At 37.4% G+C, this 144,179-nt stretch overlaps 1 pseudogene; it reads left to right on the top strand.

Moving 5' to 3' along the window:
* Window positions 1-32,330: 32,330 nt before the first annotated feature.
* LOC149235932 (cellulose synthase-like protein E6 pseudogene) lies at window positions 32,331-90,041 on the top strand (annotated as a pseudogene).
* Window positions 90,042-144,179: the final 54,138 nt, after the last annotated feature.

The following is a 144,179-nucleotide window of genomic DNA, read 5'->3' as shown; positions in this document are numbered from 1 at the left end:
AGTTGGAAATGCAAAGGATCGACAACCTAGAGGAAACACACAATGAATAGACTAATGGAAGCACACACCATCACAACACGCTGAATTCTTTCAATTTCCTCAACAACCACGTTACCAATGGCAACAATGATGGTGCCACGTTTCAAATCGACCAAATTTAATCATTAATGATGCTAAGGTGAGATGACATAATTAAATCCTTTCAATTTCTTCAACTGCCACTTAGCAACGACAAGAGTGATCGAGGCTCGATCCAATTTAAATTGAAAATAAGATGTAATGTTTTTCACTCCCACAAATTGCAGTTGTCATCGATCAGGTAATCAGATGAATAATATTCAGTGGAAATTCAATCCTGCTCATTGATTTAAAAAAAAAATGAAATTCTACAACCCCACATCCACGGTGAGTTGAAATAAGTACGCCTATCAGTGTGATTAAATTCAAAAATATATTTAGTAGATATAATATAAGTGTGTTATACAATCATTGTTTATAATAATTTATTATGTATTTATGGAGGTGGAGGGAGATATTATATATCTATGTATGAACTTTGAAGGGTAATGGAAAGCTACTTCACTTGGAGACTTAGGATTGCTTCCAACATTAAAGTTAAAGTGCTTGGATTGTGACAAAAGTTTAAAATTGTTAATGTTGTTGGTGTGCAATCTTTGATTATGACATGATGCTTTGAGACTATCATAAATCAATTGAGACTATCCTAAATGATTTGGTTTATAATTTAAAGTTGAGAGATAACTTAGCCTCAATATTTGAATGAGAAAAACAAGAAGGAAGCTCTTTTATCAATATCAAATATTATTATGCGTGACAAAAAAATAATAGCATAAGAATTATAGGAAATTGATGAGCTAATTTTGTATCAACTCTACAATAAGGGTTGCTTATGGTTAATGGTATACTTCATCAAAAACCACCCCCCTATTAATAATAAATACAAAAAAGTCATTTAAATCTATTAACATGTCATATGGCATGCAACCTTGGTCACTTACACCATCACATGGGTTGCAACTGAAGTCATTACACCGAGCATTTGAACAATAAAGAGAAGGGATGGGAGTTCCTCCTTCACATGTACTAGCTTTCAATTCAGAAGCCTATCTCTAGCGATTTCTTATTTCTTTGGTTTGTGGTGAGATAATGGCATTGTTGTTAGAGAGGGGTAGGGAGAATAACAATAGTTCTCACTGTGTAAATAACTTCATTTATTTTTAGTTAATGTTTGCATTTTTGCTGATTTCTTAAGTATTGGAAGTTTTTATGGGAACCTCCCTTCTAGTGGACCAGTGGTTTATTAAAATATCGGGAAACATGTGACTTTTGGATACCATCAGTTTTAGCTTTAGTTTGTAGAGTTTTCCTAATCCATGCCTCTTATAATTTCTTGAATTCTTCAACCTGAATATAAAGAAACATCCGCAATTCTTGAATCTAAGATAGAGAAATTTCCTTGGGACTCAAAAAAAAAATAATGTGAAAAAAATATTATAGACAATATAAAATAATTTATATTAACATAAATGATGGATCACAATTCACACTTATAAATCCACAAACCCTTCAAAAGTCACGAGGAACATGTTGATTGCAATAACTCTTCAATTCTCAATGTTCAAAAATTCATAAAATAAAATGCCAAACCACAACTTAAAGAGCACAGAGCAGAAATATAGAATCTTCCATAGAATTGAAGCACTAGCCAACATTTAAGAAAGTAGAATACATCTTCTTTAAAATTTGATACTTCATTTGAATAAAGTTGACTAGTCCATAACTTCAAATCAAAGACTTTGAAATACTCTGGAGGTAAGCTAAAAGAAAACGAAATAGTGTATTAGCTTAATAGAAATTGAAATAAAATCTTTAAACCAAAAAATATACATCTAAATAAGACATATATTCACTGTACTTTTTATTATTTTATATAACTTTCAAGATTATAACATTATTAAACATATATTTTATAATATATAATATTAAAAAATCCATCTCTATGTCAAAGTTGAATAATATAATGGTTATTTTAAACTTTTGTGGAACAATTTTGTAATGTAATTTTTATTATAACTAAAACATTTTTATTTCAATACAGTGTACTAACTTCTATTTAACAAGATATTTATTAATTTAAATACTTTCCTATTCTATATAAATATAAAACATTACCTATATTACACAACGTAAAATGTCATGCTTTTTGTAAGAGAAGTCACTTATGGTCATTCATGTGTAGTGATGAATATTTGTATGTATGAGAAAAGCTTAGGAATGAAACCGTCTAAAATATTAAGGAAAAATGTTTAATTAACATATCACTCTTAAATTAAATAAAGAATTAAAATGAGTTTTAGTTTTTATTTTTTCCCTTAAATTATTGTATATTTTAATAATATTTATTTAATTTACAATATCAATGTTTTGTTAAAATATATTAATTTGAAATTATACTTATTATTATTTTGTTTATATTTATTTTTTAATTAATATTTTATTTACTTTAATAAAAAAATTATTAAATTATTGAAATTTGCATTTTAAAAAATAAAAATACAAAATAATTAATTATATATTGTTTTTTTTCTTATTCAATTTGTATTATTTTATAGATAATTTCGTACTTTTCCATTTTAATTTCTAATGAATAGTAATTAATTTTTAATTGATTTACATTATTTGTGTTAGACATATATATACTATGGTTATTGTGATAATATGAATTGGATGCTTGGAACAACGAATATATAATTTAATTACTTGATTAAAGAATATGCTCACACAATTCACTAAGAACACATGAGCACTGATACGAGTTATGATAAAATGAGTGGGGAAAGGTAAGCATTAATGAGGGGGCTGTTAGATAATCACATTGAGTAAGCCTACTATATTTGTGAAGAGAAATTTGAATTTGAATAATTCTTTGCCTTTTTCCACTATTGAAAACTCACTGAATGGTGTCGCTGAGGAAGCTACCTTTTAAATTGATGGAAGTTGGGTGGTAGATGAAAAGTTTCTTTCAAAAATTAATGGAGGGATGGGTGAGAGCATTGAGTGGGAGAAAACTTTGAATGACCAATAACTGCCATGGGAAATGGGTGAATCACAAAGGTTTGAGCATGAGAAAATTTTGGAGTAGAGAGAGACCCATGAGGGAGAAGCACTCGGGAAAGACCAAGTTTGACAAAGACCTACTACTAGAAGAAATAACATAGGGTGCATGAGTGATTGAAGAAGTTAATTTGCAAGTAGAGTATTGTCATTCCCAAGTGGAATGATAGCTAGAATTTTCTTAATGATTATAACCTGATTTGATTGCTCAAATATCTCAATGGAAAGGCCATGCATGAATGGTTCATTGTCATAGTGTTTTTGGTGATTAGAGCATGATTTGGCCACCCAAATACAGTGAAAAATTCAAATTTTAAATCCTATTGCAATAGATGGAATTAATTTTTCTAATTGTTAATTAATTTAATCATTTATACGCTACGAAAAATATCAAATAATCACACTAGAACCTTCAGAAATAAAACTGCAGAAAATAATAGTGCTAGAAATTGAGAAATATTGTAGCACACACAAAAATTTGACACACTTATTTTTAGACAAAAGTCCCTGGAAAACCATGTTGAGTTGGGGTAGCATCGAATGTGCTCTAGCCATGAAAATTGGTGGAGAGGCTAAAGCAGATGAGATCTCCAAGACCCAGAAATGGTTTGGACAGATTGTACCCGGTTTGGGAGATATTAAAATAATTAATATTTTTAATGGAGTTCCTAAGTATAAACTTAGGGAAAATAAAATATTAATGGGTATTAATATAAAACTAGGTTAGAAGGTTCCAAAATTCATGGATCAAGCCAAATATAATCTAAGCCATTGATTAGATATTTAATATCGGTCGTTGAAGGACCAACGAGAAAAGTCTAAGAGGAGGCTTGAGGGTCAGTTGGAAGATACACTGAGGGAGACCAGTCAATTCGATTTCTAGAGTGAGGTTAGCTGAGAAATTTGAACTAGTGGTTTGGAGAATAGGAAGAGGTAGCGGGTACGGAACAGAGAGTGGGGAACAACACCAGAAGACCAGTGCAGAGGTTTAAGAGGTAGACGTAGAGCCTCTCAGGCAAACGTAGAGGCAACAGACTACGCAGGCACTGGAGGGCATGCGTGGGTGACGCAGAGAGGCCCAGTGCTGACGTAGAGAGGAAGGAGCTGACGCAGAGGGTCTGGGATCTATGTAGAGGCTAGCAAGCCTGACACTAAGACTAGGAGAAGTGTTGAATAATTTTTCTTTGTTGGATAAGCCAGTTTGGCATCTGGTTGTACTGAATAATTGCTGAATAATAAAATCCTCCTCTGTTGCATCGTTTTCCCACATTGGGTTTTCTGGGGATAATTGTCCAAAATATATGTGTTGATGTGTTGATTCTTGTGCATGTGTTTGTTTCTGTATTATGGTGTGATATCTGCAACAAAATTTATTTTAATGTTTACTAAAGGGTTTTTGTAAATAACTTATTGAGAAATAAGTAGGTAAAATAAATCAGTTGTTGCAGTGATAGAATTTTCACATGGTATCATAGAAATTAATCAAAGAGAGGAAAGGAAAATCAATCATGGGTTGAGACCATGATGCAAAGGCATCTATGTCAAGAGACTCGCATAGATTTTCATAGAATTGCACAAGAGACGGTAATTTCGATTTGTCTATGTTGGCTTCCATGCTGGAAGAAGAAGTGGCTCGTGTGACTAGCTATAAATCATCACAGGTATGGTATATAGACAATGGAGCCTCTTCGCATATGACGGGAATCCGGGAATGTTTCTCAGATTATCAAGAGGAGAGGATGAACTTTCAGATCACCATGGGGAACAAGGAAAAATGTACTCCAATAGGGAGGGGTACCATAGTTTTTCAAACAAAAACGGGAGAGCGGTTCCATGCTACCAATGTGCTGCATGTACCAGGTTTGGGGATGAACTTAATTTCCGTGTCAAGGTAAAGGCTATGATGTCTTCTCCATCAAGGAGAAAGTATACATCAAACACCCGAGATAGAAAATGAAGGTGCAGATCGGGATCAAAAGTAACAAGTTGTACAAACTATAAATAGAATCACCAATGGCACTAATAGGCAGTAATGAAGACAAGGATTTGAAAAAATTATGGCATAGAAGAATCGGACATTTGCACCATGGGGCTCTGCGAAATCTCAGGAACACTGTAACAGGAGTTTTGGATCTTAGTACAGAATGAGATGATGTATGCAGAGGATGTGCTATGGGAAAGTATGCTAAAGAAACATTTCCTAGAAGTAAAAATATGGCCAAGAGTGTACTAGGATTGATACACTCAGATATCTACAGACCTATGTCCACTAAAGCTCTTAGTGGTGCTGAGTACCTCCTCACCTTCATTGATGACCACTCAAGGAAAACTTGGATTTATTTTCTGAAAATCAAGAACGAGGTTTTCTGTCGATTCAAAGAGTTCAAGGTTCTGATAGAGAATCCGACTGGGAAGAAAATAAAAGTTTTGCACTCAAATAATGGTGGAGAGTATGTTGATAAGGACTTCATTTATTCTTGTGCTAAGGATGGCATCGGAAGAGAGTGAACAACTCCTTACTATCCAGAACAAAATGGAGTAGCAGAAAGAAAGAACAAGACTATCGTAGAAGCAGCTAGGGCCATGATGTATGATCAGGATATGCAAAACTCTTGTGGGCAGAAGCATGCAACACGACAGTCTATGTTCACAATAGAACTCCTCATCGGGTGTTGGGAAAGATTACTCTAGAGAAAGTCTTCATAGGGAAGACACCTGAAGTCAGTCATTTCAGGATATTTGGGAGCTTAGCATATTGCCACATACCCAAGGAAAAGAGGAAGAATCTAGATCAAACTGTAGAGAAAGGATATCTACTGGGATATAGTGAGAATGTTAAGGCATATAGAATCTATCTTCCAGGGAGTAGGAAGGTAGTAGTTCGATAAGATGTGAAGTTCATGGAGGACAAGGATTTCAAAAAATCTCGAGAAATGCCTTTAGAGGAGCAGTCAAAAGAGGAGTCATTGGTCAAACCTCTTCAACCAATGGAAGTAAAGAATTCTTCCTCGGATTAGGAAGAATCACAGGAGGAGGAGGAGCCAACAAAAGCACCTGCTTGCAGAGGAATAACGAATAGGAAACTTTGTCAGATTCTGCGAGATATAGAGGATTTCATCAGTGCACCAAAGAATAATAAGAGGGAGTGAAAACAGCTAGATAGATATCAGGCATTAGTAGCTCAGGATGGGGAGCCTACCAATTTTCAAGAGGATGCTCAACATCAGGTTTTGGTTGGATGCAATGGTAGAGGAGTACAACTCCATAGTGGTGAACGATGTTTGGGAGGTAGTGCCAAGGCCTTAAGACAGATCAGTGGTAGGTTTGAGATGGATCTACAAGATTAAATAAGTTGCAGATGGCAGTGAGGAAAAATGCAAAGCCAGGTTTGTGGCTAAGGGGTATTCTCAGAAGTAAGGAATTGACTACGAAGAGACCTTCACCCCAGTAGCCAGGTATACATCTATTAGAACCATGATATCTCTTGCAACACAGATGGGATGGGAGATTCATCAGATGGATGTCAAAATGGCATTTCTGAACGTGGTGATAGAAGAAGAGGTATACATTAAACAACCAGAAGGCTTTGAGATAGATGAGAAGAAGTCTCATGTATGTAGATTGAAGAAAGCATTGTATGAGCTGAAACAAGCACCTAGAGCATGGTATGGTCGAATTAATGGTTACTTGCAGAAGATTGGATTTGCCAAGAGTGACACAGATCCAAATATCTACTATCTGGTTGTAGAGAATGAGCCTCTAATCCTAGTATTATATGTGGATGATATCTTCCTGATAGGATCATCCAAGCTTATAGGGGACTATAAGAAGAATCTAGCCACATAATTTGGCATGAAGGATTTGGGACAGATGCATTATTTCCTGGGGTTGGAAGTTTGGCAGCAAAAGGGGGAGATCTTCCTTGGACAAGGGAGATATGCTATAGAAATTCTAAAGAGATTCAGGATGGAGGATTGTAGACCCATGCCTACTCCAATGATCACCAACTAGAATAAAAGTGATGCATCAGAAGACAAGGATGTTGATCCCACCTTATACAGGAAGCTCATAGGGTCCCTGATGTATCTGGTCAATACCAGGCCAGACATTTGTTACGTTGTCAACACCCTCAATCAATTCATGGTGGAGCTGAAGAGGGCGCACTGGGCAGCAGCCAAACATGTTCTCAGATATATACAGGGAACAATTGATTATGGACTCTTGTACACCAGGAGTAAGGATATCAGATTGAGTGGATTCACTGATGCAGATTGGGATGGAAGTTTAGTAGATCAGAAAAGTACCTTTGGGTACTATTTCAACATTGGATCAGGAATGACCTCCTAGTGCAATAGGAAACATAAGTCTGTAGCTCTGAGCTCAGCTAAGGTAGAATATATGGATGCAAGCATAGCTTCGTGTGAGGCCATATGGCTTAAAACTGCTTGTGAACCTATTCAGAAGAAAGATGGAGGCAACCGAGATCATGTGTGATAATCAGAGTTGCATCAAGCTCTTTGGGAATCCACTGTTTCACGATCGGTCGAAGCATATTGATATCCGATGTCACTTTGTCAGAGACTGTGTCCAACGAGGAGTTGTATAGTTGAGCTACACTCCTATAGGAGTACAGGTGGCAGACATCCTCACCAAGGCCCTTGGAAGAAAAAAGTTTGATTATTTCAGGGAAAATATGGGGATGATAAAGAATCCATTTCAGTAGAAAAAATGGGGGAGATGTTTCAGTGTAGTAGCAATTAGCAGTAGCACGATGCAGCACGATGAGAAGAGATTGCAGTGCAAATGCATTGTTGGGAAGAAGGACCAACAACAACATGGATGCAGAGGGAGTTGAAGTGGAGATGTAGTGTTGGGAGAAAGGACCAGCAGCAACACAGATGCAGAGGGAGTTGTCATATGAATGCAACATTGGCAGAGGCAGATCCATGGGCAGCAGTACAGGATGTAGCAGTGTAGAGGATATTGGGCGGGGAGGCCTAGCATCAGCATAGGTACCGGTGCCATATAATCAGAGTAATGCTCAGTGTGGAGTATTACTAAAGCACAGTCCTCACTAAGAGGGAGGGTTGATTTGGGGTAGCAACGGATGTGCTATACCCATGAAAATTGGTGGAGAGGCTAAAGCACATGATATTTCCAAGACCCAGAAATGGTTAAGATAGATTGTACCCGGTTTGGGAGATATTAAAATAGTTAATATTTTTAATGGAGTTCCTAAGTATAAACTTAGGAAAAATAAAATATTAATGGGTATTAATATAAAATCGGGTTAGAAGGTTCCAAAATTCATGGATCAAGCCAAATCTAATTGTATCCGTTGATTATATATTTAATCTCGGTTGTTGAAGGACCAACGAGAAAAGTATAAGAGGAGGTTTGAGGGTCAGTTGGAAGACACAATGAGGGAGACCAGTCAGTTCGATTTCTCGAGTGGGGTTAGCTAAGAAATTCGAACTAGTGGTTTGGAGATCAGGAAGAGGTAGCAGATATGGAACAGAGAGTGGGGAACAACACCAGAAGGCCAGTGCAAAGGTTCGAGAGGCAGACGCAGAGCCTCTCAGACAAACGCAGAGGCAGTAGACTGCACAGTCACTAGAGGGCATATGTGGGTGACGCAGAGAGGCCCAATGCTGACGCAGAGAGGCAGGAGCTGACACAGAGGGTCTGGGAGCTACACAGAGGCCAGCAAGCCTGACGCTGAGACTAGGAGAAGTGCTGGAGAATATTTCTCTGTTAGGTAAGCCAATTTGGCACTCAGTTGTATTGAAGAATTGCTTAATAATAGAATCCTCCTTTGTCGCACCGTTTTCCCACATTGGGTTTTTCCAGGGATAATTGTCCAAAATATATATGTTGATGTGTTGATTCTTGTGCATGTGTTTTTTTTCTGTATTATGGTGTGATATCTGCAACATAATTGATTTTAATGTTTACTGAAGGGTTTTCATAAATAACTTATTGAGAAAATGAGTAGGTAAAATAAATCAGTTGTTGCAGTGATATAATTTTCACAAACCCAACTTAGGAAAACCGGTGCAGCAATTGAGATATTTTATTATTATGTAGCAGTAAAATAATCTGAGTACAAATTGGATGTCGAATACTGGTTATCCTGTAGAGGAAATACTGGCAAAACTTGTCTAAAGGAAATTACCCTCTCTTCGAGCAATCCAGACACTTAACTGCCTCTAAAAAGCAAGTCTTCCACCTTTCCCTACTCAAATTCTGTGTCACCCCTACGCATTCTATGATCTGAAATCTTGGGAAAACTTGTTAATACTATGCAAGCTCCTTCATCAGTTAAAATTACGTTTAGGATCACCTCATTTACCTAGTTAAGAAAGAGGTTTATGTGTCAAGTTATATGTATTTTATGTGCCATATGTGAGAAAATTATGAGTTAATTAGCTAATTAAATAACATGGACAGTAAATTAAATGTAGAGAAATATACACAGCAAAATCATAAGACAAATCTGATCAAGGAGTTCACCCTCCAGAACTAGGCTACATCTCCTAGGACCTCCTTCAATGGCTAGGCCCTCTTGGAACTATTTGGTCAAATGTCTGATTACAAGATTCTTCTCAACTCCAATGGCTTTGAAAATTGTACAATTAGGTTCAGAGGACCCAAAAACCCCAAAATTGACTATTACATCTCTGAAAATTGACCCTAGCTGATCTGGGCATGACCTCCTTCCCTGGTGGCCCTAAGCTTCCCTAAACTTACCTGTGGAAAAATCACCTATATAAGTCTTCTATTGACTCTGAAACCTATTCCATTGTCTTCATAAGGTTGAAATCATCCAAAATTGACTATTAATTTTCTAAAATTGGTCGAAATCCCATCAAGTTATGGTCTTTTCAATTTTTCCCTGGGAATCTCCTCCAAATCCGGAAAACTTCAATTAATCCCACTAACTTTGGGGGCGGTTCCAGATTCGGCAGAATCTGTCAAAATATCCGCCAAGTTAACTGGTAGTTAGAGCTAACCATAACCCCATGGTTTAAGGAGGTGGTCACATGTGGCGGTTAAATTTGTTGTTACCTCTGAATCCTCCACCTTTAACTCTTTAAATATAATTTACACCCATACATTATTAAGAATTAATGTGGTGGTGTAGTGGTATGGTTGTTGGCTTATGGAGGGGAGGTTGTGGGTTTGACCCCGATCTCCACCAAAATCTTTTACCAAATGCATAAACCTTGTTCGGCCATTTGGGAGGTGCCACATGGCGGCCTCTCATTGGCCCATCCAAAACCAGCAGAATTATGCCACATCACCCAACTGGAAACCAACCCCAAGGTGACACTTGGCGATCCCTCATTGCGCATTGAACACCTTTGACTTGTTCAGTCACTTGCCACATCAAAAGTACAGACTGTTGACTAGACAGTCCCTGCAAATATTTTTTTTTGAAACGATCAGCGGGCTCTAACTTCCTCATATGAACTTCATTTTGAATGAAACGATTTGCATTGGGATCATGTCACCGAGACAGATTTGTTCATTTATGTTTTTCACGATTCCAAGCACTTTGATTTTTGAGCTAATTTTTGCCCCTAATCCAAATTCTGATCAGTCTGCTACACACTTAGCCTGAAACAACTACAAATCAAGCCATCATGCCTGCTACTAAATGTGAAATTGTCTCTCTGGTACTCTAGAACTGATTTCTGACCTCTGGAATTGATAACCAATTTCACCCCAACGAAATCGAACTACCCTCTAAAGCTTTTATGTTGCTTCTTCGAGAAATTCTGGCCTCCCTGCAATGTACTCGTCGGATCTGGAAAACCATTCCTTCGACTTCACTATCCTTGCCCCTCTTTCTCTCTACTTACCTTTTGAAGGTCAAACTCTTCTGGCAGCAACTACTCTGTAAAAAATCAAATTCTCCAAGGAAATCAATCTCTCTATGTGGGTTCTTCTTCTTATAATATTATGTTGGGACTCCAACGGCTAAGATTAAATCTTAATCGATCGCTATGATCATATCAGAGTCAATCTCTATGAATTTCTAGATTAATCACACCTTATCTCAATTAATTATGATTAGTTAACCCCTTTTCCTAAGTTTAGACTTAGGAAATATTTAAAAATAGACTAATTATCTAATTGACACACTTCTAAGTGGACTTTCCATAAACAATTTTTGGGTTATGGAGAGCTCCAATGTTATAGCCTCTCCACAAAGTTTCGAGAATAGAACACCTCCGATTCTACAAAAACTAACAAATAAATTGTAAAAAGTGCCATTCATGAATTGGGTAAGAGTTGTAGTATTCTAGGCTTTGTTGTAGAGGCTACAACTACCCTCCAAAATTTTGCCTCCGCTTCGTTTTGGAGACTACCAAACGACAAGCTGACTCCATGACTTGGTTGCAATTTGGTTCTTGCACTGCCTTGGAAATCTGCGCAGTCCAAGAGGGAAACTAGCCTTGCTCTTAGGAAATGCGCAGTTTAACCCAACATTGAGATTTGGCTCCAGAACTATGCAAACCCAGCTAGAAGCTTGTCTTCAGCTGGGAAACTGTGCAGAACATGAGAGGCAACCAGAGCCACTCAGCCTAGGAATTGCACAGAAGAATTCCCTCATCTAGTGCCCGATGAATGTGTCAACAAGTTGCCCAGTTCCCCCCAGAATTGTGTAATTTCTCCATGCATGCGTGGAAGCCCTTCCTAAAAAAGCGAAAAAGCATCCCTAAATAATAGGGATCTATTTTTTGTAGTGGGAGTTACAATTGAGTTATTTGTAGAAACTACTGCCACTTGTTTCTTTTTCCTAGATTTTTGGCTTTCACGCCATAAACCCTAAATTGACAAATATATTTAATGGATTCCACCATAGCTCATTTTCACACTTGATCTTGGAGCTTTGGAATTCCCAAGGAATCTAGGAACCTTCGATACAATCGACACAACTATTCTGTGTCTTGTTTTTCTTGTCTTTTGCTTCTTTTTCTGTCACTTTTATTTCCTTGGCTTGTGTGAGTGTTGTTTTGCATGTTTTATTGAATGAACACTGGCGTTTTGGTTTGTTTTAGCTTGTAGAAATGTTGTTTTAAGTTTTGCATTATGTTTCCTAATCGTTGCATGCATAACCTAGTTTTTGCACTAACGGTCACCGTTGCAGTGACTCTCCCTACAAGTTTCGTTGTTCTTCTATTTCACTGATTCCTACATTTTTTTATTACAAGCACCACTATTTACTCATATCTTCACCAGACTTCACTCACACATTCATATATGCTCATTTTCAAGTTTCCCTTGGGCAGATCTGGGCTGCCTTGGCCCTGATCTAGCTCTTCCCGACATGCACTATTCATTTTTGGATCTCAAGGCTATGCCTTGGCTCTAGGAATTGCATAGAGGTTGCTAGTGACTCGCTCCAACTACAAACTATGCAGTTCCAGGAGATAGTCCCAGAGTCTTGCCCATTGGGATTGCATAATGTGCAATCCCAGCCAGCATCAAAGCCAAAATGAACTTTGCATTGTGCAGTTCCAGTCATCAGCAATCCACACTAAACCACTCATTGTGCAGTTCCAGTCATCATCACCTCTCACTGGCAGTTGGGACTACGGAATGCGAAGATCCAGTTGACATTCCCTCACCTCTGAAAGTCAGAATTGTGCAATCTCACCGAGTAGTTTCCCAGTTTGTTGCATGATCGGTCCTTGAAGTGATTTTTTTATTTTAAGCTAACATTTGCATGCCATGAGTGTCCTCTCTTTCTCTAGGTACAACAGTTGTTGAGCAACTTCTCAGCAGTACAAGAAACATGGTTTCCAAGAAAGCTAGATCAAAGGATATTATAGAGAGAAACATTAGAGATGTAGTTGAACATGTGTCAATGAACTTGCCAATGTATGCAAACACATAATTGTTCATATAGAAGGACGTGAAGATAACATGGCAGGAAATTAAGGACATATTTTTCGGTAGTTTCAAGGAATATTTCAAAGATCGACAAGTCTATGTCAACATCCACAAGTTAGGCTTGTACATGGTTGCATGCAGGTACCCCATCTTCCCATGTGTGGACATCATTCACTAGATTGTCTCACATTATGATCTTGAGATGATGACGTTGATCAGTGCTAGTGGAACACAGCTTTCTACCTTCAGGACGTAAAACTATCATCAGATGTATCGCTTACCACATGCAATGAACCACATGGAAACACTCTTCTATACTCCCATTAGCAATGTGAACACTAGAGACATCATGAAGCATTGGGTATGTTATCACTGAAAAAAATTCAAAAAAAATTTGGACAACTGGTTTGGTTCCAAAGTTTTATGATTAGTCCTGGTCAGAGTCATTTTTATTGTTTTGTTTAAGGAGTCTAGAACATAGAGTGGAGTCATGTTCCCATTAGCAAATAAGGTCAACAATATTTTTTTACCTATCATTAATCCCATATTGATTCAAAGGTGTCATGTGTCAAGGTTGTTTCACAATTGACATGCGCTACGAAATCACTTAGGAGTTATCATAGTGCAAAACTCGGAAAATACATTGTGTGCACTATGAAATCAGGGATTCGTTGTTAGGAGATTTCATAGCACAAAACCCAGAATTTGCACTGGCTGCGCTATGAAATCGAGGATTCGTGCCATATCTTGTATATTTGTCTTTTCCATAAAAATCCATTAATAGTTCATCACCATGTGTCAGTCCTTGAACCATGCCTGTCACATGCAGCCATTCATTCTCATCATTAGATTCATTAGATGTCTTGTACGCACTCTTTCAAATTTCAAAAAAGTAAGGTGAGGTGAGTTAGTATTAGTTTTTATCATGTTCCTTTCATGCATAAGAAGACAATTGGCAAGCGTAAGGACAACACTCATCAGAACTTTTTGAAAGCTCAAGTGAGGCAGTGTTCAAACCAATACAGTGCAGGTTTATCTTCAAGTTTCCTTGCAGGGATTTCATAGACATGTCTGAAGAAAGGAAAAATCACAGATCAGGCCGGTGTCTTAGAGTTGAGTTTGAAGGTTTAGATGTGCTTATGAGAAGGAGAGAGGTTGAACATGCATTCAAACAGGTGGGTTGTTGGAGATTCTGCGAAAAACTTCAAGGTGGTCACGTTCAAGTAACCAAATATTTTTCTTTCAATTTCACTGGTTTGAATTCAAGAGTTGGAGTGCTAGAAATTCCAATTTCTCCTAAGGTCATATCTACAGTCACCGAGATACCAAGAGGCCAGGAAAGATGGTTCAAGAACTTTAAATTCGAAATGGCACCCTGCTAAGAATTTTTGAAGTAAGAATTCATAGGCTCGGACTTAACTAGATCAGTGCCCAGAAGCTATGTAAAGGATTCATATGCCAACTTGTTGACATGCATCCAAAGATATTTTACCTGTGAGGGAAGATATCATAAGGTGTACTCTTACCATTTTAAGCTCCTCTTACATTTCACTGGAAAAATATCTCTTGATTTACCTTTTTATCTGTTTCATAGCTTAGGAAAAATGTTTGATAAGGTTCAATTAAAGAAAGAATCTTGTGAAATCTCCTTATTCCATCATGGGTTGATCAAGTTGATTGTTTTACATGAGCTTCAGAAGATTGGAAGAGAATGGTCTACTTTCTTGTTTATGAAAAGCTTTAAAACAGAAACAGGACTTAGTCCTAATGCTAAGGAGATTTCTTCACCAGCAGTAAGTCATCAGGAGGAAACAAGATCAACTAGGTTTGTGAAATTGAAAGCTAGAAAGCAGGTGAAGGAGCCTATGACACCACTAGTAGTTCAAGACACCCCTCAACAGTCACAGAGGAAGAAGGTTCAGATCAATGAGGTGGTACAAGAGCTGTCTGTTGATAAAACGGTCCAAAGAAGAGTAATAAGAAGTCAATTAGCCAAGGAAATGGGGAAGAGTGTGATTGCTGATGAAAGCCCAGCTTCAAAGGGAAGTTTGAACGATCTCCTACAGGCTATCGATATAGAAGAGACTCGTCTGGTCCAAGTAGATTTACTTGAAGCAGGTAAGAACAAAACAAAAAGAGTTAAATCTTCTAAACAGCTTTAATTTGATGACCAGGTATCAGAGTTTGTGTTCAATCCAAGAAGACCTATGACTAGAAATTTAAGAAGCATACAAGAGGTAGAGAAAGAAGCAAGTGAGATAGGGGAGGTTGTAGAATTCTTTGAAGAACCAGTGGTTCCATCAGTACAATCATCACTAGCGCACAAAGATGAAAGAGGCAAGACAATTATCAGAAAGAAATTGGTGTCTGCCAATCTTGAGATTGCCCAACTCAAGGAAAGGGAAAGGAAACATGTAGTTGAAAAAGAAAAGTTCAAAAGAGTGATAGCCAGTTGGGAAGATGGAAAAGTTCCAAGATATGAAGCAGTGTGCAGTCATCACCAATATTTCACTTGGATCGTCCCTGCAATAAAAGCTGCAAGATATATTAGAAGGGTAAATGAAAAATTAAGAACTAAAATATAAATGATGAAAAGACAGATTGAATATTTGAAGATTCAACTGAATGAACCAGAAGAACAATCTCAGTATAAGTGAACCTGACAGTAAGTGAAGAAATTTTGACACAATTTTGATGCGAAACTTACGTTTTGAAGATTAAAGATTATTTTTGGATGGACAATGTCAGTCTTGTTTGGCCCATTTGCATATGGAGAAGCCATTAAAAATCGCAAGAATGACAAAAACTTTGTTTGTGACTCATACAACAATTTCATAGTGCGCTACGAAACTGCTAAAAATGACATATAATGCACAGCAGTTTTGTAGCACGCTACGAAACTGCTGAAGCTGCCAGTTTTGTTTTTTGAATCAATTTTGAAATGAAAAGGGGGAACCATTATGAAATAATGTTACTGTAGAAGATACAAAAGGGCCACCTCATAAATTTTGAAAACTACACAAAGGAAAATTCAAAGAATGAGAGACATTTAATAACTCCAAACTCTGCGCTACGAAAACAACAGTCATTTCGTAGCTCAAACAGTTGTCATGCTACAACCAGCATGTAAGGGGTTTTGTCTTAGCACGAGTATATGAGTAGGACATTTGGTCTAATTCAAGGCATCACATGTTATTAAAAGGGATAAAATGGTTAACAGAATTCGAGGAACCACTTTGGAGACCAAAGAAAAAAAACAGGGGCAATTTTCCTAGTATCTAGAGACAGTTGGACAAGCATTTAAAGGCCAGCATGAAGTTTAAAGTCATCACTCAAGCAAAAGATGAAGAGGGACAGATGTCAAAGAACGAGTTTTTTTTCATAGCTAAAGTTGTTTCCAGCATAGATAAGGAGTTACACTCCTAGTCAAATTAGGTCTCTAAGACTGTTAGTTTACATTCCGCTATAATTAATAGTTTGTTTAAAGTTCAATAGGTGTTAGGTCTAGAGAAATTTGAATTCCCCTCTTGCTAGAGGAAGGAATTCAAGCTTGTAAGGAAACTCTATATATGACAAGAGATGTAATGCACTAGGAGTTGGAAATTTTGTAAAAAAAAAACACTCATATTGTGTCATTGTAGAAGATTATGTTTTTATGAATACAGACTTTGGCTTTACTTCTCAGGATTCAGAAAGAGCACAATGGTGGCTTGTTTTATGTTTGTCCTCATTTCCTTATTTGTAGTAGTATGAATGTATGATACTTAGAACTCATTGGAAATTCTCTAACTTCCTTCATGCATTTGTAGACTGTGTTTCCTACATGTTTCTATGTTTTAACTGATATATTGAACTTTTGATGCCTTGATTTCCATGTTCAGCTAATATTGTTCTCATACTAAGAATTTTCTGACTCCATACGCCCAATGGATGTTTATTGAACTGTGTTTCAACCATTTACACTCCTTCATTTGTTTCATAGAGTTAGCCATCTAATCCATTATCAAAATCTTTAACCTAGTGAGAGAGCCTTCTCAAGTTGAGGAGGCTAAGCCTCAGCCAAAAGTTGGTTTGAAATAGTTACTCAAGGTATACTTGATTAGCGGCTTGTCAGGGTTAGGTTTTGTGATAAAATTTTGGTGCGTCTACTGAGAGTCTGAAGATTATTCATTCTCGAAATCAAGAAGTTGAACTTTTGAAGGTAGTAGGAGCTCAGAAAGTTTTCGAGGCTACATCTACCTTGGTGACTCCACACTTCGAATAACAAATTAGATGGTGACTCTACTGCTAGAAGATCAGTAGCTTGATGAAGTTTCAAGATGAGTTCCATTACAAGAATGAATACCAGGAATGCCCCTATAAATCGGTCTCATACCCATGGTTTTCCAAATCCTATGCCAAAGGTTGATTGGTTAGATGATCTTCCAATATTCAAAGATGAAAAGAAAGACAATGTTGCTCTTCATTTGGTTAGGTTCCATATGCATGTACGCAGTCTTAAGGTTCATTTCCCTGAATATTGTCTCATGAAGATGTTTATGACCACTTTAGAAGGAAAATCATGGTCCTGGTATAAAATTTTGGAAAATGGTTCAATATATTCGCTTACTAATTTTCATGATGAATTCTATGAGATGTATAAAGAATGTCATCCTTCCTTATTGCTGGTCAAAGATTGTTGTAAACGTTCTTTGAGTCTTATTTAGTATTTGGAGGATTGTTATGATGATGATAAATTTATGGATGAAGAAATTTTAGAGGCTCTTCATAACAATACATTTCAACAACTAGAAGAAAGGATAACATCCCATGACATGCAACATAGAAATTAGCAAGAGTATACCTATGAAAATCATATTACATCCTCTGAGATTGATGTAGAGATGCAACAGACTTGTCAGTCTTCGAATCATAATGAAGATGAAAATAATTGCAAACACCAAGAAGAAGTACTGGAAGATAGCTTTTATAACCCTCAGGCAGAGGAAAAGGTTTATTTTTTATGTCATACTTTGCAGCAGCTTACGTCAATGAATGATCTTAATAATGAGGAAAATTACATTGTTTGTGGGAATCATTCAAAAAAGCAGTTGGATAGCATATCAAAGAAATTGTGTGTGGATAAGAATCAATTGTCTGAAGATGTAGAATGTTATGATGATCATCAAAATAACCATGTCCTCTTTGACCCTATAAATGAATACATGGCAAATCTTTTCACACCAGTATTTCATTTTCATTTGCATTATGAAGATCAGGTACATTATAAGTTGATTTGGTCATTTCACTATCATGGTTATTTTAAGGTTGAATGCAATCAAGAGCCTCAAATATCATAAAAGACAATTGATTGGATTTATTGGAAATATCATGTTGCCTAACCTAAAGTGGAAATTGCAGCTGATAGGGTAGGTAGGAATGTGCAAATAAGCTCAGGGTAGGTTGACTGAGCATTTTTTTAGTACGTGCAGGTTGAGTCCCTCTTGCAGAAATCATTAAATCTTGGAAAGCAGATTGGGTAGCATTTCAAAATTCTATTTTAAAAGATGGATAGTAGCACTGGAACTGCAGGTTCTTAGTGTACCACAAGGGCACACTATCCCAAGTGGAGCTACTGTTACCACTGAAAATAAAAAAAAAATTGGACAACTGGTTTGGTTCCAAAATTTTATGATTAGTCCTGGTCAAAGTCAATTTTATTGTTTTGTTTAAGAAGTCTAGAACATAGAGTGGAGTCTTGTTCCCACTAGCAAATAAGGTCAACAATCTTGTTTTACTTATCATTAATCCCACATTGATTCAAAGGTGTCATGTGTCAAGGTTGTTTCAAAATCGACATGCGCTACAAAATCACTTAGGAGTTTTCGTAGCGCAAAACTTAGAAAATACATTGTGAGTACGAAATCAGGGATTCGTAGTTACGAGATTTCATAGTGCAAAACCCAGAATTTTCACTGGTTGTGCTACAAAATCGGGGATTCGTTCCAGATCTTGTCTAGCTATCTTTTCCATCAAAATCCTTTAATAGTTCATCACCATGTGTCAGTCCTTGAACCATGCCTATCACATGCAGCCATTCATTCTCATCATTAGATTCGTTAGATGTCTTGTATGCATTCTTTAAAATTTCAAAAAAGTAAGGTGAGGTGAGTTAGTCTTGGTTTTTCTCGTGTTCCTTTCATGCATAAGAAGACAATTGGAAAGCTTAAGGATGACACTCTCAGAAATTTTTGAAAGCTCAAGCGAGGCAGTGTTCAAACCAATACAGTGTAGGTTTACCTTCAAGTTTCCTTGCAGGTATTTCATAAACATGTCTGAAGAAAGGAAAAATCACAGATCAGGCCGGTGTTTTAGAGTTGAGCCTGAAGGTTTAGATGTGCTCATGAGAAGTAAAGAGGTTGAGCATGCATTCAAACAGGTGTGCTATTGGAGATTCTGCGAAAAATTTCAAGGTGGTCATGTTCAAGTAACCAAAGGTTTTTCTTTCAATTTCACTTGTTTGAATTCAAGAGTTGGAGTGCTAGAAATTCCAATTTCTCCTGAGGTCATATGTACAGTCACCGAGATACCAAGCGGTCAGGAAAGATGGTTCAAGAACTTTAAATTCGAAATGGCAACCTGCCAAGAATTTTTGAAGCCAAAATTCATAGGCTCGAACTTAACCAGATCAGTGCCCAGAAGCTATGTAAAGGATTCATATGCCAACTTGCTGACATGCATCCAAAGATACTTTACCTGTGAGGGAAGATATCATAAGGTGTACTCTTACCATTTTAAGCTCCTCTTACATTTCACTGGAAAAATATCTCTTGATTTACCCTTTTATCTGTTTCGTAGCTTAGGAAAAATGTCTGATAAGGTTCAATTGAAGAAAGAAGCTTGTGAAACCTCCTTATTCCATCATGGGTTGATCAAGTTGATTGTTTTACTTGAGCTTCAGAAGATTGGAAGAGAATGATCTACTTTCTTGTTTATGACACGCTTTAAAACAGAAACAGGACTTAGTCCTAATGCTAAGGAGATTTCTTCACGAGCAATAAGTCATCAGGAGGAAATAAGATCAACTAGGTTTGTGAAATTGAAAGCTAGAAAGCAGGTGAAGGAGCCTATGACACTACTAGTAATTCAAGACACCCCTCAACAGTCATAGAGGAAGAAGGTTCAGATCAATGAGGTGGTACAAGAGCAGTCTATTGATAAAACTGTCCAAAGAAGAGTAACAAGAAGTCAATTAGCTAAGGAAAAGGGGAAGACTGTGATTGCTGATGAAAGCCCAGCTTCAAAGGGAAGTTTGAATAATCTCTTCTAGGCTATTGATATAGAAGAGACTCCTCTGGTCCAAGTAGATTTACTTGAAGCGGGTAAGAACAAAACAATAAGAGTTAAATCTTCTAAAAAGCTTCAATTTGATGACTAGGTATCAGAGTTTGTGTTCAAGCCAAGAAGACCTATGACTAGACATTTAAGAAGAATACAAGAGGAAGAGCAAGAAGCAAGTGAGACAAGGGAGGTTGCAGAATTCTTTGAAGAGCTAGTGGTTCCATCAGTACAATCATCACTCGTGCACAAAGATGACATAGGCAAGATAGTTATCACTCATAAGGAAGATAGCTTTGAGGAGATAAAAAAGAAATTGGTGTCTGCCAATCTTGAGATTTCCCAACTCAAGGAAAGAGCAAGGAAACATATAGTTGAAAAAGCAAAGTTCAAAAGAGTGATAGCCAGTTGGGAAGATGGAAAAGTTCCAAGATATGAAGCAGTGTGTAGTCATCACCAATATTTCACTTGGACCAGCCCTGCAATAAAAGAGGAAAGATATATTAGAAGGGTAAATGAAATTTTAAGAACTAAAATCCGAATGATGAGAAGATAGATTGAAGATTTGAAGATTCAACTGAATGAACCAGAAGAACAGTGTCAGCATAAGTGAACTTGAAAATAAGTGAAAAAATTTTGACACAATTTTGATGCGAAACTTACTTTTTGAAGATTAAAGATTATTTTTGGATGAACAATGTCAATCTTGTTTTGCCCATTTGCATATGGAGAAGCCATTAAAAATCGCAAGAATGACAAAAACTATGTTTCTGACTCATACAGCAGTTTCGTAGCGCGCTACGAAAGTGCCAAAAATGACATATAATGCACAGCAGTTTTGTAGCGCGCTACGAAACTGCTGAAGTTGCCAGTTTTGTTTTTTGAATCAATTTTGAAATGAAAAGGGGGAACCATTATGAAAGAATTCTGCTGCAGAAGATACAAAAGGTCCACCTCATAAATTTTGAAGGCTATGCAAAGGAAAAATCAAAGAATGAGAGACATTTAATAACTCCAAACTTTGCGCTACGAAAACAACAGTCATTTCGTAGCTCAAACAGTTGTCATGCTACAACCAGCATCTAAGGGGCTGTGTCTTAGCACGAGTATATGAGCAGGAACTTTGGTCTAATTCAAGGCATCACGTGTTATTAAAAGGGATAAAATGGTTAGTAGAATTCGAGGAACCACTTTGGAGACCAAAGCAGAAAAAACAGGGGCAGTTTTCCTAATATCCAGGGACAGTTAAAGGACAAGCAATTAAAAGCCAGCATGAAGTAAAGTCATCACTCAAGCCAAAGATGAAGAGGGACGGATTTCAATGAACGAGTTTTTTTTCATAGCTAAAGTTGTTGTCAGCATAGATAAGGAGTTACACTCCTAGTCAAATTAGGTCTCTAAGACTATAAGTTTACAATCAGTTGTAATTAATAGTTTGTTTAAAGTTCAATAGGTGTCAAGTCTAGAGAAATTCGAATTCCCTTCTTGCTAAAGGAAGGAATTCAAGATTGTAAGGAAACTCTATATATGACAAGAGATGTAATTCGCCAGGGGTTGGAAATCTTGTAAAAAAAAACAATCATATTGTGTCATTGTAGAAGATTATGTTTTTATGAATACAGACTTTGGCTTTACTTCTCAGGATTCAGAAAGAGTTCAATGGTGGCTTGTTTTATGTTTGTCCTCATTTCCTTATTTGCAGTAGTATGAATGTATGATACTTAGAACTCATTGGCAATGCTCTAAATTCCTTCATGCATTTGTAGATTGTGTTTCCTACATGTTTCTATGTGTTAACTGATATATTGAACTTTTGATGCCCTGATTTCCATGTTCAGCTAATATTGTTGTCATACTAAGCATTTTCTGACTCCATAAGCCCAATGGATGTTTATTGACTATGTTTCAACCATTTACACTCCTTCATTTGTTTCATAGAGTTAGCCATCTAATCCATTATCAAAATCTTTAACCTAGTGAGAGAGCCCTCTCAGGTTGAGGAGGCTAAGCCTCAGCCAAAAGTTGGTTTGAAACAGTTACTCAAGGTCTACCTGATCAGCATCTTGTCAGGGTTAGGTTTTGTGATAATAAGGTAAAAGAGCCATCGAAGTTCAGGTTGACACCCAATTAGGTCTATAAGCCTAAGTCACTCAGGAAGTCCTACCAACTCTTGATCATCTTTGCACACCACTTGTATGGTCAAGAGAGTACAAACACCTTTCCACATAATTGGGTTTTTGTGTTGGATCAGTTGGAAAATGAACGAAGGCCATTCAACCGGTCAGACATGTTCACTCTTTAGTTGAAAGTGCATGTGACTAATGCCCAGAATCTGCCTAAGGATGAGCAAGCGAGATTCTATATGTCTGTGTACCTTCTTGATGCAATCTATGCCCAACAACAGTTTCCTAGCATGGGTTGGACATGGACACCATCATATGATGCTGTGAACATCTATTGTAATTTTCTTTCTAAGTATAGTTACTGAGAATTCATGGTGAGGCTATCAGACCACTTCATCACCCCAGTTTACAAGATGATCTTTGAACCAAATCCACCTTGCATGTCCCAAGAAGCGATGCAGACATTACTTAAAATTGAAAATTGGTATTCCTCACCCGGTGGAACCTTCATCGGGATTTTTTATGGAGAGAAACCTTCGAATGTGCTACCAATGTTTTCCACGGATAAGTTGGTCATGCAAGACGTTGCGTATTACATCTCCACAGGGTTATCAATAGGATTTTATAGGAGGAAGAAGGCACCATGGCTTGCTCTTCCTTTGTGGATTGGATTGTACGAGATATGGAGCTTGAAGGATGTGGATGTCGAGGTTGAGGACTTGAAGAAGTTTGATTTCAGCACCAAGAGTTTCAATATGTATGATCCCCACTGCATGTGCAAGAACCATTGTGTGAAGTTGTGTTATCCATGGATCCACGGAGCATGTCATTGGATAGAGGAATACCCTTGGAGGTATTGCTACAAATCCTCTAGGCTTAATGAACTGGTCAACATGGCTATAGAATGGAAAGAAACTCTCTAGGAACTAACACCAAAGGAAGTAGCAACAACAACAACAATGAGCAACAAATTAACATAGGACAAAGGCAAGAGGAAGCTTGCCAAGAACCCAAAGGTCGAGAAATGCTACAAGATCAGAGAAGATCCAATTGTTGAGAAAGTAGATTTGGAAATAGAGGCAAAGAGGTGACATCATGAAAGGAGAGTAGAACGAAGGAAGAGAGAGAAGAAAAGGTTAGAGGATGCAGAGAGAAATTTGCAGGAAACAATAAAGAAGTTGAAAGAAGAGCAGGAGATAAGGAGGAGAGAAAGGGAAGAGAAGCATAAATAGGAATAGGAGGAAAGGAAAGGTGCAATGACAAAGAAAACTACACCTATACAAGTTGAGGAGTTAGAGCAACCAATAGATGAAGAAGAGGGTGAGCAAGTGAAGGTTTGGGAACTTTCTTAGAAAATTGAGTAGATGGTTGAAGCAACAGATATGGAGTTGGAATAGGAACCATAAAACCAAGACACTAACCTCATGACGAGAGCATCTAAGGTCGCCCCACAGTATCTGCCACCTCCAAAATTAGAACCAGTCCCGAGCGAGCAAGGAGAGGTTGTTCTCCTTGATGATGATCCAGTGATGGATGTGTACAATTTGTCATTTGTTGAGTCGCAACAAAGGATTGTATAGGTGCTAAGAAAGTAGCTCCCTGATGATCACAAATCACCTACACACATAAAAGAAAGGGTGATTGTGTAAGATGTTAGAAGACCTCTAGCTACCATGGCCGATGCTTCTAAGGCTTATGCAGAAGCCATGATTTCAGCGAGAAAGTTATTGTTAGCAGAGAATGATCGTATGGAAAAGGACTTGTAGGAGGCTAGGCAGAGGAAAGAACAATCTACAGGATCCTCTATGGCATAGATGAGAAAACCGATACTTGTTGAAGTATCGACTCTTGATACCATCATGCAAAAATTGTATGGTAGATTTGTCACCGTGCACAAGGCAGTTGTCCATCTATATGTCTTTCATTAGTAGTGTGCAAAGATATCTCAAACTCTCAAAGACATCCACGCTGCTATTACACATGTACATGAATGGACAATGAGGTACAAGGGAGCCTCACTTTACTTACAGAAGATAATGAAGCCGCAGGCAGAGCTAGAAAAAGCACAGATTCAGATGTTGATCCAGAATTATGAGCAGCTCCCTCTGCTCATCACCAACATTGAGGCTTCCTATGCATGATTGTTCAAGAGTCTGGATGTCATAGTGAGGACACACATGATCCCTTCAATCAGAACCCTCACTCAAGCCATGAAGAAGAACCAAGTCCTGCTGGAGGTCGACAGGTACATAGAGCAGTTGATGTGAGAGGCCACCAGCGATGACTTGCAACTGATCGCAGAAAACATTTAGAGGTACATTGGTGGTCCAACCACACTCAGGAAAATGTTTTGCATGCTTCAAGATGAGTTGGATAGAGGTTCCATAACCATATACCCGGAAGCCATGGAGGCAAGAGTCTGTTTTGAGAAAGACATCACCAAACAATACGGGGACACAATAGTGTAGCATCAAGGTTGGTATCAGTTCTTCATCGAATACCATCAAGAGGATGTTGCCGAGTTGGTATTTTCCCAAGACCCTAAGTGATTATGTTTGTCTTTTTAGGCTGACTCAAGCCTGTTTTGTCCCACATGGGTATATGTGGAAATTGTATTATTATATGTAAATATATTGTAAGTGAAATTCCAAGTGTCATTAGTGGAATGTGAACAGTCACTATGTAATTTGAAGAGTCATGACGGTAGTCAAAGAGTCAAAGGGGAATTTCAAGGGTCACCCCACCCTTTGTTATATATAGAATATCATAACTCATAGTACATGCATTTGGGAGCCAAACTTTTGGCTAGGCATTGCTTAGAGAAGTCTTGGAGAGTATTGTGACGAGCCTTAGCTTCTCCACAGCGTAGAGAGTACATCTCTTTGCAGGCGCAGGTGGGGTTGACTGTAATGTTCCACTATTGGGGCTAGTGGCTATCAATGGTGTGTGTATGGATGGAAATTTCACTTAATAATGTAACTGAGCCAACACGTTTTCAAGCATATGTTGTTATTGTAGTTCAACTATTTTGGTTACTTTAGCAATGTATGTTATTTAACTTACGCATTTGTGTATGAATTATTTTTTATGCAATTGTATGAATCTTGTTGAAGTTGTGTTGTTGTATTAACTCGTCACTTTGGATTGTGGACTATTCCGCTTCGAACCTATGATGTCATTCCTCTCGTGTGTTCCTTTCAGACTGCATACTATTACATGCTTCTAAGGGACACACTTCCTTTTCCCTTTCATGTGTTATAACCCCATGCATCTCACTTAACTAGCTGCAAGGTCACACACTTGCTTCTGACAGAGTTATCATACTTACCTCTGCATGCTATCGCAGTTAAGGCACTACTTTACTACCCACTGCTTGGACTCCTTATCCAAATGGTTTGAGGTCTAGTTGGGACTTCTTACCGTGGAGATCCCTTGACATGTTGGCAGGTCTAGCACTGTCAAAATTTATGGCACTAGAAGGAGGGACAGATGACAAGTTGAGCCCTCAAAGTCTATTTTGAATCTTTGCACATCATTCATGACTTACATTGCAATCTCAACTTCGACGTGTTTTTCTCATGCACATGATTTCGAAGCACCAGAGGATGTCATCGATGACTTGTCACAAATCAAGTACAATGGTGAAGGAGGAGCAACCCTGTTGAGACACGGAGTTGCATTCTTAGGCTTCTATGAGAGGAATGAATTCCCCTCGGATGACGTTGACTGTTGGATGTTCGCTTACACATTCGAAGGGAATGTTGACCAATGGTGTCGCACATTTCCCGCAACCTCTATTCACTTGTTTGATCACATGATTAGAGAGTTATGTTGTGATCTCTATTGTTATGACCGTAAAAGAACCTGATGAATCTATTGCGTAATTTTGGGACTACTTTTGTAATCTCACTTTTCAAATCCCAGAAGATGAAATTGATTGGAAATTTCTCAAAGAAATATTTCAATATCTTCTTCACGTGTCTAAAAATCTACATGAGATAGAATCATTTGAACCCCTCCCAGCATACCTCGGTGTTTTTACTTCCAAATCTAAGACGAACAAGTTTGTTGTCACAAGTGACCCTTTATCCCCTTCTCGTCAACGAACTCTAGATCCATAGGACGAGGTTGGAGAAGTTGCGAACCCATATGTTGAACTGTCACATCCTCCCACCCTACCTGCTCTGAACATCTGTGCAGATTTGGACTACAACCCTGTTGGTTGTCATGAGACCTTGTCTTCTCAACCTCTATCCTCCGGCTCCTTTGATCCTACGGATTGCACTGTGTTGATCATTCACAAGACACATAGGATGTCAGTCCATCATTTGATTATAGAGAGGACCAATATTTCTTTTTGAATCCACCCAATTTGTCATCTTTTCTTTCTATAAATTCAGAGGGTGAAAATGTTTGTTTCTCATCAATCCCTCTGTATGATTCATCATATCATGAGGATGCCGATGTACATCTTGAATTTTTTGATCGTGGCTTTCGTGATCTCTTCACTCACTCATTCGATCATGATGTTGATTCAATTTTTGTTGATATTTCTAAGACATCAGTCTTTGATGAAACATAATTTGATGAAGTGGAAACCCCTCAAGCTATCGAGTCATTTCAGCCCGAGCTGATGGTTATGTTAGGTTCTTGCAGCCCTAAGGACAGTTCCACTTCTGATCATAAATCTATTGAAACAACCCAGGCTCCTCATCACTCTCTAGTTTGCATCAAAAATCAATTTGATCTACAAATTTCACATCCTCCTCTAGAATCTCACGATCCTATCGCTCATGCATTAGAGGAGTCATACATAGCAAGTCATGTTGTGAAACAATTTTTTTCTTCTTTATGCATGTTTTCTCATTTTTCAATATCGAAAGAGTGTACATGCTCCTTGTGTGCGCACAATGTGTTTCCACACCATGGTATGTCTACAAAGTGTCTATCATGTGTTTTTACTCTTTTCTTTTCTGTGGACACATTTAAACTTCGAGCGTGTTGGTTTTCATTGTTTTATCTTTCTTGCTTACTGGTTTGCCTGAATATGTATATTTTCAACCATGCCTTCACTTACATGGGCCAACCAATGCATTGGTGGCTACATTGGAAATATCACTTCACGTGAGTAGGCCCATGCACTGTTTAGCTTTGGAGTAGGAGTAGTGTTTTATTTCATGTTTGTGTTTGCTTTCATCTTTTTCTTTTGCTCACTGGTTTTGCTTTTGTTTTACTTCTGTCCTTTTCTTGTTTGTTTGTTCATGCACCCATAGGATTAGCTTCCCATGAAATTGTGTTGGCTTCTTGAGACAAGTATGGTGAAATACAAGAGGAATTGTACAACTATAAACATTTGGTTATCTATTATCTCCTCCCTTTATCAAGAGCTTGCATTTCTTCAATCGATGATACTCTAATGGAAAATACATTCCTTTCAGAGTGAGTCCTGGTGAAAACACAACGCTTGCACTTTTAACAAGTACCGCCTACTCTAATCAGTTTTCTATTTTTGGTTAACCCTTTTTAACTCAGTCAAGTAGAGTAAGGTGAGGGGGAAAACCTTAACAAGTATGTCAGAGGTATATATAACATCCTTCTCTAAAGGGATAACCTCTTCTACTATCAATAAGTCGGGATCCCTCTTCTGCCTCATGAAACAAATAAGTGCCTATGCACATTTATCTAAAAATGAAAATGAAAAATGAAAAAAATAAAATAAAGGTGAAAGAAGAGAAAGGCATCCTGCACAGAGAGGTGAAGCAAGTAACTCTGTCGGGGTACTTTCCAGGCTCATGATGCTTGTGAAACTAAAAATCTGACTCCGTCGGGGTACTATCCAAGCCTGCTGGCAAGAGAGCAACACCACAGATGAAACTAAAACTCTAAAATCTATATTACTTGTGCATCAATATACCCATCATCCCCAATCAAAACAACTCAGTTGACTTGGCTTGGTATGTGTGTTGACAAATCAAGAGAATGATAGGGACTATATCTTTAACTCAAGCTACTGAGGAAACCATGACGATCAAAGAATCGAACAATACTCCTTGAGGAGTTAGACTCGCTTTACATGAGGTAAGGCCCATACAGAGAGGTGGAGTTCTACCAGTGTGTCGCCAATGTTGTAGCAGCTACAACCACCCTCCAAAATTTTGCTTTCGCTTCGTTTGGAGCCTCCCTAGTAAAATATCAGTAGCTTATCTTACACTTCCCAGGTACTTGTGCTTTCATTTGAGTTTATCTTTTTCTTTACATCTTGTGTTGCTTACTTTCTTTATTGTTTAACCACAAGCTGACCCCATGACTTGGTTGCAATCAAGTTCTTTCACTGTCATGGAAATCTACGTAGTCCTAGAGGGAAACTAACCTTTCTCTTAGGAAATGCACAGTTCAACCCAATAGTGAACTTGGCCCTAGAACTGCGCAGACCCAGCTGGAAGCTTGTCTTCAGTCGAGAAACTATGTAGAACATGAGATGCAGCCAAAGCCACTCAACCTAGGAATTGCACAGAAGCATTCCCTCAGCTATTTCCCAATGCATGTGCCAACAAGTTGCTCAGTTACCCCCAGAACTGCGTAATTTCTTGATGTATGCATGGAATCTCTTCCTGAAAAAGTGAAAAAACATCCCTAAAAAATAGGGATCTATTTTTAGCAATGGGAGTTACACTTGAGTTAATTGTAGAAATTGTCGCCACTTGTTGCGCCTTCCTATATTTTTGGCCTTTGCATCATAAACCCTAAATCGATCAAATCTATTTAATGGACGTCACCAGAGTTCATTTTCACACTCGATCTTGGAGCTCTAGAATTCTCAAGGTGTCTAGAAACCTTCAGCACAGTTAGCACAACTTTTTCGGGTAAGTCTTTATTTTCTTGTCTTTTGCTACTTTTTCTATCGCTTTTGTTTCCTTGGCTTGTGTTAGTGTTGTTTTTCCTGTTTTATTGAACGATCACTAGCGTTTTGGTTTGTTTTAGCTTATAGAAGTGTTGTTTTAAGTTTTTTATTGCCTTCCTAAGCATTGCATGCATAACCCAGTGTTTTCACTAACGTTCACCGTTGTGGTGACTCTCCCCACAAGTTTTGTTGTTCTTATGTTTGACTTATTCCTGCATTTGTTTTGATTGGATGCATCACTATTCACTCATATCTGCACCATCATTAACTCACACATTCATATCTGCTAGTTTTCAAGTTGCCCTTGGGAAGATCTAGGCTGACTTGGCTCGTATCTAGCTCTTCCTGCATGCACTACGCATTTCTGGATCTCATGGCTCTGCCTTGGCTCTAAGAATTGCATAGAGTTTACTAGTGACTAGATCTAGCTATGCACTACGTAGTTCCAGGAGACAGTCCCAGAGTCTTTCCCATTGGGATTACGGAATGCGCAGTCCCAACCAGTAGCAAAGCTAGACTGAACTGCACATTGCGCAGTTCCAGTCATTAGCTAGCCACATTGGATTGTGCATTGCACAGTTCCATTCGTCATCACCTCTCACTGGCAGCTGGGACTACACAATGCGTAGATCCAGCTAACAATCCCTCACCTCTGAAAGTCAGAATTGTGCAATCTCACCCAAAAGTTGCCTAGCTTGTTGCATGAGCGGTCCTTGAAGTGCTTTTTGATTTCAAGCTAACATTTGCATGCCATGAGTGTCCTCTCTATCTCCAAGTACGACAATTGTTGAGAAAATTATCAACAGTACAGGCAACATGGTTTCCAAGAGAGCTAAATCAAAGGATACTATAGAGAGAAGCACTGGAGATGTAGTTGAACAAGTTTCAATGAACTTGTTAATCTATGTAGACACATAATTGTTCATAGAGAAGAACATGAAGATAACATGGCAGGAAATTAAGGACATATTTGCAGGCAGTTTCAAGGAATATTTGGAAGATTGACAGGTCTATGTCAACATCCACAAGTTAGGCTTGTACAGGGTTGCATGCAAGTACCCCACCTTCCCATGTGTGGACATCATTCACTGGATTGTCTCACATACCGATCCTGAGATGATGACATTGAGCAGTGCCAGTGGAACACAACTTGCTACCTTCAAGATGGAAAACTATCATTAGATGTATCACTTACCACAGCCGGTGAACTGCATGGATGCACTCTTCTATACTCCCAACAACAATGTGAACACTAGAGACATCATGAAGCGTTGGGTAAAAGAGCCATCGAAGTTTAGGTCGAAACCCAATCAGGTCTACAAGACTAAGTCACTCAGGAAGGCCTGCCAATTATTGATCATCTTTGCATGTTGCTTGTAAAATCAAGAGAGTACGAAGATCTTTCCACAAAATTGGGTGGTTGTGTTGGATCAGTTGGAAAATGAAGGAAGGCCATTCAACTGGTCGGACATGTTGGCTCTTCAGTTGAAAGTGCATGTGACTAATGCCTAGAATCTGCCTAATGATGAGGAAACTTGATTCTATATGTCCACATACCTGCTTGATGCAATTTGTGCCCAGTAGCAGATTTGTGGCATGGGTTGGACATGGACACCATAAGATGATGTTGTGAACATCTATTGTAAGTTTCTTTCTAAGTGCAGTTACCGAGGAGTCATGGCGAGGCTATCTGACCACTTCATCACCTCGGTTTACAAGATGATCTTTGAGTAGGATCCACTTTGCATGTCCCAAGAAGTGATGCAGGCATTACTTAACATTGCAGATTGTAATGCCTCACCCATTGGCACCTTCATTAGGATGATTGGTGGAGAGAAGCCTCTGCATGTGCTACCAAGGTTTGCCATGCATAAGTTGGTCATGCAAGAGGTTGTGTATCACATCTCCACATGGTTATCAACAGGACTGCACAGGAGGAAGAAGGAACCATGGCTTGCTCTTCCTTTACGGATTGGATTGTACGAGATCTAGAGCTTGAAGGATGTGGATGCCAAAGCCAACGACTTGAAGAAGTTTGAGTTCGGAACCAAGAGTTTCAATATGTATGATCCCGACTGCATATGAAAGAACCATTGTGCAAAGGTGTATTATCCATGGATCCATGGGGAAAGTCATCGGCCAGAGGAAGACCCTTGAAGGTATTTCTACAACTCCTCTAGGCTTAATGAACCGGTCAACATGGTTTTAGAATGGAAATCAGCTCTGTAGGCAGTAGCACCACGATAAGCAACAACAACAACAATAGTGAGCAGCACACTGGTGCAGGACAAAGGAAAGAGGAATATTTCCGAGAACCCAAAGGCCAAGAAAAGCTACTATTTCAGATAATATCCTCTTGTTGAGAAATTAACGTTGGAAATAAAGGCATAGAGGCGACAATGCGAAAGGAGTGTAGAATGAATGAAGAGAGAGAAGTAAAGCTTGGAGGATGTAGAGAGAAATTTGTAGGAGACAGAAAAGAAGTTGAAAGAAGAATAGGAGCTAAGGAGGACAGAAAGGGAAGAGAAGTAGAAAAAAGAACAAAAGGAAAGGCAAGGTGTAGTGACAGAACATGGTGTGCCTATACAGGTTGAGGAGTCAGAGAAGCCAGTAGATGAAGAAGAGGGTGAGCAGGTGCAGGTTTGGGAACTTTCTCAACACATTGAGCAGATGGTTGAAGAAATGGACATGGATTTGGAACAAGAGCCACTAGACCAAGACACCGACCTCATGCTAAGAACATCCAAGATCACCTCACAGTCTCCGCCACCTCTAGAATTAGAACCAGTTCTTGATGATGATCAGTGATGGATGTGTATAATCTGTCATTTGATGAGTCATAGAAAAGAATTGTACATGCATGAAGAAAGAAGCTCCGTGATGATTATGCATCACTTGCACACATAGAGGAAAGGGTGATTATGTCATATGTTAAAAGACATCAAGCTACCATGGCTGATGCTTCTAAGGCTTATGCAGAAGCCATGAGTTCAACTGTCAAGTTCTTATTAGCAGAGAATGATCAAATGGAAGAGGACTTGCAGGAGGTTAGGTAGAGGATATAACAATTCATAGGATCCACTATGGTAGAGATGAGAAAAGCGATACTTGCTGAAGTATTGACTCTTGACACCACCATGTGGAAATTGTATGGCAGATTTGTCACCATGCATAAGGTGGTTGTCCATCTATATGGTTTTCAGTAGTAGTGCGCGAAGATAGCCCAAAATCTCAAAGACATCCACGCTACTATTACGCATGTACAGGAATGGACAATGAGGTACAAGGGAACCCCACTTTACTTGTAGAAGATAATGAAGCCGTAGGCAGAGCTAGACAAAGCACATATTTAGATGTTGATCTAGAATTATGAGCAGCTCCCTCTGCTCATCACCATCATTGAGGCTTCCTATGAAAGTTTGTTCAAGAGTTTGGATTTCATAGTGAGGACACATAGGATCCCTTCAATCGTAACACTCACTCAAGCCATGAAGAAGAACCAACTCCCGTTGGAGGTCGACAGGTACATAGAGCAATTGATGCGAGAGGCCACCAACGATGACTTGTAGCTGAGCACAGAAAACATGCAAAATTACATTGGTGGTCCAGCCACACTCAGGACAATGCTGAACATGCTTCAAGATGATTTGGACAGAGGTTACAAAACCATATACCCAGAAGCCATGGAGGCAAGAGTTTGTTTTGAGAAAGACATCACCAAATAGTACAGTGAAACAATAGTGCAGTACCAAGCTTAGTATCAATTCTTCACCGAAGACCATCAAGAGGATGTTTCCAAGTTGGTCTTTCCCAAAGACCCCAAGTGATGATGTTTGTCTTGTTAGGTTGACTCAAGCCTATTTTGTCCCACATGGGTATATGTGGAAATTGTATTATTATTTGTAAATATATTATAAGTGAAATTCCAAGTGTCTTTAGTGGAATGTGAACAATCACTATGTAATGTGAAGAGTCATGAGGGTAGTCAAAGAGTCAGAGGGAAATGTCAAGGGTCACCCCACCCTTTGTTATATATAAAACCTCATATGATGCAGGAGTGTCTCATATTTAATTTTTATGTAATTATTTTATTAAAGAATCTAGGATTTTCTAGAATTAGTGAGTCATTATAGAATTAGTTAGGAGATAGGGAAGTTAGGATAGAATCCTAAAATTGAGAGGATAACTCTCAACTTCCTCCAAATATCTAGCAGGAAGTTTCTCTAGAAGAGATACGAGAGACTTCTCTCCTCTAAATAAATAGTCATGTAATTGTTTGTAATGCTCATGTTTTGAGTGTGATTTAATTTAATGAAGTTTATATTGTTTTAAGTTTTAGCATTGCACCATCATATCTCATAGTACAGGATTTTGGGAGCCAAGCTTTTGGCTAGACATTGCTTAGAGAAGGATTAGAGAGTATTGTGACGAGCCTTGGCTTCTCCGCAACGTAGAGTGAGTACATCTCTTTGGATGAGCAGGTGGTGTTGATTGTAATGTTCCACTATTGGGGCTAGTGGCTGTCAATGGTGTATGTATGGATGGAGCTTTCACTTAATAATATAACTGAGCCAACACGTTTTCATGCATATGTTGTTATTGTAGTTCAACTATTCGAGTTACTTTAGAAATATATGTTATTTAACTTACGCATTTGTGCATGGACTATTTTGCATGCAATTGTATGAATCTTGTTGAAAATGCGTTGTTGTATTAACCATCACTTTGGATTGTGGACTATTCCGCTTCGAACTTGTGATGTCATTCCGCTCGTGTGTTCCTTTCAGGCTGTGTACTATTACAAGATTCTAAGGGACACACTTATTTTTCCCTTCTATGTGTTAGAACCCCCATGCATCTCACTTGACTTGCTGCAAGGTCACACACTTACTTCCGATAGAGTTATCATACTTACCTTTGCGTGCTATCACGGTCAAGGAACTACTTTACTACCCACTGTTGGGACTCCTACTCCAAATGGTCTGAAGTCTCGTTGGGACTTCTTACCAAGGAGATTCCTTGACATGTTGGCGAGGCCAACACTATCAACAGGTGTTATGAAACCAGCTCACAAAAAGACAGAAAAGATAGATGAACGCCTTAGAAATAAGCCTCTTCGAGGGGGAAACCTCATTTACATTACACAAATGAACAATTATTGGATGATACAAATGAAAAGACCTCCTTTCTATATATAGGAGTCTAAGGGGTCATAATATGATCAGAGCCAACATAACAATAATAATGTAAGCGCACAATAATAACAATAGTGGGCTTTTATGGGGCACAATAATAACGATATGGGGACTACATGGGCACAACAATATAATAAGGGGGTTGTACTAATAACAATAAGGGGTTACACTAGTAGTATAGGGACATAACATGCCCCTCTCCTTCAAAATGTGTTGTCCTCAACACTTGAGTAGTTCTTCATGCTTTGGTATAAAATTCTTGTCCTCCCATGTGGAATCTTCAGTTGGTAAGTTATTCCACTTGATGAGATACTTTGAAATTGATCGATTCCGTAGTTGTCGGGTTCTTGTTTTTGTGACTGCTCTAGGTTCCAATATGATTTTTACTTCCTCTTCAAGTTTTGGCAATATTGTTTGAATTGGGATCTTCTGCAACTTTTGAATGAGTGGCCACACTTAGTCGTCCTTCTTCCATTCATCCCTTGCTTCATTTATCCAATATGGTTGGATAATAGAAATAACACAAAACAATGCTTCCACATCCTCATCCTTTCTTGAGAATGCATCTGCAACAAAATTTTGCTTCCCTTTTCTATAGATGATGTCAAAGTCATAACCCAACATATTTGTGACCCATTTTTTCAGTTCATCTAAAGATAATATTTGTTCTAAAAAGTATTGAAGACTATCATGATCCATTTTTACCTTGAAGTGTCTTCCCATTGGGTAAGGTCGCCACTTTTTAAGTGCATGTAGTATTGCTAACATTTCCTTCTCATAAATAGCTTGCTTGAGATGTAGCCATAAAAATATCCAATTACCTACATCAAATTTTTTTTCACTATGATGTTGATCTACCTGTTGTTTCATTCAATTCTACACCAAAGTGGTGTTATCCTTTAAAAGTTGGAGAACTTGTTGTTGATGCTCGATGTGATCTTTCATTGCTTGAACCTTTTTCTTCTTGATATGTCCTTCTATCTTTAAAGTTTGAGGAGTGGTAACTTCTTCCAATGCTTTACAAGATATGGTCAGATTCATTTCTTGATGCTCGATGTCATCTTGCACTTCTTGAACATTTTTCTTCTTGATATGTCCTTCTATCTTGATAGTTTGAGGAGTGGTAATTCCGGCCAATGCATTACCAGATATGGTCAGATTCATTTCTTCTTTATTTGGGTTTGGTTCCTGGTGCATATCCTCTTCTTTTGATGTTTCTTGATCCTTTTCTTCCTCCTCTTCATAATCTATGTAAAATAATTTCTTCTCAACACACTTATGACCTTTAATGCATTTTCTATCACAATTGTAACAAAGCCCTTTTTCTCGTTTTTCTTCCAATTGTTGTGGTGTCACCCTTGTAGGTTGTGGAAGGCTAGGAGAAAAAACACTTCCATAATTATAGTCATGAGTGGTGGGATTCCTTATTTCCATAATTTCACTTTCAATTTTTCTTGCCCAGCTGAATTCCTTCTCTAATGAATCAGGTTCCCAAAGACGAACCTCATGTTGAATGTTATCCATTAAAGTACCTATGAAGACATCAATCATTTTCTTCTTTGAAATATCATTTACCCTTATATTCAATCTTTTAAAGTCCTCAATGTGCTCTGCCATTGAACCCTTTTGTTTGAGATTTATCATTTGGCTAAAGAAGGTGTTTCTCTTTGTATCCTCATAATGTGCTATCATTTCCTCCATGACCACGTGACAAGTGGTTTACGAGAACAAAGCCCTTTATACCATAAAAATTGATTTAGTTATAAATAATTAGATGCAATACATACCTTTTGTAACAGTGGTACACCATGTAGATCAAAATATTTCTCCATCTATAATATCCACTTTACAGGATCCTTGCCATCAAACTTCTTCATCTCGCTTTTTCTTAATTTTAGGAGCTCGATCTTGAAATGACTATAACTTTGTACTTTCGGATCTTTAAGTTATGAAATTGCGACCTGCAGTATCCCTCTGTGTCCTCTTTCCAATGCCACCAATCTGATCGAATTTAGATTCTCCAAGAAAGAGTTATGCACAATCTCCCAAGATGACCTAATTATATACCTTTTCAGAAGAGCGAACTTTTATGAAGTTCCACGTGTCACTGTTTTGACCTTAGGATTTGAAAAATATAGACAAGAAACTACAGTCCGTCCTCTTTCTATAACTTCTTAAAAATTTCAATTTGATGCTCAGAACAAAAGTTATGACTATTTTCCCCAGGTCACCTATTTGGAATGTAATTCAGGAGTCTGCAAAAAGGCAAACTTCCTCAGATCATATCTCCGCAAATATAGTGCAAAAATATCTAAATTTTGGACCCGAGATTTAGAAAAATTTCAACCCAAATGGGTTTTTTTTGTAGCGTCTGAAACGTCGCAAAAATAAAAGTTATAGTGAAAATTCCACGATGACCTGTTTGGAGCAGCGAAACCCTAGAATCTACAGCTCTGATACCAAATGTTATGAAACCAGCTCACAAAAAGATAGAAAAGATAGAGGAACACCTTAGAAATAAGCCTCTTCGAGGGGGCAACCTCCTTTACATTACAAAAATGAAGAATTCTTGGATGATACAAATGAAAATACCTCCTTTCTATATATAGGAATATAAGGGGTCATAATATAATCAGAGTCAACATAACAATAATAATGTAAGGGCACAATAATAACAATAGTGGGCTTTTATGGGGCACAATAATAACAATATGGGGACTACATGAGCACAACAATATAAGAAGGGGGTTGTACTAATAATAATAAGGGGTTACACTAGTAGTATAGGGACCTAACAACAGGCTTATTGGGATTGATTTATACTTTCCAAGTACTTGTTGCATAAGAGCCTCAAAACCTAACTGAGATGAGGTATTTGTGATTTAATGTGTGATGGGAAACTGTGAGAAGTAAGAGGAAAGGAATTAGTTGAGGGGTTTTCAAGTAGTGAAAGGTTTCTCTCATTTGATTACAAGCTAGCTCAGATGTATTCAAAGATTGTAGAGACCTTAGACTAAATGGGGAAGAAGAGTTCCCAAACTATTTTACATTTGTGAAAGAGAGTCTCCTTCACTCAACCAAATCTTTGAGTGATGATCATTCCCCTTGTGGTATCATAGCCTAGATCAAGGGTGGCTAGTTGTAAAAATATGATGTGCAATTGAGCCTATGCTTGGGTGGAAAATGGCTCATTCACAGTCAATTTTCCATGCCAATTTGGAAACTCACAAATTCAGGTAAATGTTTCTTATCTCATTACATGTTATATATGTATGTATAAATGGTGTTTACAGTTCTTGTGTTTAAGGGAATGAAATGTCTCTACTATGACCAAATCTTTTGAATGAATAAACTCAAATGGAACTACTCTCTAATTAGATTTTTATGATATGTCTATGTTATGGTAGGTAGATTTTTATGACATATCTATGTTATGGTAGATATCATGGATGGAAATCTTTGGTTACAATTGTAAGATCTAGCATGATGTAACTCATGGATAGGAAATCCATTTAAATGCATTTGCATGATAATTCCTAAGTTTATGTATGAGGAATTGAAATGTTGGATGAATGATAATCTATGGATAATGAAGCCAACCTATATATATTATTTAAGTGGCCTCTCCACACAAGTGTTAATAGTTGCATGCTACGTACATGTTGAAATTTGGAGTACAAAAATAAGGTGTTTGTATGGTTATGAATCATGTGAATTTCTACATGCATAAATGATTTGGTAGATCCAATTTGCCTTTGTTGAACTATAATGGTTTGGAATGTGGTAATGTGCATAAATGAATGGTGGATGTCCTACTATTGGGATGAGATGTTTAGCAAAGATAGTGATGCCAGTTGTAATGGTTAATAAGCCTGGGCCAATTACCTTTTGATTGACTTGAGGTCATTGGTGTGTCTGCTTTAAGGAATTATGGGTAGCTTGGACTGGTTTCCTTAGTTCACTGGAGCGAACTCATGGAGATTTCATTTATGGAAAAAAATGCTACTCTTATTTCATCTATATATGAAAGAGAGATGAAATCGTTTTGTGCTATCATGCTTTGTAAAAGATTCATTTGTGCAATTGAAACTTGAGAATGTTTAATTCAACTATGAATGTGTAGAATGGTGGATGTTGGAACCACCATAGGACCACATGTGGGTTGATTATGTAGTTTTATCTCTCTTTGGAAAGCAAGAAAACTAAAGTCAAATCTTAATTTCAAAAAAATGACAAAGTGAGCTTAGTCATCACAGAACATTTGAACCAAACTTGCATGTACTAATCTATGAAATTGATGACACCTTTCAAATCTTGAGTTCAAAGGATAACCAAGGGCTAGTAGTCCATAAGTGGAACCAGGCTTCATTTTAATGTATAGCCATTATGGGCAGCTTGATTGGTTGAGACAGCCTACTAAATATAATGGGGTTGGAATTAATTCTTAGGCTACTCTATTTTTCTTACTTATATATGTTGTTGTGGAATCAATACTTTTGAGTTTGAAATTTTTCCTTACTCCCATATCAAGAAAGCCAACAAAATGTGTGTGTGTGTGCGTAGGTTTATAATATTTATATATAATTCGGAATATTCTTAGGCTTGAATAACCTTACTAATGTATGAGTGGAGGCAATGACCATAGGAGCCCTCCTTACCCATGGTCATTGCCCTTACAAGCACTTGTGCTTGCCAGGCTATTCATGATGGAATGCAATGATGGATGGTGGCATTGGTTTTGTCATTGCAGTGAGTTTTTGGATGTGGCGTTACACCACCTATAGTTTTGAATGAGCTCTACTGGGTGGCTAGATAGGACCATTCCTATGATTTTGAATGGGCTCTACTTGGTGGCTAGATAAGACCATTCCTATGATTTTGAATGGGCTCTACTTGGTAGCTAGAAGGGACCGAATGGGTTCTACTTGATAGGTAGATGGAACTATTCCTATTCTCTCAAATTAAAATTGAGCCTTTTACTATGCGTGACATTTAGTGCTTTTTTTTAAATAATAGTATTTAAACTCGTTCTTATTTAAATAACTAACTTTGGAATATTTTAAAACTCTAATAAAAATAAGAAAAATTAACTATTTAACTTCAAGTTTTCTACATAGATTCACAACAATGGAGTTATGCTCCCAATGCTTTCGAAAGGGAATTTAGAAGAATTATAATAATTACAACAGAATCCTTCAAGTACATGTTAGGAAACCCCAAGGAACATTGTTGAATACTCCTCTGTGGAAGAGCAATATAATATGGTTTAGTTTAAAGAGGTTTCAAATTTGTTGGGAAAATAATAGAATTTTTTATAAGATTTTCACAAAATTTTATAAAAATTTTGGGAAATTTAAGTTATAATTGTTAAATTTAAAGATTTTGGAATTTAAAAATTTTAGTTACTACAGAGATTTTTGTTGATATTGATAAATCTATTTCCACCATTAAAAACAAGATTCAAACACTCTATTAAATTTATTTGTGAATTCAATTGATAACGCAATTACATATATTGCTGCAAAAACCCTTAATAAAGGCTGAGGGATTACATAAGAATTCTGCTGCGTAATTAGAGTTGTTGATTGAGAATTAAACTATTACATGTAATCATAGAAAACTAAGAACAAAGGTCTATTACCATGGAAATCTATGACAGAAAATACAAAAGCCCTGATCAAAGATTCAAACCAGCAGAATAGCAGATACTAGATGATGAGGAGGCCAACGCAATTATTGTGGGTCTGAGGATCATTCCTCAGGGCTTAACTTCTCTTCTTCAATTGGGGTCCCCGACCCCATCATCACTGGATGAGGTTTCAGAATTTTCTGCTCGGTTTCTTTCAGCCTCCCCTGCGTCTCCTTAAGCGTGTAATCGACAAGGGCGATGTTCGCGGTCATACGATTGATGATATCTTCGATCTTTCTTTCGATTCGATGAAGCTGAGAGAGGGGATCAGATTCCGAACAAGAGTTTCTCGTGCTGCTACTTCTGTTCATGATTGAATGCTCCAGAATCACAGAATGGACAACGGGAGAGGTCTGGCAGTGGAAAAACAGACAATGAGGAATTTGGCTTCAGTTTCTCGCACTTTACTGTGACTAATCTAATTCTCAAAGGCCAGATTTAGAGCAGATGGAGTGTCGAGAGGAAATGCTTTCGTAGATTTCATGGGCGAATGGGATGAGTCTCAATTCGATGGAGTGATACAAACGGGATGGTGTGTGATGCTGAAATATTTGCTGTCAGAATCATGATGGCTCTCCGGAGAGTGGCCTTACGCAACATAGTCGTTATGATGCGTATGTGTGAACTGCTCGGAATTATGATATCCGGTGCCGTTGGTAGGAAAATTTTCTGTGGGTCAAAATAAATCTTTTTTGTAATTTGATAATAAAATTGTTTGAATATGTGGCACTCAAAATTTTGAAGCTGTAATTTCAATTTACAAAAAAATTCCTCAGGGTTTTATCAAAATTATTTAGCAATTTTTATATTTATCTAGTTTTTGATAAAAGTGACAATGTTGTATTAAAAGAAATAAAATTCACTGGTCAGCGCTATGAAAGAAAGTCTGAACCAGGGGAGTCTAGCTCTCCAGAATGCTTTACATTTTTCATGCACATTACACATTAAATATAAAACATGGTTTTAGGGAAATTAGAACAACATCCTAAGAAATAGAAACTAATTCCTATCCTGAGGTTCCCTGAACCAACTCAACCTATTCTAGGATATTTTCCATTATCTTCAATACTCCCCCTTAATGGAGAATGGGTTCACAAATACGCCTAACATCTCTCTAAACATTTGAAACTTAACTTTTCCAAAAGGCTTAGTGAAAATGTCTGCAACATTATCACATGTATTACAATATTCCAAATGGATTTCTTTGGATTGCACTTTCTCCCTGACAAAGTGGAATTGTGTATCAATATGTTTAGTGTTTTTGTGAAACACCGGATTATTGGCAAGTTTGATTGAACTCTGATTGTCGCATCTGATTGTTGTTGTGTCTATCTTTGCTTCCCCAATATCCTGGAGAAGTCTCCGCAACCAAACTGCCTCACAAGTTGTTGCACACATGGGTTGATACTCTACGTCCGCTGAGGACAAGGAGACTGTGTTCTACTTCTTGTTGCTCCACGTGATCACCTTGGATCCAATGATGAATCTATAACCTCTTATAGATCTGCGATCATCTACATTTCCAGCCCAATCTGAGTCTGCAAATCCTGCCAGTCTAACATCAGAAGAGTTAGTGTAAATAATACTGTAATCTACAGTACCTTGTAGATACCTCAAAACACTTTTCGTTGCATTCCAATGGCTTTCAAGTGGCTTAGACATAAATTGGCTTAGCACACTGATTGCATAATCCAAATCAGGTCTGGTGGTGGTTAAGTAGATTAGACTCTCAACCCGCTGTTTGTAAAGTGTTGCATCCGTCGCTTTTGAGCCATTCTCACACTGCAATTTGATGTTTGTTATCGGGAAATTCAGTGTCCACTTGAAGCTGCTAGTCCCACTAACACTGGTAGCTATCTTAGAAACAAACAAACTAAAACTACTTTCGTTTTCCTTTATGAAAAGTAGATAAGAGTAGAATGAAGGACACCAACCTCAGTCTTGTGCTTGGTTCCTTGCTCGATTCCTCTCCCTTCTAACAGATCCTTGCTGCTTCTCCTTCGTCTACCCAACGTTGAAGAGCACTTGTGAAATCAAAGTAGCATAATACTATCGAAGAACAGAGATCTACAATCATAAACAATATAGGACCAGATGTATATTGACCACACAAATGCATATATCATCAAATATACAAGAATGTGGAGGAAAACTTGAATAGCTTTATTAATATCAAGAATAGCAAAGAGGATTACAACTAATTGTTCTGACCTAGCGTCATCCTCCAACATGAAAGCCCTTCTTTCACCTCATGAAAAGCTTAGATCACCTAACACTATGATATTCCCACAAGAAACCAACAACACTTCCTTACAAGATACAAAATTCCAGCCTCTGGATCTCTGGGATGAGGGATCCATATATAGATGATTATAGGGGGGTGAGTCAGCTTCTGGGATTTTGATTAGTGTCTTCGCTCTGATAGTGATGATTGTCTGTGCAGCAACAATGTACATTTGATGTTTTTATTTTCCTGAATATATCGCAGCCTGGATGGATGAAACTAGATCTGGGGTCTTCAAACTCATTCAATCTTCACTCGGAGTACAAGTCGATCCATGTGAAAGATGTTCTGGAGTCGAACATGGAAAGACATCGCTTGATTACCAGCCAATGATGTAAGCTGTTAACAGGCGCGAGAGGAATCACCGATAATGATGATGACCCTCAAGGTACTACAGTACAATTCGCGTGGTGTGAATAAGAGACTTGGCGTCGAACACCGCGCAAAATCTTTCGGTCGAAGGCCATTGATGTAAACCTGTCACCGGAAGTGAGAAATTTTCCATTGAGACATGCAAGCTTCAAAGCACTGAAAGGGTTGTTCCTAAGTCGACTTCTTGGATAATGAGCTGATGTCGACAAGAAGCGACCCGCCGTAGGAGGGCCTTAATGAATCCCACATCTATGACACGGAACAGAGTAAATGATTTTGGAGGTGAAAACGATCTGATGATATAGGGTTCAGAGTGGGGGTCATGAAAGAATGGAACATGAATGTATTGCAGTGGATGAGACACAGGTGAATTCTCTGAGCGACTTCTCTTGAACATACCGGCACACTGACATGGATTGGTAGCGTTAACCCCAAATATGGATGGTGTGATGGACCAATGGTGATATGACCAGTGAACGGAACAACTCAACCTGACTCAGATGCGGAGTGAAAGTGTCATGTTCAAGAGAGACTTGCTACCAATAAAGTTTCTTCAAGTTTTCTTCCCAATTTTTCCCCAGTCATTGCTGACCAGTACCCCTTTATTTTTGTCAAGCTTGAGAAGGATAACATATGCTTGTTCTATAATTTTCCCTTCAGGCAAACCCGTCGCTATATTTTAACGAGCCTAGTGACAATGAAACTCGTTCTTGTCTGTATGGACAAGTTTGTCGCTATTCAGTTTTAACGAGTTTAACGACAAAGATAACTCAGTCCTTTTCAATTTTAGAGAGTCTGAAAGGGACGTAAAGGAAACTCCAATAATCCTTTTTCGTTATATAATCCCTTAAGTCCGAAAAAGTATAAAATAATACGAAAGGGATGAATTTTTGGTAATTTTAACGAGCCGAACAAGACAAGCGCTCGATCTTTTTGTATAATAATTCCTCATGTCCAAAAAAGATTAAAATCTAGAGGAGGGATAGCACTTCCGGTCGCTTTAACGAGCTGGAGAGGCCAATTGCTCGGCAATCTTTTCATATTTTACGAGTCAGATGAAAAGAGCTTAAAGGAGACTTGTTTTTCAAGGAACAAGTGATAATTTCAGGTAGCAGCTGATTCCAGGTAAGGTTTGGAATTTTCCAATCACGGCAGTGTCACAAGGATGGTTAACAGGATCACTCTTTGCAGCTGTTCCTCAAAAGGGGTAAACAATCAAATGGAGGTGAATGATCGGCTAAAACAGAGTGGAGGTGATGGTAAGAACACGACCGGGGCTCAAAAGCTGATGATAATGCATTCACAATGGTTATTTACCAGAAATTGGTTCATTTTTTAATGAACTTAAACTCTGGGGGAAACATTTTCTCATTGCTTATGTTTAATTTTTAACGAGCTTGAACTCCACATAAAAACTGCTTGTGCCAGTCGTATAATAAGGATGTCTCATCGATAGGTTCAATTTTTAGGGAGCTCGCACCATTCGAAACTATACTCCGACACCTCTCACATGCAAGCTAGGAATGACCAACTATGCCCCTCTACTTAACTACCAAGATCACTACCAAGGCTAGGTAGGAAACTTTTCCCTTTACTTTGCCAGTGCCATGGTGGCCCCTGCAAAGATGAATGGTTGATTTGACCACTCACCCGACCGAGGTAGTTGAAGTCAGCGGAATCATAGAGTTAACATTAGTTGGTCGTTTCTCGCTTGCTCACAAGAGGTTTGCATGCCCCCAGGTATCGTGAAGTAGAGTTTCTAGGTTACCCCTCAATTTGCAGACAAAACGTTTGTTCTGTCGGGAAAGGTCTATCTTTTAACGGAGGTATCTTATCCGGTCTAATCCCCTATTCCTATACGGACAGGGATCAGACTAGTCATATATCCTTCACGGAAACCTACCCTATACCCAGAGTTTCCCTGTCGAAGCAGACCAGGGTGCATGCCCCCTGGGTTTCAGTCATGTCCTCCCGAATCACTCGCGCTCTTCAGGTGGATGAACTGGAGACTGATGAGACATTCCTTGCATGAAAATACCATTTAGGGATGGCATTTGACTATTTTCTATGTGTGAGCCGGGGAATGAAAGCTGGTCTATGAGCTGGACCACTCTGCCTTCATGCGAAAAACACATTACTCGAAAGAGTGAGGAGACAATAGCTCCCATGCAATAAATATAGTTACGCTTAAGGAGTAGATTGTAATCTAAAGGCCCTTGGACTACCATTATGTTTAGATGAACGGTTTTCCTTCTCAATGTTATGGGCACATTGGGAAGGATCCCTAATGGTCGACTAGTTCCTTTGTCAAAGCCTGTCAGATTTCTCATCTCAGGCATAAGCGATGGCGAACCAAGCGCTTTCCAAGCAGTTGAGGAAAGGATACTCACAGAAGCCCCTTCATCAATGATGGTACCGACCATGACCATTTTATATACTTGTGCAATGATGCGGAATGGTATACTAGTCGGTAGACGAGGTTTGCCTAGTAGATTCCAATCGAAGGAAATCACCAGTTTGCTACGAGGTGGGACCGAATAGACGGCCGGATATGACTCTGACGAACTTCCTTCCTGCGGTAAAGGAACGGGTAGATTGCCCCCATGTTCATCGGAGTCTGTGTTTACGAAAAGAATTTGAACGGTGTCGTTCTCATTCTCTTCGGTGATTGTGTCATCTGAAGATAGACCTTCCGAAGACAAGACCGGGTCGACTGCCGCCTCAACCTTTTGACTTTCATCTGGTATGGATTCAGCGGGTTTATCTTCAATGACAGATGCTTAGACCGACCACAATGGCGTGTCGGTCGGCTTTTCAACCAGTGACGGACTCGGCAAGAGTTTCTTATATCGAGGAGGAAGCCGTAGCGGTGAAGCCGGACAGTCATCCAAAACTCTTTTAACTTCGTCTAGGAAGGGACAACAGTGGATGGCGTGATCACCTTCACAGAGTTTACAAGGAAATTTACATTTTTTTTTTTTCCAAATGCTTCACTTTCACTAGTTGATGGTGTACTTTCAACATGGTCTTCAGAGGTTGATGACACCGGGTTGTGCAAACGAGGAGACCAGTCCCTTAAGATCTGAGGGATGCAGGGACAATCTCGGTGGTAGTGGTCTCCTTTGCAAATGACACATGGAGATTTAGGTTTGGATGGTGCAGTGTGTGGATTTTCACTAGATGATACCTGGTTACCCCTTTTCGCCTTTGGCTCCTTCTTCTTCTTCTCTTTCTTCTCCTTCCCCTTATTTTCCTTCTTAGTTACTTGATTTTTGGCCTTACCAGCTTTATCAAGCGAAGAGGAAGGAGGAGAGGGAGAATCGGATGAAGTAGAAGGTTTGGGGGTAACTTTAGTATCATCCAGTTGCTGACTTGATTGTTCAGGAATCACAGTGTTCTGAGCAATGGAGGTCGAGAAGAGCCATATTGGCAAGCTAATCGTCAATCCTGGAAGTGACAATGTGGCCATATGAGGTGCACCAACATCTCCCCAAGAGGAGAAAGGACTAGGATTTCCCCTAAGGGGAAATCCTTGGTTGGTGGACTCCATTTTCCTCAACCTAAGACCAACGTGGGAATGGTGATATTATTCTGATTAAAATAAATTTTAGACGCTTTTACACAACTTGTTTTTTCAATTTTTAAGAGTCGAGAAAAAACAAAAGATGACTCTAGTCGCCTTCAATTTTTAATGAGCCTGACGTGACAAGTGCTCAAATGGACCTTTTCCTTTAAGGAGTCTGAAGAGGAACGAAAGAGACTACTCTAGAAATCTAGACAGAGGGATTACCAAACCAATCGCAAAACTGCAAAATACTTTTTACGGTACGACAGTCAATCTTCCTGAATGTTATGTTCAGTGCATTGCGATCGATAGGGCAGTAGACACGGATTCCTATGGATAAAGGATATAGCCTATTGTGGTCTCTCAATATATACTCGACGGTACATGGGAGCACAAGTCTGTACTGGCACTTGTTGTCTCAAAGAGGAGGAATCACCCAACCAACAATAAAAGTGACAGTTACCAGACTTTACGACGCCGGAATACGTCTCTAGCCTAGACTTCTAGATGTTGTGCGTTAGGTTCCAAAGCATTTTTAGGTTCATTAAATTTATTTCACAGTTGATCTTTCTTAAGAAATTTGCCTTTCAGGTTCACCGCGTGATGTAGATGTACAATTCCTAAAATGCAATCTAAGATGATAAACAATCATTTAATCTTCTTTTTGCAATGAAAATCCTATATACTCGACGGTACGTGGGAGCACAAGTCTGTATTGGCACTTGTCGTCTCAAAGAGGAGGAATCACCCAACCAACAGTGAAAGCGACAGTTACCAGACTTTACGACGCCGGAATACGTCTCTAGCCTAGACTTCTAGATGTTGTGCGTTAGGTTCCAAAGCGTTTTTAGGTTCATTAAATTTATTTTACAGTTGATCTTTCTTAAGAAATTTGCCTTTCAGGTTCACCGCGTGATGTATATGTACAATTCCTAAAATGCAATCTAAGATGATAAACAATTGTTTAATCTTCTTTTTGCAATGAAAATCCTAGCTACTAAAGAAAGAGAGATGATATTTTTTTCAACATAGAGCAGAGAGCACACACTAGATGCACTGTCCTAAATCAAACCAACAAGCAGTCTAAATGCAAATGCACATGCATGTATTTGTTTTCAGCTTTCTTAATGTGTGAATGACAAGAAGAATGCTAAGTACAAATCTAAATTATCTTTTCAAAGCGATAGTACTAACAAATTTCTCTTCAAAAACGAAAGGAAGATAATAACTGCACTTTACTATTTTGAATTGAAAACTGCTTTCGACACTTGAAAAACTACTAATTCAAATCAAATACAAGAGTAACTGTATAATCGACCATTAAGAACAATAAAAAAAAATTCTTTGACTGAAAACAACACTTGTGATACTTTCAAATCAAAAGATGACAGTTCGACTATGCTACTACTTTGTAAAAGAGAATTGAAAATGGCGGAAAATACATAAAAACATTCACAGTTCTTTGCACAATGGAGGCGGAATGATGGAAAGGAAGGGGGTTTCCACAGTGGTATACTGATCATAGACAACAAAACTCCTGAATAGAGCTGAAGAGAGTGAACACAAAAACCAAAATCTGAGAGCAGAAGAGGTCTTGTCTGATCAGCGCACCTGTAACATAAGGAAAGTGCGATGCAGCGCACCTACTGCACATGAGAAGTGCGATGCATCTAGATTCCCAAGAGTAAAAGGTTCGATGGTCTAGGGACGAGACTTCAACTAGGTTTTGGGTCACAATTTGCAGCTCAGTTTAGGGATTTAGTCTAGGCAAGTGATGTACAGTAAATAGAAATCACAGGGGCTGATCTAATGAGGTTACTATAGCTACCACTAGGGAAATTAGAAAGTTTGCAAATCGATTGTTCAGTTTATAAACAAAACTCGGAGATAGACTGAAACAACATTGATCTACTTTGCACTTGCATAGCAAATGTAGTTCGAAGGCTAGCTGGTTTGACTTCAGGCTCCGTCTGTAAGTTTATAAAACAAACAAATATATACAAACAAACAATCTATTCGTTCCCCAGTGGAGTCGCCATTTTTTTATCGGGAAATCTAGTGTCCACTCGGAGCTGCTAGTCCCACTAACACGGGTAGCTATCTTAGAAACAAACAAACTAAAACTACTTTTGTTTTACTTTATGAGAAATAGATAAGAGTGGAATGAAGGGCACCAACCTCAGTCTTGCGCTTGGTTCCTTGCTTGATTCCTCTCCCTTCTGACAGATCCTTGTCGCTTTTCCTTTGTCTACCCAACTTCAAAGAGCACCTATGGAATCAAAGCAGCATAATACTATCGAAGAACAAGATCTACATTCATAAACAATATAGGACCAAATGTATATTTACCACACAAATGCATATATCATCAAACATACTAGAATGTGGAGGAAAACTTGAATAGCTTTATTAATATCAAGAATAGCAAAGAGGATTACAACCAATTGTTCTCACCTAGCGTCATCCTCCAACATGAAAGCCCTTCTTTCACCTCATGAAAAGCTTAGATCACCCAACACTATGATATTCCAACAAGAAACCAACAACACTTCCTTACAAGATACAAAATTCCAGCCTCTGGATCTCTGGGATGAGGGATCCATATATAGATGATTGCAGGGGGGTGAGTCAGCTTCTGGGATTTTGATTAGTGTCCTCTCTCTGATAGTTCTTGATTCCACTTGGAGATTGATGATCTCTTACTCATCCCTGGGCGAATTCAGAGAGGCAAGTGTCATACGAGAAGTTTCTGGAAGATTCTGTGATCATCCACCTCGCAAACTGTCTCTGCCATTTGTCCACTCTCGCCCATCGCACCCTTCATAAGGGCTTTTCAGTATGCATCACACTCTTAGCACTAAGCAACCTGTATGGTCCAGTTTTGACCAGTTCTGAGCAGTTTCCTATGGAGAACTTCTGGGAGATGATGCAATCAGTTGACCTTGTTCCTTTATGGTATGAAACAACACTTTTAGGGACTTAGGAGCCCTTGGTTTATGGACATGTTTGATTGGGGTTGCAGTGTCCAAAAATTCCTATAACAATGTTCCGCTGGAATGGTACCGCTGCAGGCTTACACTGATCTATCCTAAACTTTTCTAATAGGCCTTTGACATACTTTGCTTGGTACATAAATGTTTGACCTGAATCTCTCTCGATCTTAAGACCTAAACAGTATCTGAGTTCACCGAGGTGTTTCATTTCAAACACATGTGACATCTGTTGCTTGATTTCATCGATTAGATATGTAGCATCACTTGTAATGATCAAATCATTTACATACAACGAAATCAACACTACGCGTCCTTGTTCATCTTTCATGGTGTAGAGATTGGGGTCATTTTTACTTATATTATAGCCAGCTTGCAGAAAAAACGAATCAATCTTTTCATACCAAGACCTGGGAGCTTGTTTTAGTCCATAAAGTGTTTTCTTCAATCTATAGACTAAATGTTATTTTCATTTCTAGACAAACCCTTCTGGTTGCTCTAGATAAACCTCTTCTTTTAGTTCTCCATTCAAAAATGCAGACTTTACATCTAGTTGGTGCATCATCCAATGTTTCTTAGTAGCTAAAGCAATTAACATTCTAATAGTATTCAATTTAGCTACAAGGTGAAGGTTTCTTCATAGTCTATCCCTTCTTTTTGTGAGTATCCCTTTGCTACCAACCTAGCTTTTAGTTTTTCTATGGTTCCATCTACATTAATCTTCGGTTTATATAACCATTTACAACCTATGGTTTGCTTTCCACTAGGAAGTTGTTATGAAACCAGCTCAAGAAAAGATAGAAAAGATAGATCAACGCCTTAGAATTCAGCCTCTTCAAGGGGGCAACCTCCTTTACATTACATAAATGAACAATTATTGGATGATACAAATGACAAAACCTCCTTTCTATATATAGGAGTCTAAGGAGTCACAATATAATTCAGCCGACCTAACAATAATAATATAAAGCCACAAAAATAAAAATAGAGGGATTCTATGGGGCACATAAATAACAATATGGGGGTAATAGGGGCACAACAATATAAATAAGGGGTATAACTACAATAGTAATGGGGTAATCACTAGTATTATAGGGACCCAACATGCCCCTCTCCCTCAAAAAAGTGTTGTCCTCAACGCTTGAGTAGTTCTGGATACTTCTGCATAAAATTCTCATCCTCCCATGTGGAATCTTCAGCGGATAAGTTCTTCCACTTGATAAGATACTCTGAAATTGATCGATTTCGTAGCTGTCGAGTTCTTGTTTCTGTGACTGCTTCCGGTTCCAATATAATTTTTCCTTCCTCGTCAAGTTCTGGCAATATTGTTTGAATTGGGAGCTTGTCACCTATAACCTTCTTTAAACATGAAACATGGAAAACTGGGTGCAATCGAGAAGCTGCAGGAAGCTCCAATTTGTATGCCATAGTACCAATCTTTTGCAACACCTTGTACGGACCATAATACTTTGGTGATAATTTATTATCCTTCTTAGCTTGCTTTAGGGACATTTGCTTATATGGTTGTAGCCGTAGGAATACCCAATCACCTACATCAAAACTTCTTTCACTGCGATGTTGATCTGCCTGTTGTTTCATTCTATTTTGTGCCAACACGAGGTTATCCTTTAAGAGTTGGAGGACTTGTTGTTGATGTTCGATGTGATGTTCCACTGCCTGAACCTTAGAATTTTCTCTTAAATATGATGTGATGGATGGTGGTTGATACCCATAAAGTGCCATAAATGGGGTCATTTTTGTTGCTGTATGGAAGGAAGTGTTATACCACCATTCAGCCAGAGGCAACCATTTGACCCATTGTGTCTGTTTATCAGATACAAAGCAACGAAGATATCCTTCCAAACATTTGTTTACTATCTCAGTTTGCCCATCAGATTGAGGATGATAAGATGAGCTATGAGCTAACTGAGTACCAAGACAAGAAAATAATTCTGTCCAAAAATTTCCAGTGAAAATGGGATCTCTGTCACTTACAATAATCTTTGGGTTTCCATGTAGCTTTTGAATTGTTTCCATAAATGCAGTAGAAACTGTACTGGCTTTAAATGGATGTGATAATGCACAAAAGTGTGCATACTTGGTAAGTCTGTCAACTACCACCATGATGACACTCTTTCCCTCAGACTTGGGTAAACCTGTGATAAAATCCATTGAAACCTCCTCCCAACGTTGGCTTGGAATGGATAAAGGTTGTAATAGACCCGGTGTCTTAATTGTTTCAACTTTATTTTGTTGGCAAACCAAACATTCCGCCACAAACTTTTGAATATCTGATTTAAGGCCATCCCAAAAAAATTCCTTCTTAACCCTGTGGTAAGTTTTTAAAAATCCTGAGTGCCCTCCTAAGGGAGAAGTGTGCAATTCCATAAGAATTTTTTGTTTTAGCTGGGAATTCTTACAGAGGTATAAGCGATCTTTGTACCATAACGAATCATTTTTCCAGCTAAATGTATCAGAAGTACTGGAATCTTGTTGTAGCTTTCGAATAAGTGCCCACACTTCTTCGTCATTCTTCCATTCCTCCCTTGCTTCGTTTATCCAATCTGGTTGGATAATAGAAATGGCACACAACAATGCTTCCACATCCTCATCCTTTCTTGAGAGTGCATCTGCCACCACATTTTGCTTCCCTTTTTTGTAGATGATTTCAAAGTCATAACCCAACATCTTTGTGACCCACTTTTGTTGCTCTTCAGAGGATAATCTTTGTTCTAAAAAGTATTTAAGGCTATCATGATCCGTTTTTACCTTGAAGTGTCTTCCCATTAGGTAGGGTCGCCATTTCTTAAGTGCATGGAGTATTGCCAACATTTCCTTCTCATAAATAGCTTTGCTTAAAAACTTTCCCTTGATTGGACGACTTTCAAAAGCAATGGGTCTTTCATCTTGCATTAGAACAGCACCAATTCCATTTCCTGAAGCATCACATTCCACAATAAAGGTTTTTGTGAAGTCCGGTGTAGCTAAGACCGGTGCTTGGCACATTGCCTCTTTAAGATGTTCAAAGGCCTTTGTTGCTTCCGGAGTCCATGAAAATGAATCTTTCTTCAATAATGTTGTTAGAGGTGCTGCTATTCTCCCATAATTCTTAACAAACTTGCGATAATACCCTGTCAACCCAAAAAATCCTCGCAGATGCTTTATGGATGTGGGGATTTTCCATTCCTTAATGGCTTTAATTTTGCTAGGGTCTACCTTAACTCCTTCATGAGATACAATATGACCCAAATATTCCACCTCCTGGACTCCAAAGAAACATTTGGATCTTTTTGCATATAATTGTTTCTCCTCCAATAGTTGTAGCACCCTGTCAACATGTTCAACATGATCCTTCCAAGACTTGCTGTAGATTAGTATATCATCAAAAAATACTAACACAAATTTTCTAAGGAATGGTTTGAAAATTGAATTCATCAAACCTTGAAATGTTGAAGGTGCATTGGTAAGGCCAAAAGGCATGACCAAAAATTCATAATGACCCTCATGAGTTCTAAATGCTGTTTTCGGAATGTCTTCAATCTTCATTCTGATTTGATGATATCCCGAACGAAGATCCAACTTGGTGAAGTAAATTGATCCATGCAATTCATCCAGTAATTCATCAATGACAGGAATGGGGAACTTATCTTTAATAGTGAGCTTGTTGAGCTCCCTATAATTCGGACACATGCGCCATGATCCATCCTTCTTGTGCACCAATACTACTGGAGCTGAGAAAGAACTTTGACTCGGTTGAATTATACCAGCCTCTAGCATTTCTGCAACCATACGTTCAATTTCACTTTTTTGGACATAGGGATATCTGTACGGCCTGATGTTTGGAGGAACACTTCCTGGAATCAGATGAATAGCATGATCATGATCACGCATAGGTGGGAGACCTTTGGGAGTCTCAAATACCTTGGAATGATTGTCCAGGACTTTTTGGAGATCTGGAGAAATAGATGATTCCAATGTGGAAACATCTAGCGAACATAATTGTGCAATTACACCTCTTTGCTCCTTTTTTAGAAGCTTTGTCATGCCATTAGAGCTGATTATCTTTCCTGGTTTCCCTGCAATACCCCTTAATTCAACTTCCTTTCCTTCCGTAGAAAATTTGATGAAAAGTTCTTGAAAATTAAAAGCTATTGTACCCAAGGATTGTAGCCATTGGACTCCTAGTACAACATCAGCACCTCCCATTGGAATGGAAAGCATTGGGCTAGTCAATACATATTCTCCCATGGATAGCTTGATATTATGGCACTTTCCAGAGAAATTTATTGTTCCTCCATTTGCAATCATCACTTGACACTCTGGTGCTGGATATAGGAAGCAATTCAATTCTTTTGCTACCCTACAATGAATAAAATTGTGGGTGCTTCCTGAATCAATCAACACTATTACCTTTTTCTTCTTGATTTGTCCTTCTATCTTGATGGTTTGAGGAGTGGTAATTCCCGCCAATGCATTACAAGATATGGTCGGATTTATTTGTTCTTCATCTAGGCTTTGTTCCTGGAGTATATCCTCTTCTTTTGACCTTTCTTGCTCCTTTTCTTCTTCCTCTTCACAATCTATGTAGAATAATTTCTTCTCAGCACACTTATGACCTTTAGTGTATTTGCTATCACAATTGTAACAAAGCCCTTTTGCTCTTTTTTCTTCCAATTGTTGTGGTGTCAACCTTGTAGGTTGTGGAAGACTAGGGGCAACAACACTTCCGTCTTTATAGTTGTGAATGGTATGCTTCCTAGTTGCCATAATTTTGCTTTCCATTTTTCTTGCTAACCTGAATGCCTTCTCTAATGAATCAGGTTCCCAAAGGCGAACATCATGTTGGATATTATCCTTTAAAGACCCTATGAACACATCAATCCTATGCTCCTCTGGAATATCTTTTACCCTTATGTTCAATTTTTGGAACTCCTCAATGTGCTCCATTATTGAACCCTTTTGTTTGAGACTTATCAATTGGCTAAAAAAAGTGTTGCTTTTTGTATCCTCATAATGTGCTATCAATTCTTCCGTAAAAATTGCCCAAGTGATAAATTGTTTACGAGAACAAAGCCATTGATACCATACAAACTGATTTGGTTCCAAATATACAGTTGCCATACGTACCTTTTGTGCGTTTTGCACATTATTGAGATCGAAGAATTGCTCCATCTGTAATATCCATGTGGCGGGATCCTTGCCATCAAACTTCCTCATATCGATTTTTGGAATATGGTGATTCTTCGATCCAACATTAGTGTCTATGGAATCATGATTAACATTTCTTTTGTTCTCATCATGAGTTTCCTTTACTACCTTTTCACCATTAGTAAGTATTTCTTGTAGAAAATTTGTCAAATCTGTCTTCAAATCTGCCATGCCTGTCTTCAAAATTGTGTTCAAATCTATCTTCAAATTGTCCATTTTAGCTTCCATGCCATTCATCTTAGCTTCCACGCCATTTATCTTAGCTTTTGTTAACTTTTGTGAGCGTGACATTTGTTGCACTTGTTCTTGTAATTTTGATATATCATGTAGCATTTCTTCCTCTTCTTCATGAGTCATGCTAGAGCTTTCAGGTTCCTTACTAGGTGTTTGCATTTTCTTTCCTCGGGGCATCAGTTACCGATAATAATGCTCTACTATGCCCTTTGAATTCCTTCAAAATAAATTTTCAAACCAAGCTTAAGCAAAAATTTAAAAAAATCTACACACCTTTTTTCACTTTGTAGGAGCTTGATATTGCCTCTGATGTATCTCTGTACTTTCCAATCATATAGTTCTAAATTTGTGACCTTTAGTAGCTCTCTTTGTTCTCTTTCCAATGCCACCAGTCTGATCCAAATTGGATTTTCCAAGAAAGAGTTATACACAATCTACCAAGATGACCTGATTATAAACCTTTCCAGAATAGCGAACTTGTATGAAGTTCCACATGTACAATTTTCTATCTTTGGTTCTGAAAAAGATATACAAGAAACTACAGTCCGTCCTCTTTTTGTATCTTCTTACGAAATTTTAATCTGATTCCCATAGAGAAAGTTATGACGATTTTCCCCAGGTCACCTGTTTTGAATGTAATTCAGGAGTCTGCAAAAAGACCAACTTTCTCAGATCATATCTCCGCAAATATCGCGCGAAGAGCTCTAAAATTTGGACCCAAGGTTCAACGCGATTTATTCTCAAATGGGTTTTTTTGCGACTTCTGAAACGTCACAAAAAAAAAGTTATAGCGAAAATTCCACGATGACCAGTTTGGAGCAGCGAAACCTTAAAATCCAAAGCTCTGACACCAAATGTTATGAAACCAGCTCGAGAAAAGATAGAAAAGATAGATCAACGCCTTAGAATTTAGCCTCTTCGAGGGGGAAACCTCCTTTACATTACATAAATGAACAATTATTGGATGATACAAATGACAAAACCTCCTTTCTATATATAGGAGTCTAAGGAGTCACAATATAATCCAGCCGACCTAACAATAATAATATAAAGCCACAAAAATAACAATAGAGGGATTCTATGGGGCACAGAAATAAAAATATGGGGGTAATAGGGGCACAACAATATAAATAAGGGGTATAACTACAATAGTAATGGGGTAATCACTAGTATTATAGGGACCCCAATAGAAGTTCAACCAATTCCCAAGTGTTATTTCTGATTATCGAATTATATTCCTATTCCGTGGTTGTTTTCCATTCACTACATTCATTTTCTTCTTTATAACTAAAAGGTTCAACCACATTCATCATACTAGTTATAAAAGCATTTTCCCTATATCTTGCAGGTAATTGAGCTTTCCTACCTAATATCCTCAATGGTAGGGTGGCTTCAAACCTTATTTGATCATCATTTTCTTTTTCTTCCTGCTGCTACTGCTGCTGTTTTTGTTGTTGTTGTTGTTATTGTTCATCCTCTGCCTTTGTCTGTTGTTGACCCTGATTGTTCTCTACTTCTTCTTCCACCAAGTATGGAATGTTCCATTCCTCATTGTGCTCATCAGATTCTTCATGATATTTCTCATGGAATTTGACATCTCTACTAACAAAAATCTTGTGAGTAGAGGGGTTTAAATAATCTGTAAGCTTTATACTGTGAACAATACCCTATAAAGGTACATCTGATGGCTTTTGATCTAATTGTCTTCTATCTTCCTTTGGAATGTGGGCAAATGCTTTAGATCCAAATATTCTTAAGTGTTTTATTGCAGGCTTAAATCCATATAAGGCTTCATAAGGAGTTTGAGACTCAAGACTCTTTGTAGGACTCATATTTTTCAAATAAACCGCAGTATTCACTGCTTTAGTCCAAAAAACTATTCGAAAGATTCTTACCTTTCAACATACTTCTAGCACATTCCACCAATGTTCTATTCTTTCTTTTTGTTACTCCATTCTGCTGTGGAGTATGGGGTACTGTGAATTACTACAAAATTCCATGATCTTTACCATACCTGATAAGCTCATCCTTCCTGTATTCTCCCCCTTGATCAGAATGGATAATTTTTATCTGTTTCCCTGTTTGTCTTTCAATCATATTTTTAAATTGCTTAAAGTATTTGAATGTATGACTCTTCTTACTTAAAAACTACACCCAAGAAAACTTCGTACAATCATCAATAAACAAGAGAAAATACAGTGCACCTCCTAATGATTTTGTCTGCATGGGTCCACAAAGGTACGTGTGCACTAATTCAAGTATATCCCTTTGTTTCTTTTCTACTCGAACCGGGAATTATTTTCTATGCATTTTTCTTAATGAACACGCATCACAATCATTATGTACTTGCTTTAGCATAGGAAGATCTCTTACCATTTCCTTCTTTTGTAGTAACAACAAATCATTGTAGTTGATATGGCCAAATCTTTGATGCCATAGCTCTTTTGTAGTCAGGCTCGCTGCTGTCAATGCTCGAACTGGTGCAGGTCTTACATCCAACTTGTACAATCCTCATGTTCGGATTCCTATAGCAATTGTCTTCATGCCATCTAGCAGATCTTTAATATAATAGTTAGATTTAAAGAATTCAACTTTCAGATCTTGATCTGTAATCATGGATACAGAAATCAAGTTCTTTATTACACCAGGCACATAATTTTTTTGATATTACCATTAGGTAGAATGATAGAAATTTTCCCACACCCTTTGATTTGATGACTTCTATCATCACCTAGGTAAATCTGTGCTCCTTCGTTGATTTTTTTAAAATCTTCGAACCAATGCTTGTTCCCTCTCATGTGTGTTGACGCTCCTGAATCTACATACCAGATGTCTGCATCAACATTCTCTTCATGATCTGCCATGAACAATCTAAAATTCTACACGTGATTGTAATTCGCGAGATGATCTGCATGTCTTTTCTGCTTCTATTGTTCTTCATGATATTTCTTCTTCCTGCCCTCCCTGGCAATATGACCCAGTTTTCTGTAGTAAAAACATTTAGTTTCAGAGTAGTTTCTATTCGAATGCATACCTTGGGTCTGATTCAGTCTTTTGTGTGAGTTTGCTCCATTTTGTTGTTCTGGACTTCCTTTCCTTTTGAAGAAGTTTTTCTTCGCCATTAATGCAAGATCAGCGCTCTGGGGCTTCAAAGTCGATCTTCTTTCTTCTTCCTGCATCAGTATTCCTGTCAGATCTTCAAAGTTTGGGATCTTCTCTCTGGCATTTATCCCAGTGATGAACATTTGGTAATCATCAGTGACACCATTCATGGTAATTGTTACAAGATCTGTACAGTCAACTGTATGACCAATGTCTGCCAATTTGATCTTCAGATCCTTGATCCTTGCCACAAATGAAGCAATTATTTCATTCTCCTCCATCTTCAGGGATAGGATTTTACTCTTGAGGAACAAAAGACGATTTGAATTCCTGATCTCATACAACTCCTTCAGAATTCCACAGATCTCATTCACTATCTTACATTCTCTAATGTGTGGTATGATGCAGTATTTCACTGACATCTTCAATAGTGTCCTTGCTTTACCTTCTGGCTTCTCTTAATCTGGGGTCGATGCTGATCTAGTCACAGGCTTTGGTTCATACCCATTTGCAATCGTCCAAGCACTCTGCACGTCTAGCAGAGTTTGCATCTTGAATTTCCAATTTGCATAATTGGAACCATCAAGCTTGTTATGCTCATTCAAGCATACTTCAAACGTATTGTTATTCATCTTGGCGATTTAGAAAAAAAAAATCGATAGGTAAAAGAAGATGTTAGATTTACCCCAGATCTCTGACAGAGACAGATCACTGATCTTCAATGTTGTTTGATCTCGCAGCACACCCGCTGATTACCGTGGCTTCCTTCACAGCCTCCAGACAACCTTTTGTTGTCAGCTACAGCCTTGTTCTTAGCTTCCCCATGCAGCTTTTATGATTTACATGATCATCGCAGATGTACATGAATTATCTGCGACATCATCGCAGCTGTACACGGAATACCTGCGACGACGAAAATAAAAAATATGCGCAAAGGTGCTATAGTGCACTTGTCGCAGTGATACTCCTCTTAACTTGTGATGATTTTGGTTTCATCACATTTATACTCCTCAAAACAACGATGATTCCTATTCAATGACACCCAACAGCCGCGTACAGGTTCCTCAGCCATGACGCTCTGATATCATGATAAAAATGGTAATGCTGTATTAAAAGAAATAAAACCCATTGGTCAGCTCTACGAAAGAGAGTTTGAACTAGGAGAGTCTGGCTCGGTAGAACGCTCTACATTTTTCATACACATTACACATTAAATAGAAAACATGGTTGTAGGGAAGTTAGAACAACATCCTAAGAAATAGAAACTAATACCTATCCTGAGGTTACGTGAACCAGCTCAACCTATTCTAGGATATTCTCCATTATCTTCGACGATTTTCTAGGAAAATTTAAAGTCTTGTTACACTAGGGCAATTTTTGCATTTGTGATAGGAAAAATGGTACATACTTATTATCATAATTTTAAGAAACTTTCATGGCATGTTCTCTAATTGTTTCACATTTTATGTTAATGTTATAGAGTAATTTTTGGCTAGGTAAATAGTGATTTTTTTATTTTTTATTTTTAAATATGTACTGTTAAGTTATAAAATATGTATTGTTAAGTTATTTCGTTATTTCGTGATGTGAAGGTTACTTGTTCTAAATTCCTTGGCTAAAAATTTAGCCATGTTAAAGGCTGGTGTGGCCTAGGCTATGTGCGATGTCAGGTGATTATGATGGCTTAAATACCCTTAAATAAGAGTTTATCAAACCAAAAATTAAGCTTATTATCATCTGACACAGACAACTTGACAAACAAACAAAAATGAAAAACTTTATAACATTAAGATTATGCAAAAGTCACTACTCAAATTTGTCATTGCAACAAATTCTTACCTACACTTAAAAAATAATTAAAAAAATTAGGGCAGCTTACCATACTACTTATATTTTGATTTTTCTGTTTAATGTTTGAAGTTTAACCCAATCATCTCATTTGTCGAAAACTTCATTCCAACTGGAGAACTCTATAGGGCTCAACGAATCCAAACCCAAATCATGGGTTTGTATAGATTTGGACTTGATAGCCGCGTTTGCAGTCCAAACAGCCACTTCATTCACTTTCCAGGCAACTGAACAATTTTTGCCACCTCGAAACAATTAACTATATGAAAAAAATTTAGGGGAGAATTGATGTGAGGTTTTATTGGGACGATTTTAGAGATGTGTAATCAACGTAAGTTTAGTGGGAAGAGAGTTATTTAGGGGAGCATTGATGTGAGGTCTTATCTCGATTGATGTGAGGTTTTATTGGGATGATTTTAGAAATTTGTAATTAACATAAGTTTAGTGGGAAGAGAGTTGATCTCTCGTTTGACCATCAAATTCTTATAATGTAGTAGAATTTACATAAGGATGCCCATCTTTTCTTGCTATGATATTATATGCAGAGAAGAATGGCTAACTTTTTGAGTGAAAGAGGAGTATCTGCGATTTACATGAGGATGCCCATCTCTTCCCGCTATGATATTATATGCAGAGAAGAATGGTTAACTTTTTGAGTAAAAGAGGAGTGAAGAAGATGTTTAATTTTTAGGAGTGAAGCAAAAAGTTATTTTTCCATTAATTGATGGAAATTGGTGTAGATTTATTTTAACTTTAAATTTATAATGTGTTGAAAGGGATGATTGAACTTTTACATTTGCACTTTAAGGAATTTGATCAAATCTAAAAGTAATGTGATTTACACTGGTTCTCTTTATTTGTATTTTTATCCCCTGTCTTATCAGGTGTCAATTTCATGTTGAGCAATGAAGTACTTACAAATCTCCCTCACATAACATGTAATTAAAATGTTTTAGCTATATAATTTTTTTGCTTTCAACTATTTTTTATACACATAAATACAATAATTGATATTAAAATACTTTTTTTCTTAAATATTTTATTTATTATTAATATAGAGTTGTTTTTGTTTTTGTTTTTGTTAAGATATATATTTTAAATGATACGAGCGTAAAGCAGATTTTGTTAAGGTACTTTGTGGTGTAAATCCAACCATGCTAAGAGCTGGTGTGGCTCATGTTGGGTGTGTCTCAGTCATCTAATAACTCACATAAAGTAGCAAATATATATATATACATCAACTTCATAAGCCATAGGTTAGTTGTGCTAGTAATTTGAGTACTCACATAAACTAGTAAACACAAAATATATATATATATTTTGAAATGATACTTATCAACTTCATCTCTAATAGTGAAACATTTATACATTTATGTATTGCTAAGAATATTTTTCCTTTCAATTGCTTTTTTTTTCTATGTATAAAGTTCATATAAATTTATTGAAAATGGAAGTTGAAATATTTTATTTATGATTAATATTGACATGATTTCTTGTTATCAATATCCTTTTCAAATGTCATGTGTCAACTACATATGTACAATTTTTTTTTACATGTCTCTATTATAAAAATGGTTGGAAACACCTTTCAATGATAAAAAAATATATATTTATAAACAACTAACATCATTTTTTTTGTAAATTGGCACAAAATATTTCATTAATCAAAAAATGTTTACAAATAGTACACAGATATAACTGACATCATCTGAAAGTTTACAAAATTCTTAATCTAAGCCCTCTGTAACCTACTAGAGCACATTCTTGCTCACAGAACTTGACTATTCATCTTTAACAACATCAAAGTATATGTTACTCCAGCAATTCCAAGAAGATATTCGAAGTACATGAACAAGTCACTAAATACAAAAGTAAACAAACATGAACCCACATATAGAGCACAAAATAACCAAGGAAAAACCATGTAGGAAAGTAGAGAGTCTTTCACATCCATCGAGAGGATGCTGGTAAGCCCTTGAGTCAAAATTTCACAAGCAACCTGAGAACAACCAAAAATACTAGCGACTAGGTGTTGATACTTCTACTTAGAGATAACTATTGGGGACGAAGGAGACCCATTTGCTGAAGGAACAATGGGAATAGATGGTGCATGGTTGATTAGTAGAACAGGTGGTGCAATGTTGACTTGTGGAGCGTTGATCACTCATCGAGTGTAAGAGGCATTCCCTGAATCAAAATCTGAATCCGACACAACATACTTCTTCACCCTTTGTAGACGTATTAGAATATCATCTAAATAGTATCGTATGCTTCTGAGAAGGTTTTTCAAATCCTCTTGTCCTGCAAATATCCTATAGTGGTCCACTTGTTTGTCTTGGATGACCAAACAGAGTAGAGAATCCAACTATTGGTAGCCTGCAACAAAATGTAGAAAATGCAATTTTCTCTTACGGAATTTTCCAGGGTATAGAATCCAATTGAATTCTAAATTACCCACTTCAGAATATGAAAAGTAATCTTTATCTCCAAATTCTCGAGACTCAAGTTGTCGAATCTCCCTTCTAACTTCTAGGGGGATTGTGTCAAACATAGTTTCCACGAAGTTCCACCCGAACAAATGCCTGGAGTGAGAACTAGACCTATTGTTGGAGCCTCCCCTACGACTTGTCATTCTTTATCAAGGTGGAATAGCCAGTTGGAGAGGTGTACGAAAAGGACAATGTAAAGTCACTGCAATATTTCCCTAAGCGTTTTGAAACAAAATTGAAATCAAATTAACAAATAAACGATGAGAGGTATTCGACAAAAGGCTATAACATCTACATAACAGAAAATGCACAGAGAGGGAGAAAGCTCATACCCTCCAAAGACTCTTTTCACCACTAATTCAAATGGGTTTGAGAATGACATAACTAGGAGGACTAAACACACTCTAAACCGCCTTGACACTTCAAGGTCGACGAGTGTCATAACCAAGGAAGGGGAGCAAAGAGAAACAATGATGTGAAGGACCAATGTTCATGAGGAGGAGGTACTAGCAACAATAGTTATGGCGAGGCCAATTACTTTGCAACCCTTTGTTATACCATGCCAATGACAAGTCCTGTGTAAACATGAACAAAAGAGAAGAATCCCCAAATTGACATCTTGGGAAACAAAGTAAACCCCTTTGTAATTTTAGAGAAGCAAAGAAACAGACACCATTAAAACCATATGGATAAATTATGCGGGTACTAGACCTCGCACACCAACACTAGGCATTTGAAAGAGATACCTGGAAAATCAAGACCCTGAAGTTCCGATGAGGGTAGCACCACCACTAATGTAACAACCCTCGTGAAAATTTCATGTAATAAAAGTTAAAAAAAAAAAATAACCACAGATGAATGGGACATGTATTCCAAGATGAATGTTGGGAAAGACATCCTAGGGGGTGTTCATTTGGTTGTTTATGGCTAAAGAAATTGGCAAAGGCAATGGCTAAGGCCTTGGAAAGGAAAAATGGCATTTTTGGCACAATTATTTATGAAAATAATGGAAATTAGGAGAAAAAGGAGGTGAAAGGTCACAGGGTGCATGTGAGGAGGAAATTGAAGGAAAATAATGGAAAATGAAGAAAATAGAGGCCTCATTCATAAAAAGGCTTCTGAGGATCAGTTGGTAACATTTCGTCAGTTTAGCTTTGGAGCTCTTGCATTATTCTCTCTCTCTCTCTCGTACTCTTGGACACTTAGAGTTTTCTTGGAACACTTTGGCATTGGAGCAAGAAAGGAAAAGAAGGCAAGAGGAAGAAAAAATTAAGCAGGGAAACGTAGGATTAAGCAGCTACAACAGGCTTCATTGCATGTATCGACTTGCATGAATATTTTCCTAGTTATATTTGGCATGCATGGGATTGCATGTGTTTCTTTTCTACCATGGCATGGATTTTGCCAGGTGTGACAATATTTTCAGCCTAGCCTTGCCATTTCTTGATAGCTTTGATGAGATGAGTTCTCTCATTCGGTTTATGTGGGATGGCCGGATTGGATTCAGAGCTGAGTGGGGTGGATTTATGAATTGACAAACACATGGTGTGTGGTACCTAAACTGAACTGAGGATGCACGAAGCCACTGGCCTAGTAACCCCTGAACCAAACTGTGGGTTGCGGTAAATCCAGATTTTGTACCTCGATGGGCCTAGGAATCCTTGTCGGTAAATGGCAAGATATATGGTAAATCCAAGAGGTGGATTTTCTCTCCATTGGGCCTAGTGATTCTAGGATGGAATAATCGGTAAATCCTGGAGAGTATGTCTCAGTTTAGGGCCTAGTGATCCCTGGATCAGACTACGGATGCATAGTAAACCCTGAGAGACTAAGAGGCATTCAAATTCCTCATGGTGTAGGCCGAGAACTCTGGTGGCATCCACATTGATTGGTGTTTTTGATGTGTTCTATGAGTCCCACATTCATGCTTGGAATATGGCATGTGGGTGATTGGCTTAAGAGAGACTTGGCTCGGCCAATCTATGGTTGGGTGGAACATGGTAGTCCATCACCGGTTGGTTCATTACATTGATTAATGATAAATTCATTCCATTTATTTTCATGTGTAAATTTACTAGTGTATATATGGATTTTGATGGTTGGTATGTTTATTTATTTCCATCCCTATTATGCTGGTTACATGTACATTTTATGGCAACAACTATGTTTGGCTCTCAACATGTTTTTACTTGTATATGAATGGATAATGTGTCTATGACCCAATAGATGAATATGAAATGAATGACATGAGGGAACACGGGTTTATCACGATTTTGAGATAAGTATGAGATCCCTACACTTAATTCTGTTGTTTACACCTATAGGCTACATGTTGACAATATGTTTGATGAAATGTGTGTCATGTCTAGTAGGGGTCTAGTTAAGGTATTGATCAACTTATTGTTTTTGCATCATTGTTTCCTTGTACTTTACTTGATTCTGAGCTTTCATTCCATTATGGGAAGTGGCCTGGGCTCTAGGCCTGAAAAAGTGGCTTAAATCCCAGGGTCGTTGGCACAAAACTGGCAACTTTAGTCCATAGTCACTGGCAGGCAGGCCTATGAGAGCGACTTTAGGTCTCTGGTCACTTCCTTGCCCATAGCATGAGAGTGACTATGGCCTAAGAGGTCCAAAAAAATGATGGAATACAGGGACATACTATCTGAGTGGTTGATTTGTCTCATGAGGGTTCTGTTGATGATGTTGGATGACTATGTGTGATGTTCCATCAATTCACTTCCTTAAGGTCACATAGGAGGTCAAATCTGATCGTAGTAGCCTCTCGTCTCATGTTTACCCCAGTTCAACACCCAAACTGGATGGGTTGAATGTGTTAGTCATGCATGCATGTCAGTTACATGTGTGTCTCTTACACTTATATACTTGTTGCAATTGCTTGATGTTGGATTAGGGTTGTACTATGGTTATCATGGAGAATTTGATGTTGATTTTGTGAAGAGAATTTGACATGAGTATGTGACTGACTGTATATGGTTATTTGTCGCTTACATGTTGATTTTATGTATCTTGATTACATGTATTAGTCTTGTAGGTTGATTGCAAGAACTAATCAATTATGTTCAACTACATGTGTTTATGTGTATGTGTAGTTGATTAGGCATTGCTTATGCATGTAGCAATGTGTATAATGGAGTACTAGTTGTTGTCATGCATGAGGTCATAACATGCATGGTTGATATGACCTTGCATTGAGGATTGGATCCTAACTAGAGTGATTATTATGTGTTGATACAATTACTTGTGAATGTCTATATGTTGTTATGATTATGTTATACATGTATCACACTGATTTGGTAATATTGCAGACAAGGTATCCTTCCCAAGCTATACTAAGGTACGTTGGTTTATTGTCATTTGGTTTATCTGACATAATATGAATTGTAGGAAGAGAAAGATCAAATGGCTAGAAAGGTGGTAGATTACGTAGAATATCCCTATGCATCAAATGGGAAGCGTGGTGTGGGGCATACTTCTGATTTGGTTGATACATTGAGAATATTGAAGGAAGAGATAAGGAGTTGTAAGGCAGATAATGATCATATCATACAGGCACAAGATAAGCACATAGATTTCAATGATATACTTCTTCAGAGTTTGTCAGAATTGCAGTGACAAGGGCCGCTTTGGATCAGCCATGCACATTAGGATGGGACTAATGGAGCATATGGTAGTAGATCTCATGGTAGACACAGGTCAGATAGATCTGACACAGTGAGAGATGGCAGGTTGTTAGACACTATGGAAAGGAGGCGAGATGAGTACAGGTATTATTCTAGTTCTGGTTCTGATAGATGTCATGATCGTTATTGCTATCATCCTTACAGGAGGAATGATAGGGGATACTTACTGGATGAATTCAAGAAAGAAAAACCACATACTTTTGATGGAGATGTGAAAAAGCTGGAAGATGCAGAGGCTTGGATACTTGGGATGAAAAAATTATTTAAGTTGCATGAGTACACAGATAACATGAAGACTAAAATAGCTATCTTCAGCTTGAAAGGTAAAGCATACATCTAGTGGGAAGATGTTAAGAGGGTTAGAGACATCAAGACAAATGACTTGAGTTGTTGGGAATTCAAGAGGCTTTTTAGGAAGAAGTACTTGTCAGAAAGGTACTACGACAGTAAGGCTAGAGAATCTTGTGAGCTAAAGATGGGATCAATGACAGATGAATAGTACACAACCAAGTTTTTGGAACTATTGAGGTATGTACCATATCTTACTGATGAGAAGGCTAAAGTTTAGAGGCTTCTCAGTGGTTTTCCATTGGTATTTCGAGATTGGATTGAGTATGATGAGCCTCGGTCACTTGAGGAAGTTATTGGGTAACTGAAACATTGCTATGAGCAATCAAAGCGTAAGAATAAATCTTATCATGGATGGAAGGCAAAAGATAAAGGTAGAGGTAAATGGCAACCTAAGAGGACAAGGCCTCAACATGCAGATGGGAAAGAAAATGTGGCTTCACAAAAGAGATTTAATGCAGTTAGACAGAGACATGGGTCACAACAACATAGAGGTGAGGGCACTAGTTAGTTGGAGTGTTGGACATGTGCTGAGGAACACCTTAGGATACATTGTTCGCAACATCAGGGTGGAAGGCCTAAGATATATAGTGCACAAGAGGCCCAGACTATTGGGGATGTTGGTAAGAGTATTCCACGTATCTATGCAGCAGTGGACAATAAACAGGTAGAACATAAATCATCTCTCATTGAGATGGACAATAAGATTTTTGATCAAGTTATTTATATTTTGATTAACCCTAGATCTAATTATAGCTATGTTATTTTTAACTTGGTGGATACATGTGGTTTGAATAAGGAATTGCATGCAGAGTCTTGATTAGTGAAGTTGACTATAGGTACAAAGAAGCAATTTCATCACTGGGAAAGAGCTTGCACATTTGATTTAAATGGTATGCCTACAACAACACATTTGAATGTGTTACCGTTGGGATCATACAGTATGTTGTTGGGCATGGATTGGTTATATCTACATAGAACCAAGGTTGAATGCTATGACAAAGCTATTGAGTGTGTTGATGACAATGGAGAACCAAGAGTCTTGCAAGGTAAGAAGAAAGCCACATCAGTTAGGATGGTGACATCTATGCAAGCAAAGTGTAGCCACAGGAAAGGGTGCATGCTATTTGCAGTACACATTTCTATTGATAGGGGCAAGGAGGTTGAGGATGCAGATGCATTGAGAAGATATCCAGTGTTGTAGTAGTTTTAGGATGTATTACCTGAGGAAATTATAGAGTTGCCACCTCACAAGGAGGTAGAATTTTTGATTGAGTTAGTGCCAAGGGCAGTTCCAGCATTGAAAGAACCTTATAGGATGAGCACATCTGAGTTGGTTGAGTTAAAATTGCGGTTGAAGAAAATGTTAGACAAGGGATACATTAGGCCAAGAGTATCACCTTGGGGTGCACTAACCTTGTTTGTGAGGAAGAAGGATGGTACTCTCAGATTATGCATTGATTAGAAGCAATTGAACAAAGTGACTATCAAGAATAGATATTTTTTGTCAAGGATTGATGAATTTTTCAATCAGCTGAAGGGAGCAACAATGTTCTCGAAGATTGACATGAGATCTAGATACCATCAGGTACACATCAAAGAGGAGGACATTTACAAGATTGCATTCAGAACTAGGTATGGGCATTATGAGTTTGCTGTTGTTCCATTTTGCTTAACTAATTCTCTAGCTACATTCATGTGTTTGATGAACAGTGTGTTGCGTCCATATTTGGATAAGTTTTTTATTGTGTTCATTGATGATATACTGGTATATTCTAAAAATGAGGAAGAGCATGCCACGCACTTAGCAACAGTATTGAGGTTGTTGAGAGAGAATCAGTTGTATGCTAAGCTCCATAAGTGAAGTCTATTTCAAACTAAGGTAGACTAATTGTGGCATGTGGTCTCCAAGGAGGACGTTGCAGTAGATCTAGAGAAGATAAGGGCCATCATGGAGTAGGTAGCTCCTAAGAATGTGGATGAGGTGAGATCTTTCATGGGTCTGGTGGGCTATTATAGGAGGTTCATCAGGAACTTCTCACATATTTCTTATCCCATTACATCATTTCAAAGGAAAGGTAAGAAGTTCGAATGGACAAAGGAGTGTGAAGCTAGCTTTGAGTAGCTTAAGCAGTTGTTGACGCATGCACCAATACTACAGATTGCAGATTCAGACAAAGAGTTTGTGGTATGCATAGATGCTTGAAAGAGAGGGCTTGGTGGAGTCCTTATGCAGGATGGACAGGTGGTATGTTATAAGTCTTGGAAACCAAATGAGAATGAGAAGAACTACTCGACACATGATCTTGAGTTAGCAACGATTATACATGCATTGAAGATGTGGAGGCACTATCTTCTTGGAAGACGATTTGTGCTTATGAGTGATCACATTGGATTGAGGTATTTATATGACCAACTGAATCTGAATGCCAGGTAGGCTAGATGGTTGGCCACGATCAAAGATTTTGATTTCAAGATCAAGTACATTAAAGGTAAGGAAAACAGGTTGGCAGATTCTCTTAGTAGACAGATACAGGTACATCACTTGACAACTATGAGCTCCTATAGGACAGATTTATAGGATAGGATCTTACAGGAATAACAACAAGATGTCAAGTTTATGGAGATTGTGCACAGGTTGCAGCAGGATGATAGTACAGGTACAGGTAGAGGTACAGGCACATGTAATGGTACAGGTACATGTGGCAGTATAGGTGCAAGTGCACAGGGCATGGACTATTGTCTTACAATAGATGGATACGTCAAGTTCCGAGACATGATATATGTATTGGATATTAGTGAACTCAAGAAGGTGATCTTGAGGGAGTTTCATGCGAAACCTTATTTAGGTCACCCAGGTTATCAGAAGACATTGGCAGTGGTGAAGAAGTATTATTATTGGCCGAATCTGAAGAGGGATATAGTAGAGTTTGTGGTGAGGTGTTTTGATTGTCAGAGAGTGAAAGCAGAATGTAAACATCCAGGTGGAATGTTACAGTCGATCATGATTCCTAAATGGAAATAGGAAGTCATTTCCATGGACTTCATCACAGGGTTGCCGAATCCATTGAAGTAACATGATTCCATCAGGTCATTGTGGACAAGTTAACAAAGGTTGCACAATTCATTTCAGTGAAGTCTATGTTCTCAGCTAGCCATGTGGCACAGGTGTTCATCAAAGATGTGGTTAGACTACATGGTGATCCAGATAATATTGTGTTAGATAGGGATGCGAAGTTCACTTCCAAGTTTTGGAAGGAGTTATTTGCAGGTTTGGGCACAAAGTTGTCCTTCAACACAGCTTATCATCCGTAGACAGATGGACAGACAAAGAGGGTCAACCTGATATTAGAGGATATGTTGAGGATGTATGTGATGCATCAATAGGGGAAGTGGGAAGAATATCTCCCTTTGGTCGATTTTTCATACAACAACAGTTATTAGGAGTCACTTAGGATGAGTCCTTTTGAGGCATTGTGTGGGCGGAGTTTTAACACTCCTATCAGTTGGAGTCATTCAGTTAGCAGGGTATTGATTGGACTAGACATGTTGGCAAACATGGAACAAGAGATGCAGGTGATCAAGAAGAATCTCAAGGCAACACAAGATAGGAAGAAGATTTATGCAAATAGGAACAGGTTGTTCAAGAAGTTCCAAGTTGGGGAACATGTGTACTTGCACATCAAATTGAAGAAGAACTCCTTGCAAATGGATCATGTGCCAAGATGGCACCACGGTTTTGTGGACCCTTCAGTATCATTGAGAGGATTGGGCTAGTGGCCTATCGATTGGCACTACCTCCGACAGTGAAAGTCCACGATCTTTTCCATGTATCTTTGCTTAAGAAGTATGTTAATGATGTTGATCATGAGATTGACTGGTTTGTATTGCAGGTGGAACCAGATGGACAATTCTAGTTGGAGCCTCAACGTATATTACATAAAAAGGTTCTCATGCTCTGGAATAGAGAAATCGAGAAAGTTTAAGTGTAATGGAAGCTACATGGGAGATGGCGGATCAAATGCGAGCCATGTATCCTTCCTTGTTTGCCGGTTGAGGAAAAGCAATTTGACACGATGGTTTGGTATTTTCTTATGGTGGTTTGGTATTTTCTTATGGTGGTTTGATATATGCTTTATGGTTTTTGATATATGCTTTATGATGGTTTGATATATGCTATATGATGTTTTGATATACGCTTAGATATGGTGTTTAGTATATGTTTTGATATATGCTATATGATATTTTGATATATGCTTAGATATGGTGTTTAGTATATGTTTTGATATACGCCTTGGTATATCATTTGGCGTATGTTTTGGTATCTATATTTTTGATGATGTTGCTATATGTACACCCATGTATGAATGTAAATACTATAACGGGCTATGTTATAAAGCTCCACTATGCGGTATGTGTGTCATGTTATTATGCTATCATGTGGTTATGTTATCATGATGTTATGATGTTATATGAGGTTGCACTTAGCAAGATGATCAATTTAAATACTGTAATGAGCTATTTTATAAAGCTCCACTATGTAGTATGTTTTAATGTTGTCTTGATGTTTTTCTCTTGAGCAGATATTTCATTGTAAATACTGCATTGAGCTGTGTTATAAAGCTCCATGAGCAGTATATCCTCTTTCAGCAAGTTGCTGAGGTATATGTGTGATTGAAAATCGAGGATGGTGTCCCCCAAGGGGGAGGGTTCTGTAACAACCCTAGTGAAAATTTCATGTAATAAAAGTTAAAAAAACAATAACCATAGATGAATGGATGAATGAGACACTTATTCCAAGTTGAATGTTGGGAAAGACATTCTAGGAGGTGTTCATTTGGTTTTTTATGGCTAAGGAAATTGGCAAAGGCAATGACTAAGGATTTGGAAAGGAAAAATGCATTTTTGGCACAATTATTTATGAAAATTAGGAGAAAAAGAAGGTGAGAGGTCACAGGTTTCATGTGAGGAGGAAAATGAAGGAAAATAATGGAAAATGAAGAAAATAGAGGCCTGATTCATAAAAAAGGCTTCTGAGAATCAGTTGGTAACCTTTTGTCAGTTTATCTTCGGAGCTCTTTCATTACTCTCTCTCTCTCTCTCTCTCATACTCTTGGAAACTTAGAGTTTTCTTGGAACACTTTGGCATTGGAGCAAGAAAGGCAAAGAAGGCAAGAGGAAGCAAAGATCAAGTAGGGAAAGGTAGGATCAAGCAACTACAACAAGCTCCATTGAAGGTAACGACTTACATGTGTCTTTTCCTAGCTAGATTTGGCATGCATGGAATTGCATGTGTTTCTTTTCTACCATGGCATGGGTTTTTCCAGGTGTGATAGTATTTTCAGCCTAGCCTTTCCATTTCTGGATAGCCTTGATGAGATGGGTTCTCTCATTCAGTTTATGTGGGATGACCGGATTAGATTCGAAGTTGAGTGGGGTGGATCTCTGAATTGACAAACACATGGTGTAGTGGTCCCTGAACCAGATTGAGGATGCACGAAGCCATTAGCCTAGTAACCCTTGAACCAGACTGTGGGTTGCAGTAAAGCCAAATTGTGTGCCTTGGTGGGCCTAGGAATCCTTGTCAGTGAATGGCGGGATATATAGTAAAGCCAAGAGGTGGATTTTATCTCCGTTGGGCCTAGTGATTCTGGGATGGAATGCATCGTAAAGCCTGAGGAGTATGTCTCGATGTAGGGCCTAGTGATCCTTGGATCAGACTGCGGATGTATGGTAAATCCTGAGAGACTAGGAGGCACTCAAATTCCTCAAGGTGTAGGTGGAGAACTCTGTTGTCATTCACATTGATTGGTGTTTTTGATGTGTTCTATGAGTCCCACATTCATGTTTGGAATATGGCACGGGGTTGATTGGTTGAAGAGAGACTTGGCTCAGCCAATCTATGGTCGAGTGGAATGTGGTAGTCCCATCACCGGTTGGTTCATTGCATTTATTAATGAGAAATTCATTCCATTGATTTTCATGTATCAATTTATTGGTGTATACATGGATTTTGATGGCTGATATGTTTATTGTATTTCTATCCCTATTATGTTGGTTACATGTACATTTTATGGAATCAACTATGTTTGGCTCTCAACATGTTTTTATTTGTATATGAATGGATAATGTGTCTATGACCTAATAGATCAATATGCAGCGAATGACATGAGGGAACAAGTATGAGATCCCTACACTTAATTATGAGATCCCTACACTTAATTCTGTTGTTTACACCTGTAGGCTACATGTTCACAATATGTTTGATGAAATGCATGCCATGGCTAGTAGGGGTCTAGTTAAGGAATTGATAAACTTATTTCTTTTGCATCATTGTTTTCATGTACTTTACTTGATTATGAGCTTTCATTCCATTTTGGGCAGTGGCCTAGGCTTGGGGCCTGAAAAAGTGGGTTAAATCTTGGGGTTGTTGGCACATAATTGAAAACTTTAGTCCACAGTCACTAGCAGGCAAGCTTATGAGAGCAACTTTAGGTCTCTGGTCGCTCCCTTGCCCATAACATGAGAGCGACAATGGCCTAAGAGGTCTAGAACAATAGTGGGACCCAGGGACAGGTCGTTTGAGTCATTGACTTGTATCCTGAAGGTTCTATTGATGATGTTGGATGATTTTGTATGATGTTTTGTCAATTCTACTTCCTTAAGGTCACATAGGAGGTCGAATATGATCATAATAGCCTCTCGTCTCATGTTTACCCTAGTTGGCATGGTTACTTGGGTGGATGTGGGAGGAGGGTGTTACAGCCAATTTGAAAACCGGCCTGGAGGTTGCACTTTGCAAGACTAGAATGAAAAACATTGACTGCAACACCTATCCTCAAGATCTTCCCTCCACCAAAAATGGAAGAATGGTTATCGTCTCACCTAATAAGCCATGTCAAGCATGAGAGAACAATACAGAACCATAGACCTTATAATGTGACAGACCTCACTGTAGAGTATTATGTACCAATGCCACCCCTTGCATGACCCATGCCATTTATAATTACATGAAGAAAATATGTCGCATGTTGTTGAAGGGCCATTACATTGCCAGGGAAGGACCAAGGTAGGAAAAGTGTGTAATGTGGCACACAGCTTAAGAAAAACATTCTCTCTTCATTACGATGAACAACTAATAGCTTGTAAGAAAACTTCCTCTTCTCGCATGGTTGATCCTGTCAGAGCAATTAAGGAAAAACTTCTAAGGACTAAGCAAACCAAAGACGATACATAGAACATAAACCAAAAATAATACTTGCCTTCTCCCACCATATTCACAGTTGGACTAGGGAGTGTTGCCAAACCATATATTTCCATTCGTAACCAATCTCTCTTACACGTTACACCATTGGAGAGACACTTGGTAGTGGTCTTGCACATGCTCTATATCATTCAATAGTAAGGTGTTCGTTGATGTGGTGGTTAAAACCCCGATCAGGGATAACAACTAACATCATTTAGGAGAAAATACTGGAATATATATTACAAAAAAAACTACACAAAACCATCGAATCATTCTGGTCTGTTTGAGTGGAAATTGATAAGCTCTTTTGCATTTTACAACCATAACATGCAAATGGTCAGACTTATCTAGGCCTCCCCGATGTAAAAAATGGAATTGAGAATCCCGAGGTACAGTCAATGTATTACAAAAGCCATTAAACACTTAGTTGTTTAATGTAGTGTAAACTTGGTTTACTGTAATTAATTAGGGGAAAGTCTCTTCGGTTTTCCCAAAACACTTGAGAGGTGGTTTAAATCTATAAAAAAATGAATAGATTAGTTTAAAACAATGAATATAGATGAGTTAAAGAGTAGATGAAAAAGAAAATAAGGAAAATGCAAAGATGAGGGTAATGCAAATCAATGATAATCCAACTTTTGAGGATGGAAACTTTTTTTAATTAATTTAAATATTTTTAATTATATTAATATAAAATATATATGAAAAATATTGTATTTGTTTTTTTGGGTTGGGAAGTATGTATTATTAAAGAACGTGGTATTTAAAAGAGATAATTTGATTTTGAATATTAAAATAAAATTGATGTTAAAGGTTAAATATTATATAATAAGGATAAGGCTTTTTCAAGTTTTAAAGAGATGATTATTTCATGATTTTGATAAGACGTTGAATACAATTCATCTTTGGGTTTTAAAAAAGGGTTTCTCATGGATTTTGATTAGAATTTGAAGGTGAATCCTTTTAGGTTTTAGAAAAGGAATTTTCTCATTAATATTTATAAGAATTTGAAGTCGTAAGGTTTTAAGGAAGGTGTTGTTTCATAAATGTTTGGATAAAAATAGAAAGTATGTTGTTTTCAAATATCTCTTGGAGTTCGATAAAAGATAGAAAGAGAATTTTCTTTAAAGAGTTGTTTTAAAAATTTTGAAAAAAAAAAAAGTAGAAGGTAACTTTTTTTGAAGTTTAAATAAGGGCTTGCCTCATTGTTTTCGAAAAGAAATAAACTGTGATTTCAAATTTTTGTGATCTATATCGTTATCAGAAATGTGTTTCAAAATAATCACATCTTGAGAAAATAACCCTTTTTGAAGTTTAAATAAGGGCTTGTCTCATTGTTTTCGAAAAGAAATAAACTATGATTTCAAACTTTTGTGATCCATATCGTTATTGGAAATGTGTTTCAGAATAATCACATCTTGAAATTTTATAAATTGTGGAATATTATGTTTTAAATAAAAAGTTATCTCATATATTTTCAAAACAAAAGATGCGGATTTAAAGAAGAAAGTGATATTAAGGACACCATCTCTATATAGAAAGAATCTTAAATGAATCTTAATAATTGAAGCTATCACATGGGCATTTGAATCTCTTAAGTGTATGTGGATTAGACTCTGCGTTTTTTTTTTTATTGTTCTATATTATTATAATATTTCATTTGGTGCACTCACAATAATTATGCGCAAATAATTTTGAATATTTTTACAATATCATTATCCTTGTTTACGTATAGTTGTTTGAAACACAACTACCCCTACCCTACAACATGCTATTTCAAACTCCCAAACACTAGACTATATTAAAAAAAAAAATGATACACCTTGTTCTATAACATGGTAGTCTATAGAAATAGTTGAGACTATTTATATAATGGAGGAATAACTTACAAGTTTCATGGAATTTCATTTGTGTCTTTTGATTCACCTAATTAAGATTTAGCGAGAGTGGTTCCATATTATTAAATATTCTTTGTAAGAAAATACATGAAAAATTTGAAGTGAAGTTTGTTCATCAAAAAATAAGCTTGAAATTTTTATGGACTTAGAGGGTTGTATTGCCCATAAATCATTCTATTATGATAGTTCCTACATTAAGTAAATTCGTAACACACCAAGGGGAGTGTTATGGGATGACCAACCATATAAAGGAAGATGCTACAAATTAATGGGAAAATAATAAATATCATCTTTCGAGTGTCAACACTAGTATTAAAAAAAATATTTATTATGTTTTAAATGATGGAATTTATCGATATATATATATATATATATATATATATATAAAAGGAAGATGCTACAAATTAATGGGAAAATAATAAATATCATCTTTCGAGTGTCAACACTAGTATTAAAAAAAATATTTATTATGTTTTAAATGACGGAATTTATCGATATATATATATATATATATATATATATATATATATATATATATATATATATATATTTTCATAACGTTGTGTTCCGGTTGATCGAACTCGGGCCATATTATATGTCATTTTATTAAACAACCAGTCGGGCTCCGAGGACAAACACTATATATATATATATATATGAATTAATAATAAAAAAATATAAATGTTAATATTTGTGGGTGGTAGCATAATTGGCAAAAAGTATGTTGGAAATCCCTTGTGTATCTAAGTGATCAGAAGTTCAATCCCTTGGACATATCACACTAGTTGAACAAAAAAATATATATAAATAGATAAATATATGTTAAGATATGTAATCATTCTTCACATGATTCTAAAACACATAAACTAGTTTTCAAGGACATAAAATATGGATATAAGAGTGAAGACAAATTATTTCTAAACATGAAGTAGGAATGGGAATTAGGGTGTAATATAATTCAAAATACTTGTTTTCAAAATGTTTACAAAATTTTGAAATTATGCTTGATTTAATGACTATAACCTTACCACATGACAACAATTCTTCCCAGGAAAACTTATAGAAATTTTGGATGGGTTTCTAATCACTTTCACCAACCTAACTTCACATCTCACCATTAATACAATAATTTAAGTTTCTTCATTTGAATGGACCTCACATCTCACCATTAATACAATAATTTAAGTTTTTCCATTTGAATGGACCTCTCTTATTCTTTGTAGGAGTAATAATATCCATTTCTCTCGAAATGAATTTGTAATTATTGCTCACTAGAGCACAAAACATATTGATATTTTCATGTTAATAGCTTAGATGCAACATTTGTAACTTAATGAAATTTAATATTATGAAAAATAATCTCATAAGTCAATTTATAGTTCATATCAATAATCCATCTTCCGGTTAGATAAACTATTGTTTAAAAAAAACTATTAGTATTATATAGTTTTGAATTGTTGTAATATATTTTACTATAAAATAATCCCTAAATTTTCTATTAATTTATCATACATTAAGTATAATATTAAATATATTTTTTAATGATGATTTACTTTTTTAAGAATGATATTTCATCTTGCATCATGATTAAATTTAATAACCAATTTTTAAAAATAATATATTTTAAATGAAACATATAATTTAAAATTTAAATACTTCTTTCACCTAATTAATGTTAACCCATTAATAATAATTAAATCAAATTTAATACATAAATATTAGTGTTAGAGCTTTTTTCCTATATAAACTTATTATAAATAAACACACACTAACTTATTATTCATCTTACATCTTATAAATAATATTCAGCATACCACTCCCATTAGACTCCCATCTCTATATGCATACCATAAAAATGAAACATATATCCAAAATAAATCCATTAAACAATTCTAAAACTAAAATAGTTATATAACTACATTGAAGTTAGTTAATGCTTAAAAAAAATTCATTCTTACATATTATGCCTTTACAAATTTTACAAATAAATAAATAAATACAATGAAATTATTCACCAATATTATGTTAATGAAGTTGTTAACATAATATCTTATTATATCTTATTAAGCAAGGAGTTGTTTGAAAGAGCATGTGTAAACTATTGGCGGACCTTAATAAATTGTGTATGACACTTTCATAAGGCTGATTTTGTTGGTATTCTTCTAACAATATCTCATTTAAATATAGTCACAATCAATTAATTAAATATATATATTTTTCATATATGTATTTTTAGACTTTTTTAGGCACATTCTGAAATAAAATCATCATAATATTGCACAATTAATTATTATTGAAAATAATAAAGTTAATTGTCTTGCAGTAATATAATTAATTCTTTCTTTGACAATGTATAATTGAAGCAATATAATTAATTCTTTCTTTGACAATGTATAATTGTATTTGGGGAGCCAACTTAAGGTTATGTTGCTTATATGGTTCACGTTAGGCATTCAAATTTCTACCACATATGCATTGGAACATTTCAATCTCCACATTTCTTTATGAAGTGTGGGGTGCTCAAAGTGATGATGAGTGAGTGAGGGAGGAAGGCCCATAGAAGTCCAAAATCCATATTAATGGTTAACCATTAAATATATTATATATAAATAAATATGCCTATAATGTAAATATTAAGATACTTAATATTGATTTTTTTTACAATAATAAAGACATTTTTATGAATAACTTATATAGTTGTTTTTCCAAAAAAATGCTTTAAACCAACTAACTCCACATTAAGGGAAGAGAACACCAAATAGAGTACACGGTGGAAAACATATTCTTTCTTTTGGATAGTGTGGCATTATTATCTTTGTCACGACCTTATTTCTTCCTCAAATGCTTGAAGTTCCATATTTTTCATGGATGGAGCTTTCTCTAGGGTATGAACTAACTTATCTTAAATATCATTTAAAATATTAGGAAGTTGGTTAAAAACACTATGTGGTTCTACATATACCAATTATTTGCTTTTTCTGTTTTTAGTTGTTCATACAAATAAATGAAAAGTATATAATTTTCATAAGTATTAAATATATAATGAGAAAATATTTAGATAATGCAGGATGGTCCCATGTATTTAAGATATGCCCGTTTTTGTTCAATAACTCTTAAAATTTTCATTTTTAAATAAGCACTAATGGGTTTCAGTATGATAGGATTCTACCAAGAATCTTGATTATTGATGATGGTCCTTAACAAGGTTTGAATTTTACTCTAACAACTTTTTTAATGTTTCATAATATGACTAGTGAAGAATGTGAGGATTTTTCACTTTTTATCTATATTTTCAATGGGGTGTTAGTAATTACTTTTCCTAGATGTTAAAAACATTTCTTTTTATTAGAGCTTTTGTTTCAATTTCTAAGTTTATTTTCTCTTTAAGAAAAAAATAACAAGTCAAACACCAAAATTTGAGATTTTAGTTGTCAACATCACATTTGTCCCTCTCGATATCATTACCATTGGAAAACACTTGAACATTTGTTAGAGGAAAAAAACCAGTAACGCAAATAGTAATGTAGATTATGCAGTAAATGTAATATGTATTTTTTTGTATTATTGAAAAACTGAATAGTGTACAATATCTTCGTGGCGGTTTTCCTATATAAGCAGAGACTGGCCATGAAGGGTGAATAGTTATGTCTTTTTTACTATTTACCTCTTCATACATAATAATGTTTAATAGTTACTTAATTTATTATTTAATTAATTATTATTTTAATATTTAATATTCTTATGAATATTTTATTCATAACATTGCCACCCCCTTTAGAGATGTTTTGTCCTCAAAGCATATCATAAGGGTTTTTCCGAGAAGGGAATTCTTTATTTTGACTTGTTTGTGCTTTGTGAGTTGGCAAAATCTTCATGTGTATTTTCACTTTCCTTGAAGTTGGAAGCGATAACACCATATAATTTATAATGTTGTCCTTCCCAGTTAAACTCCATGAACTGTTCTTCAAGGTTTGTATTATAGCTTCCTAATTGCATTAACCATTCAACATGTAGCACTATATCCATTTCCTTGAGTGGTAGGGCATATAAATCTATCTATAACTCTAGTTCTTGTATCTGAATTGAAACCTTAAGGAATTCTCATATCTATTTGAGCTTTTGCCCAGTAGCAACAAACATGGTCAGGTCCTTGATTAGGCATATACCAAGATCAAGTTGTTTAGGAAGATTAATGATTATACAATTGTGAGTACTGCCATAATCTACAAGTATATTGGCATTTCTGCCTCTTATGAGTCCTTTAAGATTTAGGGTTTTAGGGCATAATCTCCTCATCATGTTTGTGGGCGGTGCAGTGAGCTTAATGCTCCTTCTTCAACATCGGTTTCTTTTTTTTCAAATATGTGGTGTAATGTATTTGTAGTTGCTTCTTGTTCTTGATCTTTTGAAGAATTGTTATTTTCATCATGGTTTTTCCAGTCACATGAAATTGCAGCTAATGATGGTTCCCTAGAATCTGAATCTTCACTTTGTGTGACAATGATTTCTTCATCATTTTCTTGCACCTCAACTTGCTTCCCATCTACTATTGTATAATAGCGTAAGGATGTGTCTTCACATTTATGCCCCAACGTCCAGTTTTCTCCAAATTTGCAACAATTATTATTATTTTTTTGGCTCAATACTTGAAGTGTTTGATTCCTTCTCAACTTTGCAAGTATACAACTTCTTGTTAAGGCATATACGTCCCAATGCCCATGTATCCCCACAATACCTACATTTGTTTGTTTCTTGTTCTCCTGAGTATTGTTGTTGGTCTTAATTTTCCTTTAATGATGACATTTTGAACTTATGTTTTTGCTCAATAATCTTTGCATCATGTCTAGATTCTTCAATACTTTTGGATTTGTACAACTTCAATCCTACACGGATATACTCCTTAAGTCCACTTCTATACATTTTTAGTAGTTCTTCATCAGAAAATCCTCTTTGTCTTACAACTAATACTTCCCATTCATGGTCGTATTCGCGTACAGACCCTTTTTGCTTGAGATGAACGATTTTTTCGTATATATGATCATCTTCTTCATCATGAAACCTTTTTAGCAGGGCATCCACAAACATTTTCCAAAGGAATGAATGAGATTCACATTTGTTGGAACACCGTAGGAACCAATCATATGCTTCAACTTCCAAGTTGTTGGATGCGATTATGATATTTTCTTGCTTGCCTATTGGCGGGTTTGACTCAAAAATTGCTTCCATTTTATTAACCCACACAATAACACCTCTATGGTCTTTTCCATCATATTTAGGTAATTCTCTTTTAATTCATTGGTAGCATTTTTTTTGGGAATTTTGTATAGTACTGACTTCCTGAGAAGTGTATTTGTGACATTTGCGAAATTTCATGCATTTACAGAATTTCATGACTTGGAAAATCTTCGCCTTTTGGAGTCTTGGGACTTTGTGTTGGTTCTTGATTAATTAAAGGATTAAAAATTGGATTAAATCCTCCCATTAACTGGGTTTGTGTGCCTATTAACTAGGTATGTAAACCTAGCAACATTCTCTCAATTTTGTTTACTTTTTAAATATTGTTTTCCATTCCTTCTTGAGTCGTAATTAGCCTATTTTGAACCTCTTCTAACTTTGCATGCTTCTTTTCGACATTATCAAGGTGTCATCATACTTTATCGAGTTCCTCTTGAATTTTTTTTAAAGTGGCGTCATCATTTTTTTTTTTTGGTCAAGTAAGAGTGGATCCTTTAATTAACCAAACAAAGATTACATATGGTACACATCTTTACAAGTGTAAAGACTAACAAAAGATAGACCAGTATAAGATCAAACATACATCCGGGACATCTGAACCCATAACCTTATAATCATACCCCCAAAATCCCCTTGGGCAAAACCTAAAAGAACAAACTACCAAACTCTCTGCAATTCATATCCTTCAAATCTTACCGCTCAATCTCCCCAAAACTTAACCCTCAAACCCCACCGTCGATCAAAATTTCCATTGGACGGTTGAAAAATTCTCCAATCTACCGAGATCCATCGTCTATCTTTCCTTCAATCGGATGGTAGATAACCACTCCAATCAACCGAGTTGCACGATGATCCTACACCGTTGATCAAAACCCATTTGATCTGACGGTCCACAAGTCATCGCTGCAGAAACTTACACGGTATTTACCTACTTTTACGGACCTGATATAGATTAAAACCATGGTCTAAAAAGATATCAGGTCTCAACCCCTTAACTTCTGATCAATTTGAAGCTCGATATCCATTCAATATCAAAGGCCAATAGAGTTTATGGTCTGTGGCCCATCAATAAGCACATTGTTTATCCCATCCTCCACCCCTCCAAGCACGTTGTTTATGTTATGGCGTAAGCATTGACTGGGGGATCTATGGTAAGGATTCATTTCGGCTCTTTAACCAGGCACCTTGACGTCTACTCTTTCCCACTCCCGCTAGTCTTCCTCCTGCACATTATTCAAGATCTGGAAGTACTCTATATCTTTGGCCACCTGTCTATGACAATCTTCCCTCAGTTTACCAGAGGGTATAGACTCCCAGTCATACCAGATATGACTCTCCTTGCATATCACACCTTCATTTGCTAGATGATCAATGAACATATTGGCTTTTCTTCACACATGAACAAAATTGGCTGTTCTCAGGGTTCGCAAGTGTGAGTGAATGCGCTAAAATACCTGCGAGAGCCTCCAATGTTTCGATGATTTTCCAGGTGCCATTCCATTTCACATTTTCTTGACCGCATTAATGACCAATTCTAAGTCAACTTCAATGATGGCGTTGTGTAAATTTAACTCGATCAAGATTTCCAGGCACTGTTCTAAGGCCATGAGCTCCGCCATGTTATTAGTGGTAGTTCCCAAATGACTGTGGAAGATATCCTTTATGCTCCCCTGCTCATATCTTATGACACCTCCAAATACAGCCATCCCTGGGTTGCCCTTTTAGGCCCCTTCTATATTTATTTTCAAAAAACCATGAGGAGGAGGCTGCCAGATATCTTTACCAAAAATTGTTTTTCTCACACCCTTAACAGCGCCAAGGGGAACTAGATAATGGAGACCCAACTGCCTCAGAATGTGAGCCTCCTGAGCCGAAGGGGGGTCCTCAGGAATTTTCCACATAAGGGCTCCTATTGTATCTTTGATTTGTCGTAGAATTTGGCCAATGATATTCTGGGTCGAGCCAGTTTTGTTCTTGAAAATCCTTCCATTGCGTTCTTTCCAGACATTCGAGATAATAAATCCTAGAACCAGAGTCCAAGCCTTGTTAATGATTTCATTCCCTAAGAAGTATTTCCTCCAATTCTTCATTTTGTTGGTGATGCTGATTCTGTTTTTGTTAGTTTTCCTGAAGACTAAGGCTGCCCAATCCCACAAGGTGGAGATGAAGGGGTGGTGGTTTAGTAAATTCTCCATCGTTTCTTCTTGTAATCCACATAGATGGCATTTGGATGGGCCAACAAATCCCCTTTTCAGAATATTCTCCCAAGTGAGAATCTTCTTTTTGTGAACTAACCACATAAATAAATTTACTTTCATCCATTGCGGGTTCCTCCAAAGGTTATTCCAAACCTAGTCAGGGTTTGGATAATCAAAACCTAGGGCCATGCATTTAGCTTCTTTGAGGTTAAAGGTGCCTGCAGTGTTTCAGCCCCATTTCAGTTGGTCAGATGAGGAAGACACTGAAATCTTCCTCTTCTCCAAGTCTAGAGCCAGGGAATCCACATGTGCTTTCAAAGGACTCTCTTCAATGCAACCCAAATTCTTCCACATTCACCATTTGCCATTGTCCCTTATCTGATCCCAAAAGTCACTTACCATGAGTAGACCTTTGTTATCAATGTCATCTTTTAGAGCAGTTAGTTCTTCTATAAACAAATTTGGTTCTTGTTGCCAGTTGTCCTCCCAAAACCATGTAAGGTTCCCAGCTCTGATCTCCCAGAAACTATGTTGTTGGACAATGCCTCTATTCTCCCAAGCAAGGTTCCAAATGTGGGAGCCCTTGATGAGCCCTGACATTCTGATATGATCCCTCTCTTGCAAATTATTTGCATATTTCTGCTTCCAAAGCTTTGCCCAAGGGGTTGTCGATTCCTTTAGCCACCTCCACCAAATTTTTGCTCCAAAAACTCTGCTGAGGATTTCAGGGTCATGAAGCCCCAAACATCCATGTGCCTTAGGTTTGCAGAGCTTGTCCCAAGCTACCAACACCCACTTCTTTTTCTCTTCCCCTTTGCCCCAAAGAAAATCTCGTTGAATACTCCTGATTTGTTGTATAACAATTTTGGGAGCAGGGAGAGCTGAAAACATGAAAATGGGTATAGCCTATAGAACAACCTTTGTAAGCACAAGACGCCCCACCAAGTTCAAAGACCTACAAGTCCATTTCCTGACTTGATCCTAAAGTTTATTGGTGACCGGTTCCCACACTCCCTTACTCAGAGATTTGTTAGTAAATGGCATTCCAAGGTACTTGGAAGGTAACTAAGCCCTTTGAAACCCTAGAATTCTGGTGAGGTTCCTATGAATAGCAATGTCAGTATTGAAAAAAAAAAAAATTGATTTGTTAAGACTTACCTTTGTACCAACCGCTAAAGAAAAGTTGTTCAGGATTTGTTTGAATGCTCTAGCTTCTTTGACCGTAGGAATGCCCTGCAGCATTGTATCATCCACAAATTGTTGATGAGTAGAGGCATCCCCATCTGGGGTAAGTTTCAGACCCTGGATTCTTCCTTCACCATTTTCCATTTTGATTGCTCTGCCTAGTCCTTCCATCATGAGAACAAAGCGGAAGGGGGAGAGAGGATCCCCTTGTTTGAGACCCCTAGAAGGTATAAAGGTTCTAGAGGGAGATCCATTAAGTAGAATTGAGAAACTAACTGAGGATACAAGGGCCATAACCCATCTTATCCAGTTGTGGTCGAATCCATAAGCTCTTAGAACTTCCTTGATGTACGCCCAACTTAGCTTATCATAAGCCTTCATTAGGTCCAGTTGCATTATCATACCAACTTGCTTCTTGCTCTTAAGAGTGTACCACCTCATGTGCTTGTATGATGTTGTTGAGAATCTATCTACCTTCCAAAAAATCAGTTTTCTCCTCTAAAACTAGAGCAGGAAGAAGAGGCTTTAGTCTGTTAGCAATCACTTTGGAGATAATTTTGTACACCACATTACATAAGGCTATGGGTCTGAATCTGTCCGGTGTCATAGCTTTTTCCTGCTTTGGAATCAAAGCTATGAAAGAGGCATTAAGAGTTTTCAAAATAGTTTTGGATCTTCTAGAGTCTTGCACAACCTCAAGGATATCTTGTTTGACTATTTTCCAACAAGATTTGAAGAAATCCACATTGAAACCATCAGGGCCAGGAGATTTCCCATTTTGCATCTCATCGATAACCTCACTAACCTCCTCTTCAGACACTGGCCTGTTAAGATTGTGGTTGTCTTCCCTGATTACAAGCTTAGGAATGAACTTCGTGAATTTGTTAATGAACCAAGATCTGTCAATGAGAGGCTCCTCTGCTATGCTAAGGAAGTGATGAACTAATACAAATTCTATTTCTATGTGTGAGACAAGCTCTTTCCCTTGAGAATCTTTGATTTTGGAAATTTTGTTATGAGATCTGTGATCCAAAGTTGATCTATGAAAAAACTTCGTGTTTCTTTCTCCTTCTATAATCCACTTCACCCTCGATTTCTGTCTCCATAAAATATCCTCTTTCAAGCACCAATCTTCCCATTCGTTCTGCAGAGAGTCAGCTTGAATTTTCCTTTCCTCGGTAAAACCCTCTAAGATGTTGATCTTATTAATCTCCTAGATTTCTTCTCAACTTCTTTTTTGGCTTTAAAAGAATTGCCAAACTCTTGTTTATTCCAATCTTTAAGCCTAGATTTGATGTTCTTGGGTCTCTGCTGTAGTATGAACATTTTAGTGCCTTGAATGGGCCTATCTTCCTTCCACCATTTGTCAATATTGCTGGTGAAGTCAGGGTGAGAGAGCCAGATATTTTCAAACCTAAAGGGTCTGTTTCTTAGTGTACCCATAAAAGTAGCTTCCATCTGGACAGGCCAGTGGTTCGAGCCTTTGAAGGGAAGGATTAAAGCTGACATATCAAGGCCTGTGATAAGGAGTTCCTTTGAGATTATGAATCTGTCTAATTTAGAGGAAACTTGAGAAACTCCTCCTCTCTTATTATTCCAAATAAAAATGCCATTTGATGTTTCTATGTCCACTAGCCCCATGTTATTCATGAAGTTTTGGAAGGTAACAAAGTCCCTGCCTAGTTTCCTTGTACCTCCTTTTTTTTGTAAGAGATATGATCATATTGAAATCCCCTGCCAGAATCTAGGGCATATCAGGATGTCTCTCCCTCAGTTCCTCAAGGGATGTGAGAAGCTTTAGTTTGTCTTCTAGTTTTTGAGGGCCATAGACATTAGTGATCATGTAGATCTCCTTATCCCCCAAAGGTTGAATCACCATCGATAGATAATTCCTAGAAGCTTCAGCATCCAGGATTCCAAGTTTTTGAGGATCCCATAGAGTGAGAATCCCCCCCATCGAGTTATCTGCTTTTACCTCTAGATACTCATACTTGATTAACCATTTGTTGTGTATCTCTCTGATCTTTTCCATTGAACATTTTGTTTCCTGAATAAAAATCATATCTGATTTTTCTTCTTTTATTCGACTGCTAAGATTTCTTTGTTTCCTTTTACTTCCTAGACCCCTAATGTTCCAGGTTGTAAGATTCATTAAGAAAGGTTCGTAAATGAGTAACTGGTAAGATCCTTCATCTTACCTAAGTTAATCATAAGTTTCCCACATTTGGATAGCATCTCATTCTGTTTTGTCCTTCCTCTTTTCCTACCCGGGTTCTTTGAAGAAAGCGTCGGTGTATCCTCCATCATTTTCACTCCCCTATTCTCTTGTCTGTCATGGTTTCTTCTGACTCCTAAACACTTTGTTTGTGATCTCCAGAGGAAGAGTTGTTGAACCCTGTCAAACTCCGCTTTTGGCAGAGATTCAACCCCTTTGGTGATTCCTTGCTCTAGAAAATTTTCTAGATCTAAATTATCCCTCTCTAGAATCTCCTGCAGTTCATGGTCTTTCGTTCCTACCTCACTTGGAGTCATCTCGTGGTCCCTGCTGAGCTCCATCATATTTAGCAGATCATTTTTTTGTTTTCTATTTTCTGGTATATCCTCCATGTTAGCATCCCCTTCCTTCTCATTGTGAATATTCTCCGATTCTTTGTTTGTCCCATTGTTTTCGACTTCTTCTTCTAAGATCTTGAAACTATTGTGGTTCTGTTGTTTGTCTTCAATACTTTTATTTTGGTACCTCTTGCCTCCTTTCCCTTTACCCCCTACCTTAGTAAAGCCTTCGGGATCCTTGCCTATAGTGGCTTTCGTGTTTCTCTCTAGCTTGTTCAAAGGGCAGTCCCTGTATAGATGCCCGTGTTCATGGCACTTATGGCACATGAATGGGATGTGTTCATAGTCTATCGTTTGCACCCATTCCTCATCATACACTTCCAAAATGATTGCATCCAGAAGTGCCCTAGATAAGTCCATTTCCATACATATCTGGGCATAGGAAGTGTATTTTCCTCTTAGAGTATTATCTAGGATTTTTATAAAATGCCCTAGCTTGTTCGATAGCCTTTAGAGATTCCGGCAGCCAATAATCTAAAGGAAGGGAGTAGAGTCTTATCCATACCGGTACCGAGGTGAAGGTATCTCTTTTTGGGACAAATTTCATTACCCATGGTCTCATGTAAAGGCCTGCAGACGCGTAAAACTAGGGTCCTCCCTCGAACACTCTGTCTTTGTCCTCAAGCTTGTGGACACCGTCGTGAAGAAACCCTTGGACCCAAGGTGAAGGTAAATTTTCCCTTTGGTTTCCAGTGGTTCCTTATCCATGCTTGTAAAGCCTTCTTTGTTGGCCAGATCCCCATAAATTTATAGATAACAACATATTCTGCCATGTGTTCTCTATGCACCTGCAACATTGGGTCACTTAAGACGACTCAAGGTATAGTGGTCGCCTTGGGTTTACATGCCCCTGACGTTTTGTAATTTTCTAACTGCTACCATCTGTCCTCTTCTCCTTACTAGGTTCCTAATGGTTCTCTTCGTGTTCTTGAGGTCCGATGGTTTCCGATTTTTCATTATTTGTAATCTTTATTGCCACCTCTGCTGGTTTCTTGAAGCGATAGGAATGTTATGAATATAATTCATAACAAATAATAAAATAAAATAAAAATAAATATTAAATATTTAAATATTAATTAGGTTAAATAGTCTTTAAGTTAAGTGAAAAGGCCTGTCTAAAAGACATGCCCATTCACGAAAGGTCACTTGCTGAGGTATAAAAGCAAGGCCTCATTGTAACATTCAAATCATCTTATATCAATCTTATATCATCTTATCAATTTATATATATAATAAATTATTATTATTAAATACTTGTGTGTATTTTTACATTCAAGTCTACAAGCTATCAGTCTTCGTGTTTCAACGTAAGTTTATATGCTTCAGTGGTATTAGAGCCATGACACACGATATAATCATGCAGGCCTTTGAACATAGTTCGTTGCACAATATTCCATTACATTCACGTCTTGAATCCATGGAGAATTTTAATAAAATTCAAGAAGTATTTCATCAATAAGAAAAATCAATTGCAGAAGTTAATGAATGTCGAAAGGAAATTGATAATAAGGATGAGAATGATGATAATGAACAAGAAGATGTGATACATAATGATGAAAAGGATATCAATCATGACGATGATCCAGATGACATTGATGATGGTGAAGAGGAAAATATTGCAGAAGAACCTAAAAAAGAAAATGATCAAGATAATAACCACGTTGGGATAATAATTTTTGAGAAAGCGTATTTGGAAATGAAGGATCATATCAATAACACTGTGGAGATAGGAAGTGTTTAGGATGACAAACAGAAAGAACACACGAGCTTCAAAGACTGGATTTTGGGAAGCACTAGGCAAGATCATCCGGGTATGGTTCAGATTCTACTGGAGAACGAAGAGGACAAGGACATTCATGGTAATGATCTACCCACTCTTATTTATGTCTCCCGTGAAAAGAGACTGGGAATTCCTCACCATTACAAGGCTGGTGCTCTTAATGCCTTGATTAGAATCTCAGCTTAATGAGCAATGCTCCCTTTATTCTCACTCTTGATTGTGACAGGTGCACCAACAATTGTGAAGCACTTCATCAAGCCATGTGTTTTTTCTTAGACCCATAAACAGGTCACCAGTTTGCGTACGTCCAATTCCCTCAAGGATTTCATGGCATCACAAGGAATGATCTGTACGGAAACGATCACTTGAGGATTTCCTATTGTCAATTTAAAGGAATGGATGGTCTCGAAGGTCCACTATACGCGGGCACTGGATGCATTCACCGCCAGGATACTTTACGTGGGAAGGAAGTAAGGCATGCGTCCTCCAAATCGCTTAAAGCCTATTCCACTTCTAGAGCTCAAACGAATCCATCTAAGATGCTGAAATATGCAAGGGATCTTGCCAATTGCGCTTGCGAGGAGAACACCCTGTGGGGCAAAGAGGTTGGCATGATTTATGCCTGTGCTGTGGAAGATGCATTTGATAGGTTTCGTTATATAGTGCAGAGGGTGGAACTCTATTTACTGCACTCCAAGGCGAAAATAATTTTTAGGTGGCACGCTAGTGAACATGAATGACACACTCATTCAAATCAAAAGATGGAGTTTCAGATACCTTGAGTTTTTCTTGAGTAGGTTTTTCCCATATGTTTATGGGATTCAATGGACAAGTACAACTCAGTGTATGTTTTATGGTGTGTTGTGTCTATGAGCTCCCTCTTCTTTATACATACTTTCCTACATTTTACTTCCTGCCCTTTCCATGCTTAATGATCTATCATTATTTCCCAAGGCTTCAAATCCATGGTTCATCCTCTTTGTCTCATTAGCAACATCTGCATATGGGTACATTCTGATAGATTTTATGTGCATCGGGGGTTCGTTTAAGAGCTGGTGGAACGAACAGAGGATGTGGCTGATTAAAGGCATGTCATCCTACTTGTTTGCTTTAATCCAAGTTCCTTGCAAGATGCTCGGTTTAATGGAGGTAGGCTTAGAGGTGATAAGTAGAATAGTGGATAGCGAAGTAGCCAAAAGACACGAGGTAGAAATGTACGAGTTTGGTGTGGCATCTACCATGTTTGTTCCACCAGCAACTTTAGCAGTAACAAACTTGATATCATTGGTCGGTGGACTAGCAAGAATCATGCGAGAAGGATATAAGAATTTTGACAATATGATTTTGCAGTTAATTTTGTGCAGCTTCATCATGTTAATTAGTTATCCTATATTGGAGGCCATGTTTATGAGGAAGGACAAAGGGCGAATACCTACTTCCATTACCGTTGTTTCCATTTTTTGCAGTTTCTGTGTGTTCTGATCATGGTCATGATCCGGTAAGGGTAAGGGAAAGAGGTGCTATGTGTTGATGCGAGTGGACTGCTGTGTCGTTGAATACGCAATCAAACCTGTATCATTAACACTCTGTTCCCCGAAGTCGACAAACCCTTTTAATTTGTCCATGTCGTCAAGCATTGTGACGCTATCAAGCAATGTGACCAGGAGTAAAAGGGCAGATTTGGATTCAATATGCAGGTTGCGGATAAAACAAATAATTTAATTAATTTGGTTAATTAAAATTATATATATATATATATATATATTAAAAAAAATTACTATATAAAAAAAACAGTATAAAAAAATATAAGTTGTAAAAATAAAAATAAAAAATAAAAAGAAGAAGAGAAAAAAAGAAGAAAAAAGACAGCTTCGACTCAAAATAGAGTTATTAGCGAATTATAGACATTGATCCAACTTTCCGCCTTCCATATGCCGAGACGACAACCGCAAAGACAATTCCCAACAATATAGCTTTGAGGACAAAGCTTTTGAAGGAAGGGGCTATGTTATGAGCATAATTCATAAAAAATAATAAAATAAAATAAATATAAAGATTAAATATTTAAATATTAATTAGGTTAAATAGTCTTTAAGTTAAGTGAAAAGGCTGGCCTATCTAAAAGACATGCCCATTCACGAAAGGTCACCTGCTGAGGTATAAAAGTATGGCCTCATTATAACATTCAAATCATCTTATATCAATCTTATATCATCTTATACATTTATAAATATAATAAATTATTATTATTAAATACCTGTGTGTCTTTCTACATTCAAGTCTACAAGCTATCAGTCTTCGTGTTTCAGCGTAAGTTTATGTGCTTTAAGGAACCAACTCCCTTACTTCTGTCCACAACTACTTGACTGTAGGAGGGAGCAGAACTCCCTCCTCCTTGTCCCGCCATGGTAACCAGATGCACAATCCCTAAAGAAAAACCCTAGATCAGATCTGTATCCCGCTCCCCGGTTTTTTCTTTATCAAGTGGTGTCATCATTATTACTTCCCATTTTATTTTTCTTTTTCTCGGTGGAACCAATGTTTTTATTTGTTTATTATTATTATATTTTAATATAATAGTTAATTAATTAAATTGATTATATAATTATAATAATTATAATTATAAATTATATAATACATTTATAATTATATAATATAATTATAATTATATAATTTAATAATTATAAGTCTTATAATTATGAATTATAGAATATATAATTAGCACTATGATAATTAGAACCCTTATGTAGTTATTGAAGGGTTGGGACAATGGTTACAATGGCACCTTGGTGACGGTTGGTCATCAGTCAAGATGTAATGGACAACAATGGATGGTTGAGATCATGGAATTGGGTGGTGTGAGTAAGTGAATGGTTGACACGGTAGGGACAAGGTCAACAAAGTTATAATTGTTAGGGAATGTCTAGGTGGGGTGGCCTGCAACATTACAGTGTCGGTGGGGAAACAAGGAGTTGACTGGTGGACCGGATGTAGGTGATAGCGGAGGAGAATGACATATAGAGTTCGGTCGGCGAGAGGATGCATCGAAAGGAATGAATGGACAGTGACAAGGACAGTGGGGGACATAGAACACAAGATGATGATATATTATTGTTTTGAGGCTTTTGTGATTTGTACTTTGTGTAGAGTTTTCTTTCGGAATCATCGCATCCATAATTATTAGAATTGACGTTTCGAGTCATCCACCGTGGCTCATCATCCTTTATACTACACTTAGGTCATTGGTTTCCATGGACAATGGTAACAAAAATAAAATAAAATAATGACATTCTTAATAAAATTAATTAAAAATAAAAATAATAAATTGAAAAATTTAATTAAAATTATTTGAAATTCTAAAATAAAGTTAATTAAAAACAAAAATAATAAGTTGAAAGAAAAAAATTAATTAAAATTATTTGAAATTATTATTATAAATAAAGGCATGGTCGGCTAACGACATTCCCATTCTATCTAGCACATTCCTCTATTTATTCATTCCTACGAGATCTGTCTTACACACTTATTGATCTATCCTAATGATGAGCCACAATGGATGGCTCGAAATGTCAATTCTAACAATTATGGATGTGATTATTCTAGAAGAAAACTCTACACATGATGATATATGTCGTAGAATCGTGTCATGTGCAACGAATTCGTCCATAGAGTCAAATTGGTGCTATGATACCACTGTTAGAGGAGAAACGCTAGTTGTCATCTCAAAATCAAGCCCTGGAAGACTGCAGACCAGGAAGATTTCAAGTAACTGTTTCGGACCAATCTTTTAGCTAAGGCTTAGCCTCCTTAGCCTGAGAGGGCTCTCTCAAAGGATTTAAGGTTTGTGATTATAATTGAGATGGCTAACTCTTTATGAAACAAATAGGAATGAGGCTGGTAAATTCTAAATTAACAAGAATCCATTGGGCTCATGGAGTCATATGCCATTTAGTATTAGCAGTGAATTGGTTTTGCAATAAAATCAAGGCATTCAAATTTCAATATAGATAAAGTACATTAGACACAAAGGAAGAGTATATGAGCATATGAGGGAAATTAGAACACTGCAGGTGATTTCTAAGTAATCAAATACTCATAATACTGTAGACAACATGAAAGACAACAAGAGGAATTCATACATTGAAGTCACTATGATTCTTGAGCAGCTGAAACCATTTACTGTATTACCAAAATAAACAGAGTCTTTACATAAGCTTGACAACCGAGCTTTTTTACATAAAATTCCAACCCTGATTACATTTCCCTTTCTTCTATATATAGACCTGACTGAGATTTCTCCTTAAATATTAGGGGAACTCGAAATCTACTTCTAATGACACATGTTTAACTTTTAACTGCCTATTTAATGTAACAAACTTCAACTAGACTTTCTAGAGGTCTAAATCAAGTAGGATTCTAACACCATGTTATGCTAGTAATAGCCTTGATTACAATGGTTCTCGTTCTTTGACATTTGGTTCCTTTTTAGTTTGGTTGTGATGAATGTTCAAAACTCCATGCTGGTCTTCAATGCCACATCTTCTCCATTGTCTTGAAACATAGGAAGCTACCCTTGCTCATCGGTCTTTAGTTTGCCTCACAATTTTCGAATCCAAAGAAGCATGTCCTTTATCTTTGATTATCCAAAATGCAACAGATGGCCACGTCCTTGATGTGCTGTCCACCTCCTTTATGTGTAAAGGCAAACACTTTTTCAAGCTGTTTTAACATATCTTGAAGGTGGTAAATGTGCTCACTTTATGACAAAAATTTAAAGTTGGATTCGAATCCATATTTTCTCCACCTGTCTTGACCTGGTTGAATGTTGAAGCTTCAGATGATGCCTTGTATATATTCCCCTTTCAAATTTCCCGCTTATGTTTCAAAACTGGTTGATTGATATTGGATTATTTAGCTTCAGCAGTTTCGTAGCGCGCTACGAAACTGCTGAGCTCTAGTCATCACCTTCAGCAGTTTCGTAGCGCGCTACGAAACTGCTGAGTTGTTTCAAAAATCACAGTTTCAACCCAAAACTTTGCTATTTGAGCACTTTGCTGTTAAAACATTCTTTCAACTGTTTCAAGACCTTCCAAAACTGAATGGGAATGTTTGAAAAGATTATACCAAGCAAAACCATCAAAACTTTGAAACATATCCTTACTTGAAGTGAGATTTCTTTATGGAGATTCTTTTTGCTGGTTCAATTGTATCTTTAAGTCTTCAATTTGTTTCTTCATTAATTTAATCCCATACCTGAGGTTTGTATTGACTTTTCTGATAAATTGAGCTTCTTTTATTGCAGGAGTAGTCCAGCTATGGAATTGAACACTAAAGTCAACTACTTCAGGAATTTGAAAAGTTTGGTCCTCCCACCGAGCCTGCATTTGGTTGAAATAAGCCTCCTTAGTTGCAAATTTCCTAGCAGCTTTCTTCAATCTAGCAATCTAAAAGTTGGTAGATTCCAATCTCCTTTTCAAGTCTTCCACACTACCTTTTTTTTGAGTGGCAACTGTTTTGCATTTATCCTTTCTTTCATGAGGTCGTGTCACCTCCCCTATTTCATCAGCTCTTGGTGGTACCTCCTGTACTTGTTTGAACTTCCTTGTTATGGGTCTCCTGGGTTTAAAAACAAATTGATCAACTTGATCATCAAACTTGAGTTTCTTTGAGGCCTTGACCCTCTTAGCCTTCTCTTTTCCTGACTGCATCAAATCAGCTTGAACTAGTGGGGACTCTTCAATGTCAATTGCTTGCAATAAATCATTTAAGTCTCCCTTTGAAACAGGGCTTTCTTCAATACTCACTGACTTACCTTTTTCTTTGGCCACCTGGCTCCTAGTTCTTCTTCTTTGAACTCCTCCACCTGTGCTTGATTCATGTGCAGTTTCTTTGACCTGAGTTTTTTCTTTAATTGACTGCCGGGGTGCATCCTAAATAGTCACTGGCTTGGTAGACTCTCCAACTTGTTTCCTTGCTTTTAACTTTGAAACCCTCTTGGCTCTTGTTTCTGCTTGAGGACTAGTTGTTGTTGAAGGTTCTTTTGCCGCTTGAGGGCTGAGACCGATCTTGCTCTTGAAACCAGACATGAATATGAATGTGTCCCAGTCTCTGCCTACCCTCTGGAGTTCATGCAGAACCATTAACTTAACCAAGCCATGGTGGAATAGTGAAGTCTCACAAGCTTCTTTTCTCAGTTGTACCTTGTCACACATTTTACTTAAGCTGCGAAACAAGTAAAAAGGTAGATTAATAGATGTTTTCCCTGTGAAATGCAACAACAATTCAAAATGGTATGAATACACTTTGTTATATCTCCCTTCACAGGTCAGATACTTCTACATACAAGTACAAAATTGGGCATATGATTCTTTAACATAACTTCTAGGAATAGACTTGCTCAAATCTGAGGTAATGAACTCCTGCTTTAGAAATTCTTTGCATGGATTCATGTCAAATTTGAAATTCTTGAACCAGTTTTCTTGCCCTCTTGGAATTTCTGTAACTATGGATATCATGTCTGGTGAGACCCGCAATTCCAACATGCCAACCTTTGAGTTTAGCCCTGTGAAATTCAGTGCAAATTCCTTAGTCACTTGTGCATGTCCTCCCTGGAGCTTCTTGCAAAAATTCCAAAATCCAGCTTGTTTAAATGCCGGTTCGACCTCTCTGTTCTTCAAGGTTATATCTAAACCTTCAAGCTTGTTTCTCAGACATTTGCCTGATCTATGGTCTTTCCTTTCTGCCGATCCCTCCATGAAAACTCAGTGTAATGGAGGCTGAAATGCTAGGGCTGCTCAAACTCCAAACTCTGCCTCGCTTGAATTGCTTCCTCGCTTGATGATGATGTTTTCAAATTGAAATCTAGTAGATTTGTTTGTCATGCAAGGCCTACAATCATCATTAAAACTTAGCATACCTAGCCCTTTTTGGAACTTGTATTTCGTGTGTACCAATGTACCTAGTGATTGCAATAATGGAGATAAGCGGTTGGAGATAATATATGGAGTGCATAAACTGACAATGAATGATGTAGTCATAGATTAACTTGATAGATTTGACAGTTGGGAAAGATTCGCTGCAGAATGCATGAATCTCCGATTTCACAGCGCGGTCAGTGTAAATTTTGAATGATGCGCTACGAAATCACCTAAAACCTAACGCGCTGCGAAAACACCTAAAGGACTATTGCACTGCGAAACTGTTAAACAAGATTAATGTGTTGCGAAAACACTTCAGAATGGTTACATGCGCTACGTAATCACCTAAAAAGGCTTTGTGGTACATAATGATTTTTAAACCAAACTGACACATTGTTACGAGATCGGTGATGAATGAGGGTGACCAGTGATAGATGAGAATGCATGCTTGACTCAAGACCTCCTAAGACTCAAACTCTAAGGAAAAACGACATCAAACTTAGACTAACACTGACCTTTATCATCAAGCTAGTATGAGAAATTTTGGCATTAGAATTCTTAAGTGATAACACTAGTAACACAAATAGTAGTGTAGATTATGTAGTAAATGTAATAATTATTTTTTGTATTATTAAAAAATTGAATGCTATACAATACTATTGTGGTGGTTTTCCTATATAAGCAGTGACTGGCTACGAAGGGTGAATAGTCATGTCTTTTTGACTATTTACCTCTTCATACATAATAATGTTTAATAATTACTTAATTAATTATTATTTTAATATTATTTATGTATTTAATATTTTTATGAATATTTTATTCATAGCAATGCTACTTTGACTAATGTTTATAAATGGGATTCCTTGGAGCTTAGAAAGCTATAAGTTGAAGCCATTTCTAGGAAATGAGACATGAGCCCATATTTCTTACTTGAATATGTAAGCATTTACTTCCTTATTCTAGTGGATCCATTGATGATGATGTCATGGATACTATGGTTTTACAAGAAATATTTGACCAATATCAAAAGTAGAGGAAGTATGGATATTATATGTTTATTCCTCCTCCTCATAAATGGATAATTCTCCTTTATACTACAATCCCCAAACACTCTTTTATACTACACTTAGGTCATTGGTTTCCATGGACAATGGTTTTGATTTGAACTCAAGACTAGATGCATAGTAATTGATAGTTTGGCTTAGATATTATATGTCATTTTAAGTTCCTCAAGTTCAATGTCACATATTGAGGAAAAATAAGGAAAAGTAAATTTAAGGGAGTAAATATATGGAATTCGAAGGTTATATTGAGAAGGGTACCACAAATGGCAGAAAAATATCCTCATCTTAAAAATTTTCATCTAATACTTACAAAACAAATACAAATTATGATACTCAATAGGGTGTGAGCACTAATATATGGCAATAGTAGTATTCTTATTTTTTGTAACAACTATAACAAATCCTTTTTCTAGACATATTGTAGTAACAAGCTATATTTCTGAAGCAAGTGCGAAAATTGAATTTATCATACAATTTGATAGGCTAATGACATTAACAATTCTCATGCACCCCTGCCCCCCTCCAAATCCCACCCCACCATTATTGGCATTAACATCATCAATTATTTACACTGTGTGATCTTTAAATTAATTTATTATCAGTTTGGTTATGAATGGGTTAAGATTATTGCTATCCCAATATTATGCCTCTCCATTAATTACTATTAAAGTTCTCTCCATTTGAGGTATTCATTACATCCAACAATCACTACTACAATATGGCCATTTTTCCTCTCAAATTTGTGTCCTATGTTGAAAACAAGGAAGTGGACAAACAAGGGTCTTTCCTACCTATCACCTACACACCTCTTCTTTGCATCCTCCTGCATCAATTTTTGCATCCCCATCTATTTTTTTTGTGTCTAAGTGGCATTCTCATGGAATCTTAGTAACATCCTTATAGTATCTTAATAATGTTTTCATTTGTAAAACCATCCCATCCTAGCATCCCATTAGCATTGAATTGAGTCTCATTAGTGTCTTTATAGTACCATTAACATCCAACAAGTATTTATATAGCATCTCAGTAGCCTCCAAATAATGTCTACATGGCATCTTAAGTAAGTTATCAATGAGGTTTATGTTGACTACATGATTTAGGAATGTTAGTGGATTAAGATAGGTTATACAGATCTCTCAAATTGTAACTATTTATAGATTTAGTGCAATCATACTTCAAATTCCCATATGAGAGTTAGAATAGAAATATAAACAATCTATTAACATAAACTAAGGTATAGGCATAACTTCATTTCCTTGCTCAGATTACTATATTGCTTTGGAGACCATATACTAAATTTACCTCCAAAAAGATTATATCCACCATCCTCACATTACTTCAAAAACTTCTCTCATCTAAAGGATTTTACTTAATAATTGAAGTTTTGATAGCCTAAAGGATCACTACATTCTACAATGCTAGTGATAACAAGGGGAGCTTAAGATAGATTGGTTGATTTTTTTTTTTTCCAATCAAGAGTCAAACCTTGGGGATCAAGACTTGAAAGATAAGAAAAGATTCCCTCAAATTCACTAACCTTGTTGAATTAGAACAACATCCTTTCCATTTTTTAAGGTGAAGGTCAAGCATCCTCTACCCAAGATGTAGGACACTGTGATATGAAAAAGAAGGTGTTATGAAACCAGCTTAAAAAAAAGTTAGAAAAGATAGATCAATGACTTAAAAATCAACCTCTTCGAGGGGGAAACCTCCCTTACATTACACAAATGAACAATTCTTGGATGATACAAATGACAAGACCTCCTTTCTATATATAGGAGTCTAAGGGGCCCCAATACAATCAGAGCCTACATAACAATAATATTGTAGGGGCACAAAAATAACAATAGTGGGCTTCTATGGGGCATAATAATAACAACATGGGGACTATATGGGCACAATAATAGAATAAGGGGGTTGCACTAATAACAATAAGGGGTTACACTAGTAGTATAGGGACCTAACATTCCCCTCTCCTCCAAAAAGTGTTGTCCATAATGCTTGAGTAGTTTTGGATGCTTATGTATAAAATTCCCATCCTCCCTTGTAGAATCTTCAGCAGGTAAGTTCTTCCAGTTGATGAGATACTCTAAAATTGATCGATTTCGTAGCTGTCGATTTCTTGTTTTTGTGATTGCTTCCAGTTCTAATATTATTTTACCTTCCTTGTCAAGTTCTGGAAATATTTTTTGAACTGGGATCTTCTCACCTTTAAGCTCGAAACATGGAAAATTGGGTGCACTCGGGAAGATGCAGGAAGCTCCAATTTGTATTCCATAGTACCAATCTTTTGTAACACATTATACAGACCATAATACTTTGGTGATAATTTATTATCCTTCTTAGCTTGATTGAGGGAAATTTGTTTGTATGGTTGTAATCTTAGAAATACCCAGTCACCTACATCAAAACTTCTTTCGCTGTGATGTTGATCTACTTGTTGTTTCATTCTTTTCTGCACCAAAGTGAGGTTATCCTTTAATAGTTTGAGAACTTGTTGTTGATGCTTGATGTGATCTTCCACTACTTGAACCTTAGAATTTTTTTTAAAGATGATGTGATGGAGGGTGGATGATATCCATAAAGTGCCATAAATGGGGTCATTTTTACTACAGTATGGAAGGAAGTGTTATACCACCATTCAGCCAGAGGCAACCACTTGACCCATTGTGTCTCTTTATCATATACAAAGCAATGAAGATATCCTTCCAATTTTTTTTTCACTATCTCAGTTTGCCCATTAGATTAAGGATGATAATATGAGCTATGAGCTAACTGAGTACCCAAATATTCCACCTCTTGTACTCCAAAGAAACATTTGGAGCTTTTTGCATATAATTGTTTCTCCTCCAATAGTTTGAGCACCCTATCAACACTTTGAACATAATCCTTCCAAGACTTGTTGTTGATTATTATATCATCATAGAATACTAACACAAATTTTCTAAGGAAGGGTTTGAAAATGGAATTCATTGAACCTTGAAATGTAGAAGGTGCATAGGTAGGGCCAAAAGGCATGACCAAAAAATCATAATGACCTTCATGAGTTCTAAATGTTGTTTTTGGAATGTCTTCAGTCTTCATTCTAATTTGATGATATCCTGAACAAAGATCCAACTTGGTGAAGTAAATTGCTCCATGTAATTCATCCAATAATTCATCAATGACAGGAATGGTAAATTTATCTTTAATAGTAAGCTTGTCGAGCTCCCTATAATCTAGAAACATGCACAATGATCCATCCTTCTTGAGTACAAATACCACTGGAGCAGAGAAATAACTTTGACTAGGTTGAATTATACCAACCTCTATCATTTTTGCAACCATACATTCAATTTCACTCTTTTTGGAATATGGATATCTGTAAGGCCTGATGTTTGGGGGAACACTTCCTGGAATCAAATTAATATCATGATCATGATAACGAATAGGTGGGAGGCGTTTGGGAGTGTCAAATACCTTGGAATGATTGTCCAAAACATTTTGGAGATCTAGAGAAATATATGATTTTGATGTGGGAACCTCTAGTGAACATAATTGTGCAATTACACCCCATTGTTCTTTCTTTAGAAGCTTTGTCATGCTGTTAGAGCTGATTATATTTCCTGGTTTCCTTTCGATACCCCTTAATTCAACTTCCTTTCCTTTCCAAAAAAAATTCAAGAAAAGTTCTTGAAAATTAAAAGTTATTGTACCTAAAGATTGTAGCCATTTGACTCCTAGTACAACATCTGCACCACCCATTGGAATGGAAAACATTGGAATATTCAAGACATATTCTCCCATGGATAACTTGATATTATGGAACTTTCGAGAGAAATTTATGGTTCCTCCATTTGCAACCATTACATGACACTCTGGTGCTGGATATAGGAAGAAATTCAACTCTGGCTATCTTAAAATGAATAAAATTATGGGTAATACCCGAATCAATCAACACTATTACATTTTTCTTCTTGATATGCCTTTATATCTTGAGAGTTTCACGAGTGGTAATTCTTGTCAATGGATCACAAGATATATTCAGATTCATTTCTTCTTTCTCTAGGATTGGTTCCTGGTGTATATCCTCTTCTTTTGACGTTTCTTGTTACTTTTCTTGCTCCTCTTCCCCATCTATGTAAATTAATTTATTCTCAACACACTTATGACCTTTAGTGTATTTTATATCACAATTGTTACAAAACCCTTTTTCTCTTTTTTATTCCAATTGTTGTGGTTTCAACCTTGTAGGTGGTGAAAGGCTAGGAGAAACAACACTTCCATCTTTATATTTGTGAGTGGTAGGCTTCCTTGTTGCCATAATTTTGCTTTCCATTTTTCCTGCCAACCTGAATGCCTTCTCCAGTAAATCAAATTCCCAAAGGTGAAACTCATGTTGGATGTTATCCATTAAAGTCCCTATGAACACATCAATCCTGTGCTCCTCTGGAATATCGTTTACCCTTATATTCAATATTTGGAAGTCCTCAATGTGATCCATCATTGAACCCTTTTGTTTGAGATTTATCAATTGGCTAAAAAAGATGTTTCTTTTTGTATCCTCATAATGCGCTATCATTTCTTCCATAAAAATTTTCCAAGTCACCAATTGTTTACGAGAGCAAATCCATTAATACCATACAAACTGATTTTGTTCCAAATATAAAGTTACAATGCATACCTTTTGTGTGTTTTGCACGTTATGGAGATCGAAATATTGCTCCATCTGTAGTATCCATGTTACGAGATCCTTTCCTTCAAACTTCCTCATATCGATATTTGGAACATGGTGGGTGTTCCATCCAACGTTAGAGTCTATGAAATCATGATTAACATTTATTTTGTTCTCATCATAAGTTTCCTTTACTACCCTTTTGCCATTAGTAAGAATTTCTTGTAGACAATTTATCAAATTTGTCTTCAAATCTTCCATTTTTCCTTTAATTTTTTCTTCTATACCATACATCTTAGCTTCTACGCCCTTTGAATTACTTCAAACTAAATTTTCAACAAAACTTATGCAAAACTTAAAAAAAACTACACACCTTTTTTCACTTTGTAGGAGCTCGATATTGAATATGTTGTATCTCTGTAATTTTAGATCTCCAAGGATTGAAATTGCATCTTGCAGTAGACCTCTAGGTCCTCTTTCCAACCCCGCAAGTATGATCAAGATTGGATTCTCCAAGGAAGAGTTATTCTAAATCTCCCACTATGACCTGATTATAGACTGGTTCAGTAGAGCGAACTTGTACTAAGTGACGCGTATAACTGTTTTGACCTTAGGACCTAAAACTGATACACATAAAACTACATGCTGGCCTCTTTTTGTAATGTTTTACTAAATTTCAATCTCATTTTCAGAGAGAAATTTATGACGAATTTCCCCAGATCACTTGTTTGAGATGTAATTCACGAGCCTGCTAAAACTGTAAATTTGTTGGACCATATCTCTGAAAATATATTGAAAAAGATCTGAAATTCAGGCCTGAGTTTCATTACTATTTTGGCTCAAATGTGTTTTAATTTTAGAGTCTTAACCTTCATAGAAAAAAATTATAGCAAAAATTCCACGATGACCTATTTGCGATGGAATTCTGGAGTTTGCAAAAACCCTAACTTCCTCAGATCATATCTCCGAAAATGTAGTGATACAAGGTTTGAAATTTGGACCCGAGGTTTAAAATAACTTCATCTCAAACAAAATTTTTTTTAGCTTCTGAAACTTCATAGAGAAAAAATTATCTAAAAAATTCCACGATGGCCTATTTGGAGCAGCGAAACCTTAGAATCCAAAGCTCTGATACCAAATGTTATGAAACTAGCTCACAAAAGATAGAAAAGATATACCAACGACTTAAAAATCATCCTCTTCGAGGGGGAAAACTCCTTTACATTACACAAATGAAAAATTCTTGGATGATACAAATGACAAGACCTCCTTTCTATATATAGGAGTCTAAGGGGTCCCAATACAATCAGAGCCTACATAACAATAATATTGTAGGGGCACAACAATAACAATAGTGGGCTTCTATGGGGCATAATAATAACAAAATGGGGACTATATGGGCATAATAATACAATAAGGGGGTTGCACTAATAACAATAGGGGGTTACACTAGTAGTATAGGGACCTAACAAAAGGGGAGTCCACAATTATTATATCCATTGTAATGATAATTTTTTCTTCTATAAAGCAACCATAGAATTTCCCTACCATTGCAATCTCCTAGAAAGATAGGATTTGGTTCATCATTATATCTTCTCATGTAAACATTTTAATATTCTTTGCTTGTACCATAACACATTTTGTTTTACATATATTCCTCTTTGAGTCACTCTTCTCCTTCCTCTCTAAATTCTAACCAAAAATCTTCTTTAAACTAAAAAAGGTAGTCAAACCCATGATATCCTCCTTAATACCATCTAATTCAACTATAGATAGGGTCCTCTTTTGGGCTTCAAAAACTTGAGCCATTCCTATGGTCATTTTTAAACTTGATCTAGGAAGGTTTATAATCAAGAGGATAAAAAAGAGATGTCATAAGGCACGTCTATGTCAAAGGTTTGTGTGAAAACATCTACCGAATTAAGTTTCTGTTATGTACAATGAAGTACATTAATGCTCCCATGCATTAATCAATGGTCTCCCTAATTTTATTTTTGGTGCAATGTCCTACTAGCATTAGATTAATCATCTACACATGAGTGCTGATAAATGTTATTGTCACCTTTGATGTGTAGAATTTCCCACTGTAGATCACCAGATAATGCAATATACTAAAGCAAAATACTTGATCTACTTCTACAAACAAACTTATGGAAGCTTAATCACTTTTGAGCAAGATCAAATAGAACACATATAACAGAGAATGAGAAATCAATCGCACATGAACACAGAAGAATACTCTGGGGAAAGCCTCAGCTAAAAACCCCTCTATCTGTATTGTCATACAAGTGGAAATATCTTCGGATTACACAAAGATTTAGCTCTCAAGCTATCCAGCTCTAAGTACAATCCCTCAATGCTGCTCATAGACTGAATAGACTCAACATATGCCTTCCTTCAGTCCTCCAAGCCTCCTATTTCCTTGCGCAGTTTCTCCTGGGTCCTCTGGTTACAACCTGTGTGAATTCACCTCTCACACAACTCACTAAACTCAGAAGTAACTGCGCAATCTCCAAGGAATGAATTCCTTCTGCATGCAACAGATATCCTCAATGGAATTTTCCTGCAAGTGATAGTACACTGTCCCATCATCTGATCTCAACTAGGTCTCTAACGGAACTGACATGCATGAGTTATTTATGAGAGAATATTCAGTTATCTGAAGTGCAGTAGTTACATGCATGCATGCATTAACTAACTGAACTCACAATCAATTCCACAAACTATTGGAACTAATCTAATTGGACTTAACTCAGTTAACTGAGCTAACTAATTACAGCTCAAGGTACAACTCATCCTAATCAATTTAATTAAGGGATAAATTCCTCAATCAAAGGGAAGACTGTTACATGTCTTCACATAGACTTCATGTTTGATTTTCTCCAACTAATTAACTCTAGATGAATTAATTAGTTATTTTTCAAATAGCTGCTAAGAACAAATTCGAATTTTAGTTCTCAATTTTAGTTCGGGGACTAACTAAAATTGGAATGTATCCCTAAATGCTATTTTTAACACTTCTATATTTAGCATTTCTTGTTGCTATTTTCAACACTCCCTCTCGACAAGAAAGGGATTATTTGTCACCCCAATCCTATCTCTGTGGAACTCGAACTTGCATTTTGACAATGCCTTAGTCAAAATATTTGCATCCTGTTCCTCGATCGAAACATACAACAACAACATGATCCTCTTCACCACACAGTATCGAAGATGATGATATTGGATATCGATGTGCTTGGACCTGTCATGAAATACTAGATTCTCAGAGAGTTTCATACAACTCTGATTATCAGAATAGATCATAGTTGGATCCATCCTCTGACCAAACAATACAACTATAATTTTCCGCATCTAAGTTGCCTCACATGCTGCCTGATTGGCAGCCATGTATTCAGCCTCTGCTGAGCTAAGTGCAACTAACCTTTGTTTCCTGTTGTACCAAGAAACTGCAGTTGAACCAAGGTTGAAAATTCCTCCTAAAGTTCAATTCCGATCTGATGGAATCCCTACCCAATTTGCATCTGTGAAGCCTTGAATCTTCACTCCCTCTATCCATCTGTACCATAATCCATACTAAGACGTGCCTTTGAGGTATCTCAGCACATGCTTCGCTACCTTCCAAAACAGCTTGGTAGGTTGAACCATAGCTTGACTCAGCTGGTTCACCGCAAAGCACAAATCTGGTCATGTGTTCACTAGATACATCAATGAACCCACAAGCTGCTGATAAACAGTAGAAGCTACTACCTCACCTAAAGTAGCATCCTCCTTCCTCCAGTTACCAGCTATAGGAGTCTGCATGGGCTTGCACTTCTCCATGTGGAATCACCTAAGTATCTCATTGGCATACTTGCCTTGAGACACAAACACTTCCCCATCCTTCTACCACACTTTCATGCCTAGAAAGTAGTGCATAAGACCCATGTATTTCATCTTGAACTCTCTTGCAAGGTCCTCCTTGCAAGACTTGATCAACTGATCATCACCTATCAATATCAGATCATCAACATAAAGTACAATGATCAATGGCTTACCTTCTACCATGATGTGATGAAGGTTCGCATCTGCTTCACTCTTTGTGAAGCCAAAATTGGTGAAATAGCTATCGATCCTGGTTTACCAAGAACGAGGTGCTTGCTTCAGCCCGTAAAAATCTCTCTTGAGTCAGCACACATGTGACTCATGATCGAAGGTCTCAAAACCTTTTGGCTGCTCAATGTACACCTCTTCATCAATATTTCCATTGATGGATCTTCCAGCCCATCTGATGGATCTTCCAACCCATCTATGCTGATAGTGCCAACATTGATCTGATAGATGAGTACCTTGCTACAGGAGAAAAATGCTCATCATAATCGTTCCCATCGGCCTGTGAGAAACCATGGGAAACAAAGCTTGCCTTATATTTCTCCACACTGCCATCAACTGCTTGCTTTACCTTGGAAAGCCATCGAGAACTCACCACTGGCTTGTCCTCCGGTCTTGGGACAACATCCCAAACACAGTTCCGAACAATGGAATCGTACTCCTCCACCATAGCATCAACCCAAACTGGCTGCTACACTACTTCTTCAGAGGAAGAAGGTCCGGTCCCTACACACTCCCCAACCAGGGCCATGTAACTAGTGTACCACTCGTGTGACCTTCTATGTCTTCACTAATAAGATGGCAGTCCCACATTCTCTCTCGCATCCAACATCAATTTTTCAGGTTCCCTTGAGTGTTTCTGCCCATCTCTAGAAGACTTTGCATGAGTGGATGTCTCCACTCCCAGATCCTCTGCATGTGGCTGCTCCGCATCAGTCTGAGGCTCCTCCTCCTTAGGAACCAAAAGTTCCTCCTCTGCATGCAACTTGAGCTCCCTCTCAAGGAAAACTCACATGGCCTTCTGCTCATCAAACTTCAGATATCTACATACCACTATCCTCTGACTGGTAGGCAAGAACACCTGACCGTTGTGGGGTATATCAGTGTACCCCACAAGTATCCCAAACTTAGCTGTTGGCTCTAGCTTCTTTCAGGCATCTTTGGTCACATGGTAATAAACCGATGATCCAAAGATCTTGAAGTGACTCACATTTGGTATCTTCCTGGAAAAGGCCTCCACTGGTGTCTTCATCCCCAGTATACGATGTGAGCTTCTATTCTGCAAGTATACTGATGCATTGCATGCCTCAGCCCACAAATGAAGTGGTAGGCTTTGGCCATGCAACATCGCCCGTGCTGCTCCCACAATTGATATGTTCTTCCTTTCAGCCACCCCATTTTGATGTGGGTTATGGGGTGCCGTCAACTCCCGTTTAATTCCTTCTACTACATAGAAGTCCTTAAACTGTTGGGAGACATAGTCTCCACCATTGTCACTTCGCAAGGCCCTTATTTTCTTTCTAGATTCTTTCTCAACCAAGACTTTGAACTCAAAAAACCTTGAGAAGGTTTGATCCTTCTTCTATATGAAGTAGATCCAACATCTACGAGAAAAATCATCAATAAAAATAACATAGTACCTTTTTTCAGCAATGGAGGCTGTAGAGAATGGTCCACACATTTGTATGAATTCGCTCCAGGATTGCTCCAACTCTGCTGTCTCGATCCTGAAAGGAAGATTTTGCATACTTACCTAAGGTACAACCTTTGCATGTATCCACTTGCTCAAGTTTTCCCTTGGGAAGTTTGGTAGAAATCTGTTGCATGATCTTCAAGGCCCCATGGTGCAAGTGGCCCAATCTTCTATGCCATAGCTTGCCAACATCTTGGCTCTGCACCAACTCTGCTTTGGAACTCAATGCAACATAGTCGTCTACCTCCAGCTTGTAGATATTCTTTACTCGAATCCCAATCCTCTTGGTCTTTCCAGTGCCAATATACCTTAGGAATGCCTTTCCTTTACTAAAGACTACATCATAGCCTTTGTCTTCCAGCATAGTGATGGATACAAGATTCTTCTTCAGACCAGGCACATACTTTACATCAGTCAAGGTGAGAGGAGCTCCATGCTCCCTCTGAAACACAACCGTACCTTCACCTGAAACATGGTACTTTTCATCATCGCCCATCTCGATGCACATCTGGAGGTCCTTCTCCTCCAAGGTACTGAATAGACTCTTGTCGTCGGTCATGTGGAATGAAGCTCCACTGTCCAGGTACCAAACACAACCCACCATCGATGAAACCATGCATGCGATGAGGGTGAAATCCAATTCAAACTATGAAGCTAGTGCCTCACCATCTGATCCCTTCGAGGATCCCTTCTTGGATTTCTTCTATGGACAATTTGTAGCATAATGGCCCACCTCATGACAATGAAAGCATCACACTTTCGATTTGTCAATATTCTTCCCACGATGGGAAGAACTCGATTTGGAATGGGATCCCTTCCCTTTCACTTTCCTTGCCTTACTCGCTAAGGCTAGATTTTCTTCATCATCTTGCTTTGATGAAGATCCATCTCTGGTGCTTCTCCTTATCTCCTCCTACATCAGATCTGACCAATGTTGTTCCCAATCTGGCAGTTTCTCTCTTCCATTTACTGAGTCTTGGTAGCTATGCCAGCTCTTAGGAAGACTGAGGAGAGCAAGACTCACCATGTCATCATCGGCTGTCATGATCCCTACACTTCCAAGCTCATCCCTGCAGGTGGTGAGCTTGTTCAAATATGTAGAGATCATGTCACCCTTTTCACACTTGATTTTCCAAAGCTTGTCTTTTAGAGACCAGCTTCCTCTGATCACTGTTGTTCTGACATAGTTCCTTCAATGTTTTCCACATTGAAAACGATTTCTCATTCCCATGGAGACTCGAGACTATGTGGTCTCGAACTCCCTCCATAAGAATCCTCCTCGCTCTAGCCACACATTTCTTCCATTCCGCCAATTATTGGGCATTAGCAGTTGCTGGCTTGGGGACTTATTGATCAATTAAGTCCTTCAAACCATTGTCCTCTAATACCACTTCCATGCGATCCTTCCAGGCTATATAATTAGAGCTACCATCAAGGGCATACTCGAGTCTCAAACTGTTGAATGCCATTGGTGAAATTTGAGATGTGATAAGAATTCAAATTATATAATCAGGAACTTCAAAATTCAAACTTCTCCTTTCTTTGTATACTATTCTTCTCTTTGATCACCTTTACTCTGATACCATGTAGAATTTCCCACTGTAGATCACCAGATAATGCAATATACTAAAGCAAAATACTTGATCTACTTCTACAAACAAACTTGCGGAAGCTTAATCAATTTTGAGCAAGATCAAATAGAACACATATAAAAGAGAATGAGATATCAATCACACATGAACACAGAAGAATACTCTAGGGAAAGCCTCAGCTAAAAACCCCGCTATCTATATTATCATACAAGTGGAAATATCTCCGGATTACACAAATCTTTAGCTCTCAAGCTATCCAGCGTTCAGTACAATCCCTCAATGCTGCTCATAGACTGAGTAGACACAACATATGCCTTCCTTCAGTCCTCCAAGCCTCCTATTTCCTTGCGCAGTTTCCCCTGGGTCCTCTCGCTGCCACTTGTGTGAATTCAACTCTCACACAAATCACCAAACTCAGAAGTAACTGCGCAATCTCCAAGGAATGAATTCCTTCTGCATGCAAGAGATATCCTCAATGGAATATTCCGGCAACTGATAGTACATTGTTCCATCATTTGATCTCAACTGGGTCTCTGATTGAACTGACATGCATGAGTTATTTATGAGATAATATTCAGTTATCTGAAGTGTAGTAGTTACATGCATGCATGCATTAACTAACTGAACTCACAATCAGTGCCACAAACTGTTGGAACTAATCTAACTGGACTTAACTCAGTTAACTGAGCTAACTAATTACAACTCAAGGTACAACTCATCCTGATCACTTTAACTAAGGGATAACTTACTCAATCAAAGGGAAAACTATTGCATGTCTTCACATAGACTTCATGTTTGATTTTCTCCAACTAATTAACTCAAGATGAATTGATTAATTATTTTTCAAATAGCTGCTAAGAACAAATTCGAATTTTAATTCTCAATTTTAGTTCAGGGACTAACTAAAATTGGAATGTATCCTGAAATGCTATTTATAGCAATGCTATTTTTAGCACTTCAATATTTAGCATTTATTATTGCTATTTTCAACATGATGCATCTATTCAAAATACAATTTTCCCCAAATTTCTTGTAATGTCACTGTTAGGGTTTATAGTTTTTCCCTTCCCTTGATGGATGAACCTATAAATTGGAGCTATGCCTTGAACCACCTCCTTTGGAATGTCCATGCTTTATCCTACTCCATTTTTTTCATCGACTCATCTTTTAGACCACAGACATTTGAACCTTGTAAAAACTAAGGTTTTTTAGCTCTAGTTGAATAACTCTCAAGTCCAAGGGATTATCCATCTCTATATGTATATTGAAGCAAAAAAGTATCCTTTTGTGTGTAGAAGATAACATTCCTATCCAAATTTTTAAGCCCTATATAAGCCCCATGTTAACCCTAAAAGCCCTTATTAAGCCATAGAAATTGAGTAATTACACTTCCATTGTTATGTTTTTATTTAGGTTGGAATATATCATAGTTTCATTTTATTATAATTATACTCTTTGTCTCTTATATACATACTATGGAGACCTAGCCTTAAGATCATCAAATATTGTCTTGTTTGTTATATTCATTTTAAAAGGATATTTACCCATCAAAGAAGACTGCAATTGGTTTCTTATCATTTCTAAGGTGCAAGGATCATAACATTTGGTATCAAAGCTCATGATCCTAGGGTTTTGTTGCTTCAAATAGGTCATCGTGGCATTTTTGCAATAACTTCTTCTTCTTCTGTTTTCCTAGGAGGTTACAGAAAAATAAACACAAAAAATATGAAGGAGAAAATTTGACTAACATTTGGCTGAAATTTTCAGAATTGATTCACTATAATTTTCAATTTATAGAATCTAGAAGTTAAGGTTTGTGAACACTCCTGAAATAAATTTTGAGTAGGTCAACTTGATATTTTTTGCAATATCTTATTTTATGGGACTTTGCATACTAAAAAATATTCAAGGAATTCATAAGGCATAAAAAAGTACCTCAATTACAAATTTATATTTGAATAATTGGACACATGGCATGATATACAAGTTTTCTCAAGGGAAAAGGAAAAAAATAGGCATGTTTTGGGAAAGTTACCATAACTTTCACTTGGAAAATCAAATTCTAGTCACAGTTGTGAAATTGTAGAAAAGAAATATTAGAGTATTACAAACCAAAGTTTTAGATCTAAACAAACTCAAATCTCATAGATATATCAAGAAAAACTTCAACCATTCAGATATTCTCCAAATTAAGTTTTTCAAGTTACCTAACTATTGATTATAAGATCCCATTTATTTTGGGTCGAGAAGTTGTGATAAAGAGAAGAACTATTATTATTTTCTAACATTCCTCCAAAGAGAGATACTACACCAATTAAACCTACTAAAGGCTCATCCCTGACTCATGAAGAAAGTGAATGCTTAGAATTTTGGTTATCTTAATTAGAGAAGAAAGTTAATGAAATGGATGATAGTATGTTGAAAAAGGTGGATTTATCAAGTTCTAAATAAAAAATTCAAAGAGAAATGGAAAAGTAGATGAATGAAAATAAGGAAGAAATGTAAAATATCAAGGAATATATACAAAAATACATAAGGGAAGAAATAAAAGAATTACAAAATATTCTATTAAAATATATCCCTAAAAGGGATGTGGAGATCCAAGGAAATTATGAACATAAGGAGAAGCATGGTGTTGAGAATCAATCTCATATGGGAATTATGCTATAACAATTAAAAAGCACAAATATTGAACCACAGAACCATAATCATGAATTTTTAATGCAATCTCCACATCATTAGGGCTTCAAGTCAACACCAAAGAGCTACTAAATTCCTAAGATCGATATGAGGAAGTTTGATGGTAATGATCTTGTAACATGGATATTTCAAATGGAGCAATACTTTGATCTACACCAAATGGGATCCTTACAAAAGGTAAATATTGCATCCATGTTTCTAGAATAAGAGAAACATGTACAAGATCAATGGCTTTGTGAAATAAAAAAAAATTATATTATATATCATTCCATTTTTACAGAGGAATTGATAGCAGATTATGGGGGTATAAAGAGAAATATATTATTATGTCAATTTATAAATCTTCAACAAAAAGGTAAGGTTACAAAGAAAATTCAACAATTCCATGTTAATTTGGCATCTTAGTGACAAATTCCAACCATGGGACTAGATTCTTCCTTTTGAGAAGACCAATTTTGACTATTGAAGCGCTCATTTTGGACAAGGGAAAGTGTATTTTTGAAGAAAAGTCCACATGTGCACAAAAGGACAGGTCAACCCTAACAGGAAAATGGAAACTCTTGAAAGCTTATAAATACAAGTGACCTCAAAATCATTTGGACATCACCAAGCATATTTTCTTCTCTTATTCATTGATTAGTTCACATAGGTCTGAGGTTGGGTTGTGGAGATTGGTTCATATAGGCCTGAAATTGCAGGGTCCAAAGCCCACACATGTGTTTAGGGTTTTTGTTTCTAACCACAGGTTTGACACAGGAAAAGTTTGGTTACAATCACGGGAATGCAGGCTCATCCATGCAGTTCGAAGCTCTCATCTGCACGCATACCTCTTCCTCCATGTGGTTGGGATCTAGGGTTACAATTTAACGTTTGACCGTAGCTGATCGTTGTTGACTATAGGCAGGAAAAGTTGTCTCTCATAAATATTGATGCTGGGAACATATTTCTAAATGTTGGTGGGTTAATTTTGCTGGATGATTTTATATTGGCTCATTTTACTCTCCGCTAAAATTTTTATGACAATCTAATAGAAGAATAATTTCAAATGGATTTTCCCATAGTGGGTTTTTCCATGGCCATTGACCGAAATTTTGGTGTCTCTTGTTGATGTGTTAATTGTCTCCTTTATCATTGCATTTACTATATTCTATCTTCAATTACTATTTATGATTTGAAATACTAATTATTGTTTAAGTATTACTAATTGAATAATTGAATTGGGATAAAGTAATTGAATCAACATAGAGCAATGTGAAATTTAACATGGTATCAGAGCTAAGGTGAAGGAAAATCCCACAACAATAACTAAAGAAATCATCTTTTGAAGGTTAAAGGAGCATATCTAATCATGTCAAGATGTCTTCCTCTTTCTTCAAGGAAAATGAGCAGTTGGGTGACTCATCTAACTTTTCCGTATGAAATATCAAGTTGGAGATCATAGCTGATAACAATGATGTTTTGGAATACATTCAAGGAAAGGTACCTGAGCCTCCGAAGAGTGCTTCTGTTGCTTCCAAGAATAAGTACAAGAAAGGTGAGCTAAAAGAAAAGAAAAAATATAGCTTATGGTTTACAAGATCATTTACTTTCTTATGTTGGGAATTTGAAGAAGTATAAGGACATGCATGATAATTTAGCAGACATGAATGAAGTCAATAGTTTGAATCAAATACTCTCCTTGAAAGATAAACTCAAAGATATGAAGATGAATAAAGGAGAATCGGTGCAATCCTACATTATGAGGATATCAAGTCTTAAAGATTAATTACAAATATTTGGGGAAACTATGCCTGACAAGGAATTGGTGATTGTAACCCTTAGAGGCATCCCTCCTATTTTGGAAAACTTCATTACTACTCTAAGAAAAACATTTTTTTCCCGTCATTTTATGGGATCATTGGAAAGCTCACTGAAGAATAATCAAGGATGATATCAATAGGCAGGATACAAAAGCATGAAGAAGGAGATCCCACTACATTCATCATTCATAACAAGAAGAAGAAAGGAAAAATAGGTCCATCAAATTCAAGGAAGCCTCCTCCTTGAAAATCAGAAAGGAGGAATGAAAGTGATTCATCAAACATTGAATGCTACAATTATCACAAGGAAGGTCACTATGCTCGAGATTGAGCTGAGAAGAACAATGGTCCATGCTACAACATTAAAATTAACAATAACATGTTCAATGATCGAAGAAGAAGAGATGACTGAAGGAATGATCGTAATGGAAGATATAAAAGAAGAAGAAGAGACACTACAAGTGATAATGAAGAAGATCATCGTACTCAAAGGAAGTCAAGATATTCTAGGTATGAAAGTAATGTTGCTAATCAATCTGAATATATCCTTGTTTTTGCACTCACTAGTTTCTCTCCTCAAGATTCGTGGGATAGTTGGTTGGTTGATAGTGGGGTGACTCATCATTTATATAGGTATAAGGAAGTTCTCTCTAATTTGGTAGAGAGGGAGTCAAATTTGAAAATTATTCTTGGAGATAAATCCACTCATCTCGTTAAAGGTTTTGGGTCTATCAAATTTCATTTGGATTCTAGGGAATCTGTTTTTCTGCATCATGTGATGTATGTGCTGGGGTTGAAGAAGAATTTGGTACCAATATCTTCTTTGGAAGACAAAGGGATGAGGGTTGCCTTCATCAAGGGAAAGGTTCTTACTTGGCCTGTTGGATCCTTTATGAGAGATGCATTCACATTGGGATCAAGATTTGAAGGACTCTATAGAATCACTAGTAGACCTCTTTTAGCATTGTTCCATGATACTAATAATCTAAGTGAGCTATGGAACTGAAGATTGGCCCATATTCATTATGATGCTCTCCAAAAATTGAAGAAATTGAATCCATAATTCCTGATCTTCAAGACCATCATGATGGAGTATGTTTAGGTTGTTCTAGTGGAAAGAAGACAAGGGGACCATTCCCCTCTAGCAAGAATAAGACGAATGACATCCTCCAACTTCATTCTGACATATCTGCACTGATGCCCATACATTCTATTGGTGGCCATCTCTACTACATCAACTTCATTGAAGACTTCTCAAGAAATATGTGGATATATTATTTAAAGCAAAAGGATGAAGCCTTCAAAATGTTCAAGGTGTTCAAAGCTTTGGTAAAAAATCAAACAGGGAAGAAAATTAAGATCTTTAGGTCCGAAAATAGTGGAGAGTACATTTCGAATGATTTCATTGATTTTTGCAAGAAGGAAGGTATAAAGAAAGAGATGATTGTTCCCTATAATCTCGACAAAATGGAGTGAATGAACTAAATAATAGGTCCATTGTAGAAGCCACTTGTGCCATGCTCCATGATCAAAATTTTTCGAAGTTCCTTTGAGAAGAAGCAACAAATTATGTTGTATATGTTCATAATGGGGTGCCTCATCAAGAATTGGACAAAAAGACCCTTGAAGAAATATTCAAAGGTATCAAGCCCAATGTTGGCCATCTCCATATCTTTGGCTATCCTGTATATTTCCATGTGCCAAAGGACAAAAGAAACAAGCTGGAAGTCACAAAAAGAAAGGGTATGTTTGTTGGATATTGTGAAGATTCTAAACCATTTAGAATATATATTCTTGGTCAAAGGAAGGTTGAAATTAGTAAGGATGTAATTATTAATGAATATGATTTCCATGGGAAAGAAAGGAACCTTCATATGCCTCCTCCTCTTGAGAAGAATAATGATGATATAGATATTTTAGATGGTCCTTCCATTCCTGAATCTGAGAGAGACATTGTTGATGATCCCATGGAGCCTATGGACCGCTTAGTTCCTCCTCCATGTGATTATCCTACCATTAAGAGGCCTCTTTGGCTTTATGACACATTACAAGATGACTAGAGACACGTTCCCGTTAGAATATCATTTAGAGAAAGAAAGAAGCCATGTAGGCACTAGGGATATGTTTGAGTTATGAGCACTATGATTCATGCCAAACCTCCCAACTTTGAAGATGCCTTGAAAGAAAAAGTTTGGAAGCATGCCATGGTTGGAGAATATAAATAAATTATGAAGAATGACATATGGGATGTTGTGCTGATACTAAAGGGGAAATATGTGGTGACTTCAAAATGGTTATTTAAGATCAAACATGGAGTTGATGGAAGCATTAAGAAATATAAGGGAAGGTTCATGGCTCGAGGACTATCTCGAAAAGAGGGAGAAGACTGTGATGATATATTTTCACCCGGGGCTCGATATCACCATTCCTTTAATAGTTTCTCTCACTGCAATTCAAGGATGGACCCTTCATCACATGGATGTGAAGACAACATTACTTCATGGCATGTTAGAAGAAGAGGTCTATGTTGAGCAATCATAGGGATTTGAGGTAGAGGACCAAAAGACACATGTTTTTAGGTTGAAGAATGCAGTGTATGGTTTGAAGCAAGCCTCTATAGCATGGTATGCATGGATAGACAGTTACTTGGTGAAGATGGGATTCACAAGAAGCAATGTCGATCCCAACCTCTACTTCAAGGTAGTCCAAGGTATGTTGTTGATTTTGGTTTTATATGTTGATGATCTTTTCTTGATAGTTAGTAAGCCCTTGATGATCTAGTGTGAGAGGGATTTAGCCTCTGAATTTGAGATGAAGGACCTTGGACTCATGTACTACATTCTAGGCCTCAAAGTGTGGCAAAGGCCCGGTGATATTTTCCCTTCACAAGGAAAATATGTCATGACTATTGGAAAATGTAAGTATGTTTGGTCTTCAATAATGTACTTGAGTCATTATGTAATGTACTTGTCAAAAGAATAAAGAAAATATTTATTATTATTATTATTGTGACTTATTAAAGCATGGGTTTAATGCCTAGGTAACCATCTTTTAGGTCAAATTCCCCACTGAGTACTTCTAGGATTTATTCTAAGTCTATAAAATTATTTTACATTTAAAGAGACCCTTCTTCATCTTTTGAATCATGTTAAAAGGTTTAGTATTGAGTCAAATATGAATTATGTAACCTCCACACCATATTGGCCTAAGGGAAGATCAAGTCAGCCCAAGACCCTATTCGACCCCATAAGAAGCCTATAAAATGAAGGACATCGAATTCATTTTGAGCATAATTTCCCATCAAGTTTGAATTCTCTCTACCGGGCAGAAGTGCGAAAATCTTGTTGCTGGGCAGAAGTGTGAAGTGGGTAGCTAGGAAAGTATGTTGTCGAGAGGAAAAAGTGAATACAAGTTTGGGTGAGTCTAAGGAGTCAAGGAAAATCGAAATCTTGGTGGTGATCTCTCTTTTTTTTGTGCACTGGATTGGGAGATGAAAGTCTTCCAAGTTGGAATGTTGTCAAAAGTTTTTAACATGCTGCAAGTTGCTGCATAGTTGAAGTTGTTGGGAAGAGGAAAATCTTCTAGAGGTTGACTTGGTGTGGAGGGAAGGTCTGGTCTTGGTCTAGAGTGAAGAGTATCAAAGAATACTATTGAAAGGAATAATTAATTTGACTGGGTTTTCCCCTCGAGAGGGGTTTTTCCCTGGCATTTTCCTACATCTTGTGTTCATTATTTTATGTGCTGTTGCTTTTGGTAATTTCTTGATGAACTAAAGAAAGAAGATATAAAGAATCATAATAATAAGAAACATCACAAGTAATTATCAAGATCAATAAAATATTTACTACCTTTCTTATTTTCCAACAATGACGTTGTTGGAAATATTTGGAATGACAGAATGCAAGTCCCTACCCACAACAATGGAATTGAATTTCAAGAAGCTATGTGGAGAAGTTGTAGGACCTGATTTGGTGAATCCATATGAGTATAGATAGTTGATTGGGGCTCTGATGTTCCTAGTGAAAACCATTCCATACATATTCTATGCAATGAACACATTGAGTCAATTCATGACCGAGCCTCTCCATGCACACTGGATTGCTTCCAAACACATTTTGAGATATTTTCATGGGACGATCACCCTTGGTTTGAGATATTCTGTTGCAAACATTCGACTTTATAGATATACCGATGTTGACTGGGAAGGAAATGTTTTCGACAAGAAGAGTACGTCTGAATTTTATTTTAGCCTTGGATCTGCCATGATGTCTTGGATGATAAGGAAGAAAAAATTCGTAGTGTTGAGTCCCACTGAGGTAGAGTACATTGCTGCTAGCATGGCTAACTACAAAGCAGTTTGGTTGAGGAATCTCTTTAGAGAGTTATTTGAGTAGGTCCTAGATACTATAGTGATATATTACGACAATAAGAGTGGGATTCGATTGGAAAAGAAGCCTATATTCATGACAAGTCCAAGCACACAGATATTTGATATCATTACATTTGAGACATGGTGCAAAGAGGAGTTGTTAGACTCCATCATATATCAATAGATGATCGAATTGCAGATATTATCACCAAGGCTTTTTCGAAAGGGAAGTTATTGGTCTTCATAGAACAACTTGGATTGATGGATGTGACCCCTCTTGATAAGGGGCATAAATGATTGAGAACATTGAGCCAAATCTTCCCCCTTGTCTGAGCTCCTAGGGTGAGGAATTGGTATGGAGGGCTCCTAGGGTTGAAGGATCTCTGGACAATAGGGCATCACACCTAATTTTTACCCAGAGGGTGGAAGATGGTGCTCCCCTATCTTGGTCTATGCAGAGTATACCCCAGTTGGAAGCATACCCACAACCCTAGCTTATTGGGATTATCACTCCCTCTCTAAAAAACAGGTTGAGAGAGAGCTCAAACTTATGTGATCCTTACCTTTGGTAAGTTAGGTATCTCACCCAATATGATTGTGATGCAGGTATTCTACCACATGAATCTTGAGGGTTGTTTTTGGGAAGATCAAGGAGCAATAGGGTGGATGAGATATTTTATTGATCGACATATGGTGCAAGATGTTTTCACCCCTATGCTATGACTCTTATTGCTCGACATAGGGTGGAAGATGTTTGATCCCTTATGAGATGACATGAGGTAAGAGTGTCCCATAGGACCTTCCTCATTGTCATGAGAGGGTGGTATCTAATGCTCCCCAATGATTCTTCTTCTTTATATTCGAGAATGTTTCAGCAGATAGAGTTGAGAATAGATGGAAGATGATATGACGACAAGATACATATGATTATCACATGATGCAGTTGGAATTTCTCCCTAGATGAGAGGGGGTGTTAACTTGGAAGATCAGTAACAAATTCCAACCATGGGACTAGATTCCATTTTTTGATAGGACTATTTTGACTATTGAAGTGCTCAATTTGGACAAGGGAAATGTATTTTTGAAGAAAATCCCACATGTGCAAAAAAGGACAGGTCGACCCTAACAGGAAAATGGGCACCCTCGGAAGCCTATAAATACAAGTGACCTCAAGCTCATTTGGACATCACCAAGCATCTTCTTCTTATGTTATTCATTGATTGGTTCACATGGGTTTGAAGCTAGGTTATGGAGATTGTTTCGTACATGTCCGAAATTACATGGTTTGAAGCTCATATGTGTGTTTAGGGTTTTCGTTTCCAATTGTAGGCTTGAAAGAAGAAAATTTCAGTTGCAACTGTAGGCACTTAGGCTCATCTGTGCAGTCAGAATCTCTCAACTATAAGAAAATCTCTTCCTCCATCTGATTGGGATCTAGGGTTACAATTTGACATTTGACCACAGTTGACTGTAGGCAGGAAAAGTTGTCTCTCATAAATATTGATGATGGGAACATAATTCTGAATTTTGTTGGATGATTTTGTATTGGCTCATTATGCTCTCCGTTGAACATTTTATGACAATCTAACAGAAGAATAATTTCAAAGGGTTTTCCCCATAGTGGATTTTCCCTTGGTCATTGACTGAAAATCCAGTGTTTTATCACTTAAGAATCAATTTCTAAATTGTTCACGTTAGTTTGATTGTAAAGGTTAGGTGTTAGTCTGGGTTTAGTTTTTCCATGTTTGCTTTAGTATCTAAGTCCTAGGAGTCTTGTTCCCTTTGTTAAATATGGTCAACAATCTTGTTTTACCCACCATTGGTCCCACATTTATTCAAAGTGTCATGTGTTAAGGTTGTTTCAAAAATTACATGCACTACGAAATCAACTAGGAGTTTTCGTAGCACAAACTCACAAAAATACACTATGTGCGTTACAAAAACACCTAGACAGTTTCGTAACTAGGATATTTCGTAGCGCAAAACACATTATTTACACTGGTTGCGCTACGAAATTAGGGATTTGTGCCAGATCTGGTCTAACTTCCTTTTCCATCAAAATTTGTTAATTTTTCATCACCATGTGCCAGTCCTTGAACCATGCCTATCACATGTAGCCATTCATTCTCATTATTAGAGTCGTTAGGTGTCTTGGTATGCTTATGTTGCAAGTTTAAAAAAGAGCCAAGTATTCACAGTTATGATTTAGGCTTGGGTTCATGCATGAGGAGCACATTGACAGGTGTTCAATTTGAATTATTTGAAGATCAAGCGAGGCAACTTTCCTTATCCATTGCAATCAAGGCAGTGATCGAAATTGAGATGGTGCAGGCTTCTTTAATATCCACGTTGCAGGAATTCCATGGAGGGGTCTACTGAAAGAAAGGAGCCCACAAGACCATTAGTAATTCAAGGCACACCCCAACAGGCTAAAAAAGGGAAAGGTCATATCAAAGAAAATATGCAAGAATAATTCACAGGTGAAACGGTACAAAGAAGAATAACCAGGAGCAAGTTAGCTAAAAGAAATCACATAGCAAGTAAGGCTAAGTCCTAATTTTTGTCAAATTACCTTTTGATGCTTACCTTAAAAGAATGGTGTGTTGTTTTCAGTTTTGAACAACTTCATGGCAGATGGAAAGGTCATTTCAAGCAAAGGAAAGATCAAGAGAGTTGAATTTTTGGCCTCAAGCTGTGTTTTTAAAATTACACAGCAGTTTTGTAGCACGCTACGAAACTGCTGTAGCTGCACATTATGATTTCATGGAGCAATGTTGAAAGACAAAAGCAAATCTTCTTGAATGGGAATTTCTACAAAGGATCATTTAAAAGGTGTAAACATTCTACAAGTCGAGGAGAGACATTTTTTAACTCCAAACTTTATCAGTCAACTTATCAGTCAAACTGTCTTCTTGTTTTCACCAGTCAACTTCTAGAAGAGTTTCTGAGCAATTGAAAACTCCTCTCTAAAACGTGAAAGAGGTTTTCATTCCTAAGATGATTAAGTACAAAAACCTCTTCTACTTTCTTCAAATCCGTTATTATCTGGGAGAAATTAAGGACCAAACTTACGCTATGAAACTGCTGCAGGTGCAGTTTTTCACAAGCATATTTATTTGTTTTACACCTGTTTTTCAAAGACACATTTTGGGTGGTAGGAAAGGTGTTTCAAAATACCAAGAGAGGTTCTTGTTCATAACGGATTGATTCAAAAAAGCCTCCTTCAGGTTTTCCAAATACATTTTTTATGAAAAGATATGAGCTCTGTCCCAAGACCTATTTTTCAGGCAGAAGAGAGCAAGGAACAATCTCCTAGTTTCTAGGAACAGTAAAAGGATGAGTCATCAAGGGCCAGCTGGAGGGTTATGAGCACCATAAAATTCAAATTCATGGATTTATACGTGTCAAAAGGAGTGTTTAATTCCTAGATAAGGTTTTTTTAATCATAATGAGGAGTTACACTCCTAATTGTTTTAGGTCTCTAGGACTGCTAGTTAGCTGTCATTTGCATTTAATAGTTAGTTTTAAGTGTCAATAGGTGTCAAGTTAGGTAGAATTCGAATTTTCCTCATCCTAGAGGAGGAATATAAGTCATGTAAAGAGATCTATATATAGCAGAAGAGCTGATGTACAAAGGGTTGGAAATTTTCAGAGAAAGACTCATATTGTGCCATTGTAGAAGATTATGTTTTTATGAATGCAAGCTTTGGCTTTACTTCTCAGGATTCAGAAGGAGTTCAATGGTGGCTTTTTTATGTTTTTCCTTATTTCCTTATGTGCAGTAGTATGAATGTATGATACTTAGAACTCATTGACATGCTCTAACTTCCTTCATACATTCATGGACTGTGTTTTCCTACATGTCTCTATGTGTTAACTGATATATTGAACTTTGATGCCCTGACTTCCATGTTTAGCTGATACTACTATCATACTAAGATTTTTTGACTCCATAAGCCCAATGGATGTTTGTTGATTGTGTTTCAACCACTTACATTTCTTCATTTGTTCAATAGAGTTAGCCATATAATCCATCATCAATATCATTAATCATTTGAGAGAGCCCTCTCAGGTTGAGGAGGCTAAGCCTTAGCCAAAAGTGGTTTGAAATAGTTACTCAAAGTCTTCTTGATCAGCCGCCTATCAGGGTTAGATTTTTGTGATAACACAGTGTCTCTTATTGATGTGTTAATTGTCTCATTTGTCATTTCATTTACTGTTCGATCTTCAATCATTGTTGATGATTCAAAATATTATTTTTTGTTGAAAGATTACTAATTGAAGAATTGAATTGGGCTAAAATAATTGAATCAACATAGAGTAGTGTGAAATTTAACATTCCAAACTTTTAGTCTCATAGTAAAGAATATTTCAGAGGATAATTTTTTAGACCTATTTATGGGAAATTTAAAGGAAAACACCTAAATCTCTAGAGAATTCTTTTGTATATCAAGAAAAGTTGAAAGTAAAAAATATGGCCACTAGAAAACTGGTCACTAATAACTATAGATAAAATAATTCTCCCTCTCCTAAACCAACAACATTGACTCCTTAGAAAAGGGATGAAATAAGAGAAAAGGGACTTTGTTTCAACTATGACATCAAGTATTCTAAGGGGAATAAATGTAGTGATAATAAATTATTCTACATAGAATGTGAAGATGAATAATATCAAGAAGTGTAAACTTCACAATATATAGAGCTATAAGAAACTACTCCAAAAGTATATTTCCATGCATTGGTTAGGATCAACACTCCACCAAACCTTAAAGATAGAAGGATATCAAAAAGAAGAAGGTAAGAATATTGATTGATTCAGGTAGTACCCATAACTTCATCAAGTACAAATTGGAAAATTTATTAATTATTTTTATATCCAACACCATAATTTCAATTAATGATCGTAGGTGAAGGTACCACAAATTATTCAGGGAAGTGCCATAACATTAATTTGAATATGGAGGAGTCTTTGTTGGTTAGTCCTATGATTGCAATCCAAATGGGTGGTGTTGATGTTATATTAGGTTCCCATGGTTACATTCATTGGGAATAGTGGTCCTTAATTTGCAATATATTTTCATAATATTTTTCTTATAATGAAAGGAAAATGATCTTAGAGGTATCCAATGGAAACCTAGTAAAATTATAAGCTTTAATAGCATAGAAAAATTGCTAAAAAAAGGACGCTAAGGTGTAATTTCACAATTGTGTTCATAATATGTTCAAACATCTATATCCTCTACTCTATGGATCTCCACAAGTTATTAACAATCATTCTAAGGTATTTGGAGAGATTCCTAAGGGCCTTCCACCTGCTTGAGATCATGACCATGCTATAAATGTACCACCTAACATTAGGCTTTATAGATTTCCACATGCATATAAGAGTGAGATTGAGCGTATCATTCAAGAAATGTTACAGGTGAGAATAATTCAACCTAGATAGAGAGATTTTGCTTCACCAATGGTGATGATTATAAAAAAGGACTGTTCATGAAAATATGTGTCTAGATTACATACAACGCAATAAAATGAAAATAAAAGATAACTTTCCTATTCCTACCATTGATGACTTATCAGCTGAATTGTGTGGAGCAGTTTTCTTTACTAAGTTGGATCTTCATTTTGTATATCATTCAATCAGAATGAGGCAAGAAGAATTCCCAAAACAATCTTTAGAACACATGAAGGTCATTATGAGTTTTTTTTTTTATGTCATTTTAATTTACAAATGTGCCTTCAACATTTTAAAGCTTGATGAATTCTAATTTCAAAACCTTAAATAATTTGTGTTAATATTTTTTAATGACATATTAATCTACAAAAAATCTTGAGAAGAGCATGTACAACATGTTGATAGGGTCTTAAAAATATTGGAGTAACAACTATATGTAGATCCTTATAATTGTGCCTTTGGGGTTCAAGAAGTGGAATATTTGGGTCATATTGTATCACATTAGGTTGTTAAGGTGGATCCTCACAAAATTAAAGCTATTATGGAATGGTGAATCCCCTTTACTTGAAGAAACTCAAAGTATTATTAGGATTGACAAGATACTACCACACGTTTTTAATAATTATGGTCAAATAGAAACAACTCTAACAAAATTATTGAACAAGGAAGCATTTTCTTGGATTGAAGAAGTAACCAAATATTTTGAAAAACTTAAAGAGGGTATATGTACAACTCCTATCTTGGCAAAACTTGATTTCACAAAAACCTTCATTGTGAAGTATGATGCCTCAGGCCATGGAATTGGTGCATTTTTTATGCAAGAACGAAGGTCCCTTGCCTTTAAAGTAGTGAACTTAAAGGAAACAACTTACTCAAACCCATCTATGAAAAATAAATGTTGTCCATATTACGTGTAATTAAGAAATGCGATCCATGCCCAATAGGAAGACAATTCAAAGTAAAAACAAATCATGATAATCTGAAGTATTTCTTGGAGCAAAGGCTATCTTCAGAGGAACAACAAAAGTGGGTCTCAAATATGTTGGGTTATGACTTTGAAATGAGTCTACAAGAAGTGAAAACAAAATATTGTGGTAGTAAAAGGAGGAAGAAGCAAATGGTTTACTATGTGTTATTTCCATTTGATAATTTTACTGGGTGGAAGAAGCAAGGATAGAATGGGAGCAAGATAGAAGATATTCAATATCAATCAACAACTATAGGAGGACCTGATCTAGTAGAAAAAAATTATGTGGAGAAAATATTTGTTATGGTATCAATATCGCTTATGTAAGAATTCTCAACTCAAATAGAAGGTCCTTTAAAAATTACACACTTCTCATGTAGGAGGACATTTAGGGTTCTTAAAGACATACCATAAGATCAAGAAAGATTTATTTTTTTAAGGAAGGTATTGAAAGAAAATGTGAAAAATGTTGTGCTGGAATGTGTTGTTAGAAATTAATTAACGAAGCAATGAAACACATAGAATATTACAGAAACACAAATACAAAAACACATAAAACAAGAGAGACATAGATATATGTGCTTCACCCAATTTGGGCTACGTTAACAGAGAAACAACCAGTCCTTCCTTTTATATTATCCAACAAAATTAAGAGAAACAACCTACAACATATCTGATGTCATTACCTCTTCTCTCTCACAAAACCTCCTTCTCTCTCTCTCAAAATAATAATACACAACCACAATACAATTCCCTCATATAAACAGAGGGTTGCCTTCCAGGGAAACAAACCATAAAATAAGATAACTTCTATTGTCAAATCATCCACTTAATGAACGACTCATATTGACTATGAAATTACAATATTTTACAAGGAAACTTTTCATCTATTTTTAGCTTCAAGGGCATTGTCCTTGAACCCCTGTTAGGGGTCTGCTAGCCCCTAGATACCCTAGTTAGTGGAGATGGTCCACCACAGAACCCTGCAGCGGGGATAAGTCCCCCCCCCTTCCCCCAACCCCCCCTGCATGGATGGGTGTACAATCATCCTAGGGTATACACCCGATTGAAACAAGACCTTTGAATCAAGAAGATAATGAGGCTCCAAACCAACATGTGTGGTATGGCAAAAAAATAAGGGAGAGAAAATAAAGACACCAGGGCTACTTCAACCATTATGCATACCAAGCCAACATTGGGAAGAAGTTTCAATGGATTTTATTACATGTTTACCCAACTCTGAAGGGAATAGTGTCATTATGGTAGTGGTAGATTGAATGAAAAAGTATGCCCATTTTTTATTTCTTTCTCATACTTTTAAAGAAAGTGCAGTGGAAAAAGCATTGATGGAAACAATCCAAAAGCTACATGGAATAATAAAGATGATTATGAGTGACAAAGATCCAATTTTCACTGGAATTTTTTGGACTAAATTATTTTCTTTTTTAGGTACTCAATTGGCTCACACCTTATATTACCATCCTCAATTTCATGGGAAAATTGAGATTGAGAATACATGTTTAAAAGGTTTTTTTATGTATTCTTGCATCTAATAAACATACACAATGGGTCAAATAGTTTCCCTTGGAATAATGGTGGTATAACACATCCTTCCATACCTCATAAAAAATGTCACCATTTATGGTACTTCATGGATATCACCCCCTATTCATCACATCACTCTTGAGAGGGAGTATAAATGATCAAGTAGTAAAGGACCACATAAGGAACCAATAAAAGGCTCAAAAAATATTGAAGTACAACTTGGTTATGGCATAAAATAGGATGAAACACCAAGTAGATCAACATGGTATTGAAAGGGAATTTGAAGTTGGGGATTAGGTATTTGTGAGACTACAACCATATAAAAAATGTCCAATAAGCAACAAAACAAGGACAATAAATTAGCATTGATGTATTATGGCCCCTGTAAGGTTTTGTAAAGGATTGGAAGCATGGATGATAACTTGTAGTTTCCTCCATATGAATGTGTAAATCCAATCTTCCATGTTTGTTGTGTAAAGAAGGTAATCAATGACAAGATCCTAGTCCAAACTATTCTACTAGAGATTAATGAAGAAGGGAAAATAATACTAGAACCATAAACAATCTTGGAAACAAGGACTAAACAACTAAGAAATGGAGGAATTATTGAGCACCTCATCAAATCTAAGAACCTACTAGTGGAAGAAGTGACATGGGAAGAGGAGTTTTTCATGCAGATATACCCAAAGATAGTCAAGTGTTGAGCACAACACTTCTTTCAAGGGGAGGGGCATGTTAATCCCTATATAAAATCCATGTTGACTCTAAAAACCTTTATTAATCCCTATATATTGAGTGATTACGTTTCTATTTTTATATTGTTATGTAGACTGGAACCTTTCATGGTCTTATTTTACTATTTTTCTACCCTTTGTATCCTATATATATATACTAAGGATACCTAGTCTTAGGATCATCAAATATTTTCTTGTACATTGTATTCATTGTAAAAGGAGGCCCCCCCTTCAAGAGAACTATAATTATTGGTTTATTACAATTTTAAGGCACTAGGTTCATAAAAAAAATAATCACAGGGATCTAGAGAATAATCCACTTGAATTCTTGTTGGAAGTATGACTCATCATCTTGTTGGTCATTTTATTTATGACTTTGATGTCTCATGTTGAATTAACTCCCTAAATAAATATTTTTTGGGTTTTTCTCCCATGTGGGTTTTGATGAGCTTTGTGATTGGGTAATTATATGGGCCTTAATTCACCTCCTAGCTTAGTCAAACCAACTATTCTCACAACTTATTGCATACTTTTGATTATATTTTGTTTATGAGATGAGTTAGAGTTGGATATTTTGTTTTGTGGTCTAATTTGCATTTAATGTGGGATTAAAGGATAAAAGCAAGGAATTTTGGCAAAGACCTTGGTCAAAAATTGAATGGGACAAGGCAGAGGAATTATAGGAGGTAAATCCTCCTCATTTACTACCCCTCCATTTGAATATTCCTCCATCAGCTCGGAGTGCAAACAGCCAAATCATGAGGACTAGAAGGTAGCCGAGCAAGTGAAAGTCAAAGCACTAGTTTATCTCCAGTTTGGGAGTTGAGCCTCCCTAATTTTAAGGAATTCGTTGGATACTTCAGATTTATAAGTAGAGAGGCCTAGGACCTCAATAGGATTCTATTTTTTATTGTAAAACTCTGCTCTATTTTCGAGCTGCAAGACTTGTGACAATTTTTTACGTAATCCATGCTTTTGACAATAAGAATGAGTTTTGTTTTGAGCCAGTACTGAGTTAACTCAGAGGGCTGAAGCTCTTGGGTTAGGGCCCAACCCTAGCAGCCGAGGCTCCTCTTTATTGTACATGTATGCTAGCGTAGATTCATGGTTTAATTGTTCATTTGCTTAAGTAGCTACATTTCCATTACAACAGTGTAGAGTAGATTGGTTATGTTTTAGTTTGCTTCCATTTGTGCCTTGTTTCAATTAGAAGGTTAGCAAGGAGAAGAGGATCACCATAAGGTTGTCAATAGGTGTCTTGGCCTGACCTCCTCCCTCTAGGACCATGACTTGAGGAAGAAACCCTTTAGCAACCCCAAAAACACAGATTTCTAGTTCTTGCATGAGATTTGGAGTTTGTTGTCTTGATTTAGTACTTGGTTCATTTCATTGTCATCTTTTTCCATTAATATTTTTTTGCAATAAGATCTCACTCATATTCTCATTTCCTTTAAGACTTTCTTCATGCATAATATGGGAAACTGATTCATGCTTTTCTAATTTATGAGAATGTATCTTGTTGGATAGCTATTGGAATATACAAACATTTTAAGCATCACAGGTACTTCAGGAGGAGGTGTAGACTTCATCACTCGCATCCATCATTCACCTCATCCACCTCAACCATCTCCTGGTCCACCCTCACCCTCACTAGTTTTTTTCGTCCTTTTTCATTGAAACTCCCCTAGACACGTTGAAATGGTTAAGCATAAGCTAATAAATCACATCTTAATCAGATTATATCTGTGGATTTCCTTACCGTTTGATCCACAACAAACCTGACCAATCACCGTCAACCACGTGTCGCATAGTTGACGTATTCATTTCAATATTTGACTTTAGGCGCTCCAAATCTCCAACGTCGACTTGTCTCGCTTGATGCAACAACTATCGCGTCACCTGCTAACCAACTAGCTTGGTCGATCTCCATCGTCGATCTATCTCGCTTAATCCAACGGCTATTGAGTCACCCACTCGCCAACTAGCTTGACCGATGTCCACCGTTGATCAATCCCGCATGATCCAATGGTTATCAAACAATATCACGTGAATTCTTTCACGACTGATATCTGATCGAGAGCGCGCTAGAAAAGTGGTTTTACCATGCTACGTGTCACCCACTTAGGCTAATCGCGTGAAATTTAGGAATATCGCTTAGAGCTCTTAAGGTGTGCGAGATACTTCTTACCACCTACGAAGACTGCTCCCTCATTTTGCACATTTTCCACCCTTCTGTTGACATGTGACTTGATGTGATCCATCCATATATTAACTTAATCTCTTGTAATAAGATCTCTGCCGCTCATCTTCCGTTAATCCTGTTTGTTGGTCTGACTGATCCAATGGTTCTTGTGCACTGCTGCTTCATTACTTCTTCCTTTCACTAATTTTTATCTTCGATTTCTCTTCTACTTGAGTCCTTCCCAAACTTTTTTTTGCGTATTATTTAAACACCGCCACTCTTGAGCTTTGATTTGGTTATTCAATCAGACTCCAACACTGTCTGATCATCACAATACTCCTCTAAGCACTGTCCTCTCTCTTGGATTCTTTTTGAATTCCTTGCACACTTATGTTATGCAGAATTACTCTAATCCACACACAGTTCATAATTCAATTACTCAATACACACCACACAAACTCAAAAATCGCACTTCTGTATTAATAAATAAATATTTACACAATGAGTTCGTTCTCAGCCTGATCTTCTATACTAGTGGCCTTTCCTTTCACAAAAGGTCTCCTAGGACCCTTCCACACCATCCAAACACTCCATAGACCTTCTAGCCATCCTAAACCACCTTCCATCCACCTGTCACATCCACAAGAACAATCAAATTGCATGCTTGATTTTACCAAAAAACTAAAAAAGTGAAAACAGATTTAATTTAGTTTCCTTTCTTACACATTAGTATGGTTTGATGCTCTTTAATTCTGTAACTTAGATAGCAGCATTAGGTTAGTGTTGATTTAGAATTTTTTCTTAGCATAGTTGTTTAAATGGTTAATTAGGATATGGTGTGATTTAGAATTACATGTTGTTTCGTTCATTACTATAGTAAAGTAGCCCTCTTAGAATATATTTTCTCTTCTTCCATCAAAGAATCAAGCTTCTTCTGACTCTATAGAAGTCTGGCTTGGAACCATGGGGTCTCTCGCCAGATGAACAATGACAACAAGTAGGACCTTCACTTTTACTTGTGCATATAGCATTGTCACCTCCAAGTTTGTATGAACCCTAGGTTGATAAGTAAATCTGGTAGCCCAAGAGTTGCAGCATCCTTGTTGCAATACTAGCGCTCATCACTTTTTGGCACTGTTTCCGGGGAGGTGTTTGAGTAGAATGTGATTACTGCTTTCTTTTCTTCTATTTCTAGTCTCCAATTTTCTGCCATTAGTTTATTTCTGCAAAAGTAACATAGTATCTTCTTTTATTTTAGTTGTCATTATCTTCTTTCCTTTCCATTCTGCAAGTAGATTTTCAATTCAGTAAGTATTTTTTATTTTTATTTTTTATTTTTTATTTTTTATTTTTTATTTTTTTTATCAGTAGTTTTCATTCAATCATCAATTTCATTTCTACAAAGTACTTTCCAGCTTAAAAAAATATTATTAAATCCAACCCAAAAAAATTTCCTTTCATGCCTCGTAAGAATAGGGACAATTTAGGGAAATTCTTGCCAAATACTCCCACTGCATCCAACAACCAACCTTCTCTCTTCTTTGGTGGCTATGAACTGGAGGAACCTTTATGTGAGAAACTTGACATATTTTAAGAACCTACAGGGGAAGAAGAAGAAGAGGAACCCATTCCTACTAAACCAATGGCTGAAAACCAAAATGACAGAGGGAATAGAGAGAGAGTTGAGGGTGCCTTCCCCATCAGGGAAACCAATAGGGACACCAAGATGAAGAATATAAGTCTCTCTGCCCTACCTCATTTCCATGGCCTAACCATAGAGGACCCCGACACTTTCCTATTTGAGTTTGTTGTTATATGCCGAACCTATGACTATACAGATGATGATCAAAAGTTAAAATTGTTTCCATCTACCCTCAAGTATGCAGCATTGCGTTGGTTCATGGGTTTACCTGGAGATAACATCACAACTTGGGCTCAGATGCAGTATGATTTTAAGAAAAAATATTGGGACTAATGTACATCAAAGGATACTAAAGAAGAAATTTTCAGGATGACCATGGGCTAGGATGAATCCTTAGAAGACTACGAAGAAATATTCCATCTTAGTTACAAAAGGGCCATGTACACACTTGACCCCGAGTCACTAAAGCTGGTCCTGCTCAGAGGAGTAAGGAAAGATCTTATGGATACCTTACATTTGTTAGTAGGAGGAGATATCTACCAATTACCCTATGAGGATATCAAGACTGTCTTTAGAAACCATTCTAGGGCAGCCAGGAAAAAGGGTAGGAGTAGTCAACCTATGGCTAGTACATCAGATTCCAACTCATCCATCAAGGGTGATATTGGAAATATGCTGGAAGATTTCAAAAGTGAGATGCCACAAACCCTTTCCTTGCAATTGGACACCATGAATATTGTTAGCGTTTGAATTCGCCTCAGGCTGAGGAAGGCAAAACGCGAGGCCACATCAAACCACGCTTAGCCTCGTAGCTAGCCCTACGAGGACAGGAGAGGGCTCTCTCCGGTCAATCTCGGCAAAAGGTAATCAAAGAGGCTCGAGATGACTGAATTGATGACTAATTTTAGGCTAGGTATGAAGTACAAGGATTATGGAATTTATTTTTTGAAGTTTTGTTGAATTCAAGGGAAAGGCAATTTTGGGTGCGGGGATGAGACACAGTTTCTGCAGAGGTCTGATTGGAGCAAGGTAGGCAATTGTTTTGATGCTTTTAAAGTGATGAGGTGAATAGATCAGATAGGTGAGGAGCTAAGGAGAGCAATCAAGCGCAAGGGTCCTCCTTAAACTGAAGAAAACATGGAAAATTAAACAAATTTAAAGGCAGAGCATAGCAAATTTATGGATTCTACCTTAACACTTCATTTGTTCAATTGCAGAAGATGAGAGAGGGAAAATGATACACATAACAAACTTACAAGTACTGAAAGAAGCACATCATCAATACATAAAGCCATAATAATTCCAAATAGTGCTGCAAATCCTTGGTCTTCCCTTTGCCAAAATGCTGAAGTAAAATGTACAATAAAGTCTCAAAGCCTCTTCCCCAAGAGTCCAACCCTGAAAATGACTAAGAAAATACATAATGTAGGCAAGATAACAAATTCCCTTGCCTCTAGGGGTCGAGCTCATCATCCTAGGAGTTGTTTCAACCAATTCTAAACAAAGAACTACAATCTAGGCAATCAAAACAACTTGCCTCTATAAGCTAGGAAACCAATTCATTCATTAAATTTTTGCTATTTTATGAATGAATCATCTAGAATAGGTAAATAAGTGTCAAGTCAACATAAAGTTCCATTAATTACATCAAGGAGGGTGAAAAATCCCATCACAAGTCAAAACTGGTCAAGACTGGCCGAATTCCTGAGTTGGAAGGTGAAAATTGTACAAAAATCCCGATGCGTAGCGTGCCTGAGCCCTACGCGTAGCGCGCCTTTATACCTGCTTTTGGGGCACTTCCTGGCATCCAAATTGAGATCACAATAGCTCTTTGGAAAGGTCTTTGAGTCTACTTTCCAACCCAAGTAGAATTTTCCAATTTGGTGTCTATTTTCCCCTCCAAACGTTCATTCTCCCAAGACTGCTTCCTGTGTGTCCAAAAAGGGGCAGTGAGGTCATTTTTTGCATGTTTTTTGACCTTTTGGGGACCCAAACCTTGATGAAATGCCTTGGCAGTGGCTGAGCAGGTGTATTTCATCATGAAAAATCTAAAAATGCAAGCCTTTCGTGATTTGGACCTCCCAATTTTAAGGGTAGCGCGCGGCGCGCTACGCGTTGAGGCCAAAAACCTATTTTTTACACAAAAATTTCAAAATTGACAAAATTTCCCCAAACTTGTTGAAATTTGGGCTGGGGGTCCCCAATCAAGTACTATTCTCAGTCAAAGAGGCTTCGGCCAAAATTTGGAGTGGATCGGGCCTTTTCCGCCGTTTTAGTGCCTTGCTCAATCGCCTCTTAAGGATCTTCATTTTTGCTTTGCAAACATGCATGCGGGCCCAGTAATGATTCTTCACGTGACGAAGCAAGTATTTGTCTCTATTGGCTTTCGCCAACAACCCCTCCAAGTGTCGGTTGACCTTCTCAAGCACAAATTGTCGTGCAACAAGTGTCAAATCACCCGGTCTTTTATGGGCCAACCTACGGTCTTCACGGATTCGTTGCAGCTCTATAAGTGTGTGCTCGTCCTCTAACTGTTTATTGCGCTGCTCTAGATACCTGATATATGAAGTTGTCTGATCATGACTAGTAACAAAACCTGATGGCTCACCTGAAGGCCTCTCCTCATGCTTGGGCTTCTTGCCCTTATCCTGTACCTACGGTGCTACTGTCGAAAGCGAGGCCCCTTCCACACGAGGTGCAGATAACACTCGCTGTGCTGATGAAGTCAACGAGACCCTTCCACCCCTGGTGGAGATAATACTCATCGTGTAGATGCAAATAAGGCCCTGTTTCCTCGCTGATATGTCACACATGCTGGAGCGCTGACATGTTCTATCTCAGGAATGTCAAACTGATGTGAAGGCCCTCCCTCATCATGAACAATCTCAGGACGTGGCTGTGGCGCTGTGAAAAGGTCACGAGAAATAAAATCCTCCCAAGTAATGCCCTGCTGTGCCAACTGATGCATCACTATGATTTTGATCAATGCATAATGATAGATGCTTTTATGCTGATGTGCTGGGCTCTTCCTTTGTACTAAAGGCACCATCCTCTCTATGTTGCGACACATGAAAAATGGAATGTTCATCATACATACCCTTGTAAAATGCATCAAAAAACGGACATGGTACGCGTAGAGACATGAGAATCTTCCCTCGCAACTGAAATATCGAATGATGAGTTTCATCAATGGTGCATACTCATCCCTTAGGAATCTAAAAGGAAAAACTGCAGTCAAGTGTCTTACACATCTGTGCTTAACATATGGCTCATAGTGAAATATGTCTAACTGTTGGCGTTTACTCCATTCCTCCCCTACATTTGGTATCCCAGTGGCCTGAGCAATAGTCTCAGGTGACAAGGTGAAATTCACTCCGGCAAGGTTTACATGACCATCCTGAAAATGTAGAACAAATAAACAGACTAGTTCCCGATGATGCTGGATTTGTGAGATCCGCTCACAGTATTCAAAACATGATAGATACCGAAAACAATCCATTGCAAGTGGACAAGCTTGCAATTGAGCCAAAGAGGTAGGCTCCTCCCTGACATGCCGACCACCTTTGCCACCTTTATGATACCTCCTTGGCACACTTACCTCTGGTGTAGAATCACTATCATAATCCTGCTCATAAGCTGACTTGGTCTCTGACATGTTATATATGCTGATATACAACTGTGTGCAAAATTTGACTGTAGACTCTTTCTTTTCTCAAAATGCTATGACCAAGGGGACACAAATATACAAGGGAAATGTTAGGAAAGGGGAAACATTAGGGAAATGGGGACAATGGAAATAAAAAAAGGAATTTAGGGAAGGGAAGGGACATGAAAATCATGAAGTTTTATGGTTTGGGATGAGTTAGGGTAGGAAAAATATGTTTGTAGTAGAAGGGAGGGGTTAGGATTTGAGGAAGAATAGTGTAGGGTTCTATGAGGAATTATTGGGGAAAATATTGGTGAATATAGGGGATAGGGAATCAAAAGGAAATAGGAAAATGAGAACCTTGGTTAACATTTATTTTTGAAACCCTACAACAATCTTGGCATTTAAATCCTTACAGCAAATTAATGGACAAGGAGGGTTCTTACACTTGGTTTTCCATGGCAAATATATCATAATCTTTTACATACACCATCCAAAAACCAAGAACAAGCCGTGAATGTAAGCCTACATGTGATTTGATGCTTGAGAAGAGGCGTTTTAGTGATTTCTGGCAAAGTTCTGGGCATAAACTTCAATGCGTAGTGCGCCTCACCCAACGCGCCGCGCGCTCCTGATGCGTAGCGCCCGTGCAAAATTGCACTGAAAATTAAGGCCTGATGCGTAGCGCGCCCTGGAAACGGCCCGATTTTCCCACAAACTCACAAAATCGCCTTAACACAATGCTCTTTGCTTTTGGAATGTAGAATGGGTTGCAAATGAGGAGAAATATCTTCATATAGACTCCTTGTTGATTTTTGCTTAACCCAAAACCCATTTTCTTATGTTCGGCTGTTGACACTTTTTGAAAATTAATAGGCTTTGACCTTTTTGGTTTCCCCTTTAAAATTGGTTGAAATAATGATTTTCTCTGATAATTTTTTGCAGGGATAGCTCTGATATGCTCTCGCAAAGGAGACCAAGGATGCACTTGAACGATTGAAAAACTGAAAATTTTGACAATTTTTACGAAAATGAGATGGCGACTTATCTTCAAAACAAAGTTTTGAAGAGAAGTCCTAATTCAGTTGTACAATGATGAAAATTATTAAAGTGATGATCTATCAAAGTCATCCCTCTGGCCTGCTAGTCTTCTAGGACTTTTCAAGACAAAATTGACTCAACCCTAGACCTAAGACCTCAAAATTTAAAACATGATTGTAAATGTCCTTTGAAGACTTATTTTAATAAACAGGCCTGAACCAGCAGTTCCAAGCACGAGGGGAATGAATGACACAACCCACTTCATCAGAGTATTGGCATGCCTAACGAAATGCAACTAACTAAAACTGACGGGACACCTAATCATGAAATGCAAAAGAGCTTTGATCTCTGACGGAGGGATAACTAGACTGACTCTAACAAATATCAAAAGGAAGAAAGAGGAAGAAGAGAGATCCTTGGCCATCTTTTTCCTAGATGCACTAGGAGGCATCTTAAGAACGAATGTCCATTGAACTGTATTGAAATTTTCTCAGCCTGTGAAGAAAACCACTCCACAGACAAGTGCCCTTCTTTACCCAGACTCAAAGCTATATATCAAGGAGCTGAAGGTGTCACTGAGCAGCTTTGCTACATCAACCAAAGGAGACCTCCTGGGCCTAGACCATACTAGTAGGGTATGCAAGGGTCATCCCATGCATATTACAACCCCAACCAAACCACAGTTATACCTTCTTGGGGACCCCCTGCTCATCCTTCCTGGTCTACACCCCCTCCTTGGTCCTATGCATCTCAGTATCATTCCCAGCCAGTCATTTCAACCTTATGTTCTTTCATAACCTTAGTGGAATACCCCACTCTAGGGGTGGAGGCCCCAATACAACAATGCGTTGGGTTGTGTTATATTCTTTCCACGACTAGCCCACATAGTTAACCGAGGGATTAGAAGGGGGGCGGAGCCCCCCCCTCATTGCGCAGATTGTGTAGTGGGGGGAGTCATAGGGGGTTTGAGGGGTGCAAGTAACCCCACTCTATGGGGTCTGAGGCAGCACCCTGGAAAATTTTGGTTTTGGACCCTATGTTAGGTTGGGTGAACCTACCTATGGTTCTGTGCATGATTTTTACACATGTTTTTGGATGCGATGGTTTTCGGTCCATGGTTTTGGATGCGATGGTTTTCGGTCCATGGTATTAGATGCGTCAGCATGTATAAATATGTATTGTAACATTGAAAGGAACATAATGAAAAATCAAGTTGGTAGTCCCGGTTTTGGGATCTAGGGGAAAATATCTGTGTATATGTGTTTTATGTGTTATGCTCTCGCATTGTTTATTTTCTGTGTTTTAGAATTTGTATGCAGGTAATTTCTGTACGGGGTTAAAACCTACATTTGGTATCAGAATTGTTTTGGCTTCAAGGGGACACCTTTGTTGCTGAGGGGTTTCGCTCGGGCTTGTGGTAGACCCTGTTCAGTGGGAGATTTGCAGGATAGATTCTGGTGGTGAAAAAAGATGGTGAGTAGTGGAAAGATAGAGATCGAGAAATTTAATGGTGAGAGTTTGGAGTTGTGGAAACTCAAGATGGAAGATGTGTTGGTGGATAAAGATTAGTGGATCACAGTAGATCTGGGTATTAAACCAACGGGAGTGTCCGATGAAGAATGGAAGAAGTTGGATCGGAAGGCAAAGAGCACAATATGATTATGTGTCTCAGATTAAGTATTGCTGAACGTATCAGGGGAAGTTACGACGAAGTCTTTGTGGGACAAGTTAGGGACTTTATACCAATCTAAGTCTCTGGTGAATAAACTTTTCCTACGAAAAAAGCTGTATAACCTGAGGATGAAAGATGGAGACTCGGTGACAAAGCATCTGAACGTATTTAATACTGTGGTAAGTCAGTTATCATCTGTTGATATTAAAATTTAAGATGAAGATAAGTGCATTAGTTTTTTGTGTTCTCTACCAGATTCATGGGATAGTATAGTTATTGCAATAGGTAGCAATGCAATTGCCTTGTAGTTTTATGAAATAGTCTCATCCTTGCTGACAGTGGAAATGAGACGGAAAAATACGGAGAGCCAGAATGGTGATGCCTTGTTTGTATGAGGATGGTCCCAGAACAGAAACAAAAATAAGCCATCGAGTGGGAGGTCTAAATCTAGAGGGAGATCTAAATCTCCATGAAAACCTGTAAAGGTGGTGTGCTGGAAATGTAGAAAGGAAGGGCATTACAAAAGGGACTGCAAATCTAAAGTTCCTGATAAAGGAAAGGGATCTGATGATGCTCCTTCTGCAGAGGCGAAAACCACCTCAGATGAAGGTGGGGATGTGTACTTGGCTTCTTCAAGTACACATGTAGATCATGAGGCATGGTTGATTGACTCAGGTGCATCCTTTCACTTCACTCCCCATAGAGTGGTTCTGTGAGTATGAGAAATACAATGGTGGTGATGTCTTCTTAGGGGATGATAGGGAGGCTAGAATTGTTGGTCGTGGAAAGTAAAGTTGAAGTTGCAAGGTGCAAGGGTTAGAACACTTCCGAGTGTTTTGCATATTCCTGCATTGTCCAGAAATCTAATTTCAATAAGCAAGCTGGATGATGCAGGTGTAAAAATAGTGTTTGAGAAGGATACCTACAAGATGGTTCGGGGGGAACTAGTATTGATGTGGGGAGTTCAGATTGGAACCCTGTATAAGCTGCAAGGTAGCATTGTTGTTGATGGGTGCAACAACTCTGTGGTTCCTGAAAGTGGAGCAGAAAATCTAGTGGTCTCTGGAGAGAATACCATGATTTGGGATCAAAGTCTTGGACATATTGGAAACAAGGGACTTCGAATTATTCATGGTAAAGGTATGGTAGAAGGTATGAGTAATAGCTCTCTAGATTTTGATTTCTATGAAAATTGTGTATATGAAAAGTAGAATCGGGTGAGTTTCCCCTTTGGTGGTAAGAGGGCGAAACATATATTAGAACTTGTGCACAGTGATGTGTTTGGACCTGTGAAGGTTCCATATCTGGGTAATTATGTGTACTATGTATCATTTATAGATGACTTCTCAAGGAATACATGGATATATTTCCTTAAGAAGAAATCTGAAGTCTTTGACAGGTTTAAAGAATCTAAGGCTCTGGTGGAAAACCAGACAGAGAAGAAGATAAATGTGCTGAGGACAGATAACAGTGGAGAGTTTTACAGTAAGGAATTTGAATAATTATGTAAGAAGTGTGGTATAGCATGGCAGAAGACTACTCCATATACACCTAAACAAAATGGAGTTGAAGAAAAAATGAACAAGACATTGATGGAAAGGGCAAGAAGCATGCTCAGTGGTGCTAGCTTAGGACAAGAATTCTGGGCAGAGGTGGTGGAGATAGCATGTTACCTGGTCAACAGATCACCTTCATCAGCATTGGAGGATAAGACTCCACAAGAGGTATGGATTGGTAAGAAAACCTCTCTTTCACATATGAGGGTATTTGGATGTGATGCATATGTACATGTTCCAAAGGAGAAACAAACCAAGTTGGATAATAAATCTGAAAAGTGCATCTTTATTGCGTATAAGGATGGTTTAAAAGGTTATAAGCTTTGGAACCTAGTAACAAGGAAGGTTGTGTACAGCCGAGATGTGGTGTTCAGAGAGGTGAAAGATGTTATTAAACATGAAGTCCAACCAAAGGAACCTGAGAAGATAAAGTTTGAGCTAAAGGAGGAAGAATCAGACTCTACAGTAGAGGAGGAATCAGAAGATTAAGAGCCACAAACTCCGGGTGTGAGAAGATCAGTTCGAGAAAAAAAGCAGCTAGAAAGGTATAGTCCATCTGCTTTCTGTTCAAATTTTGCTTTATCTATTACTAATGATGATCCCAGAACTGTGAAGGAATCAATAGATTTGGAGGATGGAAAACTCTGGAAAGAGGCCATGGTTGAAGAAATGGCATCTTTGCACAAAAATAAGGCTTGGGATTTGGTGGAGTTGCCAGCTGGAAGGAAACCCATTGGCAGCAAATGGGTGTTCAAGAAGAAGACAAATGTAGAAGGAAAGGTGGAGAAATACAAAGCTCAGTTGGTAGCAAAAGGTTATTCCCAGGTGCTAGGAATTTATTTTGGTGATATTTTTTCTCCTGTTGCCAAGGTAACTTCTATTATATTACTTTTATCTGTTGCTACTACTTTTGATTTTGAGGTAGAACAGATGGATGTGAAGACAACATTTCTTCACGGGGACCTGGAAGGGGAGATCTACATGAAGCAACCTAAAGGCTTTGTGGTGAAGGGTAAGAAAGAACTGCTATGCAAGTTAAAGAAGTCTTCGTATGGGTTAAAATAGTCACCAAGGATGTGGTATCAGAAATTCGATACATTTATACGAGGACTTGGCTTCACCAGAAGCAAAGTAGATCACTGTGTGTATTTTAAATTAATTGGTGACCGTGTTATTTATCTGGTCTTGTATGTGGATGATATGTTGCTGGTTGGAAATGACAAAGAAATTATCCAGGATTTGAAGACCCATTTTTCCTCCAAATTCGACATGAAAGATCTTGGTGCTGCAAACTATATTTTGGGCATGGAAATTAAAATAGATCGGACAAAGAGGAAGCTCTAGTTAAACTAGAGGAAGTATGTCGAGACAATATTGCAGAGGTTTAATATGAAGGATAGTAAACCGATGAAGGTTCCTATTCCTGTAGGTGTAAAGTTATCTGCTGAACAGTGTCCCAAGACACAAGAAGAGGAAGAGGACATGTCCCGTGTTCCATATGCAAGTGAAGTCGGTAGCTTGGTGTATGCTATGGTTTGTACTAGACCAGAAATTGCACATGCAGTGGGAATATTGAGCAGGTTTATGTCAAAACCAGGGAAGGAGAACTAGACAGCAGTGAAGTGGGTTTTTAGGTATTTGCATGGCACTAGTGATTATGGTTTGTGCTACCAAGGAAGACCAAGATTGGATAGAGTTTTGGATATCCGTGGCTTTGTTGATGCAGACTGGGCTGGAGATCTAGATCAGAGAAGATATACAAGTGGGTATGTGTTTAACCTATTTGGAGGTGCAGTCAGTTGGATGAGTAAGAAACAATTTGTAGTGGCACTATCAACTGCAGAGGCAGAATACATCGTAGCCACTTATGCAAGCAAGGAATCAGTTTGGTTACAGAGGTTGTATACAAGTATGGGGTTAGTACACGAAGCTATAAGGATAGACTGTGACAGCCAAAGTGCAATTTTCTTGGCAAAGAACCCTGCTTACCATTCAAAGACGAATCACATTGATGTTTAGTATCACTTTGTGAGGGATATGATAGAAGACCAAAAGGTGTTGCTGGTAAAGGTAGACACTTTGAAGAATATTGTAGATGAATTGACAAAATATGTGAGCTCTGAGAAGTTCTCTTGGTGTAGAGAAACAATGGGCATTGCAGGGTTGGATAAACGACTAAGCTCTCTTGTGGCCCCTTATGGAAAGAAAACAACAAGTGGGAGAATTTTGGGTTGTGTTATATTCTTTCCATGACTAGCCCACATAGTTAACTGAGGGGTTAGAAGGGGGGTGGAGCCCCCCCCTTTGTTGCACAGATTGTGTAGTGGGGGGAGTCATAGGGGGTTTGAGGGGTGCAAGTAACCCCACTCTATGGGGTCCAGGGCAGCGCCCCGGAAAATTTTGGTTTTCGACCCTATGTTAGGTTGGGTGGACCTACCTATGGTTTTATGCATGATTTTCGCACATGGTTTTGGACGCAATGGTTTTTGGTCCATGGTTTTGGATGCAATGGTTTTCGGTCCATGGTATTGGATGCTTCGACATGTATAAATATGTATTGTAACATTGAAAGGAACATAATGAAAAATCAAGCTGGTAGTCCCAGTTTTGGGATCTAGGGGAAATCTCTATGTATATGTGTTTTATGTGTTATGCTTTCACATTGTTTATTTTCTATGTTTTAGAATTCGTATGCAGGTAATTTCTGTACAGGGTTAAAACCTACACAATACTTTAGCTCTATTGCCTGCACCACCTACCCATAACTCCTACACTCTGCTCCACCTAAGCAACCCCAGATGCCCGCCTAGCCAAATATGAACCCGAACAATAGGCAGACTCAACAAGTATACATTGGAGAGACATCATACCCAACTTATGCTGTAGAAATCCAGGAGATCAACCTAAGATCTAGGAGAATCCTCCCAGATAACCAACCTCCCCTTCCACATAGGGAGGTGGAAGAAGAAAGAGAGGAAAGAAACTTTAAAGTAAATCCACCCTTTCCTGAGAGATTAGCCCAACCACCCGAGTCTACCCGAGAAGAAACTGAACTTCTGGGAGAATTGAAAAATATATGTGTAGTGATCCGCCTTCTCCAGGCAATAAAAGATGTTCCAATTTACAATAATTTGATTAAGGAGAAATGCTTCAAGCATCCAGGAAGAAGAAAAAGGGATGCCCCTACCATTAGTTTCATTGGGCAGTTGTTTGACTTAATGCTGGGGTAGGTAATATGTCCGAAATATTTGGACACTAGAAGCCCTGTAGTAGATGTGCACATCAATGGCACCATCGTCCCACACACTCTGATTGATCTTGGGGCTTCCATTAATGTGATGAACAAGGACACAATGCTCAAGCTAAACCTCCAAGGGTCATTGAGGAAGACCACAAGAGTTCTGCAACTTGCAGACCATTCCACAGTCACCCCTGAGGGAATTGTGGAGGATGAAATGGTCTCCATTGACTCCTTGGAGTGCCCTGCAGATTTTCTAGTTGTCCAGCCTAAGGCTAATCTTACTGGTTACCCTCTCATCCTTGGGAGGCCATGGTTGGCCACAACCAATGCTTACATTAGCTGCAGAGCTGGGAATATGACCATCAAGAACGGGCATATGTCCAAATAGTTAGTCCTATACCCTCCTACTCAACCTTCTCTAGAGCATGATTTACCTTTATGGTTGGAGGAGGAGGAAGAATATGAGGTTTGTTCCGCCTAACATTATGCTTTGGAAGCAACCATAGGAGGAGGAAAACAAGATGAGGATGACTTAATTGAACACTTGCTCCAAAGTCCAACTCCTAGTTTGTTACCATTAGAAGAAGAAGTAAGGGAAACCCAGAACAATCATCCAATTGACTTATGCTTGGCTGATTCCAACCCACTCTGTGTCAAAACCATAGAATTCGGCCTAGAGAAAACTTTGAAAATTAATCCATCTCTTTCTGCTCTCAAAGAGGAAAAACTATGCAACATGTTGAGAGAAAACCTAGAAGCCTTCGCTTAGAGTTACAAGGAAATGAAGAGAGTACACCCCTCAGTGTGTACTCACCACATATACATCAAAGAGGGTTGCAAGATAGTCTGGAAACCACTAAGGAGGATGAATCCAGTTCTTAAAGATATAGTCAAAGAAGAACTGAAAAAACTGCTAGATGCAGGATTCATTTACCCTATCTCCGACAATGAGTGGGTCTCTCCTTTAGTGTTAGTTTCCAAGAAAAATGGTAAGTGGAGGATTTGTGTCGATTACAGGGAGTTGAAAAAAGCCACAAAGAAGGATCATTTTCCCCTACCCTTCATTGACCAAGTGCTAGATAGCCTGGCAAGGAAGAAGTTTTTTTCTTTCCTAAATGGATTGAGTGGGTATAACCAAATCCAAATCTGCCCAGAAGACCAGGATAAAACCACATTCACCTGTCCTTGGGGTACTTTTGCCTATAGGGTCCTTCCTTTTGGCCTATGTAATGCTCTTGCCACTTTCCAGAGAGCAGTCTTGAGTATTTTCGCCGAATTAGTACATGATGCGGTGGAAATTTATATGGATGATTTTACACCTTATGGTTGTGATTTTCAAGAAGCCGTGACTAACCTAGGCAAAGTATTGCACAAATGCACTGAAATGAACATGTCTCTCAGTCTGGAAAAATGTGAATTCTTAATGAATGAAGGGATCGTGCTAGGTCATTCAATATCTCAACAAGGATTGAAGGTGGACCCGAACAAAATAGCAATCATCCAAAGGGTCACACCTCCACAAAAGCAGAGGGATGTTAGGAGTTTCTTGGGGTTAGCTGGATACTACCAAAGGTTTATAAAGGACTTCAGAAAGTTGGCCTCTCATTTATTTGGGTTGTTGGCCAAAGATTCTGAGTTTATATGGTCAAAAAGCTATCAAGAGGCCTTAGACATTTTAAAGGGTAAGTTAACCACTGCACCAATTCTTCGAGGCCCAAACTGGGCCCTCCCTTTTCATATTCATGCTAATTTGTCACACAAAGCCATAGGAGCAACCTTAGGTCAGGTAGAGGAGAAATTCCCTATGCCATCTATTTTATCAGTAAGAACTTATCAAAGGTTGAGTTAAATTATATTGTGACTGAAAAGGAACTCCTGGCTGTTGTGCATTCATTAAACAGATTTAGGCATTAAATTACAGGCTACCAAACATTTGTGCATACTGACCATGCTGCAATCAAATATTTAATGAACAAACCGGATGTGAATGCTAGAATTATAAGATGGTTGATTTTTTTACAACAGTTTGATCTAACTATTATTGATAAGCCTGGTAATGAAAATGTTGTTACACACTTTCTATCTTGGATGAATCTGCCTGCAGGTGAAGAAGGAATGGTGGATGACCAGTTACCAGATGAGCATTTTTTTTGCTATTTTAGTTCTCTCCCCATGGTTTGCTGATATAGGAAACTATTTGGTATCAACATAATTCCCAACAAACTTGCCCTCCAAAGAAAAGAGCAAGATAGTCAGGAAAGGCACCCCGTTCACCTATATTGGGGGTAATCTTTTAAAACTTGGCCCAGATCAAATATTGAGAAAGTGTGTAAAGGAAGAGGAAGTTTTTGACATCCTTATGACCTGTTATGATGGGCCTTGTGGAGGCCACTTTGCAGCAAAGAGGACAACATTCAAAGTATTACAAGCAGGCTATTATTGGCCCACTCTTCATCAGTGTGTGAAAAAGTACATTAGTTAGTGTGATCGGTGCTAGAGGATGGGAAAGCCTACCCCAAGAGATGAAATTCCCCTACAACCTCAAGTGACTTTCAAGCCATTTGACAAGTGGGGCATGGACTTCATTGGGCCTATCAACCCTCCTTCAAAGAAAAAATAGTACATTATGTTGGCATTATGATATATGTGTTGTACTTGATGGCAACCCTCTTGTAGTAGAACAACTCACTTGTATATGGTAACTAGATGAATCTACAACAAAGATATTAGATGTGACAGAATGTGATGAAATGCAGGGCAACTTCAAGGAATCAGTTCAGAAGGCAACTCACTCAGATGAAATATCATAGTATACTAGGAAAATAGCAAAGAATGACAAATCAGTCTTCATAGAATGAAGAAAGAGAGGTATACGCAGGTTCACCATTGACCAAGCCACGTATACACGTAGGTTATCAGAAAAAAAGGTGCGTATAATGTACACGCGCACTTTCACAGAAAGGAAAGCGCGTATACCTTAGAAAACTAAGTTTTGGTCTGAAGCATTTAGTCCATGGTATTTGATCCGAGCTATTGACCCTAAGTATTTGATCCAAGGTATTGGTCCTAAGTGGTTTTGGTCCATGGTATTGAGAAAGGCCTAAAACTAAAAGAGGAGAAGATCATTAGGTCAAGGTACTCAAGCATTGAATATCTGATGAAGAGTGAGATCTAGTATGCAGGTTATTGGGTTATGGTGCATTGCTGGATTTGAACCAAGGAGGAACCTTAGCAGTTGATGGAGGATAATATCTAATGATGGATCGAGATCTTAAGACGTA

This window comes from Pinus tabuliformis, chromosome 8, assembly GCF_031772625.1.
Source record: "Pinus tabuliformis cultivar Carrire ecotype Pingquan chromosome 8, CPIR1, whole genome shotgun sequence".
NCBI lineage: Eukaryota > Viridiplantae > Streptophyta > Pinopsida > Pinales > Pinaceae > Pinus > Pinus tabuliformis.
The sequence above is the reverse complement of the archived record's forward strand: the minus strand, read 5'-3'. Positions and strand labels throughout refer to the sequence as shown.